The 134495-nt window shown below is 46.9% G+C and overlaps 1 protein-coding gene across 3 annotated transcripts; it reads left to right on the plus strand.

Annotated features, from left to right (window-relative positions):
• Positions 1-37821: 37821 nt before the first annotated feature.
• Positions 37822-121125, plus strand: LOC137545090 (OX-2 membrane glycoprotein-like). Of its 3 annotated transcripts, none has more exons than XM_068266199.1 (6): positions 37822-38097; positions 66950-67282; positions 82421-82723; positions 88380-88673; positions 107920-108050; positions 120691-121125. In XM_068266199.1, exons 1-5 carry the CDS (start codon positions 38043-38045, stop codon positions 108033-108035), a joined length of 1101 nt encoding a protein of 366 aa, XP_068122300.1. In that variant the 5' UTR covers positions 37822-38042; the 3' UTR covers positions 108036-108050; positions 120691-121125. The 3 variants fall into 3 exon arrangements, with proteins under 3 accessions (XP_068122300.1, XP_068122301.1, XP_068122302.1); XM_068266200.1 differs by lacking the exon at positions 37822-38097 and adding an exon at positions 63400-63573; XM_068266201.1 differs by lacking the exon at positions 37822-38097 and adding an exon at positions 63400-63501.
• Positions 121126-134495: the final 13370 nt, after the last annotated feature.

Genomic DNA, 134495 nt, shown 5'->3' on the forward strand with positions numbered 1-134495 from the left:
TAAACACAGAGCTTAAAAAATAAAAGGGAATAAACTCAGAAAGTTCTTACTTAGTTGGCTGAGCAGTCCATTTGAAACATGAAGAAAATAGTCCAGTTTGAAGGTAGGCATTCGGGTTAAGTCTTTGAACACTGCAGGCGCTGGCTCTCCTTAGCGCTGGCATAGACGTTCCTTAGTCGATGGAATTTGGAGAACTGAGGAGGAGTTCCTTGCAAACACTTTTTACTGACCTCAGTTTTGGGGCAGTCACTACCTGGAAAGTAGGTGTGTTTAAGGCAGGGTTACCTCCTGGCAGTCAGGTTGCCACCCACAGACTCGGAGCAAGGAATGTACCAATTGTTAATAATTTGTGTAATTCCGCCCCAGATTGGCATATCGCCAATCCGAGGCTATATTCATAAGCAGCTTGCGACCCTCTATTAAACGAGGCTATACACGCCTAGTCTGTCGCACTCGCTCTACGCAGGCCGGATAAAGTGGTTTCTCTATTGATTCCTGATAGCCAGAAAATTATAAATCATGTGAGTGACAGAACTGATTTCTGGGTATCAGGAAATGTGTTTGTTGTCTTTCTGTGCCAAACCTATTTTGAATTATTAATACATTAAGGATTCCTTTGTTTGAGCCTCTGAGTTTGGGGGGAATTTTTTTATCTTACTGGTTGGATCTAGTTTCCTTGGGGAAGGCTGTGCCAGCAACTGGCCCAGCGGGAGGTCCGGCTAGGTGTGACATTCTTTCCTGACCTGACACAGGATGTGGGGGGGAAGGATAATGTACTCTCTGCAATGCTCTCAGAGGGGGAAAGAGAAAGGAAGGGCATTTTTTGTACAGTTACACAACACTGACAGTAATGGCTGGACCATACGAAAATCGTTGCGATTTTGCGCACGACTTTCCGTAATAATCGTCACCGTCATAGAGATCACGCCACGCGTGGAGCCTTTTTCATGCCTCCCTCAGCCTGAGACCCTCATCACTCACTCTGTGGAGTCCCTGGTCGGTACAGTATGCCATACCACTTAGTAGTAGTGTTGGGCGAACAGTGTTCGCCACTGTTCGGGTTCTGCACAACATCACCCTGTTCGGGTGATGTTCGAGTTCGGCCGAACACCTGATGGTGTTCGGCCAAACTGTTCGGCCATGTCACGGACGATTGCGGGGACGCAGGCGCGTCCTGGAACCGCCCGTGAAGAAAAGCGATCGCACTCGATTCTCTGCGTCGATTGCGCTTCAAATCGATAGAATCTGGATTGAGTGTGTAGGAGGTCTGCAGTCCTTTCTTAGCAGAGGAATAGCATCACCTTAACTGCAGGATGGCTCTTTTGATATGCTAATGAGCCTGGGCCCAGAGAGTCCCTGGCTTCAAGCTGTGCTGATGGCCCATCCATCAGGTATAAGGTGACAAGCAGCTGGCAGGAAGACTGGCCCTGTGACTGCTGATCAAGCCAGAGGTGTAAACTCAAAGTTGTCTAAGCAGATTTCACATTCAGATGTTAATTGAAGGAGCCAACAGGGCCTTTTCATAGACAAGAAGCAGACACAGCTGGACTCCAGTCAGGCTGACTCCGGCCTTAGCAGGAAGAAATGAATGTACAATATAATCTTTTGCCCATTTACAGAATACAATAAATAGGGTGGTTATGAGAGCGGTATCATTGGATCCGTAGGGTCATGCTGGATCTCTTGATACCAGTCGAGAGGGGCCCGGGGCCCCTACCACCCAGGTATGAATCTACTCAGGACCCTGATCTGATGCACTAGCCATGTCAGGTGTCATATTAATCTGTATTTTCCTCCAAGTATGAAGCTGTTACCCCCCTAAATGTAACGTGTATGGTTCAGGAGTTACAGCAATTCATAAGTTTAGCTCTAAAATCTCTCAGAGGGAATGAACTGTCATTTGCTGGTAGCTCAGAGGGGGCTGGCATTGCCACACCCCCAAACCAGCTTCATCAAAAGCACAGAGCCAGCAGGCGGGCTGGGTCCTCCACACTGAACCATCTTGCACTCATCAGATGCCAGCTTGAGGATATGCTGGTATCCACCTGGTCTGAACTCTGGACTTTGAAACCAAGGACTTTATGATTCTTCCCACAATAAGGACATCTTTCCAGGAACTAAGTAATTTTCTCCCTTCTTTTATTTTTCATACTGGCTATTGCTGTTTTCATAATTGTTGATTTTCATAATTGTTGATTTTCATAATTGTCTGTATATATTAATTATTTATATTGCGTGAATAAACGACTTTCTCCAAGTCATTCACTTTCCGCTACCCTGCTTATCAGCACACACAGAAATGATCCCGGGTCTCTGAAGATACGCTACTGTTTGTTTGTTGTTGGCTAGACAGAATATCGTGTGTTTAACCGTTTTATTCGCAGGATTAGTCAGTCAGTTAGTGGGCCCCACGGTCCCATAGTAACCGCGGTGGTGGCAGTTTACTCTGAACCAGTGGGTGACGTTGTAATCACCCGTGTCTCACAGGCTCCCTTCTGAGTTGTCTGCGGCTAATTCTTAACGGTTCCTGCGCATTGACTGCGACCAGAGTTCGCACGATCTGTGCGCTGGCACCGTTTAGAAGGCTAAGTGCGGTCAGCCACAAGGGCTCCTGTGACAGTGTTAGGCAGCGGTTGGATCTGTGTTGTGCTGAAAGTATCTGCGATAGCGCTAGCGCTATCGAGAAACGAACTAATTCGTTGGTGTAGCTGGAAGGCAATATATTTTTTATATATACAGAGAGACTGTGTAGCCAGTACCCCTTCCCCAAAGTTTTATTTTATTTGGCATGGAAATGTCCGGGAACTACCAGAACATGTGCCTAGCAGACCTGGAAAATCTTTGCGAAGAGAGGGGCATTGGCATCCTCCGCAAGACAAAACGGGACCTGATAGCAGACTTGTCCAGATGGGATGCCCAGCAACTGCGGGAGCCGGGAGTGTCCGCTGAGGTGGATACCAGCCCATCTGACAATCAAGGGGAACCAGAGGCTGAAGATCTTAGGCGTACAGAGGTTGAGCATCCTGCGGGCCCTGTTGCAACAGTTACGCCAGAGACTGTCAGTATGGACCCCAATCCCAGAGTTTCTGACATTACTCGCCCGGAACTGGCCAGTACTGGACTGTCCATGGGTGCTGACCCGGTAATGCAGCAGGCATTACAAAAGCTGATGGAGACTGACCTGGACAAGTACATGCAGTACATGGAAGCACGAGAGGAACGGGAGCGGCAAGCTGCTGCTGCTGCTGCTGCTGAACGCCACGCAGAGAGGGATGCCGCTGAGCGGGAGCGCCAACGACAGCATGAGCTCAACATGGCAAAGGTTCAACAGGCCAGCCGGAGCTCACCGCCCAGCCTCCCTGCTGAAGGAGCTGCAGCACCCGTAAGTGCAAAATTTAAGTTTGCTAATATTGAAAAAGACACAGACATTGACTTGTTTTTGCGGTCTTTTGAAAAAGCATGCCGTCAGTATCGTCTGTCCCAAGACCAGTGGGCCAGACATCTGACACCTTTGCTGCGCTACAAAGCGCTTGATGCCTTCGCAGAATTGCCTGCGGAGAAGGATAATGATTATGCTGCTATAAAAGACGCTATCATTACTAAGTACCAGCTGACGCCAGAAGCCTATCGCAAAAAGTTCAGGGCCTGGCAGAAAAAGTCTTCTGATTCGTACCGAGATGTGGCCAGCAGCTTGCTCACCACACTCCGCCAGTGGACGCTAGGCCTCACCAAAGGGTCTTATGGCGTCCTGGAGGACTTGATAGTCCTCGAACAATTTCTGAACATTTGCCCTGCTGATGTACGACAGTTTGTGTTAGAACGCAGGCCGGCTTCAGCCACTGTCGCTGCAGACCTTGCTGAGACTTTTGCAACTACCCGGGTGGCTGATACCCGCAGAACTGTCCCATCCAGCTGGAGAGGAGGTCAGCCCAATACCTCGGCAGACCCTCCTGCCCCTGTGAGCCGTCCGCCACAGAGGCCACCCAGCGCAGCTGCTGCACCCAGGCCTGCAGCGCCTGGAGAGGTCACCTGTCACTACTGCCGCCAGCCCGGACACATGAAATTCGACTGTCCGGAGCGGAGACAGACACCACCAGCACCTGGATCATCTGCATCACCTGCACCTCACCCACAGCAGAGGCAACCCGCCAGCGAACCACAGCCTGGATCATCAGATTTTGTCCTGTTTGCACGCGGACAGGAAATCCGCGACCGAACCGACCAGCAGCAACTTGTTAGAGTGAACGGCAAAGTTGTCACCGGATTCCGAGACACCGGAGCTGACATCACGTTAGTTCACTCACACCTTGTGCCAAAGGAGAGCATCAGCTCCAGCCGATCCCTTGCCCTTACTGGAGTAGAAGGCACCCTTTTTCACATAGCCCACGCCAGAGTGAAGCTGGATTGGGGAGTGGGAGGGGTCCAAGAAAGGGTTGTTGGGGTTATGAAGGATCTCCCAGTCCCTGTGTTGCTAGGGACTGATTTGGGCAAGCTTGTGTCCTACTATGAACCTGCCACGACCGCCTTGTCGCTCACGGAAGGAGACGGACTCTCCACCCACCACCAGGTACTTTATACACTTGGGGGAGCACCAGGGGGAGGTGGGTTGAATGTGCCCAGTTCAAGGGTACCAGGTTCAATAGTGCCTGCTTCAAAGGCACCTGAGTTTGAGGTACAGACTGTCTGTTGTGATGATGCTGTAACTGTACCTGAGTTTCTTGTACAACCTGTCTGTAATGAAAAAATGTCTATACCTGTCAATGTCATTACTGCATGCAATGATGATTTGAGTAATGCCCGTCTGTGCCATTCTGACAGTGTACCTGTGCTAGCAATACCGCGCAGCTGCACTGCTCAGAACCCGAGCTCAGAACAGGTGGAGGGGGTTCCGGCCTCCTCCCCCTCCTCTGACCGCAGGGATGAGACCTTTCAGCCGCTGGCCTCGTGTGACATGAGCCAGTTGGCTGAAACTGACAGCGCCGTATTCTCGGCCGCACTACAAAGTGACCCAAGCCTGGAGGTGCTCAGGAAGCAAGCCGCTGAGCCCCTCGCAGACGGGGCCGCTTTCAAGGTGTACTGGGAAGGTGGGAGACTGTACAGTGAGTCTGTACAGCCCCCTACAGGTAGATCCCTCGCGAATACCAAATGGCTTGTGGTCCCGAGTGCGTTCAGGGGACATGTGCTGAAATCCGCACATGGTAATCCTCTGACCGGGCACTCGGGTGTCCGCAAGACACTCGCCGGTATTCGGAAACAGTTTTATTGGCCCCGGATGAACAGGGATGTAGCCAACTACTGCAGGGCATGTGCCGTCTGTCAGGAGCTGGGAAGGTCCAGGGATTCCCGCGGGGTTCCCTTAGGTCCACAGACACTCAGCAGGGGAACCCTGCGTGGGCTGGCTGTTGACCTAACCAACCCACTGCCCGTTGTCCGCAGTCCCGGCAGACACCACGTCCGACTGCAGTGGCGCAAACGCCCTGTCCAGAACGGTCCATGTTGGGTCAACCCTGAGGGTAGCCGACCGCGACCGGTCCAGGGGAACCGAGCCACAGGCTCCAATAGGTTTTCCCGCCGTACCGGCAACTCGAGGCCCGTCAGCCAGGTTAGTGGCGCCGCCACACATCTTGCGGATGAGTGGCTAAGCCACGGACAAGGGGGGGGGCTGTCACGGACGATTGCGGGGACGCAGGCGCGTCCTGGAACCGCCCGTGAAGAAAAGCGATCGCACTCGATTCTCTGCGTCGATTGCGCTTCAAATCGATAGAATCTGGATTGAGTGTGTAGGAGGTCTGCAGTCCTTTCTTAGCAGAGGAATAGCATCACCTTAACTGCAGGATGGCTCTTTTGATATGCTAATGAGCCTGGGCCCAGAGAGTCCCTGGCTTCAAGCTGTGCTGATGGCCCATCCATCAGGTATAAGGTGACAAGCAGCTGGCAGGAAGACTGGCCCTGTGACTGCTGATCAAGCCAGAGGTGTAAACTCAAAGTTGTCTAAGCAGATTTCACATTCAGATGTTAATTGAAGGAGCCAACAGGGCCTTTTCATAGACAAGAAGCAGACACAGCTGGACTCCAGTCAGGCTGACTCCGGCCTTAGCAGGAAGAAATGAATGTACAATATAATCTTTTGCCCATTTACAGAATACAATAAATAGGGTGGTTATGAGAGCGGTATCATTGGATCCGTAGGGTCATGCTGGATCTCTTGATACCAGTCGAGAGGGGCCCGGGGCCCCTACCACCCAGGTATGAATCTACTCAGGACCCTGATCTGATGCACTAGCCATGTCAGGTGTCATATTAATCTGTATTTTCCTCCAAGTATGAAGCTGTTACCCCCCTAAATGTAACGTGTATGGTTCAGGAGTTACAGCAATTCATAAGTTTAGCTCTAAAATCTCTCAGAGGGAATGAACTGTCATTTGCTGGTAGCTCAGAGGGGGCTGGCATTGCCACACCCCCAAACCAGCTTCATCAAAAGCACAGAGCCAGCAGGCGGGCTGGGTCCTCCACACTGAACCATCTTGCACTCATCAGATGCCAGCTTGAGGATATGCTGGTATCCACCTGGTCTGAACTCTGGACTTTGAAACCAAGGACTTTATGATTCTTCCCACAATAAGGACATCTTTCCAGGAACTAAGTAATTTTCTCCCTTCTTTTATTTTTCATACTGGCTATTGCTGTTTTCATAATTGTTGATTTTCATAATTGTTGATTTTCATAATTGTCTGTATATATTAATTATTTATATTGCGTGAATAAACGACTTTCTCCAAGTCATTCACTTTCCGCTACCCTGCTTATCAGCACACACAGAAATGATCCCGGGTCTCTGAAGATACGCTACTGTTTGTTTGTTGTTGGCTAGACAGAATATCGTGTGTTTAACCGTTTTATTCGCAGGATTAGTCAGTCAGTTAGTGGGCCCCACGGTCCCATAGTAACCGCGGTGGTGGCAGTTTACTCTGAACCAGTGGGTGACGTTGTAATCACCCGTGTCTCACAGGCTCCCTTCTGAGTTGTCTGCGGCTAATTCTTAACGGTTCCTGCGCATTGACTGCGACCAGAGTTCGCACGATCTGTGCGCTGGCACCGTTTAGAAGGCTAAGTGCGGTCAGCCACAAGGGCTCCTGTGACAGGCCATATGGCCGAACTAAGAGTGCATGGCCGAACGTTACCCGAACGTTCGGCTAGCGCTGTGATTGGCCGAACGGGTCACGTGGTTCGGACCCGAACGCGCTCTGATTGGCCGAACCGGTCACGTGGTTCGGGTAAATAAATACCCGATCCACGTCATTTCTCCGCCATTTGTCTGTGGGTTTAGCTTTGGGTAGGCAGGCAGGGTAGTTCTCTCTCCAGCCAGGCTAGCCAGGGTCCCCCGGTCATTGTGTCGCTGCTGGGAATAGTAGTACACCGCTCACCCACACTATATAGCATTGTGTTTACTGCCACTCTGTGTCTCTCTGCTGGGAACAGTAGTACACCACTCACCCTGTATAGCATTGTGCTCTGTGTCGCTGCTGGGAACAGTAGTACACCGCTCACCCACACTATATAGCATTGTGTTTACTGTCACTCTGTGTGTCTGCTGGGAACAGTAGTACACCGCTCACCCTGTATAGCATTGTGCTCTGTGTCGCTGCTGGGAATAGTAGTACACCGCTCACCCACACTATATAGCATTGTGTTTACTGCCACTCTGTGTCTCTGCTGGGAACAGTAGTACACCGCTCACCCACCACTGTATAGCATTGTGCTCTGTGTCGCTGCTGGGAACAGTAGTACACCGCTCACCCACCCACCACTGTATAGCATTGTGCTCTGTGTCGCTGCTGGGAACAGTAGTACACCGCTCAGCCACCACTGTATAGCATTGTGTTTACTGCCACTCTGTGTCTCTGCTGGGAACAGTAGTACACCGCTCACCCACCACTGTATAGCATTATGCTCTGTGTCGCTGCTGGGAACAGTAGTACACCGTTCACCCACACTATATAGCATTGTGTTTACTGCCACTCTGTGTCTCTGCTGGGAACAGTAGTACACCGCTCACCCACCACTGTATAGCATTGTGCTCTGTATCGCTGCTGGGAACAGTAGTACACCGCTCAGCTACCACTGTATAGCATTGTGTTTACTGCCACTCTGTGTCTCTGCTGGGAACAGTAGTACACCGCTCACCCACCACTGTATAGCATTGTGCTCTGTGTCGCTGCTAGGAACAGTATTACACCACTCACCCACCACTGTATAGCATTGTGCTCTGTGTCGCTGCTGGGAACAGTAGTACACCGCTCAGCCACACTGTATAGCATTGTGTTTACTGACACTCTGTGTCTCTGCTGGGAACAGTAGTACACCACTCACCCACCACTGTATAGCATTGTGCTCTGTATCGCTGCTGGGAACAGTAGTACACCACTCACCCACCCCTGTATACCATTGTGCTCTGTGTCGCTGCTGGGAACAGTAGTACACCGCTCAGCCACCACTGTATAGCATTGTGTTTACTGCCACTCTGTGTCTCTGCTGGGAACAGTAGTACACCGCTCACCCACCACTGTATAGCATTGTGCTCTGTGTCGCTGCTGGGAACAGTAGTACACGGCTCAGCCACCACTGTATAGCATTGTGTTTACTGCCACTCTGTGTCTCTGCTGGGAACAGTAGTACACCGCTCACCCACCACTGTATAGCATTGTGCTCTGTGTCGCTGCTGGGAACAGTAGTACACCACTCACCCACCACTGTATACCATTGTGCTCTGTGTCGCTGCTGGGAACAGTAGTACACCGCTCAGCCACCACTGTATAGCATTGTGTTTACTGCCACTCTGTGTCTCTGCAAGGAACAGTAGTACACCTCTCACCCACCACTGTATAGCATTGTGCTCTGTGTCGCTGCTGGGAACAGTAGTACACCGCTCAGCCACACTATATAGCATTGTGTTTACTGCCACTCTGTGTCTCTGCTGGGAACAGTAGTACACCGCTCACCCACCACTGTATAGCATTGGGAACAGTAGTACACCACTCACCCACCACTGTATACCATTGTGCTCTGTGTCGCTGCTGGGAACAGTAGTACACCGCTCAACCACCACTGTATAGCATTTTGTTTACTGCCACTCTGTGTCTCTGCTGGGAACAGTAGTACACCGCTCACCCACCACTGTATAGCATTGTGCTCTGTGTTGCTGCTGGGAACAGTAGTACACCACTCACCCACCACTGTATACCATTGTGCTCTGTGTCGCTGCTGGGAACAGTAGTACACCGCTCAGCCACCACTGTATAGCATTGTGCTCTGTGTCGCTGCTGGGAACAGTAGTACACCGCTCAGCCACACTATATAGCATTGTGTTTACTGCCACTCTGTGTCTCTGCTGGGAACAGTAGTACACCGCTCACCCACCACTGTATAGCATTGTGCTCTGTGTCGCTGCTGGGAACAGTAGTACACCACTCACCCACCACTGTATACCATTGTGCTCTGTGTCGCTGCTGGGAACAGTAGTACACCGCTCAGACACCACTGTATAGCATTGTGTTTACTGCCACTCTGTGTCTCTGCTGGGAACAGTAGTACACCGCTCACCCACCACTGTATAGCATTGTGCTCTGTGTCGCTGCTGGGAACAGTAGTACACCGCTCACCCACCCACCACTGTATAGCATTGTGCTCTGTGTCGCTGCTGGGAACAGTAGTACACCGCTCAGCCACCACTGTATAGCATTGTGTTTACTGCCACTCTGTGTCTCTGCTGGGAACAGTAGTACACCGCTCACCCACCACTGTATAGCATTGTGCTCTGTGTCGCTGCTGAGAATAGTAGTACACCGCTCACCCACCACTGTATAGCATTGTGCTCTGTGTCGCTGCTGGGAATAGTAGTACACCGCTCACCCGCCACTGTATAGCATTTCTGTACTGCCACTGTACTGCTGCCAGTCAGCGTGTACTTTAAGGATAAGTGAAATGAAGAAGAAATCCTGTGAAAGAGGGAGGGGCAAGGGAAGAGGGGTTTCCCCTGACGGTTCACGTACAGGCCACAGTGGAGCACCGAAGAAAACCCACTCAATACATAGTTACATAGGTTGAAAAAAGACATACGTCCATCGAGTTCAACCAGTACAAAGTACAACTCCAGCCCGTCCCCCACATACCCCTGTTGATCCAGAGGAAGGCGAAAAAAACCCCACCAGGCATGGTCCAATTAGCCCCAAATGGGAAAAATTCCTTCCTGACTCCAGATGGCAATCAGATAAAATCCCTGGATCAACATCATTAGGCATAACCTAGTAATTGTAGCCATGGATGTCTTTCATCGCAAGGAAAGCATCTAAGCCCCCTTTAAATGCAGGTATAGAGTTTGCCATAACGACTTCCTGTGGCAATGCATTCCACATCTTAACCACTCTTACTGTAAAGAACCCTTTCCTAAATAAATGGCTAAAACGTTTTTCCTCCGCCCATGTTGTCCAGGAAATCAACCCTCACAAATCCAAAAGAACAGGACCAGATAATTAATTGGATGACCTCTCAAGCGTCCAGCAGTGGGTTAAGCAGCACCAGCACATCACGCACGAGGTCCGAGTCCTCAGCCAGTTACAAGGAGCCAGTGGGCACAAAGCTGACACAACCGGCAGCGACACCACGCACACAACTGCCAAATAACCAGTCCGAAGAATTTCCTCAGGACACAATGGGGTATTCGCAGGAGCTATTCCCAGCCCAACAAACTTCCACCTTTCAAAGGTCAATGGAACAGCCAGAAATTTTGTGCCCGGATTCACAACCATTTAGTGTGGGAAATGCACCGCGCACTGAAATGCAAGGCGAGTCCGAGGACTTTAAAACCCAAATCCCAGAGCAAGTTGGGCAGGAGGGGTTTCAATTGCAGGAGGTCGGCCGAGAAGATCTGGAAGACAACGTTGGAGTGAGCTGCGCAGAGGTTGTTCTGGGGAGCTCTACTCCACGGCGGCGGCCCACAATCACATATGACGAGTTTGAGGAGATGGAAGAGGAGGAGGGTATGGACAATGTTGACAGAGACCCAGATTTTATATGTGAAGGAGAACATCGCCGTCGTAGCAGCAGCACAGATGAGTCTGTTGAAGAACCCACTGCTGCACGAGTTCGCCTTGTGCCACAAGGTAGGCGGCGCGAAATTTCAGGCACCACAAGCGTGGAAGTTCAAGTGAGACGCAAAAGAGGTGCAAACAGAAATCGCCAGCAAGGCAGGAGCTCCAAAGTCTGGCCTTTCTTTGAAGACTGCAGTGAGGATGGTACAATGGTGATTTGCAAGGTGTGCAAGACCCGCCTGAGCAGGGGGAAAAATATTAACAACCTCTCCACCACCAGCATGACCCGCCACATGGTATCCAAACATCCCACTCTGTGGGCGCCAGGACAGGGTACCAGCAACACTGCCTCCCTTGGGGTCACCAGACTCACCACCAGACCCTCCTCAGCAGCAGCAGTAGCCCAGCCATTGCGTGGTTCACAACAACATTCACAAACATCAGACGACACTGTCACTTTCAGGAACAGTGCTCTTGAGGTCTCCCAGTCTTCATCAAACACAACAACCAACAGCCCTTTAGTGTGCAGCCCTACGGTTCAGTTGTCTGTCTCGGAGATGTTTGAGCGCAAGAGGAAATTGCCAGCAAATGACCCCCGGGCCGTGGCACTAACAGCCAGCATAGCCAAGCTTCTGGCCTGCGAAATGCTGCCATATCGAGTGGTGGAGACAAACAGCTTCAAGGGCATGATGTCAGTGGCCATCCCACGTTACGTGGTTCCCAGCCGCTACCACTTTGCGCGCTCTGCAGTGCCTGAGTTGCATGAGCACGTGGTCAGCAAAATAACCCGAAGCTTGAAGAATGCCGTTGCCTGCAAGGTTCACCTCACCACTGACACCTGGACGTGTGCGTTCGGCCAGGGTCGATACAGTCAGCATTACCATACCACTGCTGTGTTTACTGAAGAAGTCAATGTTGAAAATCAAGGAAACAGCTGTCATGATGCAACTGGGAGAATCTGAAGGAGAAAACGATTGCGTGATGGTACCAACATCAGGCCATCCGCCTCAGGAAACGCTGGCCCCAGCAGCTATGACGAAGAAGAGGAGGAGGAACAGCTGGAGTTGGAGCAGGAATTTCATGCCACCACTGACGAGGGCCAGAGCGGTGCACGTTGGACTTCCACAATTCAGCGCGAATGGTCAGCAGAAGCAGACCAGGAAGAAGGTGACGACTATGATGCATCACAACAACTATCACAACGCTCACAAGAGGATGATGAGGATTCTGGCAGGACTCTGGCACATATGGCTCAATTCATGCTAGACTGCATTGAACGCGACCCACGCATTGTGCGCATTCTGCACAACACCAATTACTGGGATTATACCCTTCTGGATCCACGGTACAAACACAATGTTCCAAAACTGCTTGAAGAAAGAGTCAGACAGGTCAAAATGGAAGAATACCAGCAGGCCCTTGTGGAGACTTTAGAGAGGAGATTGACTTCCCCCCCCTCCTCTAGCCAGTTGTACACCCAAAGACTGACTTCCGCAAACCCAGGACGACCAGGACGGCAGCAAACAACACAAGCCGCAGCTAGTGCCCAAAAGGGAATGGTATCGGCAGTGTGCTTGGAGTGGGAAAATTTTCTGACACCCATGCAGCAGCCCACAGAACAGCAAGCGTGCAGATCTGCCTCCAACACCGATCGCCTGGAGAAGATGGTCAAGGACTACATGTCAGATGGCGTAGCTGTGTTGAACAATCCATCTGCACCCTTCAACTATTGGGTATCGAAGCTAGACACCTGGCACGAACTGGCAATGTACGCAATAGAGGTGCTGGCTTGCCCGGCAGCCAGCGTTATGTCGGAACGCTGTTTCAGTGCTGCCGGAGGCATCGTCACAGATCGGCGTATCCGCCTCTCCACAGAAAATGCAGACCGTCTGACTCAAATTAAAATGAATCAATCCTGGATTGGAAACGACTATGCAACACTCCTGGACCTCAACCAAGTAACATGAACAATGACCATCTGTGATGGGTTAGCATTTCCGGTCCCTGTTTATTGAACCTCTTATCTGTATTACATTTATGACTGCATGGCGGTAAAAAGCATGCTATCCGCACGCTTCTTGTCCTCATGCAAGGCCTGGGTTGTTGTGTCTGAAAGCGTGGCCTTCTCCTCCTGTGCCTCCTCCTGTTCCATCACGTGTGCTGCTGCTGGGTTAGCATTTCCGGTCCCTGTTTATTGAACCTCTTATCTGTATTACATTTATGACTGCATGGCGGCAAAATGCATGCTATCCGCACGTTTCTTGTCCTCATGCAAGGCCTGGGTTGTTGTGTCTCAAAGCGTGGCCTTCTCCTCCTGTGCCTCCTCCTGTTCCATCACGTGTGCTGCTGCTGGGTTAGCGTTGCCGGTCCCTGTTTATGGAACCTCTTATCTTTATTACATTTATGACTGCATGGCGGCAAAATGCATGCTATCCGCACGCTTCTTGTCCTCATGCAAGGCCTGGGTTGTTGTGTCTGAAAGCGTGGCCTTCTCCTCCTGCGCCTCCTCCTGTTCCATCACGTGTGCTGCTGCTGGGTTAGCGTTGGCGGTCCCTGTTTATGGAACCTCTTATCTTTATTACATTTATGACTGCATGGCGGCAAAATGCATGCTATCCGCACGCTTCTTGTCCTCATGCAAGGCCTGGGTTGTTGTGTCTGAAAGCGTGGCCTTCTCCTCCTGCGCCTCCTTCTGTTCCATCACGTGTGCTGCTGCTGGGTTAGCGTTGCCGGTCCCTGTTTATGGAACCTCTTATCTTTATTACATTTATGACTGCATGGCGGCAAAATGCATGCTATCCGCACGCTTCTTGTCCTCATGCAAGGCCTGGGTTGTTGTGTCTCAAAGCGTGGCCTTCTCCTCCTGTGCCTCCTCATGTTCCATCACGTGTGCTGCTGCTGGGTTAGCGTTGCCGGTCCCTGTTTATGGAACCTCTTATCTTTATTACATTTATGACTGCATGGCGGCAAAATGCATGCTATCCACACGCTTCTTGTCCTCATGCAAGGCCTGGGTTGTTGTGTCTGAAAGCGTGGCCTTCTCCTCCTGCGCCTCCTCCTGTTCCATCACGTGTGCTGCTGCTGGGTTAGCGTTGCCGGTCTCTGTTTATGGAACCTCTTATCTTTATTACATTTATGACTGCATGGCGGCAAAATGCATGCTATCCGCACGCTTCTTGTCCTCATGCAAGGCCTTAGTTGTTGTGTCTCAAAGCGTGGCCTTCTCCTCCTGCGCCTCCTCCTGTTCCATCACGTGTGCTGCTGCTGGGTTAGCGTTGCCGGTCCCTGTTTATGGAACCTCTTATCTTTATTACATTTATGACTGCATGGTGGCAAAATGCATGCTATCCACACGCTTCTTGTCCTCATGCAAGGCCTGGGTTGTTGTGTCTGAAAGCGTGGCCTTCTCCTCCTGCGCCTCCTCCTGTTCCATCACGTGTGCTGCTGCTGGATTAGCGTTGCCGGTCCCTGTTTATGGAACCTCTTATCTTTATTACATTTATGACTGCAAGGCGGCAAAATGCATGCTATCCGCACGCTTCTTGTCCTCATGCAAGACCTGGGTTGTTGGGTCTGAAAGCGTGGCCTTCTCCTCCTGCGCCTCCTCCTGTTCCATCACGTGTGCTGCTGCTGGGTTAGCGTTGCCGGTCCCTGTTTATGGAACCTCTTATCTTTATTACATTTATGACTGCATGGCGGCAAAATGCATGCTATCCGCACGCTTCTTGTCCTCATGCAAGGCCTGGGTTGTTGTGTCTGAAAGCGTGGCCTTCTCCTCCTGCGCCTCCTCCTGTTCCATCACGTGTGCTGCTGCTGGGTTAGCGTTGGCGGTCCCTGTTTATGGAACCTCTTTTCTTTATTACATTTATGACTGCATGGCGGCAAAATGCATGCTATCCGCACGCTTCTTGTCCTCATGCAAGGCCTGGGTTGTTGTGTCTGAAAGCGTGGCCTTCTCCTCCTGCGCCTCCTCCTGTTCCATCACGTGTGCTGCTGCTGGGTTAGCGTTGCCGGTCCCTGTTTATGGAACCTCTTATCTTTATTACATTTATGACTGCATGGCGGCAAAATGCATGCTATCCGCACGCTTCTTGTCCTCATGCAAGGCCTGGGTTGTTGTGTCTGAAAGCGTGGCCTTCTCCTCCTGCGCCTCCTCCTGTTCCATCACGTGTGCTGCTGCTGGGTTAGCGTTGCCGGTCCCTGTTTATGGAACCTCTTATCTTTATTACATTTATGACTGCATGGCGGCAAAATGCATGCTATCCACACGCTTCTTGTCCTCATGCAAGGCCTGGGTTGTTGTGTCTGAAAGCGTGGCCTTCTCCTCCTGCGCCTCCTCCTGTTCCATCACGTGTGCTGCTGCTGGGTTAGCGTTGCCGGTCCCGGTTTATGGAACCTCTTATCTTTATTACATTTATGACTGCATGGCGGCAAAATGCATGCTATCCGCACGCTTCTTGTCCTCATGCAAGGCCTGGGTTGTTGTGTCTGAAAGCGTGGCCTTCTCCTCCTGCGCCTCCTCCTGTTCCATCACGTGTGCTGCTGCTGGGTTAGCGTTGCCGGTCCCTGTTTATGGAACCTCTTATCTTTATTACATTTATGACTGCATGGCGGCAAAATGCATGCTATCCACACGCTTCTTGTCCTCATGCAAGGCCTGGGTTGTTGTGTCTGAAAGCGTGGCCTTCTCCTCCTGCGCCTCCTCCTGTTCCATCACGTGTGCTGCTGCTGGGTTAGCGTTGCCGGTCCCGGTTTATGGAACCTCTTATCTTTATTACATTTATGACTGCATGGTGGCAAAATGCATGCTATCCACACGCTTCTTGTCCTCATGCAAGGCCTGGGTTGTTGTGTATTAAAGCATGGCCTTCTCCTCCTGCGCCTCCTCCTGTTCCATCACGTGTGCTGCTGCTGGGTTAGCGTTGCCGGTCCCTGTTTATGGAACCTCTTATCTGTATTACATTTATGACTGCATGGCGGCAAAATGCATGCTATCTGTGCAAAGAAAACAGACATTTCCCGCATTTAAAAGACAGTTTTCCCTTTGAAACTTTAAAATCGATTTTCTCAAAAACTATAAGCTCTTTTTGCTAAATTTTTTTTCCTCTTGTACCCACTCCCAAGGTGCACATACCCTGTAAATTTGGGGTATGTAGCATGTAAGGAGGCTTTACAAAGCAAGAAAGTTCGGGTCCCCATTGACTTTCACCATTATTTTCGGAGTTCGGCGCGAACACCCGAACATCGCGGCCATGTTCGGCGAACGTTCGCGAACCCGAACATCCAGGTGTTCGCCCAACACTACTTAGTAGTCACGTTATCCAGCTGCATGCCTGTTCATCATCATTTGATTGTTTGCACATTTATTTCGATAGCATGTCTATGAGCATATGCCCTATTGCACTTTAGGTCACAGTTTTCTACTTATTTATTTCCCTACTACTTGCACTTTATTCAGGACCTGTTTTTAGTGCATGACCCGGGTCTCCATTCTTTACTTGGGGTTCTTGTCTTGACCTCAGGTCAAAGCGTATTGTTTTCTCAGGCAGTATTCATTGTATTGAGGTGAAGCATTGTTTATTTTGGCATTATCATTAGAGTTGGGTCGCCTGCGAACGGTTCTATGCGAACTTCCGTGGTTCGCGTTCGCTTCCCGCAGGCGAACTTTTGCGGAAGTTCGGTTCGCCCCATAATGCACCATGAGGGTCAACTTTGACCCTCTACATCACAGTCAGCAGGCCCAGTGCAGCCAATTAGGCTACACTAGCCCCTGGAGCCACTCCCCCCCCCCTACTAAAAGGCAGGCAGTGGCGGCCATTACGCTCACTCGTGTGCCTGCATTAGTGAGAGTAGGGCGAGCTGCTGCACACTCTCTCATAGGGAAAGATTAGTTAGGCTTAGCTTGTTCCTGGCTGCATACCTGTTCTGTGAACCCACCACTGCATACCTGTACTGTGAACCCACCACTGCATACCTGTTCTGTGAACCCACCACTGCATACCTGTTCAGTGAACCCACCACTGCATACCTGTTCTGTGAACCCACCACTGCATACCTGTTCTGTGAACCCACCACTGCATACCTGTTCTGTGAACCCACCACTGCATACCTGTTCAGTGAACCCACCACTGCATACCTGTTCAGTGAACCCGCCACCACTGCATACCTGTTCAGTGAACCTGCCACTGCATACCTGTTCTGTGAACCCACCACTGTATACCTGTTCTGTGAACCCACCACTGTATACCTGTTCTGTGAACCCACCACTGCATACCTGTTCTGTGAACCCACCACTGCATACCTGTTCAGTGAACCCGCCACCACTGCATACCTGTTCTGTGAACCCACCACTGCATACCTGTTCTGTGAACCCACCACTGCATACCTGTACTGTGAACCCACCATTGCATACCTGTTCAGTGAACCCACCACTGCATACCTGTTCTGTGAACCCACCACTGCATACCTGTACTGTGAACCCACCACTGCATACCTGTTCTGTGAACCCACCACTGCATACCTGTTCTGTGAACCCACCACTGCATACCTGTTCAGTGAACCTGCCACTGCATACCTGTACTGTTCAGTGAACCCGCCACTGCATACCTGTTCTGTTCAGTGAACCCGCCACTGTATACCTGTTCTGTTCAGTGAACCTGCCACTGCATACCTGTTCTGTTCAGTGAACCCGCCACTGTATATCTGTTCTGTTCAGTGAACCCGCCACTGCATACCTGTTCTGTTCAGTGAACCCGCCACTGCATACCTGTTCTGTTCAGTGAACAGTTTGGTGTGTCAGTGTGAAGCAGTACCTTAATTACACTCCCTGATTGATGCATACACATGCAAGATGTTTTAAAGCACTTTAGGCCTGTCATTTAGCATTCAATATGATTTCTGCCCTTAAAACGCTGCTTTGCGTCAAATCCAGATTTTTCCCGGGGACTTTTGGCGTGTATCCCACTCCGCCATGCCCCCCTCCAGGTGTTAGACCCCTTGAAACATCTTTTCCATCACTTTTGTGGCCAGCATACATTTTTTTTTTCCAAAGTTCGCATCCCCATTGAAGTCTATTGCGGTTCGCGAACTTTAACGCGAACCGAGCCTTCCGCGGAAGTTCGCGAACCCGGTTCGCGAACCTAAAATCGGAGGTTCGGCCCAACTCTAATTATCATGTGTCTTTATAACGGGTTTTGATCTAGTGGTTTATAGGACCTCTTTTTAAGTGTTTTATGGTCTTTTGATGTTCAATACATTTAGCATTTTTCTGAAGATTGTATTGGTGGTGCAGTTTGTGTAAAGTCTTTTCCTCTGCTTATATTACTTCATACTCTGTACTTTGCACACCATTCTTTACACATTGGGTGTGCAAATGCGTTTGCTTATTGATTCGAACTTGAAAAACTACAAACACTGTTTCTGGCCATAAAAGTGATGTAAAAGATATTTCCAGGGGTCTAACACCTGGAGAGGGGCATGGCGGAGTGGAATACACTCCAAAAGTCTCTGGAAAAATTACAGATTTGACGCACAGCAGGGTTATAATCCCTAAAAGGCAGAAATCACATTGCATTCCTAAATTGGAGGCATAAAGTGCTTGAAAACATCTTGCGTGTATATACATGGATCAGCAGGAAGTGTAAGTAGTGTACTGCTTCACACTGACAGACCAAACTCAATGAGTAATGCACTGCAACAGCTGTTTGTGTAGTGATGGTCGTGCTGGACTGGTGCGCATGATGGCCAGAGTGCAGGCGATGGTGGTTTTCAAGCCCATATGGTTGGGCTGAGGTAGCTCAATGACAGAACAACAGTGACTGACTGGTATAATACAGTGTGCAGTCACACAGATGCAGGGAAAGGTATGCAGTGACTGGTATAATACAGTGTGCAGTCACACAGATGCAGGGAAAGGTATGCAGTGACTGGTATAATACAGTGTGCAGTCACACATATGCAGGGAAATGTATGCAGTGACTGGTATAATACAGTGTGCAGTCACACATATGCAGGGAAATGTATGCAGTGACTGGTATAATACAGTGTGCAGTCACACAGATGCAGGGAAAGGTATGCAGTGACTGGAATAATACAGTGTACAGTCACACAGATGCAGGGAAAGGTATGCAGTGACTGGAATAATACAGTGTGCAGTCACACCAATGCAGGGAAAGGTATGCAGTGACTGGTATAATACAGTGTGCAGTCACACAGATGCACGGAACGGTATGCAGTGACTGGTATAATACAGTGTGCTGGCACAGTACAGCAAGGGCCAGCTGCGAAAGACAGGGCTGTATATATGAAGTGTCAGTCACTGTGGCACACACACACACTAAAGAAAAAAAAACATCAGAAGAACATTAGCTCTCAAAAGAACTGTTTTGGGGTGCTTTCAGCAATAAATATGAGTAAGGAGCAAGCTAACAAGAGCTAACTAACGCTTTGCCTATCTCTCCAACGTCTTTCCCTTCTCTCACTAGCAGCAGGCAGCAGACAGAATGAGAAGATGGCCGACGCTGCTGCCTTTTATAGGGGGAAGGGGGGGCGGGGGTCCAGGAGGAAGTGCAGCCTGATTGGCTACCATGTGTCTGCTGACTGTGATGTAGAGGGTCAAAGTTTAGCCCAATGATGTGGTATAGGGGGCGGGTCGAATTCACTATGTGTTCACGGTTCGCCGCAAGCGGGAACCACTGAGAGTCACGCGAACAAGTTTTCCGGCGAACCATTCGGGCCATCTCTAGTTAGCAGACAACAACATTAACATTTATGAGTGGCTGAGCCAGAGTCCTGACTTGAATCCAATTGAGAATCTGTGGAGGGAGCTAAAGATCAGGGCGATGGCAAGTAGACCCTCCAACTTGAAATATTTGGAGCTCATTGCTAAAGATGAATGGGCGAAAATACCTGAGACATGCAAAAAGCTGCTCTGCAATTACAGCAACCGTCTGATTGCTGTAATAGCCAATAAAGACTTTTCTATTGATTATTGAGAAGGGTATGAATAATTTTGACTGAACACTTTTTGCTCAAAAGTAAACAAAAGCTGAGAAATGTTTTTGTTTTTTTTCCCCACAATAATGTCTCTTGTACATCATATTATTATCTTTTGGGAGAAACATATGCCATTTCCCATCAAAAATTTCTTGCTGGTTGAATACAAGTAACTTTATGTCAAAACTTGCTAGGGTAGGACAATACCTTTCCTGGAGCTATTCAAATCCAGACTGAAAGGCCACCTGTTTAGCCTGGCATTTGCAGACTTGTAGAATTCTTCCTCTGTACCACAATTTACCAATCAACCAATTACTGGTCATACTTATGCGATTTGAGTCCTACAGGAGAAAGCACTTTACAAATGTTATTTGTTGTTGTATATGGTCCTGTTGGCGCACTCTGCAGCAGGGCCATAAGATTAACATTTTGTGCACTGCGGTGCGATGGGGATGGAGCATTGCACCCCAAGCACACAGGTGAGGTGTAAAACCGGCCTGAAGGTCACCTTGGATTATACACTCATGTTCACTTTTTATAGCTCAGGTAAGCTACCATTCCAGAGATACCTTACTTTATATGGCTACATTGTATGAAAAAAAGACATGTGATAAGATCATTACACTGCAGGCATGAGCAGCTGCCTCTGACTGAACAGTCTGACTAAACAAATATTTTTTCAAAGGGCGTCTTCGTTTTCCTTTATCTATCAGGATCCCTATTCATTCTAGGCTAAATATGATTGTGCCTTCTTAAAACTGTAGGAATTTGCAGTAATTTAGCTTTAAAGGAGCACTCTAGAGATAGGCCCGAAGTATTTTTTTTGCGGCGAACAAGGGGTGTTTGCTTAATGGGTAGGATGGAGGCGCCCAATGTGTGTTCTATTTTACGGTAGTATTTTAAAATACAAATAAAAAAATCATATAATAAAAGCAGAGGTAATTGCTTACCTCTTCAGAAGATATAGACACCAGTTCAACTGGAAAAAAGTTTATTAAAAAAGCAATCTGACAACGCGTTTCACGGGTCATGGCCCGCTTCCTCAGGCCAATACAAAATGCATTGATAGCATAGGGGATAGAGTGTAGGCACCTCTTTAGACATTATTTCAACGTCATTATTTTATTTTATTTTTTAATATGCAAAGGCAAACACAACCGTTCCACATCATTCCTAACAAGAGGTTCCAGAATACCTCCGGAAAACACTGCCTACCTCTTGGTCTGGCCCTTGTGGGGAGAGCAATGGGTGGTTCTTTGTAAGTCAGAGCCTAGCAATTCTACCCAACATACAGTGATTGGCAGCATGTAGCAGCCTAAATACACTGCCCCATTCCCAGTCTGAGGCAGATGCAAGACCTGCATGTTGGCTGCATACACAATCCCACCTCTCAGATTACATTATTTGAACTATAAACAGGGAAACAGTGATCATATGACCAGAGCAATAATAGATACATTTAGGTATGTCACAGCTTTATGACTCCTGAAATGTGCTGCAATATATATATATAATAGAATAAGTGCCTCAACCTTCAAGCAAGAAGAAGAAGTAGCGCCCTGCCCCCAGGGCCGGTCCAAGCAAGAAGAAGGGGCTGGTCTAAGCAAGAAGACGAAGTAGTGTCATATCAAACCAAGGCAAAGAGGAATAATTTGCATATTCAGCAGCACTGCATTGTGGGTAACCACAAATGTTCACTTATAGCTGAATTATTGCAGATTTGCTTCTGTTTTAAGAAGGAAAATTACACCAAGCTTTGCTTTTTTTAGTAGGAGGGCTTTTTTGGTCTCTTTTATCCTCCTATACATTCTTAGTAGTTTGGGTCACCCTGAGCTGCTTGGTTACTCTGTTGTACTAGTCCAAGCCCTATCTCATACAGTCATATCAATCCTTGCCATGTACTGATGAAGACCAAATGTCTGAAATAGGCTGTCACATGTGGGTTTGATATGACTGTGTAAAACTTAAAGCTATAGGCTTGCTTGACTTACCAAGGGTGAAAAGGAATAATTTGCATATTTAGTAGCAGTGCATTGGAATTTGTGGGTAATCACACATGTTTACTTATAGCTGAATTATTGCAGATTTTCTTTTGTTTTAAGAAGGCAAATTACACCAAGCTTTGATTTTTTTTAGTAGAAGGTCTTTTTGGTCCCTTTTATCCACCTAAACATTCTGAGTGGTTTGGGTCACCCTGAGCTGCTTGGTTACTCTGTTGTACTGGTCCAAGCCCTGTCTCATACAGTCATAGCAATCCTTGTCATCTACATATGAGGACCAAAAGTCTGACATAGGCTGTTACATGTGGGTTTGATATGGCTATGCAAAATTTAAAGCTGTAGGCTTGCTATACACCAGGGGTTCTGGATGCTTGCTTGGCTTACCAAAGGGGAAAAGGGGTAATTTGCATATTTAGTAGCAGTGCATTGTGGGTAACCACAAATGTTCACTTATAGCTGAATTATTTCATATTTCCTTCTGTTTTAGGAAGGCAAATTACACCAAGCTTAGCTTTTTTTAGTAGGAGGTCTTTTTGGTCCCTTTTATCCCCCTATACATTCCGAGTGGTTTGGGTCACCCTGAGCTGCTTGGTTACTCTATTGTACTGGTCCAAGCCCTATCTCATACAGCCGTATCAATCCTATCTCATGCAGCCATGTACTGATGAGGACCAAAAGTCTGAAGCAGGCTGTCTACAAGTGGGTTTGATATGACTGTGTAAAATTTAAAGCTATATGCTTGCTATACACCAGCGGCTCTGGATGCTTGCTTGGCTTACCAAAGGGGAAAAGGGGTAATTTGCATATTTAGTAGCAGTGCATTGTGGGTAATCACAAATTTTCACTTATAGCTGAATTATTGCAGATTTCCTTCTGTTTTAAAAAGGCAAATTACACCAATACAGTGTGCGGCATTGCAGGAAGTGACGACAGTGGAACGCACGCTGGAACACAGAAGGGGTGAGTCATCCCCGCCCACTGCCTCTTACTAATAGTGGCGACTGCTACTGTGCTTAAAGTGAACCTCCGGACTAAAAATCGACTCAGCAGCACTGAAAAGGCTTGGTGTTTCTTTAACAGTTTCACAGCATCAGAACTTTGTTTCTCTTATACAAGCCTCATTTTTAGATGCACAGAAGAAAACTGCCCGGGCTTTTTTCCCCTGATGCTGTGCAAAGCATGATGGGATTTCTGATTTTGTTATTCTCGTTCTGCTGTTTTGGTGCATTTTTTTTTTTTTTAACATTTTGAATTTGACATTTGAAGCCTAGCGTGTGCAGCTGGGAGGGGTAATCAGGACACAGGACAGTTGGAACTGTGTCTCATGCTCCTTGTCACCTCCTTTCAACCAAAAAGATGGCTGCCCATATGACAAAGATGGCAGCCCCCATGAATCACAAACATTTGCCTGTTCTTTTAAAACAGGGTGGGTAAGAGATTATATTACCTATCTATTCTAATTAACATCACTAATGTAACTTGATGACAGTATGTTTGTTTAGGCTGAAGTTCCCCTTTAAGCAGGAGGGGGAGCGCACATGGGGGACACAGGTGAGAGGGGGGGGTTCCTGCTGAGCTTAAGCTGGAGGTAGAGCACACATGGGGGACGCAGTTGAGGGGGGTCCAACCCCCCTTCCCCGCCGCTGTGCCCAATACCCCCTTCCTGCCCTATTCCCTCTTATGCGGCGTATGCTACGCCACGGGTCGGCTAGTACATTAGAAAACAAATAAGGTTATTTTTCTAAAGGTGCCCACTAATGATACAATCGGCATAATGGGGCCCTAGGCATGGTAGTAGATTTGGGGCTCCCTTGTGGGTCTTCTGGTAAGCTGAAGTAAAGAAAGGGCAGAGAAGGTGAAGCGGGGCCCCTTGACATCAAATAGGCCCCAAGTACCTGCCTAGCTTGCCTGGTGGATGACTCTGCTCTGCTCTTCCCACTTTATTGTAATATGAGGGACTACCTAAAGTACCCATGTAATAGTATATTCAAGCATTTTACCCTTCTACCAAATAGAGATTTGTAAGATTGGACAATTAAAATATACCTGGGATGCTCATCCGGATATCCGGGTAACCCGGATATCCGAACTTTTTTCAGCTATCCGACCGGATTCCGGATACCTGGGCAAATTCGGATAGCTATCTGCGGATAGTTGGCTGGGCTATGCGGAAATCCGCGGATATCTGACCATTAAAATACTGTAAGAGGTCCAGGACATCCTGGGAACTAATCAAAGGGCTCCCAGCAGAAGCTCCAGCAGCCAATCACAGAGGGGAACCCTGGCCAGTCCCACCTGACCTCATTGAGCCAGAGGGCTCCCAGCCTAAACCCTGGCACCCAATCACAGAAAGGAACACTGGCCAGCCCCCCTTTATAATAAGGAGGGCTGCCATGATGAGACTAGTGATGGGCGAACACCTGGATGTTCGGGTTCGGGAAAGTTCGCCGAACATGGCCGAGATGTTCGGCATGTTCGGGCCGAACCCCGAACTTTCCGAACATCCAGCTTTTGGGGGCCATATGGGGTCGCAGGCATAAGGGGGGAGCATGCCCTGATCGCGGGGGGGGGGTCGGAAATTCCCCCCACCCCCTCGCTAGCGCTCCCCCCTCTGCCCGCTTCCCCATTCAAAAGTTTAAGCAAAGTACCTGTAGTGGATGGCCTGGCAGTGGGCGGCACTGTGGAGTGAGGAGGAGGAGTCCGGAGAGTGACGAGTTGAGGGAGGCCGGGCAGCGGGCGGTTCAGCGGAAGTACCCTTGTGGTACTTCCGCCCTTTCTCTGACCTCACGCCCGCTGCCCGGCCTCCCTCAACTTGTCACTCTCCGGACTCCTCCTCCTCACTCCACAGTGCCGCCCACTGCCAGGCCATCCACTACAGGTACTTTGCTTAAACTTTTGAATGGGGAAGCGGGCAGAGGGGGGAGCGCTAGCGGAGGGGGTGGGGGGAATTTCCGACCCCCCCCCCCCCCCCCCCGCGATCGGGGCATGCTCCCCCCTTATGCCTGCGACCCCATAGGGGGGCAGTATTCGGCCGAACAGGGGCCCTGTTCGGCCCTGTTCGGCGGCCATTAGAAGTTCGGGGCGAACCCGAACTTAAAAGGCCGAACACCATCAGGTGTTCGGCCGAACGCGAACATCACCCGAACAGGGTGATGTTCTGCAGAACCCCGAACAGTGGCGAACACTGTTCGCCCAACACTAGATGAGACATATCGTCCTAGCTTGCTGAATGCTCACTGAGAGACTTGCTCCAGTAGTGCTGGCCTAGCAAGGGCTGTATACAGTTATAAACCTAAAGCTTTTCAGTGCTAAACACCTTCACTACACTATTGTTCTATTGTTTTTTTAGCTAGCTAGCTTGTAATTGTCAGTCAGATTCCTGGGCTGCAGCAGCCTGCTAGTAAGGTCCTGTGTCTGTGTGTGCTGTGCAGGCCAGCAGGACAGTATAGGTTAGGGAATAGGATTACTGTGTTATTGTATTGTATAGTTAGTACTGCAGTTAGTTGTTAGAGAGTAGTACTGTGTTAGCTTACTACAGATTACTGCAGTGCTGCTGTGCTGAGCAGTGTCAGTGTGACAGTTAGACAGATAGTGTGCACTGTGCACCGTTCTTTACTCTGCGGTCTGTCACTCCGTGTTGATTTGCTTTAAAGTCCAACCCCGATTTTATTAAAGCACAAGTACCCCATATCACCTGGTGACATCATCACGTATAAGTTGTACTATGTCTGCTGGCACCGGCAGCCGGGGGAGGGGCAGCAAGGGCAAGAGGACAGAGAGCAACATTGCGGCCACCCTCAGAAGGTCTGCCGCGTCAGTGTCGACCCCAACGGGCAGCCTGCCCTCGGTCAGCAAGCTTTTCGCTCCAGGCGCCACGATTGAACTCAGGGCTGTTAGCTGCAAGGAGTTTGAGGAGGATGTTCTGGGTTTTGAGGAGGGGGGGGGGGTATGATGTTGATGAGGAGATGAAGGACCGTGACTGGGATGTCAGCTCTGACTCTGAGGAGGAGGATGCGTCGGTGGGTTTGGCACGGAGGATCAGCATTGCAGACAGTGGCCGTGGAATGCGGGACCCACCATATCCTTCTGCCGCTACCACAAGCCGCACCACTCAACCCCCAGCCGCCACAGGGAGAAAAGCAGCAGCATCCCATTCAGGCCGCAGGAGAATCTTCACCTCCCCAATCTGGCGGTTTTTCACTCTGCCCTCATTGGACAGCAAGTTTGCCATATGCAATGTGTGCAAACTACAGATGAGCAGAGGTTGTGACCCCTACAAGTATGGCACCTCCAGCTTCATCACCCATCTGGCCAAAAAACATGTTGTTGAGCATGAGGAGTTCAAGAGGCTGAAGCAAGCTGGCGCTGGCTCCCACCGCCACGGTGTCACAGGCCACTGCTGCTGATACCACCACCTATATTCAACCCAAAACACAATTGTGCTGTCATTTTTTGGAGGTGTCTGGGCTGAAAACTGTGATGTCCCAGTTGTGCGGTTGGACTTTGGACACAATGTGGGCTGCACGACCGCTGTCTGGAACCTAGTCCTCATGGTAATTGACAGCCTTTTTTTTGGGGGGGGGAGGGGGGGGGAAATGTCCACACATCATCAATTAGTGTTTCCCTTTAATAAAACATGATGCTACACGCCTCATTTATCCTAAAAATAACATTTTAAATGCAATTTTAAGGCCATTTCCGGTTTTCTATGCGGATATCTGAATAGGTCGGATATCAGTGGATAATGCGTTCGGATATCTGCATCAATCCGGATACAACAAAGTTCGGATTCGGATATCCGATCCGGATCCGGATATCTGGGTATCCGGATCAATTCGGATTTTGAAAAGGGGTATCCGAGCATCCCTGTACCTGAAGGCAAAAAGTGCTTGAAATGGGTTAATACCTCGGGATAGTCCAGTAGCTTCCCCTATCCCCTTAACCACTTGAGGACCCACCCTTTACCCCCCCTTAAGGACCAGCGCTGTTATTTGTGATCTGTGCTGGGTGGGCTCTACAGCCCCCAGCACAGATCAGGGTGCATCCAGAGCGATCAGATCGCCCCCCTTTTTCCCCCACTATGGGGATGATGTGCTGGGGGGGGTCTGATCGCTCCTGCCTGCCGGTGTTGCGGGGGGGGCACCTCAAAGCCCCCCTCTGCGGCGAATTCCCCCCCCCTCCCTCTCCTACCTGGCCCCCCTGGTGTTCCAGGCTGCACAGGACGCTATCCGTCCTGTGCAGCCAGTGACAGGACGTCCCCTGTCACATGGCGGCGATCCCCGGCCGCTGATTGGCCGGGGATCGCCGATCTGTCTTACGGCGCTGCTGCGCAGCAGCGCCGTACAATGTAAACAAAGCGGATTATTTCCGCTTGTGTTTACATTTAGCCTGCGAGCCGCCATCGGCGGCCCGCAGGCTATTCACGGAGCCCCCCGCCGTGAATTGACAGGAAGCAGCCGCTCGTGCGAGCGGCTGCTTCCTGATTAATCAGCCTGCAGCTGGCGACGCAATACTGCGTCGCTGGTCCTGCAGCTGCCACTTTGCCGACACCAAGAATTGATCTTCATCCCGGTCAGTAGCTGATACCACCTTTCCTATAAGAAATCTATTCCTTTTCACAAACAGATCATCAGGGGGCTCTGTATGGCTGATATTGTGGTGAAACCCCTCCCATATTGTGATGTCAGGACCATAGTCCTGACAGTTTCCTGTCTGTGAACCTCATTGCATTGTTGGAAACAGCTGATTATAGCTGTATCCAACTGCCAAAAAAGAATGCAGCATCCCCCTCCAGTGACCTCACCTGCCTGCAGTAATAATGTCACCATGTGATAAATGTCTGAATGTAAATCAGGGAAAGGAAAGCTTTTACAATGGGCAAACACTGACTAAATCATTTATACATAATTATTTTAAAAATGAATCACTTTTTTTTATTACATTATTTTCATTGGAGTTCCTCTTTAACCCCCACCGATTCAGCGCCCGGACCCCCTGATCCAGTTCGGCTTTTTGAAGAGTGAGAACATCCGTGCTCCGGTCTGTAAAAGAGTGTGGCTGCACTGTGCAGGTGCAAAATACCGCACACCTGCACCGTAGCTTGGAGTCAATCGGATTCAGCTTTTTCCACAATTCTGTGTTACTGCGCAGGTGTCATTTTTTTGGGGGGGCATTCAGGCAGTCCTTCATATTACATAATTTTCTTCTTTTCTTTCATCTAAATCAAGATAACAAATTAGGCTTTGTTCACACTAGCAAACGCGGACGGCCATACGTTCGGAACGCAATGCGTACAAACGCATGCCATCCGCGTTTGTATGCGTTGCGCGGCTGATCCCATTCACTGAAAGTCTGGAACGCGTGCAGTGTTAACATCAGGCAGTGCAGTCTATGCATGTCGTGCATGTCGGCCTCCCACACGCATTGCTGAAATCCGGACGGCAACGTGTGCAGTGTGAACAGGGCCTAAATGATAAGAATACAAACAAAGCAAGCAAAGATGTAACTTATTTCCAGCTCAGGAAAGTGTTGATAAAGCCAACAAACAAACAAAATAAATAAACAATGCAGGGGGAGGGCTGGGGGGGGGGGGGGGGTGAGTTAATTTTGCCCAGGGGCCCGGTTGCTTGAACCAGCTCTGATCTCAGGATCAGTTTTCACTGAAGGTCACCTTGGATTATACACTCATGATCAGCTTTTATAGCTCAGGTTTAGTTCAAAGTCACGTGAAAGCTACCGTTACAGAGCTACCTTACTTTATATGGTTATATTGTATGAAAAAGACACGTGATAACTTCATACAGTGATTGTCATATTGCAGGTACGAGCAGCTGCTGGTAATTTGGCGTTTCTGACTAAACAAATATCTGATGTCATGAAGCTTTTCTGGTCTGGAATGCAGTCCAATGTTGGAAAAAACTGTTGCTGATTTAATGTTTCCCCGTATCTCTAGTAGGATCTTAATTCATTTTGTACTAAATGTAATTTTGCCTAACCATCTTTTTGCGTTTTTTTGTGAACAGGAATTGTTTTGTCCTTTGAACAATTTAAAGAGAATCTGTACTCTAAAATTCTTACAATAAAAAGCATACCATTCTATTCATTATGTTCTCCTGGGCCCCTCTGTGCTGTTTCTGCCTCTCCCTGCTGCAATCCTGGCTTGTAATTGCCATTTTTATCCAGTGTTTACAAACAAAAGACATAGCGCATCAGTGTGTGAGTCATACAGAGCTTGGAGGGGGCCTGGAGAGGGTGTGTATAGCTTCCAGCCAATCACAAGCAGCACAGCACATTCCAGTCTGACTGCCTAAGCCCAACAGAGGAGAGAAAATTAGATCATATAACAGAGATAATACAGCCACTGTGCAAATAGGAAAGGCTGCAGTTAGACAGAGCACATTAGAACAGATATAGGAACTTATAGGATAGAAGAAATAAGGATGAAAACTTTGTTACAGAGTCTCTTTAACTCTCTGCGGGATACTTACCTTGGGAGACGGAAGTCTCAGGATCCTAATGAGGCTTCCCCCCTCCTCCTCCGTCACGACGATCCAGCGATGGCAGCCCTCGAAACCACAGCCGACAAGGATGGTGGTTGTGGAGCATGCGCAGTAGCACCTACAATATTTAACTTTCCCGGCTCCAATGCATGTGCAGTAGCAGCTTTCCGATTAGGCTCAGGCAGAAATAGCCAAGCCAGCACCTGCGCAGTAGAGCGGACCCCATCGGACTCGGCTATTCCCGTCTGAGCCCGAGCCGCTACTGCATCTGTGCTAGACTGTAGTAGGTAAATATTTACATTCCCGATGTTCGGGGGTTGCCAGAGCTGGATCTCGGTGATGGAGTAGGTTGGGGGAAACCTCATTAGGCTCTAGAGGCTTCCTCCTCCCGAGGTAAGTAGCCCCCAGGCAGTGGCATAGCTAGAGATCATGGGGCCCCATGGCAAAACTTTCATGGGTCTCTCAGATGTAGGCAATCTTAAGCAATGCCACCTGCCCCTACCCTATAGATAGGAGTCAATTTACATTCTCCTGCAAACAAAACTTCTCATAGTTCATGGGTCCTGACTCAAAGTAAGAGGGTGGAGGAACACAAGAAAGTTAATGGTGAATACATTAAGTACCACCTAGGCCCCCTATGCCCTGGGGCCCCATAGCAGATGCTATGGCTGCTATGGCTATCGCTATGTCCCTACCCAGAATTTTTTGGTTTTGTTTTTTCTTACAAATTTTCTTTAAAGCTTGCTACAATATTCCTAATGAAGATTTTTATGAATTCTTCCAACTCAAGCACACACAGTTTGGTACTAATCCTGTGTGGTTCTCTGACTATCCTATTACTTCGTACTCAGGAAATGGGGGGTCACCACTTTATACTCCTCCATTATAACTGTGCTAGCAGATAGTGACTCAGAGTCCTTGAAACGTAAATGTCTTGCCCATATTTCAGATATGGATTCAGAGGAATGGGAAGATGCCCTGGGGTAGGCCTGGATTTACATCACTGGAGTCGATAGGCACAAATGTTCTAGCACCCTAGACTTTACCCTCCATGAACCTTCATATTTCCGCTGAACCGCACTGCAAATTTGTTGGCTCTCTCTCAGCTGTCACTACTCCCTTACTTCCTCTGCCCCTTGTAGGTAGCTAGAGGTGCCCCCAAGCATTAGGTAGCTAGAGGAACCTCAGTATTAAGTAGCTAGAGGTCCCCCCAAGTATTAGGTAGCTAGAGGAACCTCAGTATTAAGTAGCTAGAGGTGCCCCCAAGCAGTGGCGGCTCCAGCTTCAGATTTTTTGGGGGGCTCAAAGGGGGCACGAGGGCTGGCAGGCCGGGCTTGGGGGGGGGGGAAGCGTCGAAAATTTGGGCGTGGTCATGATGTCATGTGGGCGGGGCTAACTTTAAAGTAGTTGTACCCGCTAACGTAGTTACATGAAAAAAAAAATGAAGTAAACGCACATAATGACAGGTAGCCTTTCACCAGTAAATGCACATAAGAATCAGCTTTTCAGCAATTAATGCACGTAATGACAGACAGCGTTTCTGCAGTAAATGCACATAAAGGGACAGCTTTTCACCAGTTAATGCACGTAATGACAGACTGCGTTTCCGCAGTAAATGCACATAAGAGCCTGCTTTTCACCAGTTAATGCATGTAATGACAGACAGTTTCCCCATTAAATGCACATAAGAGCCTGCTTTTCACCAGTTAATGCATGTAATGACAGACAGTTTCCCCATTAAATGCACATAAGAGCCTGCTTTTCACCAGTTAATGCATGTAATGACAGACAGTTTCCCCATTAAATGCACATAAGAGCCTGCTTTTCACCAGTTAATGCATGTAATGACAGACAGTTTCCCCATTAAATGCACATAAGAGACAGCTTTTCACCAGTTAATTCACATAATGACAGACTGCGTTTCCGCAGTAAATGCACATAAGGGACAGCTTTTCACCAGTTAATGCACATAATGACAGACTGCGTTTCCGCAGTAAATGCACATAAGGGACAACTTTTCACCAGTTAATGCACATAATGACAGACTGCGTTTCCGCAGTAAATGCACATAAGGGACAGCTTTTCACCAGTTAATGCACATAATGACAGACTGCGTTTCCGCAGTAAATGCACATAAGAGACAACTTTTCACCAGTAAATGCACATAATGACAGACAGACAGTGTCCCCAGCATAGGTAGCCAGGTGTATAGATGTCCCCAGTATATGTAGCCAGGCGTATAGCTGTCCCCAGTATATGTAGTCAGGCTGGTGGTGGGCTGGGGGCCCCAGGGCACCTCAAGCCTGACTGGTGGTGGGCTGGAGGCCTCATCCCTGCGTGGCTGGTGGGCTGGGGTCCCAGGGAAGCTCAGGCCTGGCTAGTGGTGGTGGGCTGGGGGCCCCAGGGCAGCTCAGGCCTGGCTGGTGGTGGTGGGCTGGGGGCCCCAGGGCAGCTCAGGCCTGGCTGGTGGTGGTGGGCTGGGGGCCCCAGGGCAGCTCAGTGGGTAGGAGGAGGGTGCCAGTGGGTGGGGAGGAGGGTACCTGTGGGTGGAAAGGAGGGTGCCACTGGGTGGGGAGGAGGGTGCCAGTGGGCAGGAGGAGGGTGTCAGTGGGTAGGAGGAGGGTGCCAGTGGGTGGGGAGGAGGGTACCTGTGGGTGGAAAGGAGGGTGACACTGGGTGGGGGAGAAAGGTGCCAGTGGGTAGGAGGATAGTCTCAGTGGGTAGGAGGAGGGTGCCAGTGGGTGGGGAAGAGGGTGCCAGTGGGTAGGGGGGTCGTCAGTGGAGGTTGGAGAATGCCCGTGGGTGGGGAGGAAGGTGCCCCTGTGTGTGAGGAGATTGCCCTGGGGAGAGAAGACAGGAAGAAAATGATCGAGGCGCCAGCCGTGCTAATAAGGGATGCGGGAGCCTGCTTTATTCCCCCCTTCCTCCTCCCTTCCTCTGAATGCCCCCACCTGCTGTGAATGTCCCCTCCGTAGGCAGTGTGTGCGGAGCAGAGCGGAGCGGTAGGTCCTCTTACCGCAATCCATGCTCACCGGCAACTAGTTTCCTGCTTCCTGTGACGTCATGGTAAACAGGAAGCAAGAGACTAGTTGCCGGTGAGCATGGATTGTGGTAAGAGGACCTACCGCTCCGCTCTGCTCCGCACACACTGCCTACGGGGGGGACAGTCATTCACAGCAGGTGGGGGCGCATTCATAGGAAGGGAGGAGGGAGGGAGGAATAAAGCAGGCTCCCACTTTCCTTATTAGCGCGGCTGGCGCCTCAATCATTTTTTGTCATCTGACAGCCAGCAGGCCAGCCCCTCTCCAATCCTCCTTCTCTTCTGAAAATACACAAGTACAGACTTGCGGTGGCCATGGCCAGTGGGGGGGCTTTAAGAGGGGCTAACAAGTTGCCAGCTGGGGCTGAAGCCTGGGCAAGCCCCAGTGTAGCGCCGCCACTGCCCCCAAGTATTGTGTAGCTAGAGGAACCTCAGTATTAAGTAGCTAGAGGTGCCCCCAAGTATTAGGTAGCTAGAGGAACCTCAGTATTTAGTAGCTAGAGGTGTCCCCAAGTATTAGGTAGCTAGAGGAACCTCAGTATTAGTAAGTAGCTAGAGGTGCCCCCAAGTATTAGGTAGCTAGAGGAACCTCTGTATTATGTAGCTAGAGGTGCCCCCAAGTATTAGGTAGCTAGAGGAACCTCAGTATTAAGTAGCTAGAGGTGCCCCCAAGTATTAGGTAGCTAGAGGAACCTCAGTATTAGGTAGCTAGAGGAACCTCAGTATTAGGTAGCTAGAGGAACCTTAGTATTGGGTAGCTAGAGGAACCTCAGTATTAGGTAGCTAGAGTAACCTCAGTATTAGGTAGCTAGAGGAACCTTAGTATTGGGTAGCTAGAGGAACCTTAGTATTGGGTAGCTAGAGGAACCTCAGTATTAGGTAGCTAGAGGAACCTCAGTATTTAGTAGCTAGAGGTGCCCCCAAGTATTAGGTAGCTAGAGGAACCTCAGTATTTAGTAGCTAGAGGTGCCCCCAAGTATTAGGGAGCTAGAGGAACCTCAGTATTAGGTAGCTAGAGGTGCCCCCAAGTATTAGGTAGCTAGAGGAACCTCAGTATTAGGTAGCTAGAGGTGCCCCCAAGTATTAGGTAGCTAGAGGTACCCTCAGTATTAAGTAGCTAGAGGTGCCCCCAAGTATTAGGGAGCTAGAGGAACCTCAGTATTAAGTAGCTAGAGGTGCCTCTGACTGAGGGGAGATCTTGTCAGAAGAATGCAGAGAGCCAGGTGAGTTCAATCAGTGGAAAGCAAGCACCCAAGGAGGGGAATAGTAATAGATGTGCTCAGGCTTGCAGCGTCTCTGCACTCCAGACGTTCCAACGACCCCTCCACAGTCAAACCAGCACCATCTGCAGTATTAAAGCTCTTTTATTCTTTTAGAAAAGTAGCATGAAAAGCATCTTCCACAGAGAGCCAGGTGAGTAACCTCTCATTTACACTCTGTTATGAGTATATTGGAATCGTGCATTGCACTCCACAAGCACTTCAAGAGCAATGCACGAGACCTGCAACCGAATGGAAAAGTCACTGTTCGGGAAATAACTGAAATGACAAGGCCAGGTATAAATTAATAAAGGCTGTTTATTAACAATGCAAGGAACATAAATATTAGCGTAATCAGCAGTGTGCATTAACTTCATGTACGGCAACAGAAATAAATGCAATGCTAACCAAATGCAACACAAGATAATATTCCTGGTGTATTCAACAAGCATACAAATGCAATCCGAGGTATATAGAATTAAGCCCCATCTACACGAATGTGCGATTTGTTTACGATTCTATTTATGATCCGATTAAAACCGACATGTCCAATCAAGATTTGATCCAATTCAATTCAATTTGCCATTTTTTTGCAATGGCAAATCGAATTGAATCGAATTACGATTGGACATGTCGGATTTAATCAGATCGTAAATAGAATCATAATCGCACAAAGAATCGTAGATCGTGTAGATTGGGCTTTAGACTACCCTGCATAAGGCATACATGCAGAGCAGCCCAGTGTATATACAAAGTGTGTGCACACGGATCCCGGAACCTGGATAATATATACAATAGATATTTACAAATATATATACAAGACAATTTGCAGTAAACAGGGGACAGGCAAATGGGTAGTCGTACAGGCAAGACATAAACCAGGAGAATAGATCATACAATGAAGTCGCTTAGGTAAAGAATCGTCAAATGGCAAGCGCAGGTCAAAACAGGAAGGTGCAAGAATCCGGGGAAACCAGGACAGGCTAGCACACATGCTAAGTATAGATGTGGCGAACGGTTCGCCGGGTGAACCTCTCTGGGGGGTTTACTACTTCCGGGTCGCTCTGACCCGGAGTAGTACACCTGCACTGCCCGGCGGAGCGCGTCCTAGATCGCGCTCCTGTTGCCGGGCACTCTCTGCGCATGAGCGTGACGTCGCTCCAATGCTGGTAAATCAGGTGACAATTCAGCTCTCCATCCAACACTCTGTAGAGGAATGCAAGCTCAGGAGGAGTGAGCCCTCTGCTGGTGGGCGGAGAAACAACATGATTTTGGGCAGGGTTCATGAGGACATCTGCTGGTGAAAAGAGGAAGTTCATGCAACATATTCACAGGGATGTCACCAGCAGATGGGAATTGTAACACATTCATCAGGACTCTGCATAGGAAAGGAGGGAGGGAGGTGCTAGAGGGCGCTATTGCATACAGGAATACAAAAAAGCAGACGCGTGGCGTGGCCAGGCCTGTCGGGCTTGTCGCCGCAGGGTGAAAGTAGCTGCCGGCGGGGGACAGGAGGATCCGAGCGAGACTGCGTGGGCACAGAACAGCTGCAGGGGGCTGGTAGAAGAATGGGGTTGTAAATATACATGCATTGTGAGTTTGGAGGAGAGTCTGACAGACAAATGACCTTTATCCCCAACCCAATGTATCACTTTTTTGCACTAAGGGGTAGTATAATCTGTTTGAACTAATTATTTTAACCTGAATTTATTAAAAGCTACGTTTTATTAACAATAACCAATCTCCGAAAAAGGTTTATCTAGTGTTTTTTGGCTGGTAGAAGCCCCAGGTGAGTAAAACAAATTTTTTTTTTTTAGTCTTAATTGTCCCTTTAACTAATGAAGCCTGATTGGCTGAAGCCTCTTTCTCTCCTGTATTCCTCTCCCACGCCTCTTTTTGTCATGCTGAGACAATTCACTTTCTATAGTGGAGGGCAGCATTGCTACACAATCAGGCAGAGGAGAGTAAGGGAGGAAATGACATCAGAATTAGCTTCAAAATAGTCACACTTAAACTGGGAAATGCTAAGAAGGATTTTCTCTTTTTTTTATGGTAGAAAAATCACTAAAATCAAAATGTGGACAGTGCAATGCATATGCTATGTAAGTAGACCAAGTATTTATCTAATTATACTGTATATGTGTTTTTTTTCTCTGAGATAGTATGGCTGACAGCTCCTCTTTAAAGTCGAGGTGACACGTGACACGATGAGATAAACATCTCATGAGTATGTACAGTACAAAACAAATTAATAACCAGTTTTGATTTTGATTTTTTTTTATTTTGCAGCCTGAAAAAGTCTGTCTTGTCTGTCCCAGGTCAGGAATATAGTATACATCACTGATAAGCAAATTACAGCCATTAAACTTTTCCTGGCAGAATACAACTTCGGAGGGCAGGGAAGCGATAGAAAAAGCTCAATAGTTCATGTATTTTAACTCTGGGACACTTAATAGACTGCCATTGAGCAGAGACAATAAAACATTTGATTTACTTTGTTAATGTATCTAAAAAAAAAAAGTCATTGTTAGGAGTAGGAGGATAAAAACAATTGTTTATCTCTTCAGTATGTTTTTATTATTTATGGCTGTGGCTCCACCCCCTTTTCTGAATTTGAACCTCAGTCACCCAATGACCATCTGTACCAGGTTTGAGGCTTGTGCCATTAACAGTGCAAGAATGGCAGCAATTACATATTCCCCTTGAAAATCAATAGGTGAATTTTGAGTATTTTGAGAATTTTTCTGAGTATTAATCCCGGTCACCCAGTGACAAACTATGCAAAGTTTGAGAACCCTGCCATTAACAGTGTAAGAATGGCTGCAGTTTACATTTTCCCAGTGAAATTTGTATTTTGTGTCCACCCCCTTTTTTTGTTATGGGAATAAAAAGTATCATATTTCAGGTAATGTTCTATGTGTGTGCCAAATTTCATTCAAATCCGTTCAGCCATTGTTGCATGATTGAGTAACAAACATCCAAACTTTCACATTTATAGTATTAGTGAGATTTAACTTCCATTTGTAACTACTAATAACTAAATAGGTGTTTACTTAATATTTAATAAGGTCTGTGCCGCGTGTGTATTTTGTGAAAGCGAGGGCTAATGCTTCATACACACTTGAGATAAAAGTCTTTGGAAAATGAAAGATCACAGACCAATTTTACCCCCTTCCATGTAGTATGATAGCCATACTCTACACAGTCTATTCTATGGAGCTGAACTCCCCATCAGATAAAATCTTTGCAAGATGCTGCACACACATGCTGTACACAAAAGATCATTATCTGCAAAAGATCTGTTCCTGCAAAAGATCCGTTCCTGCAAAATGCCTTCATAGTCTATGAGATCTGCAGATCATCATACACACCTTGTTTTAACAGACATTCATCTGCAGATCAGATCCACCAGGATGGATTTTCAGATCTGCAGATGATTGTCTGATCTGCAGATGAATGTCAGTTAAACAAGGTGTGTATGAGGATCTGCAGATCTCATAGACTATGAATGCAATTTGCAGGAACAGATCTTTGGCAGGAACAGATCTTTTGCAGATACTGATCTTTTGTGTCTGTACAGCATCTGTGTGTGCAGGATCTTTGTGTGCAGCATCTTGCAAAGATTTCTGTCTGATGGGGAGTGCAGCTCCATAGAATAGACTGTGTAGAGTATGGCTCTCATACTACATAAGGGGGGTAAGATTGGTCTGTGATCTTTCATTTTCCAAAGACTATAGTCTGATGTGTGTATGAGCCTTAAGATTCAGAAGTCAAGTGCCAGGGCAGGGTGTTGCCAAATTAAAAACAGGTGTTATTTGAGCACATTGTTTATTTACTGCCATAAAGTAAAAGTGTCCAGGTGAAAAATGACAGCAGAAGGAGGAGCAAGACAGTGATGCACAGCAGCACAGTGCGCTCTAACCAGAGCAGTGGTGACACCTATCACAGGAGGCAAGTTGCAGTGCACAGCCTAATGAAACGCTTTGTTTTTACTTTTTAATGAAAGAGCTATGCTCTAACCTGCACAGGTATTGCCCCATTCTTTTGCTTTCTCAGAATTTAAGTTTCATTGATCCACAAGACGTGTTGGCGAGAAGGAGGACTTGTCGGGGCTAGTCTGGACTGCAGCCGCCGTGTTACCAGCCGCGTGTTGTTTAGAGGTTATGAAAGTTTGGGCTTTCTTGTTTCTCGGTCTCCTCTACACAGCATGGAGTGAAGGTAATGGTGGATACTTGTCTTTTATTGAGTTATTTGCTCTTTAGATGCTGCTGTTTGCCAGAGGTCACATGCCTGCACAGGAAGGGAGGACTGGGACAGTTTGGCTTTGGAGGAAAGGGTAAACAAGTCGCCCTAGCAGGGGCAAAGCTCCCAACTGTCCCTCTTTATTCCTCATTTCTCCCTATTTCAGGACTGATATTAAGACCTAGGCTCTAGTCTTCTTTAGGGGAGCCAGCAGGAAACCTCATAGAGAACAGTTCTCTCATCACAGCACTCTCTGCAGCACAAAGCGTTGTGATTGGTCAAAAAGTGTGCGTATAATTTACTAAAAAGTATTGGAAGCCTATCAGTTCAAGAGGGTGCCGTCCACCCAATCACATTAGCAGAATTTCCCTATGAGGTTTCCTGCTGTGTCCCCTAAAGTAGATCAGCACCAAGGTTTATATAAATATATGTATTTTCTACTGAAACGTGCATTTCATTGACTCTAAACTGTATTCTCATATTTTAAATTGATATATTTTCAAGTGTTAATATGAAGAAAAAGTAGCAATGATAAAAAGGACTAGTTGGGTTTGAATTATAAAATGACATTATTTTGCTTCTGAAGTCTGTACGCGTAGTGGGGACATGGGAAGGGGTGTGTCTGAAAGGTTTCTCTCTGTATTGCAAAATCGTGTGTGTGTGTAGTGTGTGTAGTGTGTGTATGTGTGGTGTGTGGTGTGTGGTGTGTGTGTGTGTGTGTGTGTGTGTGTGTGTGTGTGTGTGGTGTGTGGGGGTGTGTGGTGTGTGTGTGTGTGTGTGTGTGTGTGTGTGTGTGTGGTGTGTGGTGTGTGTGTGTGTGTGTGTGTGTGTGTGTGTGTGTGTGTGTGTGTGGTGTGTGGGGGTGTGTGGTGTGTGTGTGTGTGTGTGTGTGTGTGTGTGTGTGTGTGGTGTGTGGGGGTGTGTGGTGTGTGTGTGTGTGTGTGTGTGTGTGCGTGGGGGGGGGGGTGTGTGGTGTGTGTGTGTGTGTGTGTGTGGTGTGTGTGTGTGTGGTGTGTGGTGTGTGTAGTGTGTGTGTGTGTGTGTGTGTAGTGTGTGTGTGTGTGTGTGTGTGTGTGTGTGTGTGTGTGTGTGTGTGTGTGTGTGTGTGTGTGTGTGTGTGTGTGTGTGTGTGAGTATACGTGTGTGTGTGTGTGTGTGGTGTGTGGTGTGTGTAGTGTGTGTGTGTGTGTGTGTGAGTATACGTGTGTGTGTGTGTGTGTGGTGTGTGGTGTGTGTAGTGTGTGTGTGTGTGTGGTGTGTGGTGTGTGTGTGTGTGTGTGTGTGTGTGTGTGTGTGTGTGTGTGTGTGTGTGTGTGTGTGTGTGTGTGTGTGTATTGGAATGAGGCAGTGGATACCGCTTCACTTCTGAGTGGTTTGTCCCTTGTTACTCTCCTCCACAACTGTTGTGGCTGGTTTAACACAGCGACGTTGCACAACCAGTAAAAACAGGATCGCAGCAGAGGAAAAAAGTCATGTCACGTCATATGCCTAATGTGTGAAGCAACATGTACAGGACATAAAAAGGCTGGGAACACTATAGGTGCCCAGTATAGGTAGCCAGGTACATGTGGTGCCTCAGTATAGATAGTCAGCTTTAGGTACCCAGTATAGGTAGCCAGGTACATGTGGTGCCCTCAGTATAGAGAGCTATAGGTGCTGCAGTATATAGGTAGCCAGGTACATGTGGTGCCCCAGTATAGATAGCCAGCTATAGGTGCCCAGTATAGGTAGCCAGGTACATGTGGTGCTTCAGTATAGACAGCCAGCTTTAGGTACCCAGTATAGGTAGCCAGGTACATGTGGTGCCCTCAGTATAGATAGTGAGGTACCACATGTACCTGGCTACCTATACTGGGCACCTATAGCTCGCTATCTATACTGGTGTACCACATGTACCTGGCTACCTATACTGGGCATCTATAGCTCGCTATCTATACTGGGGCACCACATGTACCTGGCTACCTATATACTGCAGCACCTATAGCTCTCTATACTGAGGGCACCACATGTACCTGGCTACCTATACTGGGTACCTAAAGCTGACTATCTATACTGAGGCACCACATGTACCTGGCTACCTATATACTGCAACACCTATAGCTCACTACCTATACTGAGGGCACCACATGTACCTGGCTATTTTTATACTGCAGCACCTATAGCTCTCTATACTGAGGGCACCACATGTACCTGGCTATTTTTATACTGCAGCACCTATAGCTCACTACCTATACTTATGGCACCACATATACATGGCTACCTGTATTGTGCACCTACAGCTCGCTATCTATACTGGGGCCACACATGTACCTGGCTACCTACATACTGGAGCACCTGTAGCTCACTGCCTATACTGAGGGCACCACATGTTCCTGGCTACCTATACTGGGTACCTATAGCTCACTATCTATACTGGGGCACCACCTGTACCTAGCTACCTATACCGGGTACCTATAGCTCACTATCTATACTGGGGCACCACCTGTACCTAGCTACCTATAGCTCACTACCTATACTGAGGGCACTACATGTACCTGGTTACCTATACTGGGCACCTATAGCTCGCTATCATTACTGAGGCACCACATGTACCTGGCTACCTATATACTGCAGCACCTGTAGCTCGCTACCTATACTGTGGGCACCACCCGTACCTGGTAATCTATACTGAAGCAACTAAAAAAAAGGAAAAAAGTCAAATCACGTCATATGCATAATGTGTGAAGCAACATATACAGGACATAAAAAGTATGTTCTACTTCAGGCTGGGAACACATTAGGCGGTGCATAAAAGCTTAGGTTTTGCTGCATATGTGTTTCTGCGTTTATTGTCATAATTAAGTGCATTTCAGGGTGTTTGCGTTTCGTGCTTGCGTTTTACTGCATTTGTTTTTTACACGTATGAATCGCAAGTGCAGTTTTGTGCGTTTTTGTGCATCTTGTACGCGTTACTGATATGCGTTTTATGCATATATTTTGGAACTAGCCGACCTAAGCCCGTTTCACAACAGGCTCTAGGTCTGTCACAGCGCATGCGCCTGCACACGCCCACCGCGCACGTACAAGGGAGAGCAGGAGAGCGGGAGAGAGGATTCCACGTTGGAAAGGAGTTATCTAAGTCCCTTTCTAAACTTTAATCGTGCATCACATGTACCTGGATACGTACACTGCAGTACCTATAGCTCGCTAGCTATACTGATGGCACCACATGTACCTGGCTACCTATACTGGGTACCTATAGCTCACTATCTATACTGGGGCACGACATGTACCTGGCTACCTATATACTGCAGGCATGGGCGTCCGCACGTAGGGCAAATTTGGGCATCTGCCCGACCCTGGCCGCCCGCTGCCCCCCCCCCCCCTGGCCGCCTGCCCATGCGGCCAGCAGGAGGGGAGCAGCGCAGAGAAGAGGCAGAGCTATGTGCATAGTGGGGAAGGGCGGACGTCCCCCCCCCCCCCTTCCCTCACCTTAGGGGGCTCTACCTCCCTCGCTCGCTGTCCCCTCCGGAGTCCGGAACGAAGTGTGCAGCGGCTGGGCAGCGGGCGGAACTTACCTCGTCTCGCTCCTGCGCCGGAAGTTCTGGTGCCGCACTCTGGTCTGGACCAGACCAGAGTAGCGGCTAATCCATCCGGCGCCTGCGACGAGACGAGGTAACTTCCGCCCGCTGCCCAGCCGCTGCACATTTCGTTCCGGACTCCGGAGTGGAGAGCGAGCGAGGGAGGTAGAGCCCCCTAAGGTGAGGGAAGGGGTGGGAGACGTCCGCCCTTCCCCACTATGCCCATAGCTCTCCCTCTTCTCTGCGCTGCTCCCCTCCTGCTGGGGCACACCTGGCTACCTATTCTTGGGACATATACACCTGCCTACATATACTGGGACATATACCCCTGCCTACATATACTGGGACATATACCCCTGCCTACATATACTTGGACATATACCCCTGCCTACATATACTGGGACATATACCCCTGCCTACATATACTGGGACATATACCCCTGCCTACATATACTGGGACATATACACCTGCCTACATATACTGGGGACATATACACCTGCCTACATATACTGGGGACATATACACCTGCCTACATATACTGGGACATATACACCTGCCTACATATACTGGGACATATACACCTGCCTACATATACTGGGGCATATACACCTGCCTACATATACTGGGGACATATACACCTGCCTACATATACTGGGACATATACCCCTGGCTACATATACTGGTTACATATACCCCTGTCTACATATACTGGGGACATATACCCCTGGCTACATATACTGGGGACATATACCCCTGGCTACATATACTGGGGACATATACCCCTGCCTACATATACTGGGGACATATACCCCCTGGCTACATATACTGGGGACATGTACACCTGCCTACATATACTGGGACATATACCCCTGCCTACATATACTGGGACATATACCCCTGCCTACATATAACTGGGACATATACCCCTGCCTACATATAACTGGGACATATACCCCTGGCTACATATACTGGGGACATATACCCCTGCCTACATATACTGGGGACATATACCCCTGGCTACATATACTGGGACATATACACCTGCCTACATATACTGGGACATATACACCTGCCTACATATACTGGGACATATACCCCTGCCTACATATACTGGGACATATACCCCTGCCTACATATACTGGGACATACACCCCTGCCTACATATACTGGGACATACACCCCTGCCTACATATACTGGGACATACACCCCTGCCTACATATACTGGGACATACACCCCTGCCTACATATACTGGGACATATACCCCTGCCTACATATACTGGGACATATACCCCTGCCTACATATACTGGGACATATACCCCTGCCTACATATACTGGGACATATACCCCTGCCTACATATACTGGGACATATACCCCTGCCTACATATACTGGGACATATACCCCTGCCTACATATACTGGGACATATACCCCTGCCTACATATACTGGGACATATACCCCTGCCTACATATACTGGGACATATACCCCTGCCTACATATACTGGGGACATATACCCCTGGCTACATATACTGGAGACATATACACCTGCCTACATATACTGGGGACATATACACCTGCCTACATATACTGGGGACATATACACCTGCCTACATATACTGGGGACATATACACCTGCCTACATATACTGGGGACATATACACCTGCCTACATATACTGGGGACATATACACCTGCCTACATATACTGGGACATATACCCCTGCCTACATATACTGGGACATATACCCCTGCCTACATATACTGGGACATATACCCCTGCCTACATATACTGGGGACATATACCCCTGGCTACATATACTGGGACATATACACCTGGCTACATATACTGGGACATATACACCTGCCTACATATACTGGGGACATATACACCTGCCTACATATACTGGGACATATACACCTGCCTACATATACTGGGGACATATACACCTGCCTACATATACTGGGACATATACACGCACCTGCCTACATATACTGGGGACATATACACCTGCCTACATATACTGGGGACATATACACCTGCCTACATATACTGGGACATATACCCCTGGCTACATATACTGGGACATATACCCCTGGCTACATATACTTTGGACATATACCCCCTGGCTACATATACTGGGGACATATACCCCCTGGCTACATATACTGGGGACATATACCCCCTGGCTACATATATTGGGGACATATACCCCCTGGCTACATATACTGGGGACATATACCCCCTGGCTACATATACTGGGGACATATACCCCTGGCTACATATACTGGGACATATACCCCTGGCTACATATACTGGGGACATATACCCCCTGGCTACATATATTGGAGACATATACCCCCTGGCTACATATACTGGGGACATATACCCCCTGGCTACATATACTGGGGACATATACCCCCTGGCTACATATACTGGGGACATATACCCCCTGGCTACATATACTGGGGACATATACCCCTGGCTACATATACTGGGACATATACCCCTGGCTACATATACTGGGGACATATACCCCTGGCTACATGTACTGGGACATATACACCTGCCTACATATACTGAGGACATATACACCTGTCTACATATACTGGGACATATACCCCCTGGCTACATATACTGGGGACATATACCCCTGGCTACATATACTGGGGACATATACCCCCTGGCTACATATACTGGGGACATATACCCCCTGGCTACATATACTGGGGACATATACCCCCTGGCTACTTATACTGGGGACATATACCCCCTGGCTACATATACTGGGGACATATACCCCTGGCTACATATACTGGGACATATACCCCTGGCTACATATACTGGGACATATACACCTGCCTACATATACTGGGACAAATACACCTGCCTACATATACTGGGCACATATACCCCTGGCTACCTATTCTGGGGACATCTCTACCCCTGGCTACCTGTTCTGGGGACATCTCTACCACTGGCCACCTATTCTGGGGACATCTATACCTCTGGCCACCTATTCTGGGGACACCTATAGACATGGGGCTACCTATTTTTGGGGAACCACTGCTGTCAGATTGAGTGTATTTTGGGGAACTGCTGCCAGGTGAGAGGTGTCTACCATGTTAAGGGGGCATTCTGCCTATTTATGTGAAATGCTGTCTATTTATGTGCCTCATGACTGCTGAATTTGTCTTGTTGGGGGCCTCATGGTTACTGAATTTGTCTTGTTGGGGGCCTCATGATTTGTTGGGGGCTTCAAGATCGCTGAATTTGTCTTGTTGGGGGCCTCATGATTGCTGAATTTGTCTTGTTGGGGGCCTCATGATTGCTGAATTTGTCTTGTTGGGGGGGGGCCCTCATGATTGCTGAATTTGTCTTGTTGGGGGCCTCATGATTGCTGAATTTGTCTTGTTGGGGGTCACATGATTGCTGAATTTGTCTTGTTGGGGGCCTCATGATTGCTGAATTTGTCTTGTTGGGGGTCACATGATTGGTAACTGCGAGACTATGGAAAAAGATGAATCATGATCATATGAGACAATAGCATTAAAGAGGCACTTAAGTGAGGAAAAAAAATTGAGTTTTACTCACCTGGGGCTTACCTCAGCCCCCTGCAGCTGTCCGATGCCCACGACGAGTCGCTCTGATGCTCCGGGTCCCGCTGGCGGCCACTTCCGGTTTCGCCGTCAGGACCCGTCAGGCTGGGGCACGCGGCTGATTCTACGTGTTCCCAGCCTAAATAGCACCCCTATGCGGCCATATGTCCGCATAGGGGTGCCTATGCGGACATATGGCCGCATAGGGGTGCTATTTAGGCTGGGAACACGTAGAATCAGCCGCGTGCCCCAGCCTGACGGGTCCTGACGGCGAAGCCGGAAGTGGCCGCCAGCGGGACCCGGAGCATCAGAGCGACTCGTCGTGGGCATCGGACAGCTGCAGGGGGCTGAGGTAAGCCCCAGGTGAGTAAAACTCAATTTTTTTTTCTCACTTAAGGTTCACTTTAAGCCTACTTTTTCAGCTTTTTAAAACAGAAAATGAAACTGGGAGGTTCTCAAATAAATGAATACATTTTTCAGGAGTCGGATGGATGAAATTGTTTATCTTCACAGTTTATTTTCAACTTGAATTTTCCATAATGTTCATGTATGAGTTAAAACGTTTGTATTTAGTTTAAATTGCTGTTGGCACTTTGTGATAGTAAAGTGACTTTGCAGTTTGGGCACTCGACCTCCAAAAGGTTCGTCACCACTGTCCTAATCTAATGTCCCATAATTGCTAAGTTCATGTAAACTTGTCTCCACCCACGACCACACCCACACTCTGGTTCATGACCACACCCATTCGCCGCATGCCGAACCCTATTTTTTGGCGCGCTGCCCCGCTTATTCCTCCCCCCTTTTTACCCCCCCTGGAACATTTTCTGCGGACGCCCATGCCTGCAGCTCCTATAGCTCACTATATATACTGGTGCACCACATGTACGGGGCACCTATAGCTGTCTATCTATACTGGGGCACCACATGTACCCAGCTACCTATACTGGGCACCTATAGCTGGCTATCTATACTGGGGCACCAGATGTAGCTGGCTACCTATACTGGGCACCTATTGCTCCCTACCTATGCTGGGGCACCACATGTACCTGGCTACCTATATACTGCAGCACCTATAGCTCGCTATCTATACTGGGGCACCACATGTACCTGGCTACCTATATACTGCAGCACCTATAGCTCACTATCTATACTGAGGGCACCACGTGTACCTGGCCACCTGGTTGAACTCGATGGACGTATGTCTTTTTTCAACCAAAATAACTATGTAACTATGTAACCTATACTGGGCACCTATAGCTTGCTATCTATACTAGTGCACCATATGTACCTGGCTACCTATACTGGGCACCTATAGCTAGCTATCTATGCTGGGGCACCACATTTACCTGGCTACCTATACTGGGCACCTATAGCTCTCTATACTGAGGGCACCACATGTACCTGGCTACCTATACTGGGCACCTATATCTCGCTATCTTTACTGGTGCACCACATGTACCAGGCTACCTATACTGGGCACCTATAGCTCGCTATCTATACTGGGGCACCACATGTACCTGGCTACCTATATACTGCAGCACCTATAACTCACTACCTATACTGATGGCACCACATATATATGGCTACCTGTACTGTGCACCTACAGCTCGCTATCTATACTGGGGCCACACATGTACCTGGCTAACTACATACTGGGCACCTATAGCTCACTACCTATACTGAGGGCACCACATGTACCTGGCTACCTATACTGGGCACCTATAGCTCACTACCTATACTGAGGGCACCACATGTACCTGGCTACCTATACTGGGCACCTATAGCTCGCTATCTATACTGAGGCACCCCATGTACCAGGCTACCTATATACTGCAGCACCTGTAGCTCGCTACCTATAATGCGGGCACCACCTGTACCTGGTAACCTATACTGAAGCAGCTATAGCTAGAGATGGCTAGAACGGTTCGCCAGCGAACGGGAACTGGCAAACTTCAGTGGTTCACGTTCGCGATAGAACGCAGACTTTATGGTGGTTCGATTCGCCTCCTATACTACATCATTAGGGTCAACTTTGACCCTCTACATTACAGTCAGCAGGCACATTGTAGCCAATCAGGCTACACTCCCTCCTGGAGCCACTCCCCCCCTTATAAAAGGCTGGCAGCGTCAGGCATTGGACTCACTTGTGTGCCTGCAATAGTGAGAGAAGGGACAGCTGCTGGCAGACTCTCATAGGGAAAGCTTAGTTAGGTTCTTGTAGGCTTCTTAGCTTACTCCTTGCTGATACTTATTGCTAAAAAAGCACCCCACAACAGCTCTTTTGAGAGCTAATCTTGTTCTTGTGATCCAATTTTTTTGTGCGTGTCCCACTGACACTTGTGTTGCATAGACAGCCTTGGTAATTCCTACTGTGTGTGCCACTGCCAGGCCCAGCACATTCAGTGACTACCTGTGTGTGTGACAGGTGCACATTGTACTACCCATCACTGCATATACCTACCTGTTGTTCACTTCAGTCAGTGCACCCACCTACCTACGTGAGCTCACGCAGTGTCACTGTGCCTGTCCGGTACCTGTCTGTGTGTGACAGGTGCACATTGTAATACACATCACTGCATATACCTACCTGGCAGTCACTGTTGTTCTATCATTGAGATACTATACAAAACAATTACTGACTATCTCACCCACTGTGTGTTTTTGGGTCCCACACCATACAGTCAAATGGGGGCAGCTGCACTTAACATATAAACCAATTGCCAAAATCAATCTGCAACAGCCCAGGGGATAGCCATTATCAAATTCTTTATTGTATCAAAAGTATGCAAAAAACAGTAAACACCCTAAAAACAATTAAAACAAAAGGGACCTATAGAGCGCTCCTCACATAACCCAGCAAACAATTCACACCTCATCCACACTGGTACCGGTACCAAAGTCCGTTTGTACTCAGAGCGGGGAGACAGAGGTTGCCAGGCCACTACTGGGTTCCCACCCGTATGCGCTGAATGGAGGGCCTGCTACATCAACATTGCGGCTCACTTGATTGTGCATAGACCTGCCAGTATCTCACCAGTCCTTGGGCACCTTAGGCTGTCCTATTGCTGGATTCCGGATCGGAGGATTTATCCCATACACTTCGCTCAACCCGGCAGCGCGTCCGCAGCGGGGAGCAGTGTCTTAGGCTTGCAGGACATAAACAGTCAGCTGGGTAGTCCAGAGTACGTCGGAGCGCTCAGGTCACGTTGCAGGTTGTAACCCCGCCCACTGATGCTTTGCGCCCGCCCATCAGAGTGTGTGACGTGGGGTGGGAGGCGTGACCGTTTTATACATATTCAAATGGGCGTCAAACCAGTTCCTCTCGCGTGTCCATAGCAACGCTGTGGGCTGGTTCCCATTTACCTGCATGTCGGCATAGTTGTAGATACTGAATGTATCAGCTAGAACGCTGATACTTATCAACTGCTGTCTGTTGATCTCTAAAGGCAATGGACCATCCAGCTATGTATATTTATTTATTACAACATTGATACACCCAGCTGAGAATTCACTAACGTTTGTTAAAGTTTATAGAAATACCTTGTATTGTAATTCCTGGTTACCACAGATACCACAGCCCGGCGACCATATGGGCTTGAAAACCGCCACGGCCTGCACTCTGGCCACGGTGCGCACCAGTCCAGCACGGCCGTCACTACGCAAACAGCTGTTTGCGGTGCGTTACACAGTGAGTTTGGTGTGTCAGTGTGAAGCAGAACTCTAATTACACTCCCTGATTGATGTATACACATGCAAGGTGTTTTAACCTCCTGAACGATAATCCCGGGCTGAGCTCGGGGTATGTCGCGCAGGAGGAGTTCCCAGGCCCTGGTGGGCCGATTTGCATAATTTTTTTTTGTTATACGCAGCTAGCACTTTGCTAGCTGCGTGTAACTTCCGATCCGCCGCTACCCGCCGTGCCACGTAGCCCCCCCCCTCCCTGACCCCTTGCGCAGCCTGGCCAATCAGTGCCAGGCAGCGCTGAGGGGTGGATCGGAACTCCATCCGGCTACCTATTCTGGGGACATCTCTACCCCTGGCTACCTGTTCTGGGGACATCTCTACCACTGGCCACCTATTCTGGGGACATCTATACCTCTGGCCACCTATTCTGGGGACACCTATAGACATGGGGCTACCTATTTTTGGGGAACCACTGCTGTCAGATTGAGTGTATTTTGGGGAACTGCTGCCAGGTGAGAGGTGTCTACCATGTTAAGGGGGCATTCTGCCTATTTATGTGAAATGCTGTCTATTTATGTGCCTCATGACTGCTGAATTTGTCTTGTTGGGGGCCTCATGGTTACTGAATTTGTCTTGTTGGGGGCCTCATGATTTGTTGGGGGCTTCAAGATCGCTGAATTTGTCTTGTTGGGGGCCTCATGATTGCTGAATTTGTCTTGTTGGGGGCCTCATGATTGCTGAATTTGTCTTGTTGGGGGGGGGCCCTCATGATTGCTGAATTTGTCTTGTTGGGGGCCTCATGATTGCTGAATTTGTCTTGTTGGGGGTCACATGATTGCTGAATTTGTCTTGTTGGGGGCCTCATGATTGCTGAATTTGTCTTGTTGGGGGTCACATGATTGGTAACTGCGAGACTATGGAAAAAGATGAATCATGATCATATGAGACAATAGCATTAAAGAGGCACTTAAGTGAGGAAAAAAAATTGAGTTTTACTCACCTGGGGCTTACCTCAGCCCCCTGCAGCTGTCCGATGCCCACGACGAGTCGCTCTGATGCTCCGGGTCCCGCTGGCGGCCACTTCCGGTTTCGCCGTCAGGACCCGTCAGGCTGGGGCACGCGGCTGATTCTACGTGTTCCCAGCCTAAATAGCACCCCTATGCGGCCATATGTCCGCATAGGGGTGCCTATGCGGACATATGGCCGCATAGGGGTGCTATTTAGGCTGGGAACACGTAGAATCAGCCGCGTGCCCCAGCCTGACGGGTCCTGACGGCGAAGCCGGAAGTGGCCGCCAGCGGGACCCGGAGCATCAGAGCGACTCGTCGTGGGCATCGGACAGCTGCAGGGGGCTGAGGTAAGCCCCAGGTGAGTAAAACTCAATTTTTTTTTCTCACTTAAGGTTCACTTTAAGCCTACTTTTTCAGCTTTTTAAAACAGAAAATAAAAATGGGAGGTTCTCAAATAAATGAATACATTTTTCAGGAGTCGGATGGATGAAATTGTTTATCTTCACAGTTTATTTTCAACTTGAATTTTCCATAATGTTCATGTATGAGTTAAAACGTTTGTATTTAGTTTAAATTGCTGTTGGCACTTTGTGATAGTAAAGTGACTTTGCAGTTTGGGCACTCGACCTCCAAAAGGTTCGTCACCACTGTCCTAATCTAATGTCCCATAATTGCTAAGTTCATGTAAACTTGTCTCCACCCACGACCACACCCACACTCTGGTTCATGACCACACCCATTCGCCGCATGCCGAACCCTATTTTTTGGCGCGCTGCCCCGCTTATTCCTCCCCCCTTTTTACCCCCCCTGGAACATTTTCTGCGGACGCCCATGCCTGCAGCTCCTATAGCTCACTATATATACTGGTGCACCACATGTACGGGGCACCTATAGCTGTCTATCTATACTGGGGCACCACATGTACCCAGCTACCTATACTGGGCACCTATAGCTGGCTATCTATACTGGGGCACCAGATGTAGCTGGCTACCTATACTGGGCACCTATTGCTCCCTACCTATGCTGGGGCACCACATGTACCTGGCTACCTATATACTGCAGCACCTATAGCTCGCTATCTATACTGGGGCACCACATGTACCTGGCTACCTATATACTGCAGCACCTATAGCTCACTATCTATACTGAGGGCACCACGTGTACCTGGCCACCTGGTTGAACTCGATGGACGTATGTCTTTTTTCAACCAAAATAACTATGTAACTATGTAACCTATACTGGGCACCTATAGCTTGCTATCTATACTAGTGCACCATATGTACCTGGCTACCTATACTGGGCACCTATAGCTAGCTATCTATGCTGGGGCACCACATTTACCTGGCTACCTATACTGGGCACCTATAGCTCTCTATACTGAGGGCACCACATGTACCTGGCTACCTATACTGGGCACCTATATCTCGCTATCTTTACTGGTGCACCACATGTACCAGGCTACCTATACTGGGCACCTATAGCTCGCTATCTATACTGGGGCACCACATGTACCTGGCTACCTATATACTGCAGCACCTATAACTCACTACCTATACTGATGGCACCACATATATATGGCTACCTGTACTGTGCACCTACAGCTCGCTATCTATACTGGGGCCACACATGTACCTGGCTAACTACATACTGGGCACCTATAGCTCACTACCTATACTGAGGGCACCACATGTACCTGGCTACCTATACTGGGCACCTATAGCTCACTACCTATACTGAGGGCACCACATGTACCTGGCTACCTATACTGGGCACCTATAGCTCGCTATCTATACTGAGGCACCCCATGTACCAGGCTACCTATATACTGCAGCACCTGTAGCTCGCTACCTATAATGCGGGCACCACCTGTACCTGGTAACCTATACTGAAGCAGCTATAGCTAGAGATGGCTAGAACGGTTCGCCAGCGAACGGGAACTGGCAAACTTCAGTGGTTCACGTTCGCGATAGAACGCAGACTTTATGGTGGTTCGATTCGCCTCCTATACTACATCATTAGGGTCAACTTTGACCCTCTACATTACAGTCAGCAGGCACATTGTAGCCAATCAGGCTACACTCCCTCCTGGAGCCACTCCCCCCCTTATAAAAGGCTGGCAGCGTCAGGCATTGGACTCACTTGTGTGCCTGCAATAGTGAGAGAAGGGACAGCTGCTGGCAGACTCTCATAGGGAAAGCTTAGTTAGGTTCTTGTAGGCTTCTTAGCTTACTCCTTGCTGATACTTATTGCTAAAAAAGCACCCCACAACAGCTCTTTTGAGAGCTAATCTTGTTCTTGTGATCCAATTTTTTTGTGCGTGTCCCACTGACACTTGTGTTGCATAGACAGCCTTGGTAATTCCTACTGTGTGTGCCACTGCCAGGCCCAGCACATTCAGTGACTACCTGTGTGTGTGACAGGTGCACATTGTACTACCCATCACTGCATATACCTACCTGTTGTTCACTTCAGTCAGTGCACCCACCTACCTACGTGAGCTCACGCAGTGTCACTGTGCCTGTCCGGTACCTGTCTGTGTGTGACAGGTGCACATTGTAATACACATCACTGCATATACCTACCTGGCAGTCACTGTTGTTCTATCATTGAGATACTATACAAAACAATTACTGACTATCTCACCCACTGTGTGTTTTTGGGTCCCACACCATACAGTCAAATGGGGGCAGCTGCACTTAACATATAAACCAATTGCCAAAATCAATCTGCAACAGCCCAGGGGATAGCCATTATCAAATTCTTTATTGTATCAAAAGTATGCAAAAAACAGTAAACACCCTAAAAACAATTAAAACAAAAGGGACCTATAGAGCGCTCCTCACATAACCCAGCAAACAATTCACACCTCATCCACACTGGTACCGGTACCAAAGTCCGTTTGTACTCAGAGCGGGGAGACAGAGGTTGCCAGGCCACTACTGGGTTCCCACCCGTATGCGCTGAATGGAGGGCCTGCTACATCAACATTGCGGCTCACTTGATTGTGCATAGACCTGCCAGTATCTCACCAGTCCTTGGGCACCTTAGGCTGTCCTATTGCTGGATTCCGGATCGGAGGATTTATCCCATACACTTCGCTCAACCCGGCAGCGCGTCCGCAGCGGGGAGCAGTGTCTTAGGCTTGCAGGACATAAACAGTCAGCTGGGTAGTCCAGAGTACGTCGGAGCGCTCAGGTCACGTTGCAGGTTGTAACCCCGCCCACTGATGCTTTGCGCCCGCCCATCAGAGTGTGTGACGTGGGGTGGGAGGCGTGACCGTTTTATACATATTCAAATGGGCGTCAAACCAGTTCCTCTCGCGTGTCCATAGCAACGCTGTGGGCTGGTTCCCATTTACCTGCATGTCGGCATAGTTGTAGATACTGAATGTATCAGCTAGAACGCTGATACTTATCAACTGCTGTCTGTTGATCTCTAAAGGCAATGGACCATCCAGCTATGTATATTTATTTATTACAACATTGATACACCCAGCTGAGAATTCACTAACGTTTGTTAAAGTTTATAGAAATACCTTGTATTGTAATTCCTGGTTACCACAGATACCACAGCCCGGCGACCATATGGGCTTGAAAACCGCCACGGCCTGCACTCTGGCCACGGTGCGCACCAGTCCAGCACGGCCGTCACTACGCAAACAGCTGTTTGCGGTGCGTTACACAGTGAGTTTGGTGTGTCAGTGTGAAGCAGAACTCTAATTACACTCCCTGATTGATGTATACACATGCAAGGTGTTTTAACCTCCTGAACGATAATCCCGGGCTGAGCTCGGGGTATGTCGCGCAGGAGGAGTTCCCAGGCCCTGGTGGGCCGATTTGCATAATTTTTTTTTGTTATACGCAGCTAGCACTTTGCTAGCTGCGTGTAACTTCCGATCCGCCGCTACCCGCCGTGCCACGTAGCCCCCCCCCTCCCTGACCCCTTGCGCAGCCTGGCCAATCAGTGCCAGGCAGCGCTGAGGGGTGGATCGGAACTCCCACTGACGTCACGACGTCCATGACGTCGGTGACGTCATCCCGCCCCGTCGCCATGGCGACTGGGGAAGCCCAGCAGGAAATCCCGTTCTGACTGGGATTTCCTGCTTACTCTGATCGCCGAAGGCGATCGGAGTGGGTGGGGGGATGCCGCTGCGCTGCGGCTATCATGTAGCGAGCCCTGGGCTCGCTACATGATTTAAAAAATAAAAATTTTAAAAAAATAGTGCTGCGCCACCTCCTGGGCGATATAATTGTATCACCCAGAGGGTTAAAGCACTTTAGGCCTCCAATTAACATGCAATGTGATTTCTGTGATTCAATAGCCCCCCCCCCCCCCCCAATTGGGTCCCGACCCCACCGAACGGGTCAGGTTAAAATTCCCCTCTCATTATGGCCGCCACAGATGGCAGTCCACATAGACGAGATTGCAGCTGCGCAGCTCTAGGGCCTCCTCCCACCATATCAGTGATCAGTCATAGATTGTTTACGCAGCGGGAGGAGGCCCTAGAGCTGCGCAGCCGCAATCGCGTCTATGTGGAAGTATAGAAAAGGGGAGATTCAGCTCATAGAAACGGCACCACACATGATTGATGAAAATTTTTCATCAATCATGTGTGGTGCCGTTTCTATGAGCTGAATCTCCCCTTTTCTATGTGGACTGCGCAGCCATCTGTGGCGGCCATAATGAGCGGGGAATTTTAACCCCACCCATTCGGTGGGGTCGGGACCCGACCTGGGGGCCTATTGAAGCGGGGGCAAGGTGGAATGAATGGGAGGGCGTCAATGGCATTCTTCATACATAAAGAATTTAAGAAGGTATTTACTTTTTTTTTTTCATTTGAGCTTGTAACTCCTTTAAGGGGCGTACCTCCCAACCTTTTGAGAATAGAAAGAGGGACACTTTCAGACACGACCCTGCCACACCTCTAACCACGCCCCTACCACACTCCTCACAATGCAAATCCCAAATAGGGATGGTCAATGAGATGGAAATGATTTTGAATTGATGCAGCAATGTTGTATGCAAATTCATGCAGCTTGAAAATGAACCAATATAATCCTGCTGAGGTAAAATTCTATTGGTCCATTTTCAAGCTGCATAAATTTGTATACAAAATTTGTCACTGTATGTTACCTCCATTGCAGGCAGTGGGAGAGACATCTTTATCCATCTGCATCAGGCCCGGATTTACATCACAGGAGCCTATAGGCACAGAATGCATCCTCATCATTACTGCCCGAGAGGAAAAGGAGGGGGGGCGGTAATGGCTGAACGCTATCATAAGTAATCTAACTTTTTCTGTTCTGATTTCCATCACAACAGGATGGACTGGGGTGGGGAGTCCGGGCTGCACACCATACAGAAGTTGCTGTCCACTGCTCTCCCAGCTAGAGCAGAGCAGCAGCAGCCTGTGTCACGCTAGAGATGCCTGCGTGAGAGAGAGAAAGACACTCAGGGAGGCCGGGAGACGCCTTTTAAAGGAGCAGGCGCCTGTAGGCATGAGCCTTAGTTATTCTATTGTAAATCCGGCCCTGATCTGCATTCAATATTAAATTAAATGTGCAGGGATGGATTTACCATAAGCATAGCCGGCCTTTGACCTGAGTGACTGGAACGGTCGCTCAGGGTGCAGGCTTCCAAGGGGGCACCTATAGCTGGCTAATTATACTGAGGGCACCTACACCTGACTTCCTATACTGGGGCCACCTATAGCTGGCTACCTATACTGAGGAAGGGCACCTACTCCTGGCTACCTATACTGAGGGCTACCAACACCTGGCTACCTATACTGGAGGCACCTACGCCTGGCTACCTATGGGGTTAGCCTACATCTGACTTCCTATACTGGGGCACCTACGCTTGGCTACCTATGGGGTTAGCCTACATCTGACTTCCTATACTGGGGCACCTACGCTTGGCTACCTATATTGAAGGCACCTACACATGAGATCCTATACTGGGGGCACCTATACCTGGCTAGCTACCTATACTGAGTCTGAGGGCTTTTTTTTGGGGGGGGGGGAGGGGCACAAAGCGGCTATAACACGGTGTGAAAATTGTCGGTGCTGAGCTATTATTCCAAATTGGGGGGGGGGGGGGCGTAACTTTCCCACTGATTGTTTTTATTAATATTCCTGAAGGGTTCTAGCCTTCATTTTTAAGTTTATTCAGGATAATGCACTCTTTCCATCCATTTTGTGGTTATTAGTATTCTTTTATTATACGTATGTGATCTATCATTGATATCTGAGCATTTGGCGTGATGTGTCAAAAGGTTGGGAACCACTGTCCTAGGAGGTAACTCAGGAGAAAAAGTGAATTTCATATGGGCCTGTGTGTGTGTGTGTGTTTGCGTGAAGAGGATGAAGGGGAGGGCACAAAAATGAGGTTTCGCTCAGGGCGCTGTCAAATCTAAGGCCGGCCCTGAGTCCATAAGGCACAGTAGGCACATGCTTAGAGGCGCCTGATGATGGAAAGGCGGCTCACTTCCCTCCCCGAGCGCCTCCCTCCCTCCTTCCCTATGCAAAGTCCTGAGCAGAGGTTAATGGAGAGGTTACTCACCTGGCTCTCGGTATTCCACTGACCAGATCACCCTTCAGTCAGGGGCACCTCTTTAATACTGAGGTTACTCTAGCTACCTAATTCTTGGGGGCACCTCTAGCTATTTAATAATGAGGACTTGTGGCTACCTAATACTTAGGATCACCTGTAGCTGCTTATGATGGCCAAGGGAAGTAAAGGAAAAGTGACAGCTGGGCCAGCCAACTACTCGTGGTGCAGTTCGGTGAGGGTTTGTACTAGGGATGGGATGAATCCACAATTTCTTCGAATCCGAATCCGAATCTAAAAAGGTTCTCGAATATCTTGAACCTTTCGAATCCCGAATCTAACGAATCCTGCAAATAAGAATTGTGCGATCCGTGGTATAGTTGCCCGCAGCATAGTTACCCAGGCATAGGTAGCGAGGTAAAGGTGCCTTCAGTATAGCTAGCTAGGTATGGGTGCCTTCAATATTGGTAGCTTTCAGTATAGGTAGCAAGGTATAGGGGCCTTCAGTATAGGTAGCAGGGTATATGGGCCTTCAGTAAAGGTAGCAAGGTATAGAGGCCTTCAGTATAGGTAGCAAGGTATAGGGCCCTAAGTATAGGTAGCAAGGTATATGGGCCTTCAGTATAGGTAGCAGGGTATATGGGCCTTCAGTATAGGTAGCAGGGTATATGGGCCTTCAGTATAGGTAGCAGGGTATATGGGCCTTTAGTATAGGTAGCAGGGTATATGGGCCTTCAGTATCGGTAGCAAGGTATATGGGCCTTTAGTATAGGTAGCAGGATATATGTGCCTTCAGTATAGGTAGGTAGCAGGGTATAGAGGCCTTCAGTATCGGTAGCAAGGTACATGTGCCTTCAGTATAGGTAGCAGGGTATATGTGCCTTCAGTATAGGTAGGTAGCTAGGTACAGAGGCCTTCAGTATAGGTAGCAGGGTATAGGGCCTTAAGTATAGGTAGGTGGTAGGTAGGTAGGTATAGGGACCTTTAGGTAGGTAGGTAGGTAGGTAAAGGGACCGTCAGTATAGGTAGCAGGGTATAGGGCCTTAATTATAGGTAGGTATGTAGGTAGGTATAGGGGCCTTTAGGTAGGTAGGTAAAGGGACCTTCAGTATAGGTAGCAGGGTATAGGGCCTTAAGTATAGGTAGGTATGTAGGTAGGTAGGTAGGTAGGTATAGAGGCTTTAGGTAGGTAGGTAGGTAGGTAGGTAAAGGGACCTTCAGTATAGGTAGCAGGGTATAGGGCCTTAAGTATAGGTAGGTATGTAGGTAGGCAGGTATAGGTGCCTTTAGGTAGGTAGGTACGTATAGGGGGCCTGTAGGTAGGTGGGTAGGTAGGTAGGTATTGAAGCCTGTAGGTAGGTATAGTGGCCTTTAGGTAGGTAGGTAGGTATAGGGGCCTTTAGGTAAGTAGGTAGGTAGGTATAAGGGCCTTTAGGTAGGTAGGTATAGGGGCCTTTAGGTAGGTAGGTATAGCGGCCTGTAGGTAGGTAGGTAGGTATAGCGGCCTGCAGGTAGGTAGGTAAGGATAGTGGCCGGTAGGTAGGTAGGTATAGTGGCCTGTAGGTAGGTATAGTGGCCTGTAGGTAGGTAGGTATAGTGTCCAATAGGTAGGTAACCCCCCCCCCCCCTCAGTGACTCCTCTGCTCACCCCCAACCCCCCACGGCCTCCTCCGTCCCCCGTGCCTCCTCCGCTCACCCCTGCATAAGTATCTACTCACCTTTCCCGTGGAGCGCAGAGCGGCAGACCTCTTCGTTACTCCGCTGTTCCCTCTAGTGGCCGGATCGGCTTTTACTGATGATGTCATTGTAAAAGCCGTCACTAGAGGGAACCAGGAAGTCAGCGAGAGGTCTGCCACTCTGCACTCCGCTATGGATAGGTGAGTTGATACAGTATGCGGGCAGGCGGAGGAGGCGCGGGGGGGGGGGGGTCGGAGGAGGACGAGTGCGAGCAGCGGATGCGCGGCGATGCAACGTCGGGATTCGGCGGATTCGTATAGTGGAAAATGGCGTCAGGATTCGAATCCACGAATCTCGAATATTTCCCAATATTCGAGGGATTCATGGATTCGCCGGATTCGTCGTCCCATCCCTAGTTTGTAGGTTCATGGAGGGCAAGGTCTAGGGTGCCAGGACATCTGTGCCTATAGGTTCCTGTAATGTAAATCCGGGCCTGCAAATGTGTACATCTGCCTATTTCAGGGCACGTTTGACTACCCATATCTGAGGGCTTCTTGGAGTACTTAATATTTTGAGCACCTCTATCTACTGGGGGTTCATATGGCTACCCAATACTGGGAGTTACCTCTGCCTAACTATGCTGGGCAGGGAAAGCAGGGGAAAGGCGTCAGTCGGGCCAGACAGCACATTTGCTGAGCGGTATGGTGAGCATTCCTGTAAGAATTTGCGGGCGGAGACTAAGGCGCCAGAACTTCTGTGTCTATAGGCTCCTGTGATGTAAATCCAGGCCTGCTACCAAGGACAGCTGCAGTGTCAGAGAAGTGTATTTGGTAAGGATTGCCACTATTCAATGCACATATACGTAGAGGTGTTCATTTTCAGCATAGCACCAATACAAAGCTAATAAGATGGATGAAGGTAGAGTGACCAGATTTTTGTGGGTCCAACCTGGGACGGGGAGTGGGGCAGGGGGGGGGGGGGGGGGCGCCGCAGCGAAAAGTGGGGAGGACTGAGGAGCGCGCAGCGCCGAAGACTGGCAAAAAATGGGCGTGGCCATGACATTGTATGGGCGGAGCTAACGTAATGATGTAACAGCGAGGCATAAGAAAGCAGTGTTTACACCATGATGTGGACAAACGAGACTTTGCATCATGGGTGTGCAGAAACTGTGTGATGCTAATAGTATACCGTAACCACAAAGCAGCAAACATAGCCATCTATGACCATTAAATAATAAATGCAGTAACAGTTACCCCGGACACCAGAAAATAAACGTAATAGGCAACATGTCAGCACAAAATAACCGCAATGCGGGCAACATGTCAGTATAAAATAAATGCAATGTGGGCAAACATGTCAGTACAAAATAAACGCAATGCGGGCAACATGTCAGTACAAAATAAACGCAATGCGGGCAAACATTTCACCAGAAAAGAAACGTAATGCGGGCAAACATTTCACCAGACAAGAAACGCAATGCGGGCAAACATTTCACCAGAAAAGAAACGCAATGCGGGCAAACATTTCACCAGAAAAGAAACGCAATGCGGGCAAACATTTCACCAGAAAAGAAACGCAATGCGGGCAAACATTTCACCAGAAAAGAAACGCACTGCGGGCAAACATTTCACCAGAAAAGAAACGCACTGCGGGCAAACATTTCACCAGAAAAGAAACGTAATGTGGGCAAACATTTCACCAGACAAGAAACGCGATGCGGGCAAACATTTCACCAGAAAAGAAACGCAATGCGGGCAAACATTTCACCAGAAAAGAAATGCACTGCGGGCAAACATTTCACCAGAAAAGAAACGCAATGCGGGCAAACATTTCACCAGAAAAGAAACGTAATGAGGGCAAACATTTCACCAGACAAGAAACGCAATGCGGGCAAACATTTCACCAGAAAAGAAACGCAATGCGGGCAAACATTTCACCAGACAAGAAACGCAATGCGGGCAAACATTTCACCAGAAAAGAAACGCAATGCGGGCAAACATTTCATCAGAAAAGAAACGCAATGCGGGCAAACATTTCACCAGAAAAGAAACGCAATGCGGGCAAACATTTCACCAGAAAAGAAACGCAATGCAGGCAAACATTTCACCAGAAAAGAAACGTAATGTGGGCAAAGTTCACCTGGAAAAGAAACGCAATGCGGGCAAACATTTCACCAGACAAGAAACGCAATGCGGGCAAACATTTCACCAGAAAAGAAACGCAATGCGGGCAAACATTTCATCAGAAAAGAAACGCAATGCGGGCAAACATTTCACCAGAAAAGAAACGCAATGCGGGCAAACATTTCACCAGAAAAGAAACGCAATGCAGGCAAACATTTCACCAGACAAGAAACGCAATGCGGGCAAAGTTCACCTGGAAAAGAAAGCATTTACTCACCTGGCAGAAGTCTCCGGCCTCTGGCGCGCTGCTCCCGGGACCATCTTGCTGCTGATCTTCTCTCCCGCGCTGACAGGGCTACGGCAAGATGGCGCCCGAAGCCCTGTACTGGAGACACAAATAGTCTCCAGTACAGGGCTCTGGCAGCCATCTTGCCGTAGCCCTGCTCGCCTGCTGGTGTCGGAACAGACACCGGAAGAGGAGGCTAGAGCGGGGCTGCGGGCAATGAACTGGCACGGCGTCTATAGACGCCGCTGCCAGTTCATGAGGAGAGAGTGGCCAGAGTCCCGAGGCCGGGAAATCCCGCTGCTAAAAGAGGGACGTTTCCCAGGACCTCATTAAGCCTGGGACAGCGGACCCCGAATCCGGGACGCGTCCCGGGCAATCCGGGACGTCTGGTCACTCTAATGAAGGAGGCCCCTAGTGGGCTCCTCTGGTCCAGGTGCCCCAATGTGGTCACAACCTCTGCTTCTCCTGCATCTATTGCTACACTACCGTGTCGCTACTATAGAGAGACAGTTGGGAGCTTTGGAAGGGTACGATACCAGGATGTACTAAGATGAGGGGAAAATCTGGCGAATCTGCGAATCTCCATAGACTTCAATGGACAGGAGAATTTTAAAACCTACAAAGACTGTTTCTGGCCAAAAAAGTGATGGAAAAGTTGTTTCAAGGGGCCTGACACCTGGGCTGTGGCATTCCAGAGGGGGGCCCATGCCAAAAGTCCCACTAAAAATTACGAAGTTGCCGCAGAGTCATGTTTTAATCGCTAAAGGGCAGAAATCCCAGTACATTCCTAAATTGGTGGAATAAAGTGCTTTAAAACATCTGTCATGTCCATCAGGTAGTGTAAGGGTTACACCCGCTTCACACTGACAGACAAAACGCTGTGTTTAACGCATCACAGTCCGCAAACAACCGCAAAGACCTTTAGTGATTGTCGGGTGAGCATATGTTTGTTTTTACCAGTTGACACCTCTAGGACATAAATGTTAGTCCTCTCGGTGGCAATCTTTGTGTAGTGGTGTTTAGTGGCCGCCATGCTTGAGCGCACAACTGTGGGAGTGCAGGTGATAGCGGTTTTCCAGCCCTTATGGTCAGGCTGAGGTAATTCAATGACAGTTAAGTGACCCAAAAAAACACTGATTCTGCACTGAGGTCTTACAGGGGCCAGTAGTGGATACTAGATGCCAATAGTGGTGTGAAGGATTACTAAGTTATAGTCGGGGCACTACTAGGGCCAGCAGACTTGTCTCCTACAGCACTGAGGTTTTACACATGGGCCAGTGGATACTAGATGCCAGTAGTGGTATGAAGGTGGGTTTTGGTCGGTGCACTGCTAGGACCAGCAGACCTCTCTCCAACCAGAGGCATAGCAATAGCCATAGCAGCTGCTATGGGGCCCTGGAGCAGAGAGGGCCCAGGTGATACTTGATGTATTCACCACTAACTTTGTTGTGTCCCTTCACGATCTCAGTGCTGATGAACTATAGATAGTGCAGATGGCACGAGAGTGTAAATTGCCAGTTAACGTATATCCATAGGGCAGGGGCAGGTGGCATAGCTAAAGAGTGCCTACATCTGAGGGCCCCATGAAGGTTTTGCTATGGGGCCCTTTAAACTCTTGCTACGCCACTGTCTCCATCAGCTATCTTGTGCACTGGCCACAGAAGAGCAATACAAACATATCAGCCCTAAGAAGGGCTTAGCTGTTCAGGACAGTGTGGTAGCAGCAAGAAATTCAAGAATCTGCACTGCAGACACAGAACACAGGCCTACCTAACCCTCTCCCTGTCACAACACGCTGTCCCTGATCTGTCTAGCAGCCAAACACAGATTGCAAAATGGCTTCTGTGCTGGCTTTCACATAGGTGTGTGTGTGTGGGGGGGGGGGGCAGTCCAGGTAAAAAGCATAGCTGATTGGTTGCCGTGTGTTTGCTGACTCTGGGATAAGGGGTCAAAGTTTGGCTCATTGATGATGAATAGGGGGTGGGGGGGGGGGGCTGTAGGGGTTTGCATTAATGGAGAGGGGGATTCATCCAACATTTTACTGGGCAGGCCTACATAGACCGCTGTTAAGTCCATGTAAATTTGCTCCACCCATGACTACACCCAAATTTTGGTGCACGGCCACACCCATTTTTCAGCTGGAGTGCTCAAAAGTGCCCCGGATCTCTTAGATCCTAGCAATGCCCCTGGTTTTTCGCCTTCCTCTGGATCAACAGGGATATGTGAGGGAGCCGGCTGGTGTTGTACTTTGTTCTCTGGTTGAACTCGATGGACGTATGTCTTTTATCAACCCAAATAACTGTGTAACTATGACTAATTTACAGTATCATATAATCATGAAAGCACACCTGAGCTGAGAGTTATAGGGAGGCTGCCATATTTATTTCCTTTTAACACAATACCATTGCATGGCTGTCATGCTGATCCTCTGCCTCTAACACATGTAGCCATAGACCCTGAACAAGCATGCAGATGACATGTTTCTGACTGAAGTTTGATTGCATTTGCCGCATGCACATGTTTGGGTGTTTGGTTTAGTAGTAAAAATGTTTCTGTACCGTGTTAGCCAAACAAATTATGTAGTAGAAAGAAAAAAAAAAAAAGTCTTGTAAAAGTAATACCTTTTAATGGCTAACTGATAAAGTTAAATAATGCAAGCTTTCTGGGATCTAGTCCCCTTCTTCAGGCATATTTCCAGATGTAAGCTGAAGTAAAACTGCTGATCACCTGACATCTAACTGCTAAACAATAACCAGCACAACTGCCATCTTTGTGTTTGCTATTTCCCTGCATCAGTGTTTTACTTCAGCTTACATCTGGAAATATGCCTGAAAAAGGGGACTAGATCCCAGAAAGCTTGCATCATTTAACTTTATCAGTTAGCCATTAAAAGGTATTAATTTTACAAGACAGTGTTTGGTTTAGACACTACTGATGCATGGAAGATCAGCAGCAGGACTGCCAGGTAATTGGTATCGTTTAAGACTAGGTTCACAGTGGGACATTGCGTTGTGATGCAATGTAAAAGTCACAATGCAGCATTGCAACGCAACGCAAAAAAAAGGTGGTAACGCTACGCACATTGATGTTCTGTTACTGTCACATACAGTCGGTACAGTAAAGCGTGCAGGCAATGAAAATTATGCTTTCTGCCTGGGGGCAGTGCGTTACCATAACGCTACATGTAACAATGTGACGCTAACGTTGCACTGTGAACTTCCCATAGGCTTATCATCGCAGTGTGGTAAGCTGCGTTATAAGACTTTATAACGCAGCACTGCAATGTTCCACTGTGAACAGGGCCTTATGCTTGGTACACACAATGAGAATTTTTAGCAGATTTACTGTCAGATCGATTATTTCCAACTAGAGATGCTAGCGAACAGTTTGCTATGACCCGGAGTAGTACGGGTGCGCTGGGCCGGCGGTGCGCCTCTTTGATCGCGCACCTGTTGCCGGGCACTCTCTGCGCATGAGCGTGACGTCACTCATGACATCGCGCACATGCGCAGAAAGTGCCCGGCAACAGGAGCGCGATCAAGGACGCGCACCGCCGGCCCAGCGCAGCCATACTACTCCGGGTCATAGCGACCCGGAAGTAGTACAGTGAGAGGGGTTCAACGGCGAACTGTTCGCCGACTTCTCTATTTCCAACATGTCCAGTGTGATTCCCAATTAATTTCCGATTGTTTTCCGATTGATTTTTCTGTTTACTCCTATGGAAAATCGATTGGAAATCAATCCGATTGGACATGTTGGAAGTAATCGATCTGTCAGTAAGGCTAGGTTCACAATGGGACGTTGCGGAGCTGCGTTATACATCACCGCTAAAGAAAGCTCCTCTCCTGCTTCTGCCTCTTCACAGCTGCAGGACGCGCTGCTGTGAGAGAGCACACAAGGCATGACGTACGGAGGAGAGGGGCCGGCGGGGGCTAATGGAGGAAGAAGCCTCCAGCTCACAACAAGGTAACAGAGTGCCGGACGCAGGGGAGGGGGTTGAGTGGTGGACACGGGGGGCGCGTGTGAAATGCCGCTCTACGGCCCATGCTGACTGACGTAAATGCGTCACTTGGCGTCATGACCAGGTTGCCCCTGGTCATGCATCACTCTGCAACTGAGCACTGTGAACAGGGCATGATAGTGTAGGAAAATAAACAGGTAACAAGGGAGATTAGCTGAATACACCAAACTATTGCGCAAATAAATGGATTAAAAACATTGTAGCAATGTGGTGGACAAGCTGTCATGGCTATCTCTCTGTTTTATATCTGTTTTATATTAGCGCTGTTGCGGACCGCAATGCGTACAAAATACGCATATCTATGCGTGCGGAATGCGGCAACGCATATCTTTGTACGCATTGCGCTCCGCAACAGCTCTAATTGCAGTAGGGAATGCGTCCAATAATACGCATGGCGGCCGGCCGATTGGTGAGTCTTTAAAAACGAAACTAAGTGACAGCGGGGAACCGGAGGATTCCAGAGCGGCTCCGAGGGCACAGGACTGCTGCAGGGGGCTGGTAATAGCCCCACGTAATTGAAACTCTTTACCCCCCGTTCAGTTAAGGTTCCCTTTAAAGGATACCCAAACTGAAATGTGACATAATGAGATAGACATGTGTATGTACAGTGCCAAGCACACAAATAACTATGCTGTGTTCCTTTTTTATTTTTCTGCCTGAATGAGTTAAATATAAGGTATGCAAGTGGCTGACTCAGTTCTGACTCAGACAGGAAGTGACTACAATGTGACCCTCACTGATAAGAAATTCCAACTATAAAACACTTTCCTAGTAGAAAATGGCTTCTGAGAGCAAGAAAGAGGTAAAAAAGGGGGAATTTCTTATCAGTGAGGGTCACACTGTAGTCACTTCCTGTCTGAGTCAGGACTGAGTCAGCCACTTGCATACCTGATATTTAACTCTTTCAGGCAGAGAAATAAAAAAAGGAACACAGCCTAGTTATTTGTGTGCTAGGCACTGTACATACACATGTCTATTTCTTCTTTTCTCTAAAATATTCCTTACAGCCTTTTAAACCTACTAGCACAAAAAAAAAAAAATTGTGGCAGAACAGCATTCAGTTAACCATTTTGTTCTGCAGTGGAAAGTCCCTTCCGCTTTTTATTTGAAGAGGAGATAACATCTTTTGTCAACATTCCTCAGTTGTTATGCTGGGCATACACGGCTCGTTTCTGTGCCGGTATCGAGCTGGCGGCTCGATGCCGCTGCGTCACCGCTCGTCCGCGCGGATCGATTCCCGCTGGTCCCTGCGGGCACTTCCTTCTCAGCGCTTCGATTTTGCCTATTGTCCGCCCGCGGTGATCAAGCCGGGAATCGATCCATGCGGTGATCGGACATGTCGGAAATTATCAATCGAGCCATCAGCGGCTCGATTGATAAGAAGAATCTGGGCCGTGTATGCCCAGCATGACATGCTGAAAAGGAGTTCTCTATGCTTCTCCCATGCACACAGTACAGAAGAGCTCATCAGAAGATTTTAATTATAGTAAAAATGCAGCTTGAATAAAATGCAATGGCAGCTTACAGAGCAGATAAACTGTTCTTTGGGGCCTTATTTGTAAACAGGCAATATTACTTGTGCACAGAAGCAAATATGATAACTGTATGGGTAATAAATAGTAGGTAAACACATATTTCTCGAATGTTATGAGAGAGTTTCAGACCACTTTAACCTCCCTGGCGGTAAGCCCGAGCTGAGCTCGGGCTATGCCGCGCAGGGGGAGATCTCAGCCCCTGGTGGGGCGATTTTCATTTTGTAAATTGCTGTGCGCGCAGCCAGCACTTTGCTAGCCGCGCGCACAGCTTGATCGGCGCCGCTCTGCGGCGATCGGCCGCACGCAGCGGCTGAAGAGGGCCCCCCCCGCCAGAGCCCTGCGCTGCCCGGATCAATGAGTTCCGGGCAGCGCTATGGGCTGGATCGTGTGTCCCTGACGTCAGGACGTCGGCTGACGTCCATGACGTCATCCCGATCGTCGCCATGGCGACAGGAGAAGCCAAACAGGGGAACGCGTTATATACGCGTTCCCCTGTTTGCTATAGATGCCGGCGACGATCGGACTAGAGGGCCACATGCGCCCTCTAGTGGTGTTTTATGTAGCTACCACTCTGGTAGCTTTACATGAAACATTAAAAAAAAAATAAAAAAAAAATGGAATTCTGCAATTTTTGCAGAAAAAATTAACCGCCAAGGAGGTTAAGGGGTAAAAACCGTGGAACCTGATCTTGTTAAGGATTGTATCATGCTAAAGGCAGTCACCGCTTAGCACATCTCGATACAACTTGTATTGTTGTACACTATCCTTCTTTCATTGTATTTCAGGACTTTCAGTCGAACGCAGCAAGGTCCATGCCTGGGTGGGATCGAACACAACGTTCAGATGCAGAGCAGAAACGATGAATACGACTACACATATCCACTGGAAGAAGATAGAAAATGGGCATGATAGAGACTTTCTTTCCTACAGTAGATATTATGGAGAACACAAGCTCACTCAGTTTGCAAAGGAAAGAGTGACATTCTTGCACAATGGGCACAGAAGAGGGCCCATTAGAATCCACAATGTTACATTGTCTGATCAGGGGGTCTACTACTGTATCTTCTCCACTTTCCTGGAAGGTTCATTCAAGGACATTATCACTCTAACTGTACAAGGTCAGTACTTCCTATTTTAAAAGTGCTGGTATTAATCTAGGGTGACCATATTTTAATTTCCAAAAAAGAGGAGGATCACAACAGCATGTGGGCATGGTCGTGGGTGGGGCTAAATATAGACCTTAGCTGTGTGCTCTCGAACTTCGCAGGCATGGAGGGCTGTTTTTTTTCCAGACCTCATGGTAGAGGGCCGGCCGACCACAGAATGTAATCAGATTCGCAAACGATTTCCCGACAAAATGCAATGAGATTGGCAACAGATTTCCCCACAAATGGAATCAGATTGGCAGCATATTTCCCCACAAATGCAATCAGATTGGCAGCATATTTCCCTACAAATGCAATGAGTTTGGCAGCAGATTTCCCCACAAATGCAACGAGATTGGCAGCACATTTCCCTACAAATGCAATCTTATTCAATTCAATTCACTTTATTGTCATTGTGTAACACAACGAAATTACTTTTCATGACAACCCCACGGTGCATATAGGGAACATAGTGATAGTAACAAGGAAGAGAAGAAATTATACAAGTATGCCAGGTATTACAGATGTTTAAACAATTTGTACACAGTGTTAATTATTTCAGAGAGGATTCAGAGTTTATCAATTTTATGGCGGATGGGAAAAAGCTGTCTTTCAGTCTGTTTGTGTGTGTGCGGATTGATCTAAAACGGTTACCTGATGGAAGGAGCTCAAACAAGGCATTTCCAGGGTGAGTGTTGTCCTTGATAATGTTTTTGGCCCTTCTCAAGCTGCGAGTATTATACAAAAGTTCCAGTGATGGTAGTTCAGTGCCAATAATGGCTTCTGCTGTTTTAACAACTCGCTGCAGGGCTTCTTTAGTAGCCTTCGTGCAGCTGTTGTACCAGGCCGTCATGCAATTGGTCAGAACGCTTTCTATAGTGCATCTGTAGAAATTAACCAGCAGCTTCTGTGGGAGGTTAGCGCTCCTTAGTTTTCTCAGAAAGTAGAGGCGTTGTTGTGCTTTGCCAGTTAGAGCTAAAGCATTGTCAGCCCAGGACAGGTTCTCTGCGATGGTGACTCCCAAAAATTTGAAGCTGGAAACTCTCTCCACAGCCTCTGCATTGATCATTAGCGGTAGATGAGTAGTCTTTTTGGTGGTCCTAAAGTCCAGAATAATTTCTTTGGTCTTCTTTGTATTTAATAATAGGTTGGCAGCAGATTTCCCCACAAATGCAATGAGATTGGCAGCAGATTTCCCCACAAATGCAATGAGATTGGCAGCAGATTTCCCCACAAAATGCAATGAGATTGGCAGCAGATTTCCCCACAAATGCAATGAGATTGGCAGCACATTTCCCCACAAATGCTTTGAGATTGGCAGAACATTTCCCCACAAATGCTATGAGATTGGCAGCACATTTCCCCACAAATGCAATGAGATTGGCAGCAGATTTCCCCACAAATGCAATGAGATTGGCAGCACATTTCCCCACAAATGCAATGAGATTGGAAGCACATTTCCCCACAAATGCAATCTTATAGGCTGGGTGAAGGGTAACTAGGTGCAGGGTGGCTGGCTGCAGAGTGGCTGGGTGCTGGGTGGCTGGGTGAAGGGTAACTGGGTGCAGGGTGGCTGGGTGCTGGGTGAAGGTTGGCTGGGTGCAGGGTGAATAGTGGCTGGGTGCAGGGTGGCTGGGTGAAAGGTGGCTGGCTCCAGGGTGGTTGGGTGAAGGGTAACTGGGTGTCAGTTAATTCAAGGTGTGTATGATGATCTGCATATCTCATAGACTATGAATGCATTTTGCAGGAACAGATCTTTTGCAGGAACAGATCTTTTGCAGATACTGATCTTTTGTGTCTGTACAGCATCTGTGTGTGCAGCATCTTGCAAAGATTTTTTTCTGATGGGGAGTTCAGCTCAATAGAATAGACAGTGATGGTATGGCTCTCATACTACATGGAACGGGGTAAAATTGGTCTGTGATCTTTCATTTTCAAAAGACTATAGTCTGATGTGTGTATGTGTCCCAAGACAGGTGCTCTTTGTCAAGGTGCACTTAGCGGTCATGCATGCTGAGACACTTGGCTTTGGGCCTTGCAATATCTGATAATGCAAAGGTACCTGCAAGTGCTGTTGCTTTAAATGTATCAGGAGCCTCTGGACTGGAACACAATTTTGAGAAAGGTCGAATTTGCGTGTTAAACATGAAATTCTGATTTGTTTGTGTTACCTAAACAATCGTAATTATGAAAAAGATCGTAATTATGAAATTCCCCATAAACACAAAATTTCACGTAATTTTGAATTTCACGAAGTTTCGTGTAATCGTAATTGGGCATTACGCTCATCACTAGTGAAGGGTGGCTGGGTGAAGGGTAACTGGGTGCAGGGTGGCTGGGTGCTGGGTGGCTGGGTGCTGGGTGAATAGTGGCTGGGTGCAGGGTGGCTGGGTGCTGGGTGAAGGTTGACTGGGTGCAGGGTTAATAGTGGCTGGGTGGCTGGGTGAAGGGTGGCTGGGTAAAGGGTGAATAGTGGCTGGGTGCAGGGTGGCTGGGTGAAGGGTGGCTGGGTAAAGGGTGAATAGTGGCTGGGTGAAGGGTGGCTGGGTAAAGGGTGAAGGGTGGCTGGCTGCAGGGTGAATAGTGGCTGGGTGCAGGGTGGCTGGGTGAAGGGTAACTGGGTGCAGGGTGGCTGGGTGAAGGGTGGCTGGCTGCAGGGTGAATAGTGGCTGGACGCAGGGTGAAGGATGGCTGGGTACAGGTCAGGATGGCTGGGCAGAGTGAGTGGTCGCTGGGTGCAGGCTGCTTGCTGTACCTGTATCCCGGTGCGCGCCTCTCCCCCACTGCTGCCGTAGCCAAGTTCCCACCAGCATCATGGTAACAGACCACCTAGTGAGATCCTTGGACAGAGAAAATGCACACGCTACCTGCCGTACTCCAAATGCAGGAAGTGACGTCAGTTCCGCATTTGGAGTACAGCGGCCGGGTAGCTTGAGTCTTGAGCTCTGTCCAAGGATCTCACTAGGTGGTCAGTTACCATGACGCCGGCGGGGACGCCAGTGGAGACGCGGCGGGGGGGGGGGCAATGCCAGGAGAGGAGGCAGAGCGGTGGCGTAAGGGCACCGGCGGGTGGGTTCGGCTCCCTTTAAAGAGCCGGCTCGTGTTCGGCTCCCAAACGGCTCTTTACCCGGACATTTCAAAAACCTGCCAGGACGCCCCGGACAGGTCGGAGAAAGTGGACCTGTCCGGTCAAAAGAGGACGCCTGGTCACCCTATATTAATTAGACCTCCCTCCCTCCCTCACCTGGGGCTCCCAGTTCGCGCTCCCCGGACAGCTATTTTTGCTAAATGTAGAGCCTGCAGTGAGTGTGGAAGCAATTACTCACTTACTTCCGTGCATTCCACCGCTCGCCGTGTCACTTCCGGCAATGCCGCCCACTGGGGAGCGGTGGAACGCAAGGAAGTAAGTGAGTAATTGCTTCCACACTCACTGCAGGCTCTACATTTAGCAAAAATAGCTGGCGGGGGAGCGCAAAGGGGAAGGGGGTCTGCCCCCCCACTGCTGTACCTTCTTTGCCGCAAATCGCAGCTTTTCAATAGCCGCGATATGCGGCTATGAAGGTAAACTCCTGCACCCAGAGGCGGAGGGTGGGATGGGGACAATTTCCGCAGATAGGCTTGTGGAAAAAAAAATGCTTGTGGTTAACTTTTAGTTATGTGCAAGCCATTTTTTTCCGCAAGCCTGTCTGTAGAAACTGCCCCCTCTTGCCTCTAATCGGGCTCCTCCGGGAGCTGAAATTTACCTTTATAGCCGCACATCAGGGGCGTAGCAAGAGGGGATGCAGAGGTAGCGACCGCATTGGGGCCAGAGGGGCCCCGAAGGGCCTTCCCTCAACTACAGTATTAACTCTCTATTGGTCCTGTGCTGGTAATAATCACTTTCTATAGATATTTTGAATAGTGGTAATCATTAACAAACTGCTCCCCATCCCCTTCTTGCACCTCTGACACTGTAGTTGCCATTGGCAGGTTTTGATGCGCCGTATCAATTGTTATGTATAGAGTGCTTGGGGGGCCCCAATGTAAAACTTGTATCGGGGACCATAGTTCCTTAGCTACGCCACTGCTGCACATCGCAGCTTTGCAAAAGATGGTGGGGTCAGCTTAAAGGGACTCCGAGCAGTGCAGAAACTATGGAAAGATGCATACCATTTTAAAGCTCTCTTTCTCCTCTTTCCATCTTTCCAATGATATATAAATCGCCGCCCTGCGCCTTTTAGTTTTCGCGATTGAAATTGCCGCGGCCGCCATTTCGATTGCGAAAATAGAGAAAACTAAAAGACGTAGGGCGACAATTTAGGGGTCGTCAGAAAGAGGAGAAAGAGAGCTTTAAAATGATATCCATCTTTCCATAGTTACATTGTATTACACAGGGCGACTTTTTCCTAAAGTCAGCAGCTCCATTCTGCTGAGTGGAGCTGCTGACTTTGAGAAAAAGTCGCCCCAATGTAACTATGGAAAGATGGATATCATTTTAAAGCTCTTGTGTGAGAGTAGGGTTATGTTTAGCCATAGTAAAATATCTGTATACAGTATATTACAGGTATTTTACTATCAAAATGCAGTAGTAGAATATTGCTAAGACTAGCGTCAATCCTCTGCACCCTTTTTTCCAGGCGCCTTTTTTACATGTATGCCCTGCCAGGTGCTTGGCACAGGCTTTGGTGTGGCCTCCATAACTGCAGGCACATTTGAGTGCGGAGCCACCTCTAGACTTGCCAGGTGGTGGTTTTCTGCTGTCGTGTAGCTGCACCGTGTGTCAGCTATTGGAACACACATAGCCCTGTCCCTCTTTCCTCCTCATTTGTCCCTCTTTCAGGAATTTGTCCCTCTTTCTATGTAAATATATGTATTTCTCTACTAAAACATGTGTTTGATTGTCTGCCATCCTTTAAATTGATATATTTAAAATGTTAATATGAAGGAAAATTAACCAGGATAGAAAGAACCGGTCTGGTTTGAATTATAAAACAACATATTTTCTTATTAAATCATTATGGTATGCGTGACTAGGGGTGTGACGGGGGCGTGATCAGGGGGTGTGGCTTAAGAGTCCCTCTTTCTCATCTCAAAAAGTTGGGAGGTACGAACACACGCGGTTACAAATGCTGCAATTGAAGTGAAGTTGCAACTGGAACAGTGTTCGACTAGGAGGTGGTAAGGCTGAGCAAATCCACTTGCTGGCCAAGCAGTTGTAATCAGGTTATTTCTTGAATAACCTCAGCGCTATAGGATATTCCACAATTTCTTCACCGTCACCAAACACCCAATACAGTGCTGGCTTACCGGATTCTATTAAGAACCAGATTATAAGGTCTCAAAAGCATTTTTGCCCAATCACAGCATCGATCACCACTTTCTCCTTAGTCATCAACGATCACCTCTTTATTCGCTAATAGTGCTTGTAGCCACAGATAAAGCGCCTCTGGGCTACAAGCACTATTAGCAAATAGAATCCCAAAAGAACGCTCTAGTGGGGTCCAGGCCTGACACTGAGCTGTAATTGCACAACAGAGAGATTGTTGCACAATTCACAATGATGGCACAATGATATAAAATAGAAAATCCATGCTATGCTTATAAAATCCTTCTAAATACAAGCAGAGCCGGGACAAGGTCCTCCAGCACCCAAGGCTGAGACACCAAAGCAGAGCCGGCACAAGGTCCTCCAGCACCCAAGGCTGAGACACCAAAGTGCGCCCCTCCATCCCTGCCACCCCAGCCATCACACACTGATTGCTATTAGACTAAGAGGCGCCACAGGGCCCACAACCTCCCCAACAACTTAATATCTAGTTATCTGGCTTGCAGTCACTGCCATGTATCCCCTTTTCTTATTTCTTTCTGCTTCAAACACAATTAGGAATGACAGCTCAATGAATTCTGCGCCCCCTCCTACACTGCGCCCTGAGGCTGGAGCCTCTCCAGCCTATGCCTCGGCCCGGCCCTGCACCAAAGTGCGCCCCTCCATCCCTCCCACCCCAGCTGTCACACACTGATTGCTATTAGACTAAGAGAAGCCCCAGGGCCCCCGACACCTAAATCTCTAGATATTTATCAAACACAATAAGGGAATGATAACTGAGTGAATTGTGCGCCCCCTCCTACACTGCGCCCTGAGGCTAGAGCCTCTCTCGCCTCTTCCTCAGCCCTGAATACAAGTAAAGGACAGCTAAGGATAATTCATGGCAAATATTAAGCTGTATACATCCAGGAGTACAGCTCTGCCCACAGCATTCTCACATCCAGTTCAGTCTATATGACATTGTCTAACACAGAGTGTAGTCATTTCATTCACGTTAGCAAGACCGGCTTCATACTTGTGCCCCCCCTCCCCAGGCCAACTTTCTTGTTGCTCCTCTTCCAAGTGAAGCAGTCAGTGATGGAGCAAACATCACATTTTTGATTCGCGAACGCGAATTTACTGCAAATGTTCACGAAACGGCTGATCGCAGTAGGTTCCATAGACTTAAATGGCAGGCGAACGGCCGCTGACTTTAGAGATTAATAGCAAAGCCCTTTGTTCCCACTGCCCATTTTAACATACCCTGCAAATTTGGTGTTTCTAGAACATAAGGGGGCTTTGCTATAAACCACCAAAGTCGGCCGTTGAAACATTTCCCACACTCAGAAGAAGAACTTTAAAATTGATTTTCTCAAAAACTATAAGGACTTTTTGCGCGATTTCACATGAAAAGCGCACGTGATTGCGTGATAACCTTCACTTATCACATGAACTAACGCTGTTCACGTGAGAAGCACTGCGAGCCGCACATCGCTGAAAGTAGCCTCAACCATCATTTGCTGGCAATTTTGCGAATGTTGCAATCAATCTGTAATGATCGCTGCTGCAGCAGGTGTTGCTGGAAGTAGTAGTGCTGCAGCTCAGGCAGTTCTGATCTCTTTCCATGCAAGCTGCATAGCTTTGTCTGCCTTTCCCTGCTGTCAGCTTGTGACTGATTATTATTCACCTGTGTGGGAATCTGCATGTCTGCTCCCATTGGATGACCTCAGTATAAAGATCTGCTTCCTGCAGGACTCCTCGGGTTTTCATAGCTTCAGTTTAAGCCTGTCTTGCTGTCGCTTCAGCCCTCGATCGTGTTTCTTGTTCTAAAGATACTTTGCTGGTCTTTGCATCATATATTGGTTCATTGCCAATATATATGCATACCAGCACGTTTATTATTTTCCTTGTATTCGTGTTACGTTGATACATCAGTGTCGCTGATGTATACGTACACGAACTGTTTATATCCTGTGTGCAGTTAGTCAGCTTTCCAGCACGTTTTGGTAGGTTGCGCGTACCGTGACCACCCGTGCTGAGGTAGTTACCCTGCTCCTGGTTCTGTTTGTGGATTGCGTTCATCTCTGCGAAGAGATAACGAATCCTTCTGAATCCTGTTCTGTTACCGTTTGTGGATTGCGTTCATCTCTGCGAGGAGATAGCGAATCCTTCTGAGTCCTGTTCCCTGTATTACTCCAGTCCTAGTCAGCGTTCCTGCTTATGTCATATATCGGTTCATTGCCGATATATACATATGTTAGTCAGACGTTACAAATAGTTTCATTGATAGCTGTAATTGTAATACGCTAGGAAAACATACTTATTGTATATTTGTCTGTGTTACGTTCATCTATCTTGATCCTGCTATTTCCTGACTATCCTGTCCTGTCTTTGTGAGGCACGCCATCGCTGCAATCGCATTGGCTGCCTCATTCCAGTCTGTCTTGTTTTGGACGCTTGCTGTCGCTAAGTAGCTGCTAGCTAGCAAGCGTTCATTCTGTCTACCTGTCCTGATCTCCTCAGTTCTGGTTTATGCGCTCAGCGCTACTTTGCGCTGAGACGTTATAACGAAAGCATTGTTTGTGGCTGTCAGATCTGCACCGGCTCTGTGCGCCACAATCTCCTATTGGAGTCAGTCCTCCCCTCCACTATACTAGGGATAGCCTGTTTCCTTGTGCTGGTGTGTGTACCTCCTCCACGCCAGCTCATGCGTTGCATGCTGACTGTGGAGAATACACCACCAAGCCTTACATTATGAAAACCCCATTACCAATCCCCATTGTGGGGGGGATTCCCAGAAAGTATGACACTGTTAATTATGGTTCCTGTTCCTTTAAGAAATTTGAAGAACTTAGCTCTGAAACAGAAAATGAGTTTTTCTCTGAATGTGCCAGGTTCCTGGCCAATCCTGATCTCCAAGCGACTCCTGTTTCAACCTGGGCACTCCAACTAAGTTATATTTTGTTTAAAGGGGAATTATTCCAGTGGGCATTTGATGTTCTCAATCATTCCGATTTGAAAGAGAGACCGCTGGAATTTCTAGCGTTTGTGATCCATAACTGGTTGCGCATAGATCCATTGCCTTTTCCTCTTAATGAACTCCTGGCAGCAGGCCAATCAGCTACTCCTTCAATTGCTTGCAAAAATGTTCAGCAAGCAGAAAGTGTTACTGATAATTTTCCTGCAGCCTTGAATAAATCACCAAAAACAGCAGGGTCTAAGGCAAAACGCAAACGTTCTAAGAAACGTGTCCGATCTGCAGAGTTGTTATCCTTAGCGACTGAGACCTATAATGAGATTCTGCCATTAACAGATAATGAAATGCAATTGTCTTTCAGGGGAGTTAAATGGACTTATGAAACTACTAATGAACTTTCCTCCCTGGCTAGGGAAAATAAAGATTTTTGTTTAAAAGAATTATCTGAGTATGATTATGAGGAGATATTACAGAGTATTGAACAAATAAACTTATTTGTGAAGCAAGGAAAGTTTGCATACACTACAGTTCAGCACTTGCTACAGGTATTGGAGATTCTTAGGAATAAGGAATCTGCCAATCACCTGCTAATTAACCCAATATATGTCCCTGCTACAATCATATCTGCAAACCATGATCTGCCTGTTAAGTATGCTTGGAATCCTCCATTTGAGAAAGGAGAGATGGAAGCTCTGGTCAATGAATGGAAGAATGATTCAAGTTCATTTTGTCAATTTTACAGTGCAAAAAGTGAATTAGTATTGAATGCATGCATTAAGTCTGCCTATAACCTAATAAAAACTGGTGTGTGTGGGTATGACTTTGTGGCTCCATTGATTGATGTGTGGGAACTGATTTTGGATGATTTTTATGTGACTCCGAATTCGCAAATTTGGCGTTCTGACCCGCCTGCTTCAGCACCTTTGGCTGATTCAGCAGGTGATTCGGAGCTCTTTTTGTGTGAAATTGAAGTTCCTGCAATTCCACCCTGTACCATGGATAACTCAGTGTTACTTACCAGTAAAACAGAAGCCACTGATACATTCTTAACCTTGCCCTGCGCAAATTTCTCAGCAGAGAATCCAAAGGTCCTGCTGACTTCCAAGCAGGGCCGGATTTGTACTTCTTACTGCCCAAGGCCGACTATTACCAGCCGCCCCAACCGAAACCGTATCCTACCACCTCTCTCCACACACACCCATCCAAAAAATTTTGGGCCGATGGTGTCCACTATTGGGGCTAGTGCCGAGGTCTCCATGGCAACGTGAAGTGAATCAATCATGTCACAGGGGGGGAACTGGTCAATCAAGCGATCTACAGGTGATGGGCGTGGTGGGAGCCGTCCACCACACACACATAATCAAAAGTGGCTCACAATTGGACATTGGGTGGGGTCAGCAACACGTAAAAATGAGTCCTGTACCCACTGCTTTCTCCAGGGTAACAGCGCTGGCCAATCAATAATTAAGAAATGGGTACTGTGAGACGCTGCCTTCTGTATTCTGTACTATTTGCTGGTGCTGCCCCTGGTCCTTTCATCCCCCACACCAAGTGTGTGAGACCTGGCATTCTGGAACTGCCTGGAGTTGCTGCTATGTTATTGGACAAGGTCTGGCTTTTTGCTAGTCACACACTGTTCACAAACGTTTGGTTAATGGACTGCAGCTGCCTGTAGCACAGCACAGGCAGATGCCAGCTGGTACTAATAGTGCAGTTATTCTGACCACTTTCATTTGTTTGGACACTTGCAAATAATGTCCTGCAAATAATGCCCACTGTGTGCAGGCCGCCCCTTGTTTATCTGGTGCCCTAGGCCATGGCCTATGTGGCCTTGCCAGAAATCCGGCCATGCTTCCAAGTCCAGCCTAGCCAGTACTCATGACTCTTTGTTCAGTGAAACAGACACCAGAAAAATCTTGCCTGCCTCTGCAAACACTTCTGCAGAAATTACCTGTGTTAATAAAGTTCAACTCCTGTCTGATCCAGCAGATGCCAATAGATGCACTACATCAGTTTCCGAGTCCCAGCAATCCTGTCTAGAAACCTCAGAACCCCAGCATCTGAATTTTCCAATTTTACAAATGAATGGTGATTCAGATGTGCAAACATTGTGTCTTGATCTTCCTGTTTCTACACCTCGCTCTAGTTTCGTCAATAGCTCAGAGCATCTGCTATGTGAACCTGAAATTGCAGAATTATTACCTTGTTCAGAAAATATTCCAGTAAATTTGCCCTGTATCGTGAATAGCTCAGAGCATCTGCTATGTGAACCTGAAATCGCAGAATTATTACCTTGTTCAGAAAATGTTCCAGTAAATTTGCCCTGTACCATGAATTGTGCAGTAGATCTCTCCAATGAAACTCAGGTCACAGAATCATTATGCTGTCCAGCAGGTGCTTCCATGGTTTTGCCCTGCAATATGGACTGTTCAGTGATCCTGTCCAGTGAAGCTGTGGTCGCAGAGTCTTATGCTTCACCCAGTACTTTGGATACTTCAAACCCTCTAGCAGAGGAGTCTGAGGCACTGCTTACCTCAGTTGGTGTTGCAGTAATATTCACTTGTCTAGCAGCTGTTTTGGAATTACAGTCTGCTCTAATAAAACTTGATGAATTTCTGCCCAGCAAAGCAGAAGCCATTGAAATATTGTCCTCGTCAGCAAGTGTGTTAGATACCTTGCCCTGTATACAGTCTGATTTAACCAATGTTGTTGAGTCCCTCTCCAGTGTTGTAACAGCCGAGGAACTCCAGCCCTGTCCTCTGAATGTTTCAGAAGTCTTGCCCTGTAACATGGATAATTCTGATTCTCTGGTCAAAATAATAGAAATCTCAGAATTTCAGTCCGGTCTGATGAGTGTTCCTGAAACCCAGCCCTGTATCCTGAAAGATTCTGGTTCTCTGGCCGCTGTGGCAGAGGTTCCAGAGTCCCCTTCCTGTCCAGGGAATTCCTCAGTTTTGCCTAGTCCAGTGGGGGCTGCTGCAATACTGACTTGTTCTGCAGCGCCTCATGAGCTCCAATCCAGTGTATTAGATGAGTCTCTGTCCAGTCCAGAGGTAGTTGTGGAGTCCCTATCTGGTTCAGTGCATACATCAGAAGATTTGTCCTGTCTTGTTAGTGCCCCTGAATCTGATTTGTTACTGACTTTGCTGGAATCAGCGACATCTAAGTCTGATCCTGCATTCTCGTGTAAAAGTCCAGTAGTTGCGAAGTCTAGTCATGATGATTTTTTTTTGGCCAGTCCTGGTTTTGGTCCTGTCTTGGCTGACCCTGAGGCTCACAGTTCCTTGACATGCCCAGAGGTTTCTCTTGTGCCAGTGTGCCCAGATGTTCTTTGTGTGCCAGAATGCCCAAGTGTGTCTAAGGTGTTAGCGTGCTCTGATGCTTCCTTAGTGGGAACATGTTCTGATGTTGCCAGTCTGCCTGCATGCCCAGAGATGGTTCTGGTCCCTGAAAGCCCTGATCTTGATGTTTGTCCTTGTGGCCCTGACTCGGGAATTGCCCTAGGTTCCATAGGGGTTCTTGATAGTTCTCCATGTGAGCCTAAGGGGCGTTCTGACCTATGGGGATCTCTTTGGAGCTTCAAGGTGTGCTGGGAGGTCTCTGAGAAAACTTGTCCCGGTGCCTTGGACTGGTTCAACAGTGGGTTTTGTGTTGGTAAAGACAGTCCCGGTGGGCATTGCAAAGGCTTTGGCGTTTTTGAACGGTTCCTGGAAGGCGGTGGGTATCGCTCAGGGAGTTTCGGAGGGCTTTCTTCTGGAAATCATGGTTCTGATGGGTGTCACACTGGGGCTTGTAGTACTGATGGGCATGGTTCTGTAGGTTCTGGTTCTGATAGGTCCAGTCTTGTGGGGACTGATTCTGGAATTCGGTCTTGCCGGGCTGTCCCGGTCATCATGAATTATCAGTCAGACTGTTTTGTTGGGAATTTCAGTTTTGAAAAGCGTCTGGAATCCGCTTTTAAGGGCGGGGGTACTGTAATGATCGCTGCTGCAGCGTGTAGTGCTGGAAGTAGTAGTGCTGCAGCTCAGGCAGTTCTGATCTCTTTCCATGCAAGCTGCATAGCTTTGTCTGCCTTTCCCTGCTGTCAGCTTGTGACTGATTATTATTCACCTGTGTGGGAATCTGCATGTCTGCTCCCATTGGATGACCTCAGTATAAAGATCTGCTTCCTGCAGGACTCCTCGGGTTTTCATAGCTTCAGTTTAAGCCTGTCTTGCTGTCGCTTCAGCCCTCGATCGTGTTTCTTGTTCTAAAGATACTTTGCTGGTCTTTGCATCATATATTGGTTCATTGCCAATATATATGCATACCAGCACGTTTATTATTTTCCTTGTATTCGTGTTACGTTGATACATCAGTGTCGCTGATGTATACGTACACGAACTGTTTATATCCTGTGTGCAGTTAGTCAGCTTTCCAGCACGTTTTGGTAGGTTGCGCGTACCGTGACCACCCGTGCTGAGGTAGTTACCCTGCTCCTGGTTCTGTTTGTGGATTGCGTTCATCTCTGCGAAGAGATAACGAATCCTTCTGAATCCTGTTCTGTTACCGTTTGTGGATTGCGTTCATCTCTGCGAGGAGATAGCGAATCCTTCTGAGTCCTGTTCCCTGTATTACTCCAGTCCTAGTCAGCGTTCCTGCTTATGTCATATATCGGTTCATTGCCGCCACAATCTCCTATTGGAGTCAGTCCTCCCCTCCACTATACTAGGGATAGCCTGTTTCCTTGTGCTGGTGTGTGTACCTCCTCCACGCCAGCTCATGCGTTGCATGCTGACTGTGGAGAATACACCACCAAGCCTTACACAATCAAAGTTTCTGGGATGCTGCATGTGGGCTCAAAACATGGTGCAATGTAGGAAAGCTCAGTGTGTACCCAATAAGAGTGAAGGTTGTGAAAAATCAAAAAGTGCTTCAACACAATGTTAAACTGTGTGATCACACCCATAAAAACTGTCGTCCATAGCAGGGATGCCCAACTCCAGTCCTCGAGGACCATATCCATGCCTGTGTTTAGGATGGACAGAGAAATAGCAAATGTCTTCTACTTGATGACCCACACCCTTCCTGATTCAGTCCCATCAATAAAATTACGCTGTGCCAAAAATGTGTCAGCATCTCGGCCCTTTAGGACTGGAGTTGGGCATCCCTGGCCCACAAGGTTCAGGACTCAATAATCCCTTGGGTGACAGTTCAGGGCCGAGTTCTGCAATAACAAAGCTTTTTTTTCCAGTTTGCTACATGCCTTGTGGAAGAACGTTAAAGGGACCCTGAGCTGTAAATATAATCAAAATCTGAACTTACCTGGGGCTTTCTCCAGCCCAACGTAGGTCGGGAGGTCTCTCGGCGTCCTTCTGGCTCTTCTCCCAGGCCTTCGTTCAGAAATGGCTCCCGGTAGCTCCCGGCGACACTGGGTCCGCGGGTCGGTTAAAAATGGCGCACAGCGCCAGGGGATAAAAAGGGCACCCCATAGACTTACATTATATAACGCTATTTAGCGTTATAAGTGTTAAAAATGGCGCAGGCAGTGTGCCTTACACTTATAACGCTAAATAGCGTTATAAGTGTTCAAAAATGCAGCAGGGGTCGGGGGAGGAGAGAGGCAGCGGGACACTGGAGGGCATAGGCATCGGGGGAGGATGTGCAGAGGCATACGTTACCTTGTCCTGGGCCGCCGATCGCTCCTTCCCTCCGCTCCTTCCCTTCTTCCATTCATTTACTGTAGTCCTGCAGCCGGCCAATCACCATGTGGCTTCAGTCTCCGCATGGTGATTGGCTGCTGCAGGACTACAGCAAACGAATGGAAGGAGCAGAGGGAAGGAGCGATCGCCGGCCCAGGACAAGGTAATGTATGCCTCTGCATACATCCACTGCCTATGCCCTCTAGTGTCCCGCTGCCTCTCTCCCCCAGCCCCCGCTGCCTACACTAGCAGCCCCCGCTGCCTATACTACCGACCCAGTGCCCTGCATGTTTTTCATGGCGCACCGCTCTGCAATCAATGTAGCATAAAACAAAATTTACTGTTTTATTGTATTTACATTAAAATGGTAAATAGCGTTTTATGATACATTTAACGGCAGAACGGTGCGCCATTTTTCTCCCTGCGCCATTTTCAGATGGACCCTGGGTCCGAGTGTCAGGCTCCTTCTTCCTGAAAGATGACATCAGTCGTCACCATGCCGGCCGCCTTGCGTCATCACGACGGCCAGCGTGACAGTACGGCGCATACGGTGGGCTGGAGAAAGCCCCAGGTAAGTACAGATTTTGATTATATTTACTGCTCGGAGTCCCTTTAACCTCCCTGGCAGTAAGCCCGTGCTGAGCACGGGCTATGCTGCGCAGGAGGATTTCTCAGGCCCTGCTGGGCCGATTTGCACACTTTTTTTTTTGTAACACGCAGCTAGCACTTTGCTAGCTGCGTGTGCACTCTGATCGCCGCCACTCGCTGCGCCACCCCCCCCCCCCCAGACCCCGTGCGCTGCCTGGCCAATCAGTGCCAGGCAGCACTGAGGGGTTGATCGGTGACATCATGCCGCCCGTCGCCATGGCGACGGGGGAAGCCCTCCAGGAAATCCTGTTCTGTGAACGGGATTTCCTGATCGGAGATCGCCGGAAGCGATCGATGAGGGCGGGGGGATGCCGCTGCACAGCGGCTAACATGCAGCGAGCCCTGGGCTCCCTACATGATTTAATTTTTATTTTTTTTTAAACTGCTCTGCTGCCCCCTGGCGGTTTTTAATAGACCACCAGGGGGGTTAATAAGTGAAGCCCAGCATCTTTCTTCTGCTGGGCCCATTTACCTTATTGCTGTAGGCATTATTTTCCAACTTCTGTATTTCTTTTGTTTAGAACCATATGTAATGGACCTGGTTCTGAGAGTACATCCTGTCCGTCCCCAAAAAGCTTCAGAGGAGTCTTTTGTTGCCACCTGTTCAGCCGCTGGCAGACCAGCCCCTGAGATCTCCTGGAACTCTAAGGATGGTCCTCAGATAACACCCCATACTTACACCAGAGAAGACGCTAATGGGACAGTGACTGTCATCAGTAACTTCACCCACAAGACCACTCAGGGGATGAAAGAAGTGACCTGTGTGGTGAAACACCCAACACTCCACTCTGACAGACGCCTCTCTGCTGCTCTAGATGTTACAAGTAAGTATGCATATGAAATGCTAATTGCTATAACCACCTTCCTCCACCCTACCCTTCCTGCACTCTAGTTCTACTGTCATATGACTTCCCAGACACATGATCTGCTACTGCAGCCCTGTCCTCTCTAGCTAAACCCTCCAGCTCCACCTCCACAGGATTGCTGCCAACTGCTCTGGTTGCTGCAGTCACCATACAAGCCTCTTTTAATACCAATAAGGGATCTCTCCCTAGATCCATGGGAGAGTATATAAACAGTATAATAAAACTTTTCTTTTTTAAGTTTAAGGTTGGGTTCACAGTGGTCAGTTGCACTAGCGTCGTGACGGGGGTGCGGGGGGTGCGACCCGCACCAGGTGGGGTGACCCCAGCCTCCCTAGAGGGGGTGCGCTGCATGGAGGGGAGAGCCGCAGCCGTGGGGAGGGCAGCCCGACCTCTCCCTCCCTCTCCCAGAACTGGCCTCCGTGCTCCCCCCTCCAGACTTCATAGAGCAATGCGCAGGGGAGCCTGTACTAAACGACTCACCTCCCTGCATTCCCATCACCGCTCAGTCGCCGCTGGTCCTCTCCTCTCTGCATACGCTGATACACACACTGCTTCCGGCTAAACAGGATCTATCTAACCTATACTGGGGGGCACCTACCTAATCTAACCTATAATGGGGGGCACCTACCTATCTAACCTATACTGGGCAGCAGCTACCTATCTAACCTATACTGGGGGCAGCTACCTATCTAACCTATACTGGGGGGCAGCTACCTATCTAACCTATAATGGGGGGCACCTACCTAATCTAACCTGTACTGGGGGCACCTACCTAATCTAACCTATACTGGGGGGCACCTACCTTATCTAACCTATACTGGGGGGCACCTACCTAATCTAACCTATACTGGGCAGCAGCTACCTATCTAACCTATACTGGGGGGCAGCTACCTATCTAACCTATACTGGGGGGCACCTACCCAATCTATCCTCTACTGGGGGGCAGCTACCTATCTAAACTACACTGGAGACACCTACCAATCTAACCTATACTGGGGGCAGCTACCTATGTAATCTATACTGGGGCACCTACCTATCTAACCTGTATTGGGGGCACCTACCTAGCTACCTAGCTAGCCTATACTGGTGGCAACTATACTGGCTACCTATATTGGAGGCACTTACCTAACTAACCTATACAGGGGGCACCTACCTATCTAACCTATGCTGGGGGCAACTATTCTGGCTACCTATATTAGCCCACTGCCTTACAGTTACATTACAGTTACCCCCACCCATGTCATGTCATGTCCACACCCATTTTTTTTGCCGCTGCGCGCTTCGCTTTTTTGGGGGGGGGGGGTATCGGTGAATTATCCGCACCGGGTCTCAAGCACCCTAGCTGCGCCACTGATTGAAAGACAGGGTCAGGAACCAATGAAATCAGCTCTGACCCGTTCACAGGAACTCTGCCATCATAGAGACAGGCAGAGCGAGTGAGTTGTGGCGGGAGATGGCAAGGATTCAGCGGCGAGATCAGCGGGAGCGACGAAAATGGCGGATATGCGCAGCGGCGGTGAATTGAAATCTACGCCCTGGCAGCCAGATAGCCATCAAAACGGCGTAGATTTCAATTACGGCTGTCCGTAAGTAGTTAATTTTAGCGTGTGCACACAGTGTGCGGTCCAACAGCATAGTGCGGTCCAACAGCATAGTGTGCGCTCTTAACTTTCGTGCGATGTGCTCGTAGTGTGACCGATGTACTCCACTAGCGCGGCTACTACTACATTAAATTATATTATTATTATTATTTATTGTATTTATAAAGCGCCAACGTATTATGCAGCGCTGACATACCTAGTAGATGCAGTAGTGAGCAATGTTGCTATTTTTGCAGATGATACAAAATTGTGCAGATTCATCAACTCTCAGGAAGATAGTGTCATATTGCAACAGGATCTGGATAGGATGGCTATATGGGCACATACATGGCAGATGAAATTCAATGTTGACAAATGTAAAGTCATGCATTTTGGTCGTACCAATGGTCTAGCACCATACAAAATAAATGGGATACAGTTGGGAACATCAAACTTGGAGAAGGACTTAGGAGTACTCCTTGACAACAAGTTAAATAATCGTACTCAATGCCAAGCCGCTGCAGCTAAAGCGAACAAAATTTTGGGATGCATTAAAAGGGAAATAAAAACTCGAGATGCCAGCATAATATTGCCCCTGTTTAACTCTCTAGTAAGGCCACATCTGGAATATGGAATTCAGTTCTGGGCACCACATTACAAAAAAGATATTGCAGTTTTAGAGCAGGTGCAGAGACGAGCTACAAAATTGATACGTGGGATGGACGGTCTCGCTTACCAAGAAAGGTTAGATAAACTGGGTTTATTTAGTCTAGAGAAAAGACGCCTTAGAGGAGATCTAATTAACATTTATAAATACATCAGAGGGCAATATAATAGCTTGGCGGATGAGCTTTTTGTCCCTAGGCCTTCTCAAAGGACTAGAGGACATGAGCTGCGCATGGAGGAAAAACGTTTTAGCCATTTATTTAGGAAAGGGTTCTTTACAGTAAGAGTGATTAAGATGTGGAATGCATTGCCACAGGAAGTCGTTATGGCAAACTCTATACCTGCATTTAAAGGAGGCTTAGATGCTTTCCTTGCGTTGAAAGACATCCATGGCTACAATTACTAGGTTATGCCTAATGATGTTGATCCAGGGATTTTATCTGATTGCCATCTGGAGTCAGGAAGGAATTTTTCCCTTTTGGGGCTAATTGGACCATGCCTTGTGGGGTTTTTTTCGCCTTCCTCTGGATCAACAGGGGTATGTGGGGGACGGGCTGGAGTTGTACTTTGTACTGGTTGAACTCGATGGACGTATGTCTTTTTTTCAACCAAAATAACTATGTAACTATGTAACTATACAGTAGTAGCGGCCATGCTACTGGAGTAGACTGGACTACAAGCACATGACGCTGCAGTTAGGAGCATCACACAGACGTTAAGAGTGCACACTACGCAGGTAGGACCGTGCGCTGTGTGCATGCGCTAATATTTACACATGCTCTGTGTGTGCTTTAGGTTTTAAGTGGTTTTATGAATCAAGCCCATTGTAAGCTCGTTTTGGACCACAACTTTTGTTGTAGCAGGCAACTGAGTATGGCCTGAATAAAGAAGTAAAGATAAAGAAATAAAGATAAATGAAGTGGTACACCACAAGTCGTGCTTAAAGCAATGTATTAAGAAGGAAATCACAACATGTTTTGGGCTACGCCCTTCATCGGGTGTGAGGAAGGCCTGGGACCCAGAACAAAGCGCAAAGTGCTATCGCAATAGCTAGCAATTTGTGGTAGCGCTTTCCAAATGATTTCCCTACTCCTATACAATACATTGGAATGGAAATGCTCTCAAAATGCTGCATGTCCTGCAATTGTGATTTGTTTAATCACAATCGCTCTAGTGGAATTTGTCCCATCCATTTGCATTGGCAGAGCATTTAGGGAAATTGCTAGTGATTGAAAATGACCCTCATCACTCAAAAAAATCATGCTCCAGTGCGTTCCAGGCCTAAAGGTCTTTCACATTGGGCTGATCTGTATGCTTGTCCAGGGGTGCAGCTAAGGTTTTTGTGGCCCCAAGCGGACTATAGGAAGTGGCCCTGGCGAAAAATGGGCATGGCTATTCCATAGAAAGTGGGCGTGGCCATGACATGTGGGTGAAGCAGGAGGGGGGACTGGGGAGTGTAGGGCGGCGCGACGAAAAATGGGCGTGGGAGGAGTGTTCATGGCACGCACAGCTCGCCGTGCCAAAAAATGGGCGTGACCATGACATTGTATGGGCGGAGCGTAAACGTAACCCCAAAGCAGCAAATATAGCCAACTATGACCATTAAATAATAAATGCAACAACAGTTACCCCAGACACCAGAAAATAAATGCAATGAAGGCAACATTTCACCAGAAAAAAAAACAACGCAATGTGGGCAGCATTTCAGCAAAAAACAAACGCAATGTGGGCAGCATTTCAGCAGAAAACAAACGCAATTTGGGCAACATTTCAGCAAAAAACAAATGCAATGTGGGTAACATTTTAGCAAAAAACAAATGCAATTTTGGGCAACATTTCAGCAAAAAACAAACGTAATTTGAGAAACATTTTACCGGAAAATAAACGCAATGTGGGCAACATTTCAGCAGAAAATAACGCAGTGTGGGCAGCATTTCAGCAGAAAACAACGCAATGTGGGCGGCATTTCAGCAGAAAATAACGCAATGTGGGCAGCATTTCAGCAGAAAATAACGCAATGTGGGCAACATTCAGCAGAAAATAACGCAATGTGGGCAACATTCAGCAGAAAATAATGCAATGTGGGCAACATTTCACCTGCAAAAAAAGGAATTTACTCACGTGACAGAAGTCTCCTCTCCCGGCCAGCCTCTGGCGCGCAGCTCCCCAGACCATCTTGCTCCTGCACTGCAGTCTCCCGCTCTGAATGGAATAGCAGGGCTACGGGAAGATGGCGCCCGAAGCCCTGTACTGAAGACGCAAATAGTCTCCAGTACAGGGCTTTGGACACCATCTTCCCGTAGCCCTGCTCTGCCTGCCGGAAGACTATGCAGGCTGGAGCGGGGCTGCGGGCTATGAACTGGCTGGCGGCCAGCCCAGTGCAGACAACAGTGTGACTTAACGGCGATGTCACGGAGCCTACGAGGCCCCTAAAAATGTGAGGCCCCAAGCGGCTGCTTGGTGCCTGCTTGGTGCCTGGCGGCGCCCCTGTGCTTGTCATTGCCTGTGCTGATCGCTAGCAAGGGCCCTGGCAGGTACAGCTGACAAGTGGTGGATTTATTGTCTTGAGATTCTCATGTAAAAGAAGCCAAATTCTACTAGCACAGCACAACTTTATTTGGGGTTAACCAGAGTCTCTTAAATTGATAGCAGGTGAAGATTGAATGTTGTAATTAAATGAAAAGGTGCGTCAACTAAATGTTAACCACTTCTGAACCAGCAGTCTCTTAAAAAACAAAAGACTGCTGGTACCGCAAAATGGTGGCTACCAACAAATCGCCACACAGACCCGCCACTCTCGCCGCTCACCCTTCGCCGCAGGCCACTTGCTTTGCCGTGGCTATGACGGCAGAGCTCTGTGCGCCGGTCAGGAGCTGATTTCATTCGCTGCTGACCCTGTCATCAATGTAAGCCAATGGGATTGGCTCACAGTGATCACGAGGTCAGGAACCAATGAAATCGGCTCCTGACCGGCTCACAGAGCTCTGCTGTCATGCTGACGGCAGGGCAAGTGAGCTGCGGTGGGGGCAGAGCGTCGCGATCGGCAGGACTACGCGGCAGCGATGTTGAGATCTATGTCCTGTCAGAAACAAGCGGCCATAAACAGGACATAGATTTCAACTAGCGCAGTCCAAAGATGGTTAAGGTGCGCAGACACACCCATTATAACTGTCAACCACATGGATCAAGAATCAAGGCAACAAGTTCAGGGCTGAGTTCTGCACAGCTTTTTTTTTTCTTCCAGTTTGCTGCATGCCTTTTGGGAGAACATTAATGCGTGAAGCCCAGCATCCTAATTCTGTTCATTTGCCTTCTTACTGTAGTAATTATCTTCCACCTTCTGTACTTCTATGTTTCTTCTGTTTTAGAAGGAAGTATGAAGGACCTGGTTCTGAAAGTACATCCTCTCCATTCTCCAAAAGCTTCAGAGGTTGCCACCTGTTCAGCCACCGGCAAACCAGCCCCTGAGATCTCCTGGAACTTAACGGATGGTCTGCAAATAAAACCCCATACTAACACCAGAGAAGACGCTAACGGTACAGTGACTGTCATCAGTAACTTCACTTTCAAGGCCACTCAGGGGGTGAAAGAAGTGACCTGTGTGGTGAAACATCCAGAATGCCTCCCTGACACAACCCTCTCTCCTACTTCAAATGTTACCAGTAAGTAGGCATGGGAAATTTTGACTTAACTAATAACTGCAGAGATAAGATTATGCAGAAGTGATTAAGCCATTGTTCCATCAGTGGTACAGTTATGATCTGTTTTGCTTCTGGAACTGGAAATGACTCTTTACCACATGTCATTGTTTAACCCTTCAACAGCCAATTTATTTAGACGCTTACAAGAGCTCCAGGCCAACTTATTTTAGCACGTTTTTACAGTGGTGTGAAAAACTATTTGCCCCCTTCCTGATTTCTTATTCTTTTGCATGTTTGTCACACTTAAATGTTTCTGCTCATCAAAAACCGTTAACTATCAGTCAAAGATAACATAATTGAACACAAAATGCAGTTTTAAATGATGTTTTTTATTATTTAGTGAGAAAAAAAACTCCACATCTACATGGCCCTGTGTGAAAAAGTGATTGCCCCCCCCCTTGTTTAAAAATAACTTAACTGTGGTTTATCACACCTGAGTTCAATTTCTGTAGTCACCCCCAGGCCTGATTACTGCCACACCTGTTTCAATCAAGAAATCACTTAAATGGGAGCTATCTGACACAGAGAAGTAGACCAAAAGCACCTCAAAAGCTAGACATCATGCCAAGATCCAAAGAAATTCAGGAACAAATGAGAACAAAAGTACTGTAATTGAGATCTATCAGCCTGGTAAAGGTTATAAAGCCATTTCTAAAGCTTTGGGACTCCAGCGAACGACATTGAGAGCCATTATCCACAAATGGCAAAAACATGGAACAGTGATGAACCTTCCCAGGAGTGGCCGGCCGACCAAAATTACCCCAAGAGTGCAGAGAAAACTCATCCGGGAGGCCACAAAAGACCCCAGGACAACATCTAAAGAACTGCAGGCCTCACTTGCCTCAATTAAGGTCAGTGTTCACGACTCCACCATAAGAAAGAGACTGGGCAAAAACGGCCTGCATGGCAGATATCCAAGGCGCAAACCACTTTTAAGCAAAAAGAACAAAGGCTCGTCTCAATTTTGCTAAAAAACATTTCAATGATTGCCAAGACTTTTGGGAAAATACCTTGTGGACCGACGAGACAAAAGTTGAACTTTTTGGAAGGTGCCTGTCCCGTTACATCTGTCATAGAAGTAACACAGCATTTCAGCAAAAGAACATCTTACCAACAGTAAAATATGGTGGTGGTAGTGTGATGGTCTGGGGTTGTTTTGCTGCTTCAGGACCTGGAACGCTTGCTGTGATAGATGGAACCATGAATTTTACTGTCTACCAAAAAATCCTGAAGGAGAATGTCCGGCCATCTGTTTGTCAACTCAAGCTGAAGCGATCTTGGGTGCTGCAGCAGGACAATGACCCAAAACACACCAGCAAATCCACCTCTGAATGGCTGAAGAAAAACAAAATGAAGACTTTGGAGTGGCCTAGTCAAAATCCTGACCTGAATCCTATTGAGATGTTGTGGCATGACCTTAAAAAGGCGGTTCATGCTAGAAAACCCTCAAATAAAGCTGAATTACAACAATTCTGCAAAGATGAGTGGGCCAAAATTCCTCCAGAGCGCTGTAAAAGTTGCAAATTATCGCAAACGCTTGATTGCAGTTATTGCTGCTAAGGGTGGCCCAACCAGTTATTAGGTTCAGGGGCAATTTCTTTTTCACACAGGGCCATGTAGGTTTTGAGTTTTTTTTCTCACTAAATAATAAAAACCATCATTTAAAACTGCATTTTGTGTTCAATTATGTTATCTTTGACTAATAGTTAACGGTTTTTGATAAGCAGAAACATTTAAGTGTGACAAACATGCAAAAGAATAAGAAATCAGGAAGGGGGCAAATAGTTTTTCACACCACTGTATTTCTTATTTGTTACATTTCGTTGCTAATAATTAGTACAACTGTTTTGTGTATTTATGGCCACTTGTCACTAGGAGGCAGTGTGAGACAATAACAGAGGATTTCTGCTTTCAGTTTCTATATTTCTGCTAGCAGGAAGACGTCAAAGCATTCCAAGAATTTACAGTATAAAGAGTTATGCCGCTAATGTCAAAAGCAGTGCACTTATCTCAAACAAGATAACTCTATTGAAGCTGCTAATGAGCTAAATGCAGCAGGATGCAGAGAAGACTCATTTCTGTACAGCAGCCCCATACTCTGCTGCTGCTAACCCTTCACCCTGCCCTTCCTGCACTCCAGTTCCACGGTCATATAACTCTTTGCACACTCTCACAAATACTCATCACAGTCCAGCCATTCAAATACAACAAGTTCAGGAATCAATCACTACTATCCCTACAGCTGATTAAAAGGCAGAGGCTTTAGATTGCAAACAATTGCATTATTTTGCACAGTCACATATGCATTAACCCAGGCCACAGGGATCATAAGTTACAGAAAAGAAAGATTTCAGTCTCATCTTCCAAATGGAGACATATAAAAAAGGGGAAATTGAGGTTGCTAAAGAGAGTTTGGCCAATCAAACAGCAAAATCGACTTATTTTACTTTTATATGTTTAAGCATGTGCCTATTGTAAGAAAGCAAATTGAATCCCCTTCCACCATCTCCCACCCAATTGATAACCCAGTTTCGTTCTGCATTGCCAAAGTAGTCCATAGCAGCACATGGGGACAGGAGACACCAATGCTTTTGAAATTGAGTGCATCTGAGTCTCATTGAAGTAGTCTGAAACTCAGCATTCCCTCTTTGTTCTAAAATATTATTTACAGCACAAAAACTACTACCACAACAAATGTAGCAGAACATCATTCAAACAGTTAAACACAGCACTTTGTTCTTCAGTGGAAAGCTCCTTGCTTCAGTGGAAAGCTTCTGGCCATCTAAAGAGGTGATGATAACATTACCTTTTGTTTACATTACTCTGTTGTTACAATTAGTATCCAGCCAGCAGAGTGCTGCAATGGAACGGTACTGATCTAAGAAGCAGAGACAGCTGAAAAATTATCTCCACATAGATTTGTTCATATAAATACAGCAGCTATGAATAAAATGCAATGGCAGCTTTCAGAGCAAATAAACTGTACTTTGGGAACTGAACAAAGGCAAATATGGTAACTGTAAGGGTAATAAAAAGTAGGAAAACACATTTTTATTGAATATTATGTCAGTTTTATCCCTTTTGTAATAAAAACTGTCAATGAGATGCTAATAACTCAGGTGGCTTGAATGAAAATTGTATGCAGCTTGGAACTGTAATCATATGCATGTGCTGCCAACTTTGATTAGTCCAATACTGAGCTGCATACAACTTGCATCAATTTGCAGGCAAGCCAAAACAATTGACTCCTCACTGACAATCTGTATTTATTGCTGTTCTTGAAAAACCACCATCAACTGTTTACCATGCATCGGTGTAAGGTAGGGGTGTTTTTAGGCATAGGCATTCCAGGCTACTGCCAGGAGTGTCATTGGTTCTGGAGGGCACCATGCCCTTATTACCGTAAGCCCTGCCCCTGTACTTTGCTCTACCCAGAACTAAGCCATGCCTCCCGATTTAAGCCACACCCCACATGTGTTTTACCTCCTTCTGTCTCTTCGTACCAGCTTCAGTCCCCCTGTGCCACCTCTACCCTCAGAAACTTCCCCCCCCCTTCCAACTACTTTGGGCCCACACTCTATGACCACCTAGCTTTTTTGGCAAAATTTGTTGAGGGTTAGCATAAACCGGGCACCTAGACTATCTCCAGGCCCTAGGCACCTGTTTAACCAATTGAGGACAGTAGGCTTACACCCCCTAGTGACCAGACAGTTTGCTGCAGGGCCGTAGGTATTAGCACACAAATTAAGCCCCCTTCCCCCCTTTTCTGCCCACCACCAGAGCTTTCTGTTGAAGGGCTCTGATCACTGTGCTGCTATGGACTACTTTGTTTTGTTTTTTTAATTTATTTATTTGTTAATATTTTTGTAATAAAAATAGATATTTTTTTATTTATTTTGTAACTCCCCTCCCTCCCCCCTGGCAGCCAATCCCAGCGATCGGCTCTCAAAGACATCAGCCTATGAGAGCCAATCTCTCTCTGAGCCTCCCAAGGGGACAGCCGAGTGTCAGGGCTGTCCCCAGTATATAGCAGCGCTGTGCATTGTAAATAGATGGCTGTTGTGGTTTCGCCATCTGAGTCTCTTAGCGGTTCAGACTGATGACGGAGCTCCGCTTCGTCATTCCAGCGGGGATGCGCACGCATCAGCACGCGTGATCCCCTACAACCTCCCCCTCCAGCGTTCAGTGGTCCTGGGGGAGCTGCCGCGTTCATGACAATTGGTCTTTGCTCCTCTCCTCTCTTGGTAAGCGCACACTCTTTTCACTGGCGTTTCCGCCCTATTCATCACACTGTGGAACTGCTGTTTCTCTGAGCATTCTATTGGCCTCTGGCCACTCTTTTCTTTTCAGCATGGTCACATTTTTCCACCATTGTTCCTATTCATTGCTCTTCACACTGCGCACCACTTTTCCTACTGCCCTGGCAGGTGTGATTTTTTTGAATCTCATGCACACATGTCGGTCTGCAGTTCCTTTAGTGCACCACACCTTTGAGCACACCTATTGTGCGTCCCAGGTTTTAGGTCAGCAAACAATTTATATATATATATATACTAGCTGGACGCCCGGCATTGCCCGGGTATGTATTTGGCTAGTGTTGGCTCTGCCCACTTTTCCTAACCCTAACACACAATTACTTAATGACCAAGTATGTGAGCTTTGCGGTCTTTGGCATCAATAATTTGCAATGAAATAAAATTAATCTGATTGGATGTGGCTCCACCCCTTTTCTGAATTTGAACCCCAATCACCTAATGGCCAACTGTACCAGGTACAGGTGATTAACAGTGCAAGAGGCTTGTGCCATTAACAGTGCAAGAATTGCATCAATTAAATATTCCCCTTAAAAATCAATAGGTGGATTTTGACTGGCTTTTATAGGCTCCACCCACTTTTCTGAATATTAATCCCAGTCACCCAGTGACCAACTGTGCAAAGTTTGAGAACCCTGCCATTAACAGTGTAAGAATGGCTGCAGTTTACATTTGCGCAATGACATTTGTATTTTTCTCCACCCACTTATTTCCTAACATTGTTCAGGTATGCATTTGGCTGGTGTTGGCTCCGCCTACTATTTCTAACCCTAACACACAATTACTCAATAACCAAGTTTGTGAGCTTTGCGGTCTTTGGCATCAATAATTTGCATAGAGATTAAACAAATCTGATTGGCTGTTTGTGGCTCCACCCCTTGTCTGAATTTGAACCCCAGTCACCCAATGACCAACTGTACCAGGTTTAAGGCTTGTGCCATTAACAGTGCAAGAATGGTAGCAATTACATATTCCCCTTGAAAATCAATAGGGACATTTTGTTTGGCTTTTGTAGGCTCCACCCACTTCTCTGAATATTAATCCCAGTCACCCAGTGACCAATTGTGCAAAGTTTGAGAACCCTACCATTAAAAGTGTAGGAATTGCTGCAGTTTACATTTTCTCAGTGAAATTTGCATTAGTCTCCGCCTACTGATGATCCGGCATTGCCCGATTATGTATTTTGCAGGTGCTGGCTGCTCCCACTTTTCCTAACCCTAACACACAATTAACCAAATAACCTGCATTAAAATGAAACAAATCATATTGGCTGTGTGTGGCTCCACCCTGTTTTATGAATGTAAACCCCATTCACGCAATGATCAACTGTACCAGGTTTCAGGCTTGTGCCATTAACAGTGCAAGAATGGCAGCAATGAAATATTCCCCTGAAAAATCAATAGGTAATTTTTGATTGCCTTTTGTAGGCTCCGCCCACTTTTCTGAATATTAATCCCAGTCACCCAGTAACCAACTGTGCAAAGTTTGAGAACCCTACCATTAACAGCGTAAGAATTGCTGCAGTTTAAATTTTCTCAGTAAAATTTGCATTAGTCTCCGCCTACTGATGACCCGGCATTGCCCGTTTATGTATTTGGCTGGTGTTGGCTGTGCCTACTTTTCTAACCCTAACACACAATTAATCAATTACCAAGTTTGTGATCTTTGCGGTGTTTGGCATCAATAATTTGCATTGAAATGAAACAAATCTAATTGGCTGTTTGTGGCTCCACCCCTTTCTGAAATTGAACCCTAGTCACCCAATGATCAACTGTACCAGGTTTGAGGCTTGTGCCATTAACAGTGCAAGAATGGCAGCAATGTAAATATTCCCCTTGAAAATCAATAGGTGAATTTTGATTGGCTTTTATAGACTCCACCCACCTTTCTGAATATTAATCCCAGTCACCCAACGACCAACTGTGCAAAGTTTGAGAACCCTGCCATTAACAGTGTAAGAATGGCTGCAGTTTAAATTTTTCAGTGAAATTTGTATTTGTCTCCGCCCCCTTTTTGGTTATGGGAATAAAAAGTACTAGCCGACCCGCGGCGTACCATACGCCGCGTAAGAGGGTAGAGGGCAGGAAGGGGGCATTGGGCACAGCGGCAGGGAGGGGGGTTGGACCCCCCCTCAACTGGGTCCCCCATGTGTGCTCTACCTCCAGCCTAAGCTCAGCAGGAACCCCCCCCCCTCACCTGGGTCCCCCATGGGCACTCCCCCTCCAGCTTAAGCTCATCAGGACCCCCCCCCCCCCTCACCTTGGTCCCCCATGTGCACTCCCCTTCTTGCTTAAGCACAGTAGCAGCCGCCACTGTTAGTAAGAGGCAGCAGACGGGGATGACTCACCTCTTCCGTGTTCCATCGTGCGTTCCACTGTCGTCACTTCCTGCAATGCCGCACACTGTATTGGTGTAATTTGCCTTTTTAAAACAGAAGGAAATCTGCAATAATTCAGCTTTAAGTGAACATTTGTGGTTACCCACAATGCACTGCTACTAAATATGCAAATTACCCCTTTTCCCCATTGGTAAGCCAAGCAAGCATCCAGAGCCGCTGGCGTATAGCAAGCATATAGCTTTAAATTTTACACAGTCATATCAAACCCACATGTAGACAGCCTGTTTCAGACTTTTGGTCCTCATCAGTACATTGCTTAGTAAGCCAAGCAAGCATCCAGAGCCACTGGTGTATTGCAAGCATATAGCTTTAAATTTTACACAGTCATATCAAACCCACATGTAGACACCCTGTTTCAGACTTTTGGTCCTCATCAGTACATGGCAGGGATTGATACGGCTGTATGAGATAGGCCTTGGACCAGTACAACAGAGTAACCAAGCAGCTCAGGGTGACCCAAACTACTAAGAATGTATAGGATGATAAAAGAGACCAAAAAGCCCTCCTACTAAAAAAAGCAAAGCTTGGTGTAATTTTCCTTTTTAAAACAGAAGCAAATCTGCACTAATTCAGCTATAAGTGAACATTTGTGGTTACCCACAATGCACTGCTACTGAATATGCAAATTATCCCTCTTTGCCCTTGGTTTAATATGACACTACTTCTTGCTTGGACCAGCCCTGGGGGCAGGGCGCTACTTCTTCTTCTTGTTTGAAGGTTGAGGCACTTACTCTATTATATAATTACTATTCCCCCTCCAGGCCGCCATGGATAGTGGGGGAATGATATAATTCGGCTTCCAGCGATTGCTAGAGGTCGAATTATTGTGTTTTTTAAGCAACTTCGGCTCCGTCTTCTGACGGCGCCGACGTTACTCACTGAGCGCCGCTATAGACTGATTCCCATTACAGTCTATGGCGGCACTCGCTGCGCCCAAATCTAGCAGTGCTGAAAAGCACTGCTCCACGACCGCTTTGCAGTATTGGTTTTTTGACCCTGCATAGTTTGACATGCGAAAGCAAATGCATATTTGCATGAGCATTGCCTCATGAATAGTCAATTAGGCCAGATTTGCAAAGCCAGACTTGCTAGGGTTAAGCCTCCTTTTCACAGACTGTTGATAGGCAGTGAAATGCCTCTCAAACTCTCTCAACTGCTCACTGCTGCCTAGTAACTGCTTGTTGCTGCCTGATAACTGCTTGTTGCTGCCTGATAACTTCTTACTTGTGCCTGGTAACTGCTTGCTGAGCACACAGCTCAACAGTCCGTGGAAAGGAGGCATCAAACTTGGTCTTTGAGCACGCATACATTTTCTCATGCAAAGTACTTCTTCTTCTTGCTGGAAGGTTGAGGCCCTTATTCAATTATGAATAGCCAATTAGGCCAGATTTGCAAACCCAGACTTGCTAGGGTTAGGCCTCCTTTCCACGGACTGTTAATAGGCAGTGAAATGCCTCTCAAACTCTCTCAACTGCTCACTGCTGCCTAGTAACTGTTCACTGCTGCCTGGTAACTGCTCACTGCTGCCTAGTAACTGCTTGTTGCTGCCTGATAACTGCTTGTTGCTGCCTGATAACTTCTTACCTGTGCCTGGTAACTGCTTGCTGAGCACACAGCTCAACAGTCCGTGGAAAGGAGGCCTCAAACGTGGTCTTTGAGCACGCATACATTTTCTCATGCAAAGTACTTCTTTTTCTTGCTGGACGGTTGAGGCACTTACTGAATTATATATATAGATCCTATACTTTATTCCAGGTAATGTACTATGTGTGTGCCAAATTTCATTCAAATCCGTTCAGCCATTTTTGCGTGATCGAGTAACAAACATCCAAACATCCGAACGTTCCCATTTATTATACTGGCTGGTCGCCCGGCGTTGCCCGGGTATGTAATAGGCTAGTGTTACCTCTGCCCACTTTTTCTAATCCTAACACACAATTACTCAAGGATGACCTAGTTTGTGAGCTTTGCAGTCTTTGGCATCAATAATTGGCATTGAAATGAAATAAATCTAATTGGCTGTGGCTCCACTCCTTTGAAAATCAATAGGTGAATTTTGATTAGCTTTTGTAGGCTCCACCCACTTTTCTGAATATTAATCCCAGTCACCCAGTGACCAACTTTGCAAAGTTTAAGAAACCTGCCATTGACAGAGTAAGAAAAACAAAAGTTTGCTTTCTTATAACAGAAAGAATTTACGATAATTCAGGGTGGAGTGAGCTTAAAATGTCTCCCAGTGCTTTTGGCTCTATGCAGTAGGGCTTGTAACACCGAGAGGTACAGACTAACCAGCAAGCTCATGGTGACCCAGAACTCATTGGAGTGTGTAAGGAACTACAATGGTCCTAAAAGCCCCCTTACTAAGATGTTAAGAAAAACAAAAGTTTGCTTTCTTAAAACAGAAAGAATTTGCGATAATTCAGGTTGGAGTGAGCTTGAGATGTCTCCCAGTGCATCACTGCTGAATATATGCAAATTAACCATTGTGCACTTAGAAGCTAAACACACTTCCAGTGTAACAGTGTAAGAATGGCTGCGGTTTACATTTTCCAGTGAAATTTGTATTTGTCTCCACCCCCTTTTTGGTTATAGGAATAAAAAGTATCCTATACTTTATTCCAGGTAATGTACTATGTGTGTGCCAAATTTCAGTTTACATTCTAGCAGTGAAATTTGTATTTTTCTCCACCCACTGATGTCCTAATGTTTCCCAGGTATGTATTTGGCTGCTGTTGACTGTGGCCACTTTTTCTAACCCTAACACACAATTGTCAATAGTCAATGACAAAGTTTGTGAGATTTGTGGTCTTTGGCATGAATAATTTTCATTGAAATGAAACACATCTGATTCGCTGTTTGTGGCCCCACCCCTTTTCTAAATATTTAACCACAGTCACCCAATGATCAACTGTACCAGGTTTGAGGCTTGTGCCATTAACAGTGCAAAAATGGCAGCAATTAAATATTTGCCTTGAAAAACAATAGGTGAATTGTGATGGGTTTTTGTAGGCTCCACCCACTTTTCTGATTATTAATCTCAGTCACCCAGTGACCAACTGTGCAAAGTTTTAGAACCCTACAATTAATAGTGTAAGAATGGCTGCAGTTTACATTTTCCCAGTGAAATTTGTGTTTTGTCTCCGCCCACTGATGACTTGGCATTGCCCAGGTATGTATTTGGCTGGTGTGGGCTCCGCCCACTTTTTCTAACCCTAACACAAAATTACTTAATGACCAAGTGTGTGAGCTTTGCGGTTTTTGGCATAAATAATTTGCATTGAAATAAAATAAATCTGATTTGCTGTGGCTCCACCCCTTTTCTAATTTGAACCCCAATCACCCAATGGCCAACTGTACCAGGTACAGGTGATTAACAGTGCAAGAATGGCATCAATTAAATATTCCCCTTAAAGATTAATAGGTGGATTTTGATTGGCTTTTGTAGGCTCCACCCACTTTTCTGAATATTAATCTCAGTCACCCAGTGACCAACTGTGCAAAGTTTGAGAACCCTGCCATTAATAGTGTAAGAATTGCTGCAGTTTACATTTTCTCAGTGAAATTTGTATTTGTCTCCGCCTACTGATGTCCCGGCATTGCCCGATTATGTATTTGGCTGGTGTTGGCTGCGCCCACTTTTCCTAACCCTAACACACAATTACTCAATGACCAAGTTTGTGAGCTTTGCGGTCTTTGGCATCAATAACCTGCATTAAAATGAAACAAATCAGATTGGCTGTTTGGGGCTCCACCCCCTTATATAAATGTAAACCCTAGTCACGCAATGGTCAACTGTACCAGGTTTGAGGCTTGTGCCATTAACAGTGCAAGAATGGCAGCAATGAAATATTCCCCTGAAAAATCAATAGGTAATTTTTGATTGTTTTTTGTAGGCTCCACCCACTTTTCTGAATATTAATCCCAGTCACCCAGTAACCAACTGTGCAAAGTTTGAGAACCCTACCATTAACAGTGTAAGAATGGCTGCTGTTTACATTTTCCCAGTACAATTTGTATTTGTCTCCGCCCACTTATGACCCTGCGTTGCCCGCTTATGTATTTGGCTGGTGTTGGCTGTGCCCACTTTCCTAACCCTAACACGAAATTAATCAATTACTCAATTACCAAGTTTGTGAGCTTTGCGGTGTTTGGCAACAATAATTTGCATTGGAATGAAACAAATCTGATTGGCTATTTGTGGCTCCACCCCCTTTCTGAAATTGAACCCCAGTCACCCAATGATCAACTATACCAGGTTTGAGGCTTGTGCCATTAACAGTGCAAGAATGGCAGGTTTGAGGCTTGTGCCATTAACAGTGCAAGAATGGCTGCTGTTTACATTTTCCCAGTAAAATTTGTATTTGTCTCCGCCCACTTATGACCCTGCGTTGCCTGCTTATGTATTTGGCTGGTGTTGGCTGTGCCCACTTTCCTAACCCTAACACAAAATTAATCAATTACTCAATTACCAAGTTTGTGAGCTTTGCGGTGTTTGGCAACAATAATTTGCATTGGAATGAAAAAAATCTGATTGGCTATTTGTGGCTCCACCCCCTTTCTGAAATTGAACCCCAGTCACCCAATGATCAACTATACCAGGTTTGAGGCTTGTGCCATTAACAGTGCAAGAATGGCAGGTTTGAGGCTTGTGCCATTAACAGTGCAAGAATGGCAGAAATATTCCCCTTGAAAATCAACCAACTGTGCAAAGTTTGAGAACCCTACCATTAACAGTGTAAGAAAAACAAAGGTTTGCTTTCTTAAAACAGAAAGAATTTGCGATAATTCAGGTTGGAGTGAGCTTAAAATGTCTCCCAGTGCATCACTGTTGAATATATGCAAATTAACCATTGTTACCCTTAAAAGCTAAACACACCTCCAGAACTGCTGGAATGCAATGATGTGTCAGCTTGTTAATTTGTACAGCACCATAACAATTCAACATGCATACAGACTGTTTTGTATTGTTTGATCCTCATCAGTGCATGGCATGAATTAATTTGGCTCTATGCAGTAGGGCTAGTACACCGAGAGGTACAGACTAACCAGCAAGCTCATGGTGACCCAAACTCATTGGAGTGTGTAAGGGACTACAATGGTCCTAAAAGCCCCCTTACTAAGATGTTAAGAAAAACAAAAGTTTGCTTTCTTAAAACAGAAAGAATTTGCGATAATTCAGGTTGGAGTGAGCTTGAGATATCTCCCAGTGCATCACTGCTGAATATATGCAAATTAACCATTCTACCCTTAGAAGCTAAACCCACCTCCAGTGTAACAGTGTAAGAGTGGCTGCAGTTTACATTTTCCAGTGAAATTTGTATTTGTCTCTTTTTGGTTATGAGAATAAAAAGTATCCTATACTTTATTCCAGGTAGAGTACTATGTGTGTGCCAAATTTCATTCAAATCCGTTCAGCCGTTTTTGCGTGATCGAGTAACAAACATCCAAACATCCGAACTTTCCCATTTATTATATTAGTAGGATTAGTAGGATATAAATACTAGCTGATAACCTGGCATTGCCCGGGTATGTATTTGGCTGGTGTTGGCTCTGCCCACTTTTGCTATTCCTAACACACAAACACTCAGTGACCAAGTTTGTGAGCTCTGTGGTATTTGGCCTCAGAAATTTGTATATTCCCATAGAATTTAAACAAATCAGATTGGCTGTTTGTGGCTCCGCCCGTCTCCAGCATTTGAACCCCAGTCACCCAATGACCAACTGTAGCAGGTTTGAGGCATCTACTATTAACAGTGTAAAAATGGCAGAAATTTAAATATTTCCCTTGAAAATCAATAGGTGAATTTTGATTGGCTATTATAGGCTCCACCCCTGAATATTAATCGCAGTCACCCAGTGACCATTTGGGCAAAGTTTGAGAACCCTGCCCAGTGTAAGAATGGCTGCAGTTTATATTTTCCCAGTGAAATTTGTTGTTGGTCTCCGCTCACTTCTTTTTGTAACCTGGACACACAGTCACTCAATTACAAAGTTTGTAAGCTTTGGGGTCCTTGGCATCCATAATTTGTATTTTCCCAGTGAAATTAAACAAATCTGATAGGCTGTTTGTGGCTCCGTCCTTTTTCTGAATTTGAACCCCAGTGACACAACGACCAACTGTACCAGGTTTGAGGCTTGTGTCATTAACAGTGCAAGAATGGCAGAAATGTTAATATTCCCCCTTGACAATCAACAGGTGAATTTTGATTGACTTTTTTAGGCTCCACCCACTTTTCTGAATATTAATCCCAGTCACCCAGTAACCAACTGTGCAAAGTTTGAGAACCCTGCCATTAACAGTGTAAGAATGGCTGCAGTTTACATTTTCCCTAGAAAATTTGTTTTTGACTCCACCTACTTTTTGTAACCTTGACACACAGTCACTCAATGACAAAGTTTTGAGCTTTTGGGTTCCTGGCATCACAATTGTGTGAATGGAAGCAGTTTAACCAGCATAGAAAACTGATTTGCGGTTTGTGGCTCTGACCCTTTAGTGAATTTAAACCCCAGTCACTTAATGACTGACTGTAGCAGGTTTGAGGCTCCTGCCATTAACACTGTAGGAATAGCAGCAGTTTCAATATTCCCCTTGAAAATCAATACGTGAATTTTCATTGGCTGTTATAGGCTCCACCCACTTTTCTGAATATTAATCCCAGTCACACAGTGACCAACTGTGTCAAGTTTGAGAACCCTGCCATTAACAGTGTAAGAATGGCTGCAGTTTATATTTTCCCATGTAAAAAGTTAGTTATTTTTGGCTCTGCCCACTATTTCTAACATTGACATACAGTCACTCAATGACCAAGTATATGAGCTTTGGGGTCCTTGGCATCAATAAATTGCATTTTCCCATTGAAATTAAACAAATCTGATTGGCAGTTTGTGGCCCGCCCCCTTTTCAGAATTTAAACTCCAGTCTCCCAGCGACTGACTGTACCAGATTTGAGGCATCTGCCATTAAGGATGTAAGAAGGGCAGCAATGTAAATATTCCCTTTCAATATCAATAGGTGAATTTTGATTGGTTGTTGTAGGCTCCAACCACTTTCCTGAATATTAATCCCAGTCATCCAGTGACCAAGTGTGCCAAGTTTGAGAACCCTAACAATAACAAAATAGCTGAAATCAATCTAACAAATCTGACTGGCTGTTTGTGGCTCCACCCCCTTTTGGACCCCAGTCACCCAATGACTGAATTTGGACCCCAGTCACCCAATGACTGACTGTTTCTGGTTTGACGCCTCTGTCATTAACTGTGTAAGAATGATAGCAATGTAAATATTCCCCTTGAAAATCAATAGGTAAATTTTGATTGGCTGTTGTAGGCTCCACCCACATTTCTGAATATTAATCCCAGTCACCCAGGGACCAACTGTGTCAAGTTTGGGAACCCTGACATTAACAGTGTAAGAATGGTTGCAGTTTATATTTCCCCATGTAAAATATTTAGTTGTTGGCGCCGCCCACTTTTTCTAACCTTTCAAAAGTCACTCAATTGTCAAGAGCTTTAATGTCTTTGGTATCAATAATTTGTATATTCCCACTGAAATTAAACAAATCGGATTGCCTGTTTGTGGCTCTGCCCCCTTTCTGAATTTGAACCCGTTACCCAGTGACCAGCTGTACCAGGTTTGAGACATCTGCAATGAAAAGTGTTAGAATGGCAGCAATTTAAATATTACCCTTGAAAATCAACAAGTGAATTTTGATTGGCTGTTGTAGGCTCCACCCATTTTCATGACTCTTCATTGCAGTCTCCTAGTGACCAAATGTGCAAAGTTGAGAACCCTGCCATTAACAGTGTAAGAATGGCTGCAGTTTATATTTTCCCAGTAAAATAAATTTTTTGCTCCGCCCACTTTTTATAACCTTGACACAAAGTCACTCAAAAACCAAGGTTCCTGACATCAAAAATGTGTGAATAGAAGCAGTTTATCCCACAAAGAAATCTGATTGGCTGTTTTTAGTGAATTTAACTTTTTGCCGACCACTCCATGCCAATTGGTTTGAATGCGGCAGCAGCCCCAGGACCACTCCAGGCCGATTGGCACGAACGGTGTTCTATTGGGCTAGCCGTCTAATAGGGCTGCAATCTAAGGCAGCGCTGTACTGGGGACAGCCGTGTGACACGGCTGTCCCCCTGGGGGACACAGAAACGATCGGTGGTGATTGGCAGCCCGGGGGAGGGAGGGAAAATAAATAAAAAAATATTTTTTTTAATTTAAAAAATAAGAACAAAAATATTTGTAACAACAAAAAAAAAACATTACAGAGCTCTGTTGGTAGGGAGAAAAGGGGGAGGGTGGGGTGGGGTGGGGTGGGGGGAATCACTTGTGTGCTGAGCTGTGCGGCCCTGCAGCGAGCCCTTAAAGCTGCAGTGGCCCAATTTAGGAAAAATGGCCTGGTCTTTAGGGGGGTTTAGTACTGCAGTCCTTAAGTGGTTAAACCCCAGTGACCAAATGAATGACTGTAGCAAGTTTGAGGCCTCTGTCATTAACAGTGTAAGAATGACAGCAGTTTAAATATTCCCCTTGAAAATTAATAAGTGAATTTTGATTGGCTGTTGTAGGCCCCACCTACTTTCTAGAATAAAAATCCCAGTGACCCAGTGACCAAGTGTGCCAAGTTTGAGAACCCTGCGATTTTCAGTCTAAGAATGGCTGCAGTTTACATTTTCCCATTGAAAATGAATGGCTGAAATTTGATTGGCTGTTTTATGCTCCGCCCACTTTTCCTGGATTTTTAACTTTGGTCACCAAGTGACCAACTGTGCCAAGTGTGGGGACTTGATTACTGTGAGAATGGCAGCCTTTTAAATTTTTTCCATTGACATGAGTGGGTGAAATCTGATTTGCTGTTTGTAGCTCCGCCCACATGTGCAGGGGGGCCGCGAGACCCCCAGAACATATCATCCCAGGTAGTGACCATATTCACCAGCTGTCATTTTTTATGTACTAATAAAGGCTATTTTTTATAATTAAATATACTGATGTAGTTCTTAAAGGGTCAGCTTTCTTCTTTTTGTGCGTTGGCAATTTTATTGGCTCCTCTTCTGCATGCAACAGATAGATAGATAGATAGATAGATAGATAGATAGATAGATAGATAGATAGATGCCACAAACATGAATCAGTTGTATTGGAATTTCACGTGAAAGACCAATACAAAGTGGTGTACACGTGAGAAGTGGAACGAAAATCATACATGATTCCAAACATTTTTTACAAATCAATAACTGCAAAGTGGGGTGTGCGTAATTATTCAGCCCCCCTTGGTCTGAGTGCAGTCAGTTGCCCATAGACATTGCCTGATGAGTGCTAATGACTAAATAGAGTGTACCTGTGTGTAATCTAATGTCAGTACAAATACAGCTGCTCTGTGACGGCCTCAGAGGTTGTCTAAGAGAATCTTGGGAGCAACAACACCATGAAGTCCAAAGAACACACCAGACAGGTGAGGGATAAAGTTATTGAGAAATTAAAGCAGGCTTAGGCTACAAAAAGATTTCCAAAGCCTTGAACATCCCACAGAGCACTGTTCAAGCCATCATTCAGAAATGGAAGGAGTATGGCACAACTGTAATTCTACCAAGACAAGGCCGTCCACCTAAACTCACAGGACAAACAAGGAGAGCGCTAATCAGAAATGCAGTCAAGAGGCCCATGGTGACTCTGGACGAGCTGCAGAGACCTACAGCTCAGGTGGGGGAATCTGTCCATAGGACAACTATTAGTCGTGCACTGTACTAAGTTGGCTCTTATGGAAGAGTGGCAAGAAGAAAGCCATTGTTAACAGAAAAGCATAAGAAGTCCCGTTTGTAGTTTGCCACAAGCCATGTGTGGGACACAGCAACCATGTGGAAGAAGGTGCTCTGGTCAGATGAGAACAGAATGGAACTTTTTGGCCAAAATGCAAAACGCTATGTGTGGCAGAAAACTAACACTGCACATCACTCTGAACACACCATCCCCACTGTCAAATATGGTGGTGGTAGCATCATGCTCGGGGGTGCATCTCTCCAGCAGGGACAGGGAAGCTGGTCAGAGTTGATGGGAAGATGGATGAAGCCAAATACAGGGCAATCTTGGAAGAAAACCTCTTGGAGTCTGCAAAAGACTTGAGACTGGGGCGGAGGTTCACCTTCCAGCAGGACAACAACCCTAAACATAAAGCCAGGGCAACAATGGAATGGTTTAAAACAAAACATATCCATGTGTTAGAATGGCCCAGTCAAAGTGCAGATCTAAATCCAATCGAGAATATGTGGCAAGATCTGACTGAGCTGGAGCTGTTTTGCAAAGAAGAATGGGCAAGGATTTCAGTCTCTAGATGTGAAAAGCTGGTAGAGACATACCCTAAAAGACTGGCAGCTGTAATTGCAGCAAAAGGTGGTTCTACAAAGTATCGACTCAGGGGGCTGAATAATTACGCACATAACCCCACTTTGCAGTTATTGATTTGTAAAAAATGTTTGGAATCATGTATGATTTTCATTCCACTTCTCACGTGTACACTACTTTGTGTTGGTCTTTCATGTGAAATTCCAATAAAATTGATTCATGTTTGTGGCAGTAATATGACAAAATGTGGAAAACTTCAAGGGGGCCTAATACTTTTGCAAGCCACTGTATATATATATATATATATATATATATATATATATATATATATATATATATATATATAGATAAATAGATAGATATACATATATACTTTGAGTAGCCTGAATTTATGATGGTGCTTGTCCTATGTAGTTTGCTAACAATTGGCGTGGAGCGGTCGGCAAGTTGTTAAGTTGCCTTGTGGAGATTACAGTTCTGTGTGCATCCCTCTGTCCCACTGTGACTCTTTCCACCCCCTTTTTTGCCTCCCTCTATCCTCTGGCCTACTATCTGTTACCGTCCCCCTCCTGCACTCCACCAGTCCAGTGTGTAAAGGCAGAGTATAGTGCAGCAGAAGCTGTGCTCTATCCTCCCCTCTGGAGTCCAGTGCTGTGCCTGTGCAACCATCCTGTCTGTTTCCTGCTACCTCTAGTGCTGGCTCTCCTCATGTAGCATGTGATCACACTATATGCAGTAGGAGATGCTGGGCACTAGAGTGAGTGGTGAGCAGACAGGGGCAAGAGAGAGATGAGAGGTTAGAGCACAGCTTCTGCTGTGCTATACTCTGCATTTACACGCTTAGCTGGGGAGAGCAGGAATGGGGGTGTGCAAAGAAATGCTACAGGATCGGAGGGTTGTTTGTGACTCAGGGACTCCCTGTATTATGCATCCAACCTATATGGCACATTGTTTATATTCTCTAGTGTGTAATGGTTTTTTTTTTCGGGGAGAGGGGGCGATCCAGGACTTCTTGCCTGGAGTGACAAAAGGGCTAGAAACGCCCCGGTCCTAGACTTTTTGCTGCCTGAGGCAAACTTGTGAGGATGATTACCCCCTCCCCCCCCCCCCCCCCCCCGATTTGGAATGATTGCACAGCACCCAACAATTTACTCTGCTTGATGTTCTCACATGACATGCTGCAGCTCAACACAATAGCACACTGGCTGGCTGTGAATCTGTGACAAACTGCTGCTCTCCTGCCTCCCCCTCCTCATTCACTGTCAGACTCCTCACACAGCACAACAAGCTGCTTTTCCCCATTGATGACCACTTCACCTCACTCTCCTCTCACTTCTCCTCCTACTCTGACTGCGTGCTGTTAGTGTAAACACAGTACAAACATGCTGCCCCTGTAATCTCTGTGCCTGATGCAAATGTTTTATCTTGCTTCATGAGAGAACCGGCCCTGACCTGGTGTAAGGTTATGATGTGCCATGTTTAGCCTCTCTCAGAACCATCCCTGCACAGTGATCCTCATAGTTCATTGCAGAAATTGCCAGAGGACAGTTGCAGGAATTCAAATGTATATATAGCCATTGCTGCAATGTGAATATTGCTAATTGCACCACCCACCTTTAACGACTAACCCCAAACTTATGTATCTAGTGTATGGTGCATTGCCATACACAGTGGGCTTGATTCACAAAGCGGTGCTAACTGTTAGCACGCCTGTGAAAACCCCCTTAGCACGTCTAAACAAGCTTTTCGCGCATAAAACTTTACGCGCGCAAAACTTTATGCGCGTAAAACTTTACGCACGTACTGCACAGAGCGCAGGGTGCTCCGCGCGAAGTGCCCATTAAAGCCTATGGGACTTAGCGCGCGTAAAACTTTGCGCGCGTAAAACTTTGTGCGCGCAAAGTTAGCGCGCGATCTGATTGAGAAATCCGGTGCTAATCTACTTAGCACCCTGCTTAGCGCATCTAAAGACTTAAGACGTGCTAAGTGGGTTAGCACCGCTTTGTGAATCAAGCCCCGTGTGTGGTTTTACAACAGGTGCCTAAAGCTCCACGACACAGTCCACCACCCTCCAAACTGATATGTGAACAAAATGTTTTATTGGAACAGTTCTATCTTAACCAATGGCTTAATGGAATCACTTTCATCCTACAGGGCCTGAAGAATCCAAAGTGGTGTATCCTAAAGAAGATCTTATGACCATCGTTGGCATTTTCCTATTTGTTGCTGTTATATGCATTGTTGTAACAAAGTGTTTTCCTTTTGCCTAGAAAACTCAACAACGTGTAAGTACTCAAAGCTTTTTGTCATGCTGTTATCACTATTATACTACATCAACAAATCTGAGCATTTTACAATGACCCATAGCACATCTAACCATATCACTCCTATTGTTTACATTGCCAAAATGATTCATCATTTGCCTCTTGCTTACTTTGGGGTCTATTTATAAAGCAGCTGTTAGTGTAGCAGACTTTACCCGAGCAACCTACGTGTTGTATGTATAATGTGAAATCAGTTAACCCTTGGCACACTCACGTGCAAATGCTTTCATGCAAACTAATCATCCAGGAACCACTGCCATCCTTACAGCTAAGTTAATCACTGGCGTCTTAGTACATATGGTCACGAAGAATCGGCGTCGACTAAACGAATGAGGAGGAGGATGAGCTCTTAATGATATTGTATATTTTCCCTCCTGTTCCAAGAGTCTGAAGAAGAAACTTGGTTGCCACACTAAGCCTTTTTAAAGTCCACAAATCAGGCAAATATTTTTCCCTTCCTTGGCCTTTGTACATGGTGCTTGATAAGGGTGTGTAGGGTGGATCAGTGAATAATGGTGCACGGTGCCTATGCATACAAATGGCGCCACATTAAAAAGATACGCTTATCGCTATTTATCATTAGTACTGCATAATAATGGCGCACAGGGAAAAAGAAGAAAAACGGCACACAGTAACGTTATTTATCAATAGTGCCGTTCATTTGCCAAACAGCAGACGTTATTGTGCACGGTAACGTTATTTATCAATAGCGCCCTACATAAGCCAGACTGCAGAAGTTATTTAACTGCAAAAGAGTGAATGGATTTAATGTAACACTGTCAAGGTTAGGATTAGGCACCGCCAGGGGAGATTTAGGGTTAGGCACCACCAGGGTGGTGGTTAGGGTTAGACACCACCAAGGGGGTGGTTAGGGTTAGGCACCACCAGGGGGGTGGTCAGGGTTAGGCACCACCAGGGGGGTGGTTAGGGTTAGGCACCACCAGGGGGGTGGTTAGGGTTAGGCACCACCAGGGGGGTGGTTAGGGTTAGGCACCACCAGGGGGGTGGTTAGGGTTAGGCACCACCAGGGGGGTGGTTAGGGTTAGGGATAGGTACAGAGAGGGTTCTGTGTGTTAACGCTAAATAACAATAAAGCTTTAACGTTAAATAGCGATAAGCAGCAAACGGATTAGCAGCAACACTGTGCGCCATTATTCGCAGGCGCCATTTTCAGATGGACCCGTGTAGGGTGTAGATGTGGTGAGTGGCGCCAGATATGAGTGTGTAGGGTGTAGATGTGGTCAGTTGTGCTTGATAAGGGTGTGCAAAGTGTAGATGTGGTCAGTGGTGCTTGATAAGGGTGAGTAGGGTGTAGATGTAGTCAGTGGCGCCAGATATGGGTGTGTAGGGTGTAGATGTGGTCAGTGCTGCTTGATAAGGTTATGCAGGGTGTAGATGTGGTCAGTGGAGCTTGATAAGTGTGTGCAGGGTGTAGATGTGGTCAGCGGTGCTTGATAAAGGTGTGCAGGGTGTAGATGTGGTCAGTGGCACTTGATAATGGTGTTCAGGGTGTAGATGTGGTCAGTGGCACTTGATAATGGTGTGTAGGGTGTAGTTGTGATTGGTGGCACTGGATAAGGGTGTGCAGGGTGTAGATGTGATCAGTGGTGCTTGATAAGGGTGTGCAGGGTGTAGATGTGGTCGGTGGTGGTGCTTGATAAGGGTGTGTAGGGTGTAGATGGGGTCGGTGGTGCTTGATAAGGGTGTGCAGGGTGTAGATGTGGTCGGTGGTGCTTGATAAGGGTGTGTAGGGTGTAGATGTGGTCGGTGGTGCTTGATAAGGGTGTGCAGGGTGTAGATGTGGTCAGTGGTGCTTGATAAGGGTGTGCAGGGTGTAGATGTGGTCAGTGGTGCTTGATAAGGGTGTGCAGGGTGTAGATGTGGTCGGTGGTGCTTGATAAGGGTGTGTAGGGTGTAGATGTGGTCAGTGGTGCTTGATAAGGTTGTGCATGGTGCAGATGTGGTCGGTGATGCTTGATAAGGGTGTGCAGGGTGTAGATATGGTCGGTGGTGCTTGATAAGGGTGTGCAGGGTGTAGATGTGGTCAGTGGCGCTTGATAAGGGTGTGCAGGGTGTAGATGTGGTTGGTGGTGCCAGATATGGGTGTGCAGGGTGTAGATGTGGTCGGTGGCACTTGATAAGGGTGTGTAGGGTGTAGATGTGGTCAGTGGTGCTTGATAGGGTGTGCAGGGTGTAGATGTGGTCAGTGGTGCTTGAAAAGGGTGTGCAGGGTGTTGATGTGGTCAGTGGCACCAGATTTGCGTGTGCAGGGTGTAGATGTAGTTGGTGGTGCTTGATAAGGGTGTGCAGGGTGTAGATGTGGTCGGTGGTGCTTGATAAGGGTGTGCAGGGTGTAGATGTGGTCGGTGGCGCTTGAAAAGGGTGTGCAGGGTGTAGATGTGGTCGGTGGCGCTTGATAAGGGTGTGCAGGGTGTAGATGTGATCAGTGGCGCTTGATATGGGTGTGCAGGGTGTAGTTGTGATTGGTGGTGCTGGATGAGGGGGTGTGCAGGGTGTAAATGTGGTCAGTGGTGCTTGATTAGGGTGTACAGGGTGTAGATGTGGTTGGCGGTGCTTGATAAGGGTGTGCAGCATGTAGAGATGGCTCGAACTGGCGAACTTCGCGAACCGCATTAGACTTCAAGGGGCAGGCGAACTTTCAAATCTACAAACACTGTTTCTGGCCACAAAAGTAATGGAAAAGATGTTTCAAGGGGTCTAACACCTGGAGGGGGGCATGGCGGAGTGGGATACACGCCAAAAATCCCTGGGAAAATTCCGGATTTGACACAGAGCAGGGTTATAATACCTAAAAGGCAGAAATCACATTGCATTCCTAAATTGGAGGCCTAAAGTGCTTGAAAACATCTTGTGTGTGTATACATGGATCAGGTAGTGTAAGTAGTGTACTGCTTCACATTGACAGACCAAACTCACTGTGTAATGCACCGCAAACAGATGGCCGTGCTGTTGCACTCGTTGTCGAGAGTGCAGGGGATAGCGTCTTTCCAGCCCATGTGGTCGGGCAGAGGTAGCTCAATGACAGAACAGCAGTGACTGTCCAGCTGATCGAATTTGGTCTGTCCACAATGAAGCAATTACCACATTTTTATTGGGTGTGCCCCCCAACACACTCATATAGGTCATTGTTTCATTGTGATATGCAAGCCCCTTCACCGCGGCAAGGTAACAATCACAAAGGGGAATTGACACTGGCATGCCTTTTTGTTTTGTCGTTGCAGCCAGAAAATTAGGCAGGTATGTACACGCACCAGAAAAATTATTATTCTTTTTGTTAGCGGCCTTAAAAATTCAGGATTCCACCTGGAGTCCTGGACCCTGTTGGTGGTGGCGGAGAAGGCAGTCAAGCGGCCTGCAGGCAGAGATGCTGTGTGGAGACTGACTTAGTCTTCGGGCAAGCAGTTGCATGGCGTGCAGGCAGAGATGCTGTGTGTGGGAACTGACTTAGTCTTCGGGCAGGCAATAGCCCTCCAGGATCAATGCCCCATTCATTTTGATAAAGGTGAGGTACTGAACACTTTTTTGACCTAGGCGACTTCTCTTCTCACTGACAATGCCTCCAGCTGCGCTGAAGTTCCTTTCTAGGACGCTTGAGGCAGGGGAAGCCAGAAGTTGGATGGCAAATTGTGACAGCTCTGGCCACAGGTCAAGCCTGCGCACCCAGTAGTCCAGGGGTCCGGAGTGGGAGCCTGAGAAATGGCTACCACCACACATCCAAGGAAGGACCCGATGTGCTGTATAAGTAATGTACCTGCCCTGACTGTGCCTTGCCGACCAGGCATCTGTGGTCAGATGAACCCTTGACCCAACGCTGTGTACCAGAGATGACATCACTTGCCTTTCAACATCACAGTACAGTTTGGGTATCGCCTTTTTAGAAAAATAATTGCTGCCTGGTATCTTCCACTGTGGTGTCCCAATTTCCACAAATTTTCGGAAGGCCTCAGAGTCCACCAGCTGGTATGGTAACAGCTGGTGAGCTAATAGTTCCGCCAAGCCAGTTGTCAGATGCCGGGCAGGGGGCGACTGGCAGACATTGGCTTCTTCGGCTCAAAGGTTTCCTTAACGGCCACCTGGCTGCTGTGGGCAGAGGAGCAGGAACCGCTGGTATAATACAGTGTGCAATCACACAGATGCAGTGAAAGGTATGCACTTACTGGTATATAAAACAGTGTGCAGTCACACAGATGCAGTGAAAGGTATGGGAATCAGGGTTCGATTCCGGTCCGGAGTGGGAGCCTGAGAAACGGCTACCACCGCACATCCAAGGAAGGACCTAATGTGCGGTATAAGTAATGTACCTGCCCTGACTGTGCTTTGCAGACCAGGCATCTGTGGTCAGATGGACCCTTGACCCAACACTGTGTGCCAGAGATGACACCACATGCCTTTCAACATCACGGTACAGTTTGGGTATCGCCTTTTTAGAAAAATAATTGCTGCCTGGTATCTTCTACTGCGGTGTCCCAATCACCACATATTTTCGGAAGGCCTCAGCGTCCACCAGCTGGTATGGTAACAGCTGGCGAGCTAACAGTTCCGCTAAGCCAGTTGTCAGAGGCTGGGCAAGGGGGTGACTGGCAGACATTGGTTTCTTCTGCTCAAAGATTTCCTTAATGGACACCTGGCTGCTGTGGGCAGAGGAGCAGGAACCGCTGGTATAATACAGGAAGACTTTCGAGGCCCTGCTGTATAATGATGAGACGAATACACTTGAAATCCTTTAACGAGAATCTGTTATGGAGGGCAAGTCTGCCATCCATTCAAGTGAAAGGTATGCGCTGACTGCCAGGTATAATACAATGTGCAGTCATAGATGCAGTGAAAGGTATGCACTGACTGGACTAATACAGTGTGCAGTCACACAGATGCAGTGAAATGTATGCACTGACTGCTGCTATAATACAATGTACAGTCACACAGGTGCAGTGAAAAGGTATGCACTGACTGCTGGTGGTATGATACAATGAGCAGTCACACAGGTGCACTGAAAAGTAGGGATGGTCGTAGTCAGCCAACTTCGCTACGCTGGAACTACGCGTAGTTTTACGCAATTACGCTTCGCCAAATTATGGCTTTGAAATCAAATATTCGCTTCGTATGCATTTCGTAGACTACGTGTTAAAATACGCAATTACACATAGTGCAAAGAGTAGTATATGCGGAGATAACTCTGCTATGCGTACATTCCCCTTTCCAATGCTTAAATTTGTAAGCATACAATCGCACGCGGAAAATTACACGCGAGTACCGCATTTGTAGTTCAGTACGCAATACGAATGTTAACTATGCATAGTGGGCGTAAGATACGCGTAGCGGTACTTCACTACGCGTAAATTCGTAAGCGTAGTTTTGATATTTCACCTACGAACTACGATGCGTAGATGCAAACTACGATGCGTAAATTCACACTGGCATAGTTTCTGCTCATCCCTACTGAAAAGGTATACAATGACTGCTGGTGGTATGATACAATGTGACACAGGTGCACTGAAAAGGTATGCAGTGACTGCTGGTGGTATGATACAATGTGCAGTCACAAAGATGCAGTAAAATGTATGCACTGAAGGTGCTGGGCCTGGAACTGTATAGCAATTAGGAAGGGCCAGCTGCGACAGACAGGGCTGTATATGCAGTGTCAGTGGGCCACACACACAAAAATAAGAACACATCACAAGAACATAAGCTCTCAAAAGAGCTGTTTTGGTGGTGCTTTTCACCAAACAAATATCAGCAAGGAGCAAGCTAACAAGAGCCTAACTAAGCTTTCCCTATCTCTGCAGCAACCTCTCTCCCTTCTCTCACTTAAACAGTAGCACACAGAGTGAGAACATGGCTGGCACTGCTGCCTTTTATAAGGGGGGGGGGGGGGGGGGGCAGGAGGGTTTGCAGCCTGATTGGCTGCCATGTGTCTGCTGACTGTGATGTAGAGGGTCAAAGTTTAGCCCAATTATGTAGTATAGGGGGGGCGGTCGAACGCGCTAAAGGTTCGTGGCTCGTGTCCAATCTGCGTTGTTTGCGCGAATACGTTCGCGTGCAAACCATCTCTATTAGGGTGTAGATGTGGTGCTTGATAAGGGTGTGCAGGGTGTAGATGTGGTCGGTGGTGCGATGGTTTGGCATAGGGGCATAACTGGAAATCACTGGGCCCCCCTGTGAAAATTTGGATGCTCCCCCCCGGGCCTGCTCAGGGCCATTTTGGGGGGCAGGAGGGGTTGCGCAGCATGAGGGGAAAGCGTGGCCACACATCGGCGGGGTGGGGGGACAAGTCCAGCCCCTCCCTCACCTTGAGCTCTCCCCTCAGCACGCTCCCCTCCTGCATCAATCATCAGTGGCGGCGGGCAGGAACACATACCTCCATCCACTGCAGAGGTTCATCTCTAAGTGCCTCACGCCACTTCCTGTTTAAACAGGAAGTAGCATCAGACACTTAGAGATCGGAACCTCCGACGCGTGGATGGAGGTATGTGTTCCTGCCCACCGCCACTGATGATTGACGCAGGAGGGGAGAGCCCTAGGTGAGGGAGGGGGGGACTGTTCCCCCTCCCCACCGATGTGCGGCCATGATCACTCCTCATGCTGTGACCCCTCCTGCCTCCCAAAACGGCCCTGAGCGGGGGCCCCGGACCCACCCACGGATGCAGGGGCTGCATCCCCTATTGTTACACCAGTGGTTTGGCACAAATCCTGCTTGGCTTTTACTGCTGTGCTATGTGAGAATCATGAGGCTTCTTTTATTCAGGATGTTGTTGAACAGTTTCCCAGTGTGCTGCTCACACATGTCTCTGAAGTGTTATAGCGATCTCCACTCTTGTAAATAAGTTATGAGTCCTTCATTCCAAATTTCAGAAAAGTGACCAGAGTACAGGACCAGGTTGAATAATTTGCATATTGCAGCATGGATTTCTGATTTTTGATAGGATTCCATCTTTACTGCTGGCTTTTTTTACCTTGCATGAGTTTTATCACCTCTTGTATTTCATCCAGTGTAAAAGGTGTGTCAAGTGGGTTTTGAAAATCTTTCACCTTCTCCTCCATGTTCTTTTATTTGCTGATTATTTATGCTCGTTCTGGGCTGAGTTCATTTATAGGAATAGTCTTTGAAGTATTGTAGCCAGATATGGCCATTTTGGATGTGCTAATTGCTTTGTTTGGGCTTTTTTGCCAAGTTGTTTCCAGATCTCCCAAAATGAGTTGTCTTGCAGAGATTCTTGAAGCCTTTGGAGTCAACTCTGGATGAGGTTTTGATTTTTCTCTTTAAGGGTCACTTTATATTAATGATGTATCATGTGCTGCCAGAGCCGGGAAAAGGTCCTCCAGCACCCAAGGCTGAGACACCAAAGTGCGCCCCTCCATCCCTCCCACCCCAGCCGTCACACACTGATTGCTCTTAGACTAAGAGGCACCCCAGGGCCCCCAACACCTTACTCTCTAGTTATCTGGATTTCAGTCACTACCATGTATCCACTTTTCTTATTTCACTATGCTTCAAACACAATAGTGGAATGATAGCTGAGTGAGTTGTGCGCCCCTCCTACACTGCGCCCTGAGGCTGGAGCCTCTCTCGCCTCTGCCCGGCGCTGTCCTCAATACTATGTTATTTGGATATCTGTGTATTTTGTTTGATATCGCCCATAGGCTGTTTCTTGGTGATCTGCATTCATTGTCAAACCATTTTTCTTTGATAGTCTTTCTTATGTGGGCAATTTCTGCAATGGTGTGTAGTATTTGGTTGAGGTATTTTGCTGCTTGCTGCACAACTTGTTGGTTAGGGTTATAAGCATATGTTTAATAGTCCAGAAGCAGCTGTATTGCATCTTGCCTGTTGATAGCCTCACCATACTTCATGGTTGACTCTCTGGACCATTTAAAGATGGGAGGCAGGTTACACAAGCCGGCTAGATGTTGTTTTACAGAAGGTTTGCTTAAGGAATTGATGTATAGTAGGATTTGGTTGTGATCAGTGAATTTGTGCTTTTTTACTTGGCTAGCAAGGAGCCAGCAGCTTAACTTCTATACAGCCAATTTTCTTTTGAATAAGACTGCCGTCTCAATGCACATACAAAATTCACTTTAATAATAGCCTTAGCTGCATGTTGTCACTTGAAAAATGATTAAAAATGACACACAAAAACATATATACCGGGCCAGAATATGCTCGCCTAACAATACAGGGACCTGATCTAAACTAATGCAAGGTGTGATCGCCCAGCCTAAGCCTGCTGCAAAAAACACCAAGCTATTAGATCAATATGGTCCTTGAGTTCAATACCTTGAAAAAGCCCTGTGGGCGGGGTGAAATGCGTCGGTAGGCGTGGCTTCCGTGGGAGTGCTCGCACAGGAGCCCCACATGTAATGCTGAACACACTGAGCCAGCTCCTTGCATGTAGCTGAGAATGGCTGTGAATACAACCATGAAGCCTGTACAGATGGGAGAGATGCACAGCAGCATAGGAGGACTACTTTGACACCCATTGCACTGTGGTAAACTGAGGGCCCTGTGAGCTGGAGCTCACCAGCGAAAGTGTGCAAGTATCATTGGTTGTTTTCACCCAGGATGCAACTGTTTGTGAAGTTCCACTAAGCAATTCAGTGACCCCTAGTTTGAAACTGTCAGCCTGTGGAAATGCTTGTCTGCATTAGCTCTTACATCCCCCATAAGAAAGTTAAAGGCTTATCTTTACTGCAGTAATCAGTCCATCGCTCTGCAAAGGAGAGACATTGGCATTAGATCACAGTGTGTGTGGTGTTCAGGTGGTGGTTGAGGACCATATTGATCTAATAGCTTGGTGTTTTTTGCAGCAGGCTTAGGCTGGGCGATCACACCTTGCATTAGTTTAGATCAGGTCCCTGTATTGTTAAGCGAGCATATTCTGGCCAGGTATATATGTTTTTATTCGTGTGTTGTTTTTAATCGTTTATCAAGTGACAACAACATGCAGCTAAGTGACTTTTGTATGTGCATTGAGATGGCAGTCTTATTCAAAAGAAAATTGGCCACAGACACTTGTGTTGCATATACAGCCCTGTCAGTCAGTCGCAGCTGCTGCTGGGACCTTGGCCCCTTGGTAATTCCTACTGTGCCACTGCCAGGCCCAGCACATTCATTGATTACCTGTGTGTGTGACAGCTGCACGTGACATTTGTAATACCAATCACTGCATACCCACCTGTTCAGTGCACCTACCTACCTACGTGAGCGCACGCAGTGTCAGTGCACATGTTCACGGTACGTGTGTGTGTGACAGGCAGCTGCACATTTGTAATACCAATCACTGTATACCCACCTGTTCAGTGCACCTACCTACCTACGTGAGCGCACGCAGTGTCACTGCACATGTTCACGGTACGTGTGTGTGTGACAGGCAGCTGCACATTTGTAATCCCTATCACTGCATACCCACCTGTTCAGTGCACCTACCTACCTACATGAGCGCACGCAGTGTCACAGCACCTGTTGACGGTACCTGTGTGTGTGACAGCTGCACATTTGTAATACCAATCACTGCATACCCACCTGTTCAGTGCACCTACCTACCTACCTACGTGACTGAAAGCAGTGCTATATACCAGTCACTGCACCTGTTGATGGTACCTATGTGTGTGACAGCTGCACATTTGTAATACCAATCACTGCATACCTACCTGTTCAGTGCACCTACCTACCTACCTACCTACCTACCTACGTGACCACAAGCAGTGTTATATACCAGTCACTGCACCTGTTCACGGTACCTGTGTGTGTGACAGCTGCAAATTTGTAATACAACAACAAATCAAAAGGCATGTACATGTGTCAATTCCCCTTCATGATTGTTACCTTGCAGCGGCGAAGGGGCTTGCGTATCACAATGAAGCAATGACCGCTGGCTATATGAGTGTCTCGGGGGAAGGGGGGCACACCCAAGATAATAAGGTCGTTGCTTCATTGTGGACAGACCAAATTTGATCAGCTGGACAGTCACTGTTGTTCTGTCATTGAGCTACCTCAGCCCGGCGACCATATGGGCTTGAAAACCGCCATGGCCTGCACACTCGCCATGGTGCGCACCAGTCCAGCACGGCCGTCACTACACAAACAGCTGTGTGTGGTGCGTTACACAGTGAGTTTGGTCTGTCAGTGTGAAGCAGAACTCTAATTACACTCCCTGATTGATGTATACCCATGCAAGATGTTTTAAAGCACTTTAGGCCTCCAATTTAGCATTCAACGTGATTTCTGCCCTTAAAACGCTGCTTTGCTTCAAATCCAGATTTTTCCCCGGGACTTTTGGCATGTATCCCACTCCTCTATGCAAAAACTCAGATGTTAGACCCCTTGAAACATCTTTACCATCACTTTTGTGGCCAGCATAAATGTTTCTAGTTTTCAAAGTTCGCATCCCCATTGAAGTCTATTGCAGTTTGCGAAAGTTTGTGCGAACCAAACTTTTTGCAGAGGTTCACATTCGAGGTTCACGAACCGAAAATCGGAGGTTCGAGCCATCTCTATCCTTCAATCCTGTATCCAATTATGAGAAAACACCTTCAAAAAGGACAAAAAAAATGGTATAGCCTGTTAACAACCTTATTCTATCACCCTTTAGTGACAGGCATGCATACATTCCACAGACCAGGGACAGGGAGTGCAAACACAAAGGGGTCCACCACCTGTGGGTTCTGGTGCTCCCTGCATTTGTCCCTGCTAACCAGATTTTCCACATAGGTACTTCTGCAAGTAAGCTCAGAGAGAAACCAGATATGGGTAAAACCACTTATTTCCCGTACATTTTAAAAAACATTAACAGCATTTTATATCACCATCTATTTGTACAGGTAGGATTTAGGCGTCTCACCTCTCCTTCCCCTCATAAGCTCTGTATTCTTTGGCTCTACCCCAGAGCAGAGTTTATCACCTTGCCCATAATGCCATATAACGGCCATATTATCCCTTGTCGTAACCTTCCTTGCTACAGGACCTTTGTTTGGGTACAGTGAATGTTTTGCTATGCATTGCCCATGCATTGTAAGTCTCACCTGTCTAGCTGTCAATACTACAAATCTTCTTTGCTGTCTCCCGCGAGTGCATGTGTGTGAAGTCACACCACTGCCCCATGGTATACATGCCACCATATGGAGGTGCTTGGTGTGATGGCGACACTTGGGGGAGACAGGGGAGTTGGTGCAGGTGAGATTACAATGCACGTGCACCGGGGGAGACATTAACATTTGAGAGGTGGCGGAAGTGGCCAAGTGTGTGGAATCCGTGTTGCGAGGCTGATTCCCAAGAGACTTCATGCTGAATTTGATTTGGAATCAGCCTGCAGTGTATGGACAGCCAACAGATCACTCTCTGATCAGAGAGAGATCTGTCTTTTGGTCGATCTTTCCATAAATCACTATATGTATGGGCACCTTTACTCTTTTCTGTAACTGTTCCTGCTCATATTTGGGCCAAAGTGGTGTGGGTAGCAGACAGTAGGGTGTAGGCAGCATTTAACGCAGCAGGCAGTAGGGTGTGCACAACACTCAGCACTGTAGGATGTGGGTGGAACCTAGCAAAGTAGGCAGTAGGGCATGGACAGTACATGGCGCAGAAGCGTGTGGATGACACCTTGCGCAGTACGATGTGCACTACACCTAGTGCAGCACACAGTAGGGTGTGGACAGTGCCTAGTAAAGCAGGAAGTAGGTTGTGGACAGTACATGGTGCAGTAGACAGTAGGGTGTGGACAACAGCTAACGCAGTACACAGTACAGTGTAGATGCACCTAGTGAAGTGTGCAGTACATGGCGAAGTAGGATGTGGATGACACCTAGTGCAGAATGCAATAGGGTCTGGACCATACCTAGTGAAGTGGGCAGTAGGTTGTGGACAGTACATGGCACAGTAGGGTGTGGATGACACCTAGTGAAGTATGCAGTAGGGTGTGGACCATACCTAGTGAAGTGAGCAGTAGGTTGTGGGCAGTACATGGCAGAATAGGCAGTAGGTTGCGGATGACACCTAGTGCAGTTGGGTGTGGTAGACCCTAGCGCAGTACGCAGTAGAGTGTGTATGGCACCTAGTAAGGCAGGTAGTAGGTTGTGAACATTAATGGCACAATACAAAGTGGGGTGTGGACAACTAACGTAGTACACAGTAGGGTGTACATGGCACTTAGTGAAGGTGACAGTAGGGTGTGGACAGTACATAGCACAGTAGGGTGTGGGTGGTACCTAATGAAGCAGGGAGTAGGTTGTGGACAATACATGATGCAATACACAATAGGTTGTGAATGGCACCAAGTGCAGTAGGCAGTAGGTTGTGGACAGTATATGGTGTATTAGGGTGTGCGCAACACCTAGTGCAGTATGCAGTAGGGTGTGGGTGGCACCTAGTGAAGCGGGAAATACGTTGTGGACAGTACATGCCTCAGTACGTAGTAAGGTGTGGGTGGCATCTAGTGCAGGAGCAGGTAAAATAACAAACCATGTGAAGTCTTGCTAGAGCACTGAATTATACCAACGTGAGTGTGTGCTGCACACTATTTATTTGATAATAGGACTGAATGTTACTAATCTGATTTTAGGTTGATTATATATGTTTTTCTTCCTATAGGCTAACCCTGGAATAAGATGAGAAAATGGTTGACACTCTTCATGGGGTCTTGAATTTTTCTGATGCAGAACTTTAGAAGATGTAACTTAAGACTTTCCGCAGCCAATTGGATTACATGTACCATTGCCACGTCCAACCAATGAAAAAATACTGACTGTGAGTTACTAAGCAAAACTACATTTCAGAGAGACTTTTCACCAAAAGTGTTTGAAAAGAACCTGGACTGAGAGATATGGAGGCTACCACATGCATTTCCTTGTAAACAATACCAGTTGCCTGCCTGTTATGATGATCTCTATGGCTGCCGCTGAAGTAGTGTCTGAATCACATACCTGAAACAAGCATGCAGCTACTCCAGTCAGACGTCAGTCAGAGCTTGTTTTTGGTCTACAGCTAAAATGGATGAATCTTATGACTAAAAATTTGTGGATAATGCTTGGAGTAAAATTGTTTTTCAGCAGTAACAATAGCTTGGATGTGAGGCACTAAACAAATCATGCCTCTGGTGTAAACCTAGATCAGTGCTGAGGCGCTAAATCCATTACTGCTGAAATTCTGTTGTCCCCATTTTTTGCCTGATGAAGCGGGCTTGACCTGCGAAACGCGTTGCACTCTTGGGGTACCGCATAATACATGTGCTTGTTAATATTTAGACAGTATTTCATGTCTGTTTTGTGGAAAGAAGACCACCACTTACTCCAAGCAATTTTTAAAGCCTTTCTCCAATTTTATCCTGCTGGCGCCTCTGTTTCTACATAATTTTGCATGAATTTTTACATGATTTTCGCATAATTTTGTGCTGACTTTGCCGGTGAATAGCCCCGATTCATGCTATCGTCACCAAAATTGCTACATATGTTAGGAAAAGACCTTGTAGTTTCTTAGAAAATTGAGTTTAAATATGCAAAGAAAAATGTTTTTTAAACTCAGAAAAATTACAGTTTAAAAACCATTTTTCTTCATGAGCTTGCTGGTTAGTCTGTACCTCTGGGTGTTACAAGCCCTACTGCATAGAGCCAAATTAATCTATGCCATGCACTGATGAGGATCAAACAATCCAAAACAGTCTGTATGCATGTTGGATTATTATGGCTCTGTACAAATTAACAAGCTGACACATCATTGCATTCCAGCAGTTCTGGAGGTGTGTTTAGCTTCTAAGGGTAGAATGGTTAATTTGCATATATTCAGCAGTGGTGCACTGGGAGACATCTCAAGCTCACTCCAACCTGAATTATTGCAAATTCTGTTTTAAGAAAGCAAACTTTTTTGTTTTCTTTACATCTTTAAAATTGATTATCTCAAATTCTTTTCTTGACTTGTACCCACTATTCTCCTTAACATACTGTATGTAGCAATTTTGGTAACAATAGCATGTATGGGGCTAAATCTTCACAAAATTATGCAAAAATTATGTGAAAAAATATGCAAAATTATCACAATTACATACAAAATGAATTACAATTTTCCCTGAAATTTCGCATTACAATCTTAAATTCAGCAGAGGTGTAATTTTTGCTCATCACTAACCAAGATAGACTGTCTGGCTAAGGGTATTGAAAGAGGTGCTAATAATAATTCCAAATTGATGCAAATATTTATGCTATTGCCATGCAAATGTATGCATCTTGAAAATGGCTCAAAAAAATCAGAAAATAAGAAAAGGGGATACATGGCAGTGATTGCAAGCCAGATAACTAGAAATTAAAGGTGTTGGGGCACCCTGGGGCGCCTCTTAGTCTGATAGCAATCAGTGTGTGACGGGTGGGAGGGATGGAGGGGCGCACTTTGGTGTCTCAGCCTTGGGTGATGGAAGACCTTGTCCTGGCTCTGGGTAGATAATTGGCTTACTCAGAGGAAACTACAAATTAAGAAGGGAAAAGGAGAATATCTAAATTTAAATTTATTAAATTATTCAAGACCGTGGAGGAAAGGTTAAACGTTAAACCTGGATCCATGGCCAGCTGTGAGCCCTAGTTCCGTCTGCCTGTTAATGTCACCATAGAGACATGTTAATCCGTGCTTTGCACTGATAAGAACCAACCTGTCTAGATTAGTATGACTGTGTAATGTAAGTCAGTACCTATTCAGTAAGGAGACCTTAGACAAGACTCCCTTACACTGCTACTGAGCATGCCCTAGTGGTTGCAGCTCTGTCTCTTTGAGACCGCCAGGAGAAAAGCACAATATAAATGAATTTGTTGTCTTGTCGAATATTAAAGGGAACCAGAGACGAAGCACCCTTGTGTATTTTACCATGTATATCAGTAAGAACATTTAGAGAAAACACTTACCATGCTCTCTGTTTCATCCTCACTGCTAAAAGTGTCTGTTATCAGCAGTCACAAGAATCCCAGACTGAGCAATTAAATCTGGCTTTGCTGAGAATGATTATTGCTGAGTCATTATAGCAGAGCCACAAGGGGGCAGGCTTGGGCTTGAAATAACACCACAGAAGACAGACTCAGCTATAATCTTTCCATAGCAAAACTAGACTGAGCAGCCTGATTGCTCAGTTGGGGATTCTTATCAGAGGTGATAACAGTCAGATTACACAGAAAACAATGAAACAAAGGGCAGATTAGGTGTTTACTGTCATGTTCCCACTGATTTATAAAGTAAAATACAAGAGGGTGCTTCATCTCTGGTTCTCTTTAACCACCTTAGCGGTATGGACGAGCTCAGCTCGTCCATTACCGCCGGTGGCTGCCGCTCAGGCCCTGCTGGGCCGATTTGCTCCCTGTAAAAAGGAGCACACGCAGCCGGCACTTTGCCAGCCGCGTGTGCTACCTGATAGCCGCCGCAGCGCGGCGATCCGCCGCGTGCAGCGGCGAAAGAGGGTCCCCCCAGCCGCCCCCCCCCCTGCGCAGCCGGAACAAACAGTTCCGGCCAGCGCTAAGGGCTGGATCGGAGGCGGCTGACGTCAGGACGTCGGCTGACGTCCATGACGTCACTCCGCTCCTCGCCATGGCGACGAGCAAAATGAAACAAGGAAGGCCGCTCATTGCGGCCTTCCTTGTTACTGCGGATCGCCGGAGGCGATCAGAAATAATGGATAGGAGCGCCCTCTAGTGGCCTTTGGCTGCATGAAATAGTTTTTTTTTTTATAAAAAAAAAACCCTCCCACAGCTGCCCTGGCGATCTTAATAGAACGCCAGGGTGGTTAATAGGCTATAAGCACACTGGGTGCACCAGCAGTTCCAGATACTTTTGGAATTCAGGGACATAAAGGGATGACTTGCATATTTATGCCTTCTGTCTGAAAAGCGCTATTTTTTTTTTATATATTTTTTTTAAGTATGGGTCCTTTTTACTTTCTCTTGGTTGCTTGCAAAACTCTTAGTGGTTCTAGGTCATGAATCATGATGAGCGAACTGGGTACTACTTTGCCTTGCACAGATTAATTCAGGCCTGCTTACCTGCTCCACTCCTTCTAGTGACCTGCTGAGGTTCCTCACACTCATGCCTTCTTCCCATGCTCTGTTCCATAGACTGTAAGCTTCCTGTCCTAGTGTTACCAGGGATTGTTGTATTTATAGTGTCATTCCAGGTTCTACAGTTTACAACTGTGACATTCAAATGTGTGTTACCTGCACCTTTCATTTTGTATTTATTCACTGTATGTTTCCTTTTTGCTTGCTTTTGTATGCATTTGTATTTATTCAATGTATATCTGTTTTTATTTGTTTGTTTGTACTTTTGTATTTCTTTCACTGTATGTTTGCCTTTTGTTTGCATTTCAATTTATTCACTGTATTTTCCTTTTTTTGTACTTTTGTATTTTTTTCACTGTATGTTTACCTTTTGTTTGTATTTGTATTTATTCACTGTATGTTCCTTTTTTGTACTTTTGTATTTTTTCACTGTATGCTTACCTTTTTGTTTGCATTTGTATTTCTTCACTGTATGTTCCTTTTTTTGTTCGTGTTTATATTTATTTACAACAGTTTTTGTCTTCTGCATTGTTTTGAAGTAGGATTGCGTTAAAATGTCATGAAGTTAAGCAAATCTGGAAAAACATTGTGCATGTTGCTATCTTGTATAATTGTTCTATGTTTGGCTTTTAGCATTCTTTTTCTGAGCTTCAAAATTGCCTTTTTTTATGCATATGGAGTGAGACTCATGCATGAGTTGTTAATTGTGCCCGCCCCTTCCTGCCTCGCCAATCTCCTCCCATTGTACTTTTGTTGGGGTCAGGAGGTACTTGAACTTCTCCCAGACAATCAGTTATAATAAGCTATGTGATATGCATATAAAAATAATATATGAATAGATGCTATTTATAAAATATGAAACTGTATGAATCTCAAAGTATACTTTCACTGTAAATTCCAAAGAGAAAAAGAGCCAGAGTGACACGGCGACTGTTCCCCTCTTTTTTTACCCAATACAACACTAGCTGACTACTTCATTGAGTAATATTGTGGCAGCTCTAGACAGTAACATACTGTCGCCTGCACTACTTCTCTCTTCACCTCTCCTCTCTGTGATAGGCTGGCTCAGTGGCAGAGGTAGAAGCAGAGTACCTCTCAGACCACACTATGAGGCTCCTCCCACCCACTCTCTTCCCCTCTCTGCTCTGTGATAAGCCGCTCAGTGGCACATGTAGAAGCAGAGTACCCCTCAGGCCACACTATGAGGCTCCTCCCACCCACTCTCTTCCCCTCTCTGCTCTGTGATAAGCCGCTCAGTGGCACATGTAGAAGCAGAGTACCCCTCAGACCACACAATGAGGCTCCTCCCACCCACTCTCTTCCCCTCTCCTCTCTGTGATAGGCTGGCTCAGTGGCAAAGGTAGAAGCAGAGTATCTCTCAGACCACACTATGAGGCTCCTCCCACCAACTCGCTTCCCCTCTCCTCTCTGTGATAGGCTGGCTCAGTGGCACAGGTAGAAGCAGAGTACCCCTCAGGCCACACTATGAGGCTCCTCCCACCCTCTCTCTTCCCCTCTCTGCTCTGTGATAGGCTGGCTCAGTGGCATGTGTAGAAGCAGGGTACCCCTCGTGCCACACTATGAGGCTCCTCCCACCCACTCTCTTCCCCTCTCTGTGATAGGCTGGCTCAGAGGCACAGGTAGAAGCAGAGTACCCCTCAGGCCACAATATGAGGCTCCTTCCACCCACTCTCTTCCCCTCTCTGAGATAGACTGGCTCAGAGGCACAGGTAGAAGCAGCGTACCGCTCAGGCCAAACTATGAGGCTCCTCCCATCCACTCTCTTCACCTCTCCTCTCTGTGATAGGCTGACTCAGTGGCATAGGTAGAAGCAGCGTATCCCTCAGGCCAAACTATGAGGCTCCTCTCACCCACAGATGACATCATCTGTTAGCAGCGTTTGGATAGGCAGCACATTTCAGAAAGGGGGTGTGGCTAACCAACAAAACCTGGATTTTATGGCACAAGTGGCCAGTTTTTAAACTTTTCTGCTACTCTGTTACACCTTCTGCTGCCTGTGCTGGGTTTGGGTTTTATTTATACACTGGAGGTCCAATTTAAGTCACTTGAAAGCGCAAGGACGTGGTTGAAAAGCATTTAGAAACAAATATGGAGTTCTCCTAACAGTTACTGTATATACGGGTCACAGAGCATTTTAGATAATTATAAGGGGACCTTCACAAACAATGCTTTACATGAAGGAGTATATGGTATAATTCTGACAAATAGGTTTTACAGAGTGTTATACCCCTTATTAGATTGCCTAAGTTTAGGGTTGGATTTTTTTTTCTTTACCTTAAACAGTATGCAAAAAAACAAGCTGAGGATGCACTATTTTAGATTGTTTGCAGAAAATGTATATATATATATATATATATATATATATATATATATATATATATATATATATATATATATATATATATATATATACTTAATGTAGTAATTAGAAACTGATTTGTACGTCTCATGTATAGATAAAATGAAAAATAAAAACATCATTTGTTTCTTACTGTTCCATTTAATGTACTGTATATACTGTATATTGCCACAGAATATGTTGGTACATTATAAATCAGGAAAAGCCTTTATTTTCAGAAGCAGTCCCTGCACACAAACGGCCCATACAATTGTACATCCAATATCCAATGCAATCACATGCAGCAGTGCGTTATAATAATGTAGCTTACTCCCTTTCTATCACTATATGTACCGCCGTGTCTCACAAAAGTGAGTACACCTCTTACATTTTCATAAATATTTTACTATATCTTTTCATGGGACAAGGTAGAAGATATAACCCTTTCATACAATGTAAAGTACTCAGTGTACAGCTTGTATAACAGTGTAAATTTGCTGTTCTATCAATATAACTCAACTCACAGCCATTAATGTCTAAACCGAAGACAACAGGAGTGAATACACCCCTAAGTGAAGAATGATAAAATTCTGCCCACTTAGACATTTTCCCTCTCCGGGGTCATCTTACTCATTAGTGTTAGAAGGTCTCATGGGGTGAATGGAAAGCAGGTGTGGTAAATTTGGTGTTATCGCTCTCACACTGGTCACTGGAAGTTCAGCATGGCACCTCATGGTGAAATCTGTGAGGAACTTATAAAAGTACCATAATTGTTCCTCTACATAAATATGGCCAAAGCTATAGGGATATTGCCAACACTCTGAAACTGAGCTGCAGCACGGTAGCCAAAACCATGCAGCATTTTAACCATTACTGCTGCACTGACGTGAGTCTCAAGTCCGCGGCTGGTGCTGCTGCAGCCGCAGTGATGTGAGACTCGTGCCCCTGCAGTTTGCGAGGCTGTGTACGTAATTGTGCGGGTGGAAGTACGATTGCAATAGTCCTGGCGACATGGGGGATTGGTGGCAGGGGACAGAAGTTCCCCGAGCCAATCCATGCTTGTCTGGCGAGAAGGATCACTGTTTTTGTTCAAAACCAGTGATTATTCTCAAATGGTGCCGCCGCGCTCCCTCCTGCTCGATCCTTTCCGCTGCTCCCACTGCCGATCATTAGATGAATGAATGAAAACTTTGTTCCCATTCATTCATCTCCCCTTTAGGCTCCCGTAATTGCCGGCATCAATGAGATGCCTGCATCACTTCCGAGTAACACAGCTACACATTACTTCCTATTTAGTGTACTTATTGTATGCAATAGGAAATAATGTGCGAGGACATCTTGTGGCTAAATAGTATAATTACACCTACATACATTTTGGACTAAAGTTTTTTTTTTTAATTAGTAAGTCAAGAGGGTATATTATTATTAAATTATGAGCTTGCAATTAGTTATGGATGTAAAACTGAAAAAAATGCACCTTTATTTCCAAATCACACAGTAGCAATGAAGGAGAACCCAATGAGCGTAGTGGCGTGCTTGGTCCCTACCCCAGCACCTCCAGGGTTACACAGTTGAACACCACAAAAATGGATCAGCACCGCCAAAGTAAATGCAGCTCTTTTATTTATAATGCATGCCGCCTTATAAATAAAAGAGCTACATTTACTTTGGTGGTGTTGATCTATCTTTGTGGTGTTCCTTTATTTCCAAATAAAATATTGTCATCATACATTGTACTAGGGATAAAATTTAAACATGCAATATCCGAGACAATTGGGCAAATAAAATGTGTGGGTTTTATCCACAGTTTTACATTTTATTTTAAAACTATAATGGTCGAAAACTGAGAAACAATGATTTGTTTTCCATTTTTTTCTTATTATTCCCATTAAAATGCATTTAGAATAAAATAATACTTACGATAATGTACCACCCAAAAAAAAAGCCTAATTGGTGATGAAAAAAACAAGGTATAGATAATTTTGTTGTGATAAGTAGTGATAAAGTTATTGGGGAATGAATGGATGGAGCGCTGAAATGTGAAAATTCCTCTTGTCCATAAGGTGAAAACAAGCCGCAGGCTGAAATGGTAAACAAGACAGGTTCCACTCAGAACAAGCCTTTAGGATGGTAGACCAAAGAGCACATGCTCAGCTTCATATCCGGAGGTTGTCTTTTGCAATAGACATATGAGTGCTGGGGGTCTTGCTCCACCCTGGAGCACTTACACCAGGTGTCCCAAAACTTTTTCGGTCAAGGGCCGGGTCAACATACTTCAGACTGCTGGGGGGCCGGAACATACCAGAGGTGCTTAACTTGAAACCTTGTGCAGATCCCTGTATTGCCTGATGAAGCGGGATTGAGCCTGCGAAACGCGTTGCAAATTTTTTTGGGGAGTTTCTAATAAATGTGTTGGACTGTCTGAATCGCAGTCGTTGTCGTGTCTGCTTGAGGGAGGTAAGTTCACCACTTCCTCCTTCATTTTTGCCATTTGAGTTGGTTTTTAAGCTCATTTAATCTAATTTTATACTTTTGGCGCCTCTGTTCATTGTATACAATTTTGAGTCCACCCTTGGTGGAGGGTTGCTACTCTTTTTTCCTGGCTACAGAGAGTGACTTCTTAATTCTGAGTGGGGTCAGGACAATCTCCCCACCTGCCTTTACAGTGGTTGCCTGCTGGTGACCCTGACTTGTGAGTATCTAGACATACGAATTTATTGCCACCTTATCCAGTACGTATTACACTATTGGGGCTCTTGGTGTTCCCTGTTTCTATACATAAAATGATGTTGAAAAACATTACATTGAATTTAGGTATTGATGCACCCCAATCATGCCCGGAGGAGAACTCCTAGCAGCAGTCATGCGGCTCCTGAAAAATGTCTTTGTGCACCAGACAGTGAAGTATACCCAGGTGACAACCTGCCGCCCAGTTGGACAGCAGTGTCACCTGATGCATAATTGGATTGGAAGCCAGCAAATGACTGCTCACTGGCTTCTGCAGTATGTGGATGGGTGGTGCCAGCACTGCTATTCTATATGTGGACTGATGATATTTAAAGGTGCAGTGAGCTGCATCTATAAGTTATACACTTGTGTTTGGGGGCCAGTGAAAAAGACTTGGGAGGGCCGCATTCGGCCTGCGGGCCGTAGTTTGAGGACCACTGACTTACACCATACTTACGTGGTTGTAGCACGGCCACAATCTACAAGAACTTGTCGGATAAGTTTTTGTGGCTGTGCTCCCGACTGTGTATGAGCGTGGCTGTACTGCGCCTGCATGAGTACATGCTGCACATGCTTTGTAAGTCGGAGCTGCTCATCCAATTTCATTTAAAATGATTTGATCTGGTCCTTTAGATTGCTAGCTCTCAAGGTCAGGATTCTCCTTCTTTGGGGGATCTTTAGGGAAAGGTCACACTTATGTCATTGGAAAATGGCAGCGTTTTTCTGGAGATGAATCTGCATTGTTGGCCGAAAAGGAATGGTACGTGATATGCCGGGCACTCCAGCTGTGGGTGTGGTCATAGGTGGAGCCAAATTACATGAACTTAACAGCGGTCTAAGTAAGGCTACTTAGCAAAATGCTGAATGAAGCTTCCATCTCCATTAAAAAAATAAAAGAAATGCAGCATATCACAGAAGTAGGCAGGGTCACTTAAACATAACTCGGCAGAGTTACCTGGCTTCTGTGCTGGCTTGTCCGGCTTTCTGCTGCCAGTCACCCCCCCCCCCCCCCATAGAATTCCCTGACCTTCTATTGGACGGGAGGGAGCATGGAAAGGGGTTCCATGCTCCCATCGGCCTCCCATTGAGGCACCACAACTCCAAGCATGCCCCCATAGAAGAACCACAGCTCCCTGCATGCCCCCCATAATGGCATCACGGCACCTAGCATGGCACCACAGCACCCAACATGCCCACCTAGAAGCACCATGGCACCTAGCATACCCCCTATTGCTGTGTGCTGTGGTGCCATGCTGGGTGCTATGGTGTCTCTGTGGGGCACTCTGGGTGCTGAAATGCCATTCTGGGTGCTGTGGTGCCTCTGTGGGGCTTGCTGGGTACTGTGTGGTGCCATGCTGGGTGCTGTGGCGCCTCTACTCTCCCTGGGGGACATCCAGGGCACCCCAGAATAGATCCAGGGCACGTGCCACAGATCTTTGGAGCTAGCAACACCCTTGCCACGCTGGGAAAATGCACATTGCTCCCACTTCCCATTGTGCATTGGGAAGCATTATGTGCATTTTCACTTTGCCGAAAACGTATGTGATTTTAACCTCCCTGGCGGTAAGCCCGAGCTCAGCTCGGGCTATGCTGCGCAGGAGGATTTCTCAGGCCCTGCTGGGCCGATTTGCAAATTTTTTTTTTTATTACACGCTGCTAACACTGCCCGATCGCCGCCGCTCCGTGCCTATTCGCCACTACCCGCCACGCCGCGCCGCCCTCCCCCCTAGACCCCATGTGCAGCCTGGCCAATCAGTGCTAGGCAGCGCTGAGGGGTGGATTGGGACTCCCTTTGACGTCACGACGTCATCCCGCCCGTCGCCATGACGACGGGGAAGCCCTAATGGGATTTCCTGATGGGCCTGATCGCCGGAGGCGATCGGAGGGGGTGGGGGGATGCCGCAGCTCAGCGGCTGTCATGTAGCTAGCGCTAGGCTAGCTACAAGATTAAAAAATAAAATAAAATAGTGCTGCGCTGCCCCCTGGCGGTTTTAATTGACCGCCAGGAAGGTTAAGCAAGTGTGACCCCAGCCTTAAAGGACACACAGGTGAACATAAACTGAAGAGATAAACAATTGTATCTATCCTCCCCCTCCTAAAAATGACTTTTTTTTAGATATGCCCCAACTTCATTCTATATTTAAATGTACTTTTTAAGATTTTACTGTTTCATTGTCTCTGCTCAATGACACATACATTGAAGAATACCAGAGCTAAAATCTATGAACTATTGAGCCTTTTTATCTCTTTCTTGCTCTCAGAAGCCATTTAGTGCCAGGAGAGTTTTATTGCTGTAATTCCTTATCAGTAAGGCTGTGGTGGTCAGTTGCATAACGCACATGTTACAATGAGTGTGAACTGCAATTTAGACCTGCAGAATTATTCTGCAACACAACTGCTCACTGTGAACATGGCCTGAGGGTTACACTATAGTCAGACTAGGTCCTAATCAGGTCAAGATTGCACAGAAATTGTAACTTGCATTCCTGACATTTAACTCTTTCAGTTGGAGAAAGAAAACAGGAACACAGCATAGTTATTTGAGTGCTTGGCTCTAAACATACACACACATCTATCTCATCATGTCACATGTCACCTCAGCATTCCTTTAAAGGGGCACTACAGCAAAAAAACTGTAAAATGTAAAATATGTGCAAACATATACAAATAAGAAGTACATTTTTTCCAGAGTAAAATGAGCCATAAATTACTTTTCTCCTATAATGCTGTCACTTACAGTAGATAGTAGAAATCTGACAGAAGTGACAGGTTTTGGACTAGTCCATCTCTTTATGGGGGATTCTCTGGGATATATTTGTTTTCAAAAGCACTTAGTGAATGGCAGTTGCTCTGTCCAACTGCCAAAAAACTGTGTAGGAAACAGAGAATCCCCTATGAAGAGATGGACTAGTCCAAAACCTGTCACTTCTGTCAGATTTCTACTACCTATTGTGTCTGTAAGTGACAGCAACATAGGAGAAAAGTAATTTATGGCTCATTTTACTCTGGAAAAAATGTACTTCTTATTTGTATATGTTTGCACATATTTTAAATTTTACAGTTTTTCGCTGTAGTGCCCCTTTATGTTGCACAATATACTGCTTTTGTTACTGTAACAATTATGTTGACAACCAATTCTGTATTTTGTTCCAGACCACTGTTTGTATATGTACCCGTTTTTGACTAGGCTATGTTTCCACTTCGCTATTTTTCCACAAATTCTCTAAACAAAAATTTGCATTTGTATGAAAATCTAGTTTCCATTTCATCCAAATCTTTGCATGTATGCATGAAAAAAAACCTTTTTTTTTTTTGCATTCCTAATATGATTTTTCGCATGTAAGGTTAAAAAAAAATTGTATTATTACCAGAAAAAGGAACTTGTCATGTTGTTACTAGGAAGAACATGTTATGTAAATTAGGACCATTGCTTAAAATCGCATGCAGAAATTTTTTTGCATAAAAACAAATTTGAAATACCATGCTTTTTTTTTATTTTTATTTTCAGAAAATTCACCTGTAATTTTCCTGATGTGAAAACACAATACTAAAGTGGAAATGTAGCCTTACTCTGTACAGCACTATGGAAGATGATCACATCATATTAAAATAGTACTGTGGCAAATACTGTATAGTAGTTAGGAAGTTTGCCAGGAACATGCAATGTGGCTTTCTTACCACAAGGTGGCAGCACATTCCTTCATTTAATGACAGATCATCATCCACTGAAGAAAGAAAAAATCTGGGCAAAACTTATTGTTAAAAGGAGGATCCAGGAAGACTAAAAATAAAAAAAATTGCAGCCACCCTGTGCCCTCGCCGCAGCTCCGGTGGCTCCCGGTTCCCTCCGGTGCAGATGCCAACTTCGCCAGGTCGGCATCTACTTGCGCTCCAGCCCCTGGCAGCCGTCCTGTGCCCTCGCCGCAGCTCTGCTCCCCGCCAGGGACCTGGGCTCCCCTCCGGTACAAGAGACCTACTTGCGCTCCAGCATGCGGCTCACAGAGTTGCACTGATGTCATCCGGATTGTACTGCGCAGGTGCAGACCTAGTGCGCCTGCGCAGTACAGTCCAGCTGCTGTCAGCGCGACTACGCGAGCCACACGTTGGAGCGCAAGTAGGCCTCTTGTACCGGAGGGGACCCCAGGTCACTGGCGGGGAGCAGAGCTGTGGCGAGGGCACAGGACGGCTGCCAGGGGCTGGAGCGCAAGTAGATGCCGACCTGGCGAAGTTGGCATCTGCACCGGAGGGAACCGGGAGCCACCGGAGCTGCGGCGAGAGCACAGGACGGCTGCCAGGGGCTGGAGGAAGCCCCAGGTAAGTGGATTTTTTTTATTTTTAGTCTTCCTGGACGTGTCCTTTAACAAATAAAAGGAGCCGGCACAGGGGATATAAAGGGTTAAAAAACAACAACTTGGGAACAGATGTTTTGCTATGAAAAATATGTAAAAAATATAAACATGACTATTACCACAGTAATAAAATAAAAAGGCAATCTTCATCTTAATTAACAGTACAATTTTTAGTGACTAATCAATCATATTTTTCCGATCATATTGTAGGAAGACAGAGATGTTGGTTGGACCAATTAATCCTGAATGATCACAATTGTTTCCTGAAGAAACTGGTTTCGGCTGCATTTTAATTGCTCCCGAACAGCGCTAGTGCACGGCGGGCCACAAGTGCGCAGTTTAGCCTCCTGTCTGAAAGAGGCATGAGGTCTGGAACCCACTACACAGCGCTATTGCTAATCGCAATCGCTAGCGTTTTCAGTAAGCGTTTTCTGGCGATTTTGATAGTGATTTTAAAAAGTGTAAGCGTTTTGCCAGCGATTGTGATAGCGATTTGCGATTAGTGTTTTTAATTCTTATTGGTCCTTTCAATTCATTTTAATTGTTTTTATAGTGTGCAGTAATTTAAAAAACGCTAGCTGTATAGCGATTCATGAGCAATTACAAAAGCGTTCATATACTTTACATTGCAGAAACGCTAATGCTCAAAAATGCTGCATGTCCTGCGTTTTGGTAATCTCAATCGCTCCAGTGGAATTTGGCTTATCCATTAACATTAGCTGAGCATTTAGAGAAATCGCTAGCATTTTGGATTGCACCCTAAACGCTCACAAAATCGCTCTAGTGGGTTCCAGCCCTGAGAAACGCAGTCTGAATCCTAAAAGTCGCAAACGCAAAAGTGGTGATCTGGATTTGGCATAACCGCTTTTTTTTTTTTTAAACAGGACTAAACACCTAGCATCCAGGAAGCCTGGTCTGGGCTTCAGAATTGTCTGC

Source organism: Hyperolius riggenbachi, chromosome 2, assembly GCF_040937935.1.
Source record: "Hyperolius riggenbachi isolate aHypRig1 chromosome 2, aHypRig1.pri, whole genome shotgun sequence".
NCBI classification, from domain to species: domain Eukaryota; kingdom Metazoa; phylum Chordata; class Amphibia; order Anura; family Hyperoliidae; genus Hyperolius; species Hyperolius riggenbachi.

Coding starts and splice junctions, on each gene's coding strand:
- LOC137545090 (XM_068266199.1), top strand. CDS start 38,043: ATGAAAGTTTGGGCTTTCTTGTTTCTCGGTCTCCTCTACACAGCATGG. Junction 38,098..66,949: donor CTACACAGCATGGAGTGAAG/GTAATGGTGGAT, acceptor ATTGTATTTCAG/GACTTTCAGTCGAACGCAGC. Junction 67,283..82,420: donor TATCACTCTAACTGTACAAG/GTCAGTACTTCC, acceptor TCTTTTGTTTAG/AACCATATGTAATGGACCTG.